This window comes from Physcomitrium patens, chromosome 9 (assembly GCF_059467195.1).
Source record: "Physcomitrium patens ecotype Gransden chromosome 9, ASM5946719v1, whole genome shotgun sequence".
In the NCBI taxonomy this organism is placed as follows: domain Eukaryota; kingdom Viridiplantae; phylum Streptophyta; class Bryopsida; order Funariales; family Funariaceae; genus Physcomitrium; species Physcomitrium patens.
In genome coordinates this window covers 10,378,119-10,522,160 of record NC_143418.1, presented here as the reverse complement: position 1 = coordinate 10,522,160, position 144,042 = coordinate 10,378,119, and the positions used below count along the sequence as shown (strand labels likewise).

The window sequence follows — 144,042 nt, the reverse complement described above, 5'->3', positions numbered from 1 at the left end:
CAAGTTTTTCTCTATATGCAATGGTTGATTCTCTCATTGATTTCTATTTAGCCTATTTATTGCATCCATATTAAATATGACTAGGTATCATGTGCATTACGATACTATTGTTTTATTTCTCACCACTTTGCAATGAAATATATTAATTTGAATTCACCAATAGTAAGTCACCATTCAATTTGAAAGCCATGATTATCAAAATCAAGGTAACAATTGATATCAAAATCTAATATGGATAATAGACTTGAAGATGTCACCTTCTCTAACAATCAATATTTTTTTAGTTCTAGTAATAAATTGAAGGAAGCAATATCTAATAAAATAATTAGCAAGTATTATGAAACGGCTATTATCAAAACCGACCAAACAAGAGACATTATGAAGTGTTGCAATGACAATTACAAATGAAAGCAACATGCATTATGATCTCAATTGACATGTATAAAGAATTTTATTATTCAAAAATTTATCTCTAAATACACATGCATTAGTGTTGAACTTTTGGACAACTACCATGTTAGCATAAGTTGGATAGTGAACAACATGAAGAATAAGTTAGAAGACACACTACAATATAAAGTTGTTGATATTAAAAAAGATATTTGACATAATCAAAGCATCACAGTATCATACTTGATAGTATGGCATTGAAAAGAAAAAGGCTATTTTTAAGCTAATTGGCTCATATAAAGACAATTATATTAATTTGAAAGCATAGCCACCAAATTAAGACAATGAATCTTAGGAATTATTAAGATTAGAAGTTAATAAAGAAAATTTCTTTCTTCAAATGTTTGTTGCCTATAATGCAAGTTTATATGGCTTGCAATATTATCAACTCATTATTAGCATAAATAGCATTTATCTAAAAGAAAAATATTATAGAGTATTCCCTGCTGCCACAACAATTGATGTACAAGAGCAACTATTTCTTATTGCATTTAGTATTTTCAATGCTAATAAATGATGACAATTGGTTGTAGTTCTTGCAAAAGTTAAAGACAACAATTCTTGCATTAAACAATTATTTTGTATGTATTCATCCTTCATTTGATTTTAATATTATTTCATAGTAAAATAAAACTATACTTGATCTGCTACCATATTTAATTTCATCTAATACATATTTATTTTTTAAAACTATTATACATAAATATATATATATATATATATATATACACACACAGATCACATATGATTTTATATTATATTTTTTTATATTTGCAATTAAAAATTAATTCAGTTGAAAATTTGGTAGCATGCAAGACACAAGAAATTCAAAATAAAGATGATACGTGGTTAAACAAATCCTTTTATGCCTTGCATAGTGTATATGTGACTTCTTATTTTACATTACATAAAAGAGTAATTTCAAGAATATACTATAAAAATGTGATCAAGTATTTTTTTTTTTCATGTATATACAAAACTACAATGCTCAATGTTACTTCACAAAACATTACAACAATATTAAGTGAGAGAAGGTAATATGTATGTGAGGGCATGACAACCTATGTGACCGAGTCTCAAACAAATAACAAGGAAAAAACATAATACAAGAGGCATGAAGGCTGGGCAACTATCCTACACTAGGGAGCAACAAGTGGCGAGCAGTAGTAGGTGCAACATTTGCGAGAAATTTGGGCCAAAGCAAGAAAAGAGGCATAGTGCTATGCCAAAGTGTGCGTAATACATGCTTTTGATCCAGTTCAAACCAAAAATGGATTTTGTTTTATAGCTTATCAGGGTCAGGGTTGGATTAAATATTATCACTTTTATGAGGGGCAGTTTTGTAATTATCAAGAATACAAGGATATTCTTGATGTTTCTGCAAACTACAAGGACATTTATAAAATTTTCTATAAATAAATGAATATATCTATATATAGATAAATTATTTAAATTTAAATATAAAAAACTAAGAATTTAAAATATTTTTTGAATGATATAAGATTAAAAAATAAAACAGAATAAAATAGAAATTAATCAATCATGTATGATTAATGTATTAATTTTATATTTATTTTATATATATATATATATATATATATATTTCATTAAAAAAAACTATAAATATTACCTTGATACTAAAGATAGATAAAAAAATATTTGTAAATAAAATAAAAAATTTGCAGAGAATATTAATAATAATAAAACATACATGAATAAATGAATTTTATTAATTTTTAATGCTTCAATGTTAAATTTCAAATTATTTTGTTATGCTTATGAAGCAATATTACTTAAACTAAATATTTTATTAAGATTCTACCAATCCAATTGTAAAATTGATGGTTCTAAAAGATAAAATGATTTGTAACATAGTTAGTAAATTAATGAACTTCTGAATCAAATTTATTATTAAATTTCTATTTTATACCAACCATAAATTGTAATATTACACAATGTAATAAAATATCTAGAGATAGATTAAATGACACATTATTTTAAAATATCTAAAAACTTTTTTATTTTTTTTGTATTTATTTAAAAATAAGGATATTTTTATTTGATAAAGTTTTTATTTAGAGCTTTTTTTAATGATTTATGGTTAATTTCCAAATTGATCAAATATTATATATATTTAAAATAATAATAATAATAATAAGATATATTTTAGGAATAAATTTAAATAAAATAATATATTATATTAATTACACTAAAATCGAAATGATAGCACTAATCCATAGAATTGATAAAAATTCACAAATCAAATTGATTGATAAAAAAATCTATCATATTAGCTTTCTTATCAACTTTAAACAAAATATCATTATATTATTTTAATTTAAGAATTTATTTTTATAATTTAAAAAATTATATATTACATCTTCTTTAAAAATATAAAAATATATATTAGAATTATTTACATGCATAATTGATTATTTTCTAATATATTTTTCAAATACCATTAAGATTAAAGCATACAAGTAATATAAGAACCATCCCTCTAAGATCTTTAAAAATTGGGACATATTGATGAGAAACTTCGTAGAAAAATTTAGACCAAATATAGGACAAAGTAATGCCCTTATATTCCTTTATTCTTTAAAACAAGAAAAAATTGTTATATATATTAGGCAGTTTGAACTAGTAATTACTAAATTTGTAAGAAGCATTTTTACAAATGACACTCTTACCTATTTCTTTATAAAAAGGATGTGATAATAAAAATACTATTATGAAAATCTTAGAAAAGCGACCTAAAAACTGAAAAAATAACAAAAAATAAATAAACAACAACAACAATTGAAAAAATTGATAAAGAATCAAAAAAAAAAATGTAGATGAAGGAAGAGCATTGGATTCCTAGCATTATTGTAATCCTTACCTAAAATATAGAGAGTCCACAAAGACACATATATAAAATTGTTGGCAGCCCTTTTGAAGCAATGGACTACTATTTTTCACCTTTAGAAGTCGAATTTCCACCTAGCCTTTGAGAAATTATTTATTGAGAAGAAAAGAATATGTAGAAGGAGAAAATTAAAAATGAAGTCTTTTAAAGTCAAAAACGGTTTTAGGATCAACTTATACATCAAATCAAGATGATGCCAAAAAAAACAATCTTATTGATAAAAAATCAAAATCCTTATTAAATTTCATCACTTATGGAATCAAATAAATATACTTTAAGATTATAATATATTCATTGTGGCCAATTACATTATACTAGCAAATTTTAGACGACATCACATATAAATTAGCAAAACCTTAAGAGATATTACGGACATCTAATAAAATGATTTTAAAAATATTTTAAAGATATTCTATTAGGTTTCAAAAGGTATCAAATAATTTTTAGAATATTCTAATAGGAACTTCTAAAATATTCTTAGAATATTCAAGAAGGTTCTAAAAAGTATTTAAAATATTCAAACAAATTCTAAAAAGTTCTAAGAGAATTAAAGAAGTTGTCTAAGAAGCTCTATAAGGTTGCTTCATTTTCAAGCAACATGTGAACTTCTTGAGAAGCATCCTAAGATTGCTTCATCTTCAAGCAATATGAAAACTTCTCAAAAAGCTTCCTAATATCTTATATATTAGAGTCAAAATTGAAGGGATCCTCAATCTTAAAAATACGTCTTTTAGAGCTTTAATTCACCTCTTTTGATATTGATCTTGTACTCATCTGATTTAATCAAGTTCTTATTAGCTTTCTTATTAAAACTCTTTTATTCAACTTCTTGTTTGGTCTCTTGTGTAGTATATCCATGGTAGGAGGTAACAATTGTATATTCTTTACATAAAAATTAAACCAATTTAAGATCCAATTCTTACTAATAAGGCTATAAATATCCTAATTATGATTTTAAAAACCAATTAAGATAAAGATAAGAAGTAAACCACCTTTATGACAAGAGACATTCATCTAGTAGTTGTTGGATTGAAAATCAAGTGATTTATAGAAATCATGGAGGTAATCATTCCATGGAGGTTTATACAAAACTTAATAAGATAATTTTTTTAAACTATCTATAAAAAAATTATTAATAATAAGTCCAAAATAATATTATAGAAAGAAAAAAAATTAAAGCTTTAATAATAAGTTGAAACTACCTAACTTCTTTTACGACTACAATAATAATTATTAGAACCAACACTATTTATTGGATTTGAATACTAAAGAAGGAATAGGAGATAAGAAAGGAGTACATCTCTTTAAATATAAGACAAAATCAACATTGGATACAAAATAATAGCTAGGATTCATAAGATATAAGGTATTTGGGTATGTTTAGGGAGAAATTAAGCCAACAACTTATATTAAATTAACCTTTATATTCCTACTCTAATTACATCTTCTATCAGGAGTCTTCTTATAAGAAAAAAGAACATCTTAACATATTAGTCTTAATAGTTATGACTAATCCTAAGTACACTAATCTTCTTTGTCTTACTTTAATTGGAAGTAAAAGCACTTCCAAAGAATCTCTTTATTTTTTAAATCTCAACAAAGCCACCAAAGATGCATTGCAAATATTAAGAATTCCAATGAATTACCTCAAAATCCAAAATCCATGACAAAAATAAGTTATTTGAAGATATGAAGAAAAATATCTATACAAAGAAAGTTCTTTCTAAAGAAAAGTGAGAAAGACCTAAAATTCTAGATCTTAAGTTAAAATCTCCATTACATTCTAAGTGTAAAGATAAACTAATGCCTTAAGATCTATATAATAATTTGAATAAAATTAAGATAGATATCAAAATTACTTAATTATTGGAGGTTTCTTCAATATTAAAAAGAACACTTAAGATATGAATTTTCATCAAGAAATAGCAAAGATCTAAGGTTAGACTAGTAATCTATGTAAAAACTATTTAAAGGCCATAAGAAGTTAAAGAAATTGAAATTAAAGTTTCTAAAATACAAAAAGTCATATCTTATATAATAGTAGATAAGAATAGTTGTTTAAATATCATGCCAATTTGAACTATAGAAAAATTAGAACTAAGCATTATTAGACTTTTTTTCAACATGATGAACATAATTAACCAAAGTCAAGATGCACCTTTTAAAAAAATCAACAGTTGTAAAACAACAATAAGTAACAAGAAGTATTTTTTCACCTTCTATGTTATTTATATGCATCCTAGCATGAATTCTAATTCCTTGGTATTATGACAACTTTGGTGGAAGGTAATTAATACTAAAATTGATTGGGGTAGTAAAAAACCTCACATCATCTATGAGCCACTAAAAAATCTCACTAAAGTCTATATTCAACTTTAATAAGTGATTTTAGGTCAAATCATATTAAGAGTCACTAAATTAACTCACTTATGAGTTTAGGACAAAAAAATGCTCTTATAGTGTCAAAAAAGGTAATTTATAATTAATTAATATAAAAAACCTTAGATAAATAGAAAGAAGAGTATTAGTAGTAAAGATATGACTTGTTGTAGGAATACTTATGAAACTTTTAAGAATAAATATAGTTTTTAGTTTCAATTAGTGCAAAGGTTTCTTGAGATGTAAATCTTTTTGTTCATCATTTGATTTTTCTACTTACTTTATCCTAGTTTTGTACTAGTTTTGAAAAAATTTAAGAGGCAAGGAATAAAATCCTACATCTAAATTAAATTATCTTGTTCATGGAAATTATGTAAATAAAGTGGTAAAAAAAATTTAAAAAAGTAAAAATCAAGCTTATGCTTGAAATTACTATGTCTATATCAACAAAAGACAAAGGTATAGTGTTTTGTGAGAAAATTATTGAGAATGTTTAGAAAGACTTAAGAATAGTAGTAAGTAATACACACATACACACAAGAGAGTTTCTAAGGAGAGAAGGAGCTTCACACAAAAAGTATATTGATCTAGTTGTGTCTCATATACAAGAGGAGAAGGAGAGAAGATAAACAGTTTCTCTCCACTACGTTTCAAGTATTGTAGCTATAGTATTTTCTATAGACCACAGTAAATATTATGGAGAGCGTCGGCTACATTTAATACTCTCAACAATCTTCTTCGCTCATTATAATATTTACATAATATAAAATTTGTATAGAATTATAATCTATACTTTTTTGTAATCTTGCAAGATCAACAATTGTTGCCTCATTAAAATCTTATTTAGGAAAATCTTATTATATTTAAGGACAAAACCATAGATGAAAGAAAAAGAGTACAACATCATTTTCTTTAATTATTTAAAGAGTTCATTAACTTTCTTATTTAAGAAAACCAAGTTGCCACAAACCAATGCCATAAGTAAATCAACAATGGTTGCACAATGGGAGAGGTTTGGTGAAGAGATCACTAAGGTTATTTGTAGATTCAATTTTCTTGATTATAAGTGCTTAATCAGTAATCAAGTCATGGATATAACCAAAATACTTTGGATCAATATGCTTTGTCTTTTTACCTTTAATGAAACCAATTTGTATTTGTGTAATACAAGCACTATTTTTTTCATACAAGATAGTTAAAAAATCAACATATAAAAATCCATAGATTGTTTGAATGAATTTATCAATTGATTTCAACCAAATACATTCTTGAGATGCTTCATATAAGCCAATAATTTCTACATGGTTGGATGAAGTTGAATTTATTATTTTTTTCACTGATTTCCATGATATTACAGCTTCATGTCTTAAATATATATATCTTCTTTTAAATTTAGCTGTTGCAATATCAAATTTATATCTCACATCATAATATCCAATTAATTTTGGATGTGCAGATTGTATGTAGTATAATCCTAAGTCTTTAGTACCTTTTAAATAATGTAATAAATATTTGATGCCATTCCAATATCATAGTGTTGAACGTGCACTATGTCTTATAAGAATACTAACTACAAATGCAATATTTGGTCTTATAAATGTAGTCAAATATAAAAGTGTTCTAATTGCTACAAAGTATGGATATTGATCTCTCAATATTTCTTCTTCTTCCTCGCATGGACAGTATGAATCATGACCATCATGACCACGTCCAACCATTAGTGTAGACAATGGATAAGCATCAATCATAATTAATCTAATATACATTAGTTGATATAGAAAAATGCTACCATTTGTGAGATGCATGATCTGAAGATCAATGCAAAAAGTTATCTTTTCTAGCATTTTCATCTCAAATTCACGTATAAGTAGGTTAATAGCTACAATACATACAAAGTTAGTGCCCACTAGGTTAAGATCATCAATATATGCAGTGATGATCACAAAACGAATTTTATCTCATTTAATAAACAAATAAGGAATTAGTGGATCACTTAGAAACTTATGTGCAATTAAATAATCTCGAAGTTATTGATACCACATGTATTTGGACTGTTTTAAATCATACAAGGCCTTACATAATTTAATACCATGATATTATCTTAGAGTAGGTCCATTTGGAGTTCTTGTTTCTAAGTCAGGTGAAACTTTCATATAAATATTTGCATCAAGAAAACCATATAGATATGCAGTTACTACATCTATCAGATGCATCTCAAGGGTGGCATGAAGTGCCATTCTAATAATATATCAAAATGTAATTAAATCCATGATTGGAGAATATGTGGATTCATAATCAATGCCAAATCGTTGAATAAATCTTTGAGCAACAAGAAGAGCTTTATAGCTAATTATTTAATCCTAAATATCTCGCTTGCATATTAATACCATCTTATATCCTACATGGCGAGATGTAAGAGTGTCTACAATTGGACCAAAGACTTTCCTCTTATGCAAAGAAGCATGTTCTTCCTCAGTAGAAGTTTTTTATTTTGACCAATCAGAGCAACACATCGCTTCCTCAATGGTTTGAGGTTTAAGATCATCTTGCTTACAATAAAGGGCTTCTATAATCATACATGCAAATGATTCATCTATCGTAATAGATGGTCTGTCCCAAATATCATCTATAGCACAATACAGAATAGGTAATTCTTTATTCAACTTGTTCTTATTCCTTCTAATTCCAAGATTGTTTTTCACAAGAATTGAAGATACATTATGCATGGATATATCATCATGAATTGGTGGTTCCATAAGATAAGTAGAAATTTCTTGAAAAATCATACTAGGATTAGTCAATATTATAGCTTTCTTCTTACGTGGTTGCTTATTTGGTATAGGAGTTCTTTTAGTTGTTGTTGTTATAACTTGACGTATTGTAGTTAGTGGCACTGAAATCTGAGTAGGTGCATTTTGAGCCTCATTTATAGAAATTCTTGTAATTCTAAGTGCATCATTGAAGCCATCAGGTATTTCATGTGCGATCTGTTTTAGATGCAAAATCTTAGCAACTTGAGTTTCAGCTAAAGATGTTCTAGGATCAAGATTTATAGTAAATATTTTTAGTGCTTCAAATACAAGTACTTTATTTCTTTGTTGATTGGATACTCTTCCTTGAAGAAATAGAAATATATTCTCTTCAAAACGGCAATTTTGCAAACATGTACGTAATAATGTGCCAGTTGATGGATCAACAATATGAATAATGCTTGGTGAATCAAAACCAACATATATGCTTTCTTGTCAATGAGCTCTAATGGTACGCCGTTGAGATTTTGGTATCGGAATCTAAGTATGGCAATCAAATACTCGTAAGTGAGATACATTTGGAACACAACCTGAAATGAGCTCATGTGGTGAAACAATTTTAAGAGAAGAAGGGTGAAGGCATATTAATGCTACAGCATGTAATATTGTATGACCCCACATAGATGCAGGTAAATTTGTGTGAAGGAGGAGTGACCGGGTAATCAGTTGTATACACTTTATATATGACTCTGCAAGTCCATTTTGAGCTTGTTCATATAAAACACAATATGTCAACTCAATTCTTGTTGTAGTACAATAGTCTTCAAAAGACTTTAATGCAAATTCTTTTGCATTATCCATACATAATTTTTTTATGGGATAATTAAGAAAATTTATCCAAAAATAAATAAGCTTAAATATAAGATTGGCAAAAACCATGTTTTAGATTGATAATAATAAAATATGTGATTGTTTACTTGATGCATCAACAAGGACCAAAAAATAACAAAATGGTCCCAATGTTGGATTAATAGGACCACAAATATCACCGTGCAATCTTTCAAGCATTAGTGGTAATTCTTATAGAAGTTTCCAAATTGAAGGCCAAGTAATCATCTTGCCTTGCACACATGCAGGACATAATTCTATAGAGTCTACATCTACATGCTTTAAATTATGCTCAGTTATACATGGAATGATCTTTCTAAATAATATAGATCCTAGATGTCCCAATCATCCATGCTAGAGAGAAGCACGACTCTTTGTGATAGATGATGCAAAATTAAATATAATGGGAGGCCAAATCATAATTTGATATAAACTATTTTCTATAGCAAAAGCATTTTCAACAACTTTATAATCTTTGTAAGAACCAAAACCTCTTTTCTATTTAAAATGGTGGTTGAAAGGTGATAACCATTGATACGCATATCTCAGTAGCTAATTAGACTCTGAGATGTTGAGGGTACAAACATTGCATGTTTATATTTGATGATGGAATCCGCATGTAATTTTACCATTGTTGTGCCCTCTTGGAAACAAAATGCATTTGCTCCAGCTATGGTCATCATATTTTTAGTTTGCCAAGTTGAAGATTTTTCAATAAAAAAATTGTTTATCCCGCAAGATAGTATGTGTTGTTGCAGAATCAATGAGCATATCATTTGATTCATCATTAGAGATTTTGTCATTTATATAAGCTTCTAAATCATCAACACCAATTGAATCCATGGATGCATCTATGGTATGAACTTCACAAGTCTTAGTTCATAGTTTCTTATTTTCTTAAAATATTTTAATAAAATATTCTGGAGTCGGCATGCATGTGCTAAATATCCAATCATTCTACATTTATGGCAAGAACACATCTTTGATTTTTATTTTCTATTATAATTAATAATAGAATATTTATTCTTTCCATATGGATAGAAATGGTCATGATTATGATTGCCTTGATGCTTATGAGCATGTTTTCCATGTTTATATAACTTTTTCTTAGACTTTGAAATATTAAGTGCATGAGATTCTGGAACTGTGGTTTCAATAGGATGAGCTTCCGCATTGCATAAGAGTAGTTCATTTTTCTTCTCCGCAAGAAGTAGATAGGACATGAGATCAAAATGACTCTGAAATTTCATGTTCCTATATTGTTGTGCAAGCATAGTAAATACAAGATGAAATGTACAGAGAATTTTTTCAATCATTTCTTCTTAAAAGATGCTTTGTCTACATGATCATAATTGTGAGATAATACTATACATTTCACTATTGAAAGCATTTAAATTTGGAAAATCAAAGATACATAAATGTGTCCAATTATAACATGGACGTGGAAGGAAAATGGTCTTTTGATGATCAAACCTGGATTTAAGATTCTTCCAAAGTTTTGCAGGATCTTCTATCTCCAAATATTGATGTTGTAATGTAGGTACAAGATGACAATGAAGGAAAAGAAGTGCTTTCCAACGGATAATAGGACGAATAGAAATACTTATTGTAGGAGATTCTTCAAATATAATGGCATCCGAGAGTTGTTCTGCAAATAAATTTACTTTTGCCATTTTTGCCTATAATAGATAATTGTTTCCATCCATAGTTAATGATGGAAATAAAAGAGCTTGAAAATGTTGGGATGCATTGGTAACAGTTGGAACCATAGTAGAAGCAGTTGAAGATGTTGAAGCACTCATTATAAATAAATCTATAAAAGAAATACAATATCAATTAGAAAAATTGAATAAAATCATTTTAAAATATAAAGTCAAATAAAATGATAAAATTGAACTTGAAAAAAATTTAATTAACTGATTTTTATTTATTTATTTATTTTAAAACAAGGTTGTCGATTGTGGCAGCAGAGCAGCAGCAAGACGACGGCAGCAGTCAGGAGCGGCGGCATGGCGACAGCATTAGGGTAGCAATAGTAGGGCGGCAGCGGCAAGGAGACGGCGGCTGGGCGGCAGCGGTAGCGACAGTCAGCGGCGAGGTCGGCGACTGTTCGACGACAATTGGCGGTCAACGGCAGTGGGATTGGCGGTTGTTCGGCGGTAGTTGGCGTTCAGCGACGGCGACAAGGCGGTATCAGTCTGACTTTTAAGTATCCAAATTCGATGGATCCTTATGTGGAATCAAATAGGAATGTTTCATTGACTTGTATGGTTCTGCAATGTATTTTAAAAAAAACTCATGATAAGCTTGGAATCTAGTTTAGTTTGAAAATGATGAATGATGACAGCTTCTCATCCTGTTCACCGGCGATGAAGATGAAAGTGATGGCGTTGGTCTTTCACTCTGTTGGCAGTCAGGCTTCAGTAAAACGATTTTAGTGCCCCAAGTTGAGATAAAATTATGTTGTAATTAGCAAGTCAAATCCTATGCAGTTGGTTCACATCTTCTCTTGAAGGGTAAGAGCAAGATGGTGCACAAGTGTGAGAGAGTGAAGTCATACCGAATTCTTTTCTATTTTTCTCTAAGATTTAGAGACGATATTTTAAAGCCCGACAGACAATTGCTAACCATAAACAACTTCTAACCAGAACGACAATCTATACGAACATGAATACATTTGCAGTCCGATTGCAGAGATTCTCACACACCTTTAACAGATGGCAATTGGCGGTTGTCAGAAATCCTACAAGGATTTGAGAGAGACAACTTGCACTACCTGGAGAAAGTCAGTAAACTAGAAGTTGCTTTCTCGAGACAGTCAGGTGTAACTTCGAAGTAATAGTAAAACTGGGTCATTCATACATTTATGCGGAAGAGCCAGTGAACATCATTCCAATATCAATATCAGAGTTTTTAAAACCTGCAAAATCATTGCAGTAAAACCATCAAGCAGTCAATGTACGTGGACAACGGGGAGAGGAAGTTAAATCTGTATTACCAGTAAGGTTACATGACGCCATGTGCACAGGTTTATTCTGGAATCATCAATAACCGCCGACACATCTAAAGAGTCCCGTGAATCAATTCTGCTATGTTATGTGAAATGAAATGAAATGAAATGGGTGTCAAAGAGCGAGTCAACTCCAATAGAGTCTCACCTTGATTATCAGTTAATGGACAACAAGGACCTGTTCTTGACGGTCTTCCTTCTTGCTCCGTAGAACGCGGGTAAGGGTGGGATGGAAGGGGGACGCATTAAAGGCACATTCGATTTCCCAATTGATGGATCAGTATCAAGAGAGTGAGGAGGAATTCTAACTGCGGTCTTCTTGGCTGCAATGAATCTTCCTGTGGATGACCTTGCGAACTGAGGTGGGGCTGGCTTATCCGAGGTTGCGGTCGTTTCTCCATTGACAATTTTTGAGTTGTCCACCTTCATCTCTAAAGAGTTAAGATTCGATACGTACACTTTCGTCTCTTGGGAAAAACTTTCAACATTGAGGATGTCACTCTTCATGGTTAACAGAGCCTGGCTGGCAACTTCATCAAGGCCTGTAAGGTCATCGCTATCACTCTTGTAAAGCTCTAGCCTGGGTGTTGAGGGACTTTGCACATCATGTGTCATGTGATGCTTTTTTGGTACTTCTGAGGCCACCCTCATCGTTTGTCGACTTCGTTGCGATTTCCCCGCTGTGCCCTCACCATGATGCTTTCTGGCTTTAGCATATCGAGCCCTCTTCCTTTCATTCAGAAAGCTGTGGTGTTCGCAAAGAGTGTGACCCTCCATGGCCATCATGGGACACTGCCATTTCGAGGAATCATTGCTCCCATCCTTTCTCGCACACCTGATTCCATCCTGTATTCCAGTTTCTGCTATGATTCTGGCTTGCATTGCCTTCAAAGACCCCGGAATGGCGCCTCCAAATCGGATATTCCTGTGAGTTTGCGAGTCCTCATCACCTGCTCTGGATTTTCTATTCTTGGAGGATCGGTTTGGGGCAGTTTTGGGCTTCGTATGTTTCGGCTCTGCCATATCCAAATCTGATTCGTTGGACTCCATCGGCATAGACAAGCTCGGAGCACCACTACGTTCACCATTGTCGTTATGTTTTTGCTGCTTTTGAAACTCTATTGCTGACTCACAAAGAACAGCCTCGATTGTCTTCTGGTAGGCTTTCCTTCGAGTCTGTACGCCTGCACGATCAGGTGCATCAACAACTTAGGGTTGTGTGCATCGTTCAATAGACGAGTTGGGAAGGTACTTATCTACAATTGTAAAACTCCACGCCTCGATGAATATGAAATTCCTTCCCGTGAACAACAATTTGCGGAAATTCTCTAATCACAACGATTTGTGTTTCTCACCTGGACTTTCTGAGCTTTCCTTTCTCTTGGAAGCTCTCTTTGAAGGCTGAACAAGAAATTCGCATAAAAGATAGCGCCCATTCACTTCTTCAAAATAAGGGCCATTCTTCAAGTGAGCTTTTACTTGCTCTCTCCAGTTGTGTGCAAGCCTTGGCAACGATGTCTGAGATTTAAAACTGGAAAAAAGCCCCCGCAACGAAATGCCCTCCCTACCAGCTGCTAGCAACTGCAAGTAGAGTGAGTGCAACAACGATCCTTCCGGCTCCTTTGAGGGATGATGGTCGTCCTCATTGCCGTGGAAGGGTATGCCTGATCTTCGTAAGTGTCTGTTGCGAGCTGTATCGGGAGTGCAGAGTTTTGAATTTTGCTCAGAATCGGGGAACTGGTCGCATTCGTACAGGTTGGTCTGCATGAAAACACAGATTTTTTGAATGAAAATTCCCTTGAAAGTAAGTTACAAGTCGGTTTGAACGCTAATTTCCACAATAACCCCTGTAAAGGGTAATTGACCACTGTTAGCATCAGTGCCACCAGAAATGTCCGGGGAGGCGTAACTTGTGGCGTTTGGTTCTGAAAGCACCAAAGCTTTATTGTGATGCCGCTTAAAAGACAAGTTATTCTGCAACTTTGAGAGTCTCAACTTCTGCGGGTTGAAGGCGAAATTGGCTCATTTGTTAGTTCTAGAGCTAGGGTTCACCGGAATGTGACCTCAAATTACCTATAAGAAACCATGGATTCGTAGATCATCCTAATTTTTCTAGCACATGTCATAATCGAATGCAAGTAGATTTCACAAACAACGGCTGGTTCGAATTATTCTGTCTGAAAATTGTCATTGGAATCATAAAGCTCAAAAACACATAAAACATCTGCTCTCAGATTGATTTCCAGGTTTTGGTGTCAGATGCAATTGTACCAGTGAAAGCAAGAATAAATAACTTAATTAAAAATCTCCATGTGAGTACTTGCAGGATACCCGAAAACATCCATACCATAAATAATGTTTCTGAAGACGACAACACCGACTAGGTACATATTTAGGTTATCGTACTAAACAACTCTGAGTGTTCGGGCGAATTTACCTTTGTAATTGATGCAATTGTGTCCTCGTCCGGGATGTTTTCCTCAGATTGAATTGAGATACCGCTGTCTCCGCCGTGCCGAAAGCCGTTCCTCCGCACGTAGTGTCTTGTAGGGTTGTCATCTTCTTCATCTTCTTCTTCGTCTTCGTCTTCGTCTTGTTGTGTGCAGCTTTCAGGATGTAATGCTGGGCCAGATAAGTTCGTCTGATCGACATTTGTAGTCTCCGTGTTTATGGATAGACTTGACGATTGACCACGGACCAAACCCCCATGTGATTTGTCAACAAAATTAAGACCTCCACATCGGGGTTGCAAACTGCCACTCTGTCTACTTCCTGGCAGATCGCTCCTATCTTGGTCCTGAACCTTGTCTACCAGAGCATTCAAATCAAGTGTCCTCTCAGGAATAAACTGGACATGCCCAAGCTGCAACTGGCCAGATTGCGCCAACTCCGGCATCCTTGACATATTAGTCGCATCGGGATCAGAGTTGACATGTTGGATGATCTGCGGTGCAAAAGTCCCGGCAACTAATTGCTCTCCGGAGCCCACTGTTCCTGCTTTCTCCGAGAAAAATATCCCTCCATTACCCACCTCTGAATATTCACGATTGCTCCAGCCTTCCACTTGCAAATCGCATGGTAGAAAAGAATCTCGACATGCAGGCAACTGCCGAGGCTGCTTTCTGATCCTCATTCTCCTCTTTAAAAGTGCTCTAGAGAAGCTCGAAAACCCTCTAGTGCACACCCAACAGGTCAAACACGTAGAACAACAAGTGCCTAAGTGCAGCGGATTTCTAACAGAAAGATCATCGTCACCGTAGATTAGAATAAGTACAATGTCTCCACACAGCGCACTATGCAAAATCTTGCAGCTCCAAGATTGCACGTCAGGACGAAAACACTATCGTCACGCCATATAAAAGTACAGCTTGATCAGACCCGACCCTCGAAATCATAACCTCTCACTTAGCCCATACGAATCTTCCCGTGTCTTAAGGTTTGATAATCTCAGAAACGGTTTTAGAATGTGACGACAATGCGCGAGACCAGTCGATGAGTGGAAGTTCAAAAAAACTGGACCAAATGTTGCTATGACGTAGCAACCGCTCATTTCTTCCCCAATGCTTCGACGGTCACGTAATAACTTCGAGAAACGGAGAGAAAAGAAGTTAATCAGCCCCTGATTACAAGAAAAATCGCAGCAAGATACAAATGCAACTAGGCAGATGGTGCTGGGGACATCCCCAACACCTGACTTGTGAATGATCCAAGGTCGTGAATAAATTTGCGATTAATGAAGCGCCAGGATACTGATCTAGGGTTAATCAGCTGTGATGGGGAAGGTTGCAATGCCGAACGGATCTTCCCCACCACAGCGAGGCATTCGTAACACTCACTCCTAAACTTTGTCACTCGCAAGAATATTAGCTGCGCAATGTGGTGTACCTCACTGCATGCACGTGACCTGCTACAGTATCGAACCTACGGATGTGCAGCAGAACCTGAGCGAAGGATAGGCAAGCGTAGCAGCGAAGGCATGGACGAAAGAAGCGGACGTTCTGGAAGGATAACGAGCACATAAAAATATGAAATAGAAAATAAAAGATTCACGACGTCACAAGCGCAAGCAACTACGTCTCACAAAATGATCCCCTCCTCCCCTCCACCTAGCCTTCAATGTGGGAAACACCAGACCTGGCGCCTCTTGCGCCTCTCCCAAGTGATACTGGAAAAACGTGGGGGGGGGCGAGGTAGGCGACCAACAGACAGACCCACTGCAAAGAAGGCCCAAATTTAGCACCAAAAGAGTTTCATGTCAGACGACGGATGTGAGCTCTTACAAAAAGAAGAGTAAAATTGAAGTTTCGGCTGGTGCCTCTCCCTACATCAACACGGGATGCTGCGGTGGGTGTCCTACTGGTCATAACCAGATCAATTGCCAGTCTAAGCAAACAACTGCGTCATCACCGTCGTCATTGCCGATACTACTGAGAACACCCCTGTGGCCAGTCATGCTCCTGGACGTCAAGATTCTTGGCTTTCTTAAGTAATAATTTTGGATGGATGACAATGAAAATGGCAATGCCTTGAAACAAGGTGAACAAGGACTTTCCGCTAAAAGCAGCCGTCGGTCATCGAAGGTTGTTCATGAGAGGCTCCCATTGCCATCAAAATCCGTGCACTGTGGATTAATCCTTCCCAGAGTCTAGGTCTCTAATGAGCAGTGCCATTGCAATTCGATCAACAAAGTTACTTTATCTTTATTGTAATTTATGTTCTGAACCATTTGTGCTCTGTTATTGCTGCAACAAAGTGGCGATTTACCGGGCAATCAGTACGTTGGTCCTGTTCTAGACTGCGGTAAGGTCCCACCGGGTAGCGGCAGCCTAAATCAACAGCGATGGATCTCCTTCGAAGAGGATGATGCCATGCAGCAGCTCCACCGCCAGCAATTATTTTTGCGTTCTAAAAGCGCTACATATGTTAATAATGTCGGATTCGTGCGTGGGTTTATTCTTCGACTCTGCCCTTCTCTTTGCTGTGCACAGCCAGCGAGACTAGTTCGGACCAAATTCTCTGAACTCGCTGCAGAATGAGGAATGAACCACATTGTTGACATACCAAGGCAGTATGGGGGGTGTAGCTTCAAATTCCACAAGCGCCAAACGAATGCTCGACTTTTTCCTCGCACAGGATGAAACGTCGAATTTTCATATGTCGGCAGGGAGAAATCATGCCCTCTGATCTCGACTGCTACTGCGTTCCCCAGCCCTTTTTGCCCCGTCTGTCACCCACGAAGGTACTCTCTCTCTCTGAAGTGCAGCAAGACGGCGGGTGGATTTCAATCCAAGCGATGGTGTAGGGTGGGGTGGGGGGATCTGACACTCACGTCTGCAATCAAACTTTGCAGCAGGAATAATCTCCCTGCAGAAAGACGACTGAGTGGGGATTCACCGCTTGTCTAAGCCGGCGGAGGAGGAGCTGGCACACATCACCATCTGGGTAATCAAAATAAATGGGGATCGCGACCGTGAATGAATCGTGAATGACGGGGCAGAGGGGCAGGAGGCAGGGCAGGGGGGAGTAATTGATGGAGTGGAGTAGTGCAGATAAGGAGGGGGGAGGGGGGAGGGGGCAAGGCAAGGGAGTAGTAGAAGTAGTAGAAGTAGTACTGGGTGGTGGTGGTGGTTCCTAAGCAACATGGTAACAGGGGCAGAGTCTCCATCCGTAGTACATCCCATGTTGACCATGTGATTCCCCCTCCTCCTCCTGCTCTCTCCCTTTCTCTCTCTCTCTCTCTTACCCTCACTCCCCCCTCTCCCACATCATGCAATTATACAAAAGGACAAAGCCCCTGCTTGACCCTGGGATCCCACTTTGCCTTCCTCGCAAAGCAAATCCCCCTTTGCTGCTGCAGGATCAGGATAATCCGGCTCTCTCTCACTCTCTCACTGCAGCCTCATCGGATCCCGAGAGAGGGAGGGGAATAGGCAGGGAAAAGGGTGGCATGGCTGTGGTGCTGCTCATTGCTTGGCTCAGTCAGTCAGTCAGTCACTGAGGGAGGGAGGGAAGGAGTGAGTGAGTAAGGCGAGACGGCGACGTCGATGGGGGTGTGAGTGAGTCCGGTGAGGGTGGTTAATCCCCCCATCCCACCTCCTTTGAGGGGATTGTATTGTATTGTATGGTGCATCCCCAAGTAAGTCAGTCAGTGAGGAAGGAAGGAAGTCTCCTGTTTCACTTTCTCTCCTTTCCCTCCCTCCCTCCCTTCCTTGCCTGATTCATTCATTCATTCATCCATACATTCATCCATTCCTTGCTTGCTTGCTTGCTTGCTTTGTGCATTTAGGGTACACCTGGACTCGTCGATCTCTCTCTCACCTGCAGATTCACATGGTTGGATGATAGACATGCATCGGATGATCACACAAATTTGGATGATAATATACCGTTGGGTCATAAGTGGTACTCTCTCCACATCTTTCGATGAAAACATCTTGGATGGATGATGACTTGTTGGATGATGAGTGGTAACCTGCAAGTTCACATGGTTGGATGTTTTGCAGGATGTGATTCTATGACATGGACTGTTTCTTAATTTATTTTAATTATGTATATATATATATATATATATATAGAGAGAGAGAGAGAGAGAGTGTGTGTGAGAGAGATACGTTTGTGGTTAATACGTGTGAGAGAGAATGAGCGTACATGTATGCATTAGTTTGTATAATGTTGTCTTAAGAATAATATTTCATTGAATGAATAAGATGAAGTTGTTGAGGGGCTTTGATATAAAGATTTCATTTCTTTGACACTGCTTATAAAATATGTGAATAAATCTTTAATTATTTTAAGAAAATTGAAATAAAACTGAGTTTGTAGCTCTATTCCATGTGAATTCTAAATTCATCCCCGAAACTGTCTAGGACCATGTGTTATGAAGGCATACTATTGATTTGCCCAGCAATTGAAGACTGCAATATTTGTTAGAGTATAACACGAATATTGCATGCAATGATAAAAACATAACTTAAAGGCTTCGACGAAATTCAATGGAAGGATGTTAGGAGTTCAAGTAGTGAATATAAAAGCAAGACATCACAAAAAGTTTAAATTAGGAATAACAAGAAACCATGAAGAATTACAAACTTAAAAAGTACAAAAAAATCTTTTTTCTTTCACTATTTTCAATACTTTTAATTTATTTGTAAACTAAGTTGAATAGCTGTAATTTTTAAAAAATATATTTGAATTTTTTAATCTTGATAAAGTATTTATTTTATTTTACTGAACACATTCAAAAATTTATTAACAAAGTAAGAGGTGTTGTTTCAACATTTTTATTTTTACCTTTTCATTGATTTATCCTTATTGAAGATATTAATAACTATACTGAAAAATTTGATCATTGGTTGAACAAAAAAATCCAAAATGCTCCTTCTCATGGAGGTGTAAAAAACTGATTGAAATAGAGTCTATGTACTTAGTACATGATTTTACACAAAACATTTCAATTGGTAATAAAAAATTATCAGCATATTCAAAACATGATTGCAGTTAAATTACAAATTGACACAATCAATTCTAAAAGCTTTAAATGCATGCTTGTATGACTGAAACTCAATAAAATTATAAATGTCATTTCAAAAACGTTTTTAAAATCTTTATTTTGATATTGATTTCTTCACAATTAATTTTTTTAAGGTTTTCAAAATCCTAATTTCAATATTAATATGCAAGTACTAAAATTCGTATATGCCTATATATACTTATACATATATATATATAGTATAAAAGAGAAAATTACTAAAGCTATCTACAAGTTCTAATATTTGGGAGCAAATAACAGATTAGAATGCTGATTTGGTTGGCAGTTGGAATGTGCAATGAAAAGAAAATTCATTTGTGCTAAGAATATGGTAGAAAATGCAGTTAACGATAGTTAAAGCTATGAATTTTTTTAAATATGAAGCTAATATATTTTAAAAATTACTTTAAATAATGATAATAATAATAATGATAATATATTAATGAAAAGAAAACTTGATTGAATTTCATTTTCAAAACACTTTTGCATCAAACCACGCATAAGACCGTTCTACTACTTTTAACATATTATTTTGCTTCAAATACTATAGGTACTATATATATATATATATATATATTGGCAATGAAGGCCACATGCATTGTCCTTACGACTACAAATTTTAAATAAGATTGCTATTTGTTTTAATCCACAATTTGCTTTGAATTTCAACAAGTATATTCCATAAAAAGAGTCATTGGTAAAGTGGTTACTTATACTATTGAATATACCATATAGTTCCCAACCCTTCCTAAATATCTTATATTCATTCATTTTTATATCTTACAAGTTTTTTATATTAATGAATTTCAAATCCTTTTTAATGCCAAAATATCCACCAATTATTTCAATATTAAACCATTTAAATATCTTATGTTAATTTCAGCTTTAATTTCTTTTATTAATAGATCTACTTACTGTCTTTTTTTCTCTACTAACATCACTAAATACACGTCACAAGCATTTAGCTACAAGTAGAACAACAGTGTTGTATTGTAACGTGACTATTAGATGAAAGAATATATATTGACCAAAAATCTAAAAGGAATTTATTGAAAATATAATATATATATTTTAAATATTATAGGTTTAATACTTAAGAAATTTAAAAAATAGTGTATATTTTTTGATTTTTATTGAAAAAATTATTTTACTTTGTAGATCCATAAATAAGAAAAAAAAAGTTATATATATATATATATATATATATATATATAAATTAGACATCTTTAAATAAAAATGAAGGGTGGTTTTAGAAGAAATTATTTTTAATAATAATAGATTGATACCCATAGAAGATTAGTTGTGAATTATGGCCAAAATTAGAACCTAATACATAAAACCATGCACCTAAAATAGATAGGATGTTTTCTTTTGATTAAGAGAACGACTAAAAAAAACTTAAAAAAGATTTTTATGAATATAGGTTTGGAATTTTTTTGATTTGATATGACTTTAAGAACATAAGTTTGGAACAAATGAGGCAATTTTAGAAGAAAGATAAAAATAAAAATAAAAATAAAAAATAAATTTGAATATTCAAGAAGAAACTAAAATAGATCTTTCCAAGAGAGAAAAAAATTAGAGATGCTTGAAACTAGATTAGAAGCAAGAAAGGTATTGATAAGAATGAAGAAGGCCTTACAATTGTCTCCATATACTCTATGTAACTAAGAGCTCCATGGCAATGTTCTATAGGATCTCAAATACATGTCCATCTCATAGGACACATATCTACTTACAAAACAAGTTTTATATATATGTGCCACATGTCCAACTTATACTACAAATCATCAACATATGGAACACGTGGCTAACTTATTAGCAAAGTTTTCAACCTACCAATTATCTATAGTTATGTATAAAGACAAACTTGCATCTATAAAGCTTCTAAGAAGCTTTCCTATAAGATATTATCAAATTTATGTCTTTTTATTTTATAATTCTTCTTACCTATATTATTTAATTAATTATAAGAATAAATATGGATATCTATAATAATTATAATATCAAAAATTAGTAAACTAAGTGCTAGTAAGGATTTTTAAGATTTGCAATAATTTGCTTACAGGATTAATTTGACAAATCAAAAACTTATAATTAACATAAATACCAATATGTATAAAATATTTGAAAGCAAATTGATAATTTTAAAAGAGAAATCTTAGAACTAGAAGCTTGACATTAAGATTAGAAAAAAATACTAGTTGACACCAAAGCAAAATATTTAGTTTTTTTCTTAATTGATATGTATAATTCTTTTTTAAAAAAAACTAAAATTTAAAATTATTATTTTAAAAAATATAAAAAAAATTAAATAAGATTTTTTGGAAATTAATTTATTAATTTTAGGATTTCATAGAAGTTTTTTAGAATTGCTAAGATTTTATTTTAAAGTTTTTTGATGTTTTATTATAATTTTTATTATAATGGTTTAAAACCAATAAGTAAAGACCACATTTGATCTTAAAATTTATCAAGTAGATGTTATAATATATGATCTAAGAGAAATTTTAAATAAAGTTTAAATAGAATGATATTGAAATTATTAAGTAAAAATTATTTCAATGATTTTAGAGGTATTAATAAAATTCATATCTATGATTTTTAAATATACTTAATTGGCATAAAAATAAATTAAGGACATACAATTGATATTAAAAATTATCTAAATAATACCATCTTAGAAAAAAGTTGGCAGATGCTAGTAATAATATAAAATTGATTGAAATAAAAATTAATTAATTTGAGAATTTTAAGAAGTCTACAATTGATAAGAAAAATATTTTTAGACAACTCATACATTTTTTTTTGATTATAAGAAGGATTTTAAGATAAATTGAAACCCTTCTATTATTTGATGCTTAATATATTTCCACACTAATTTTTACATAATACAAAATTGGATCCCACAAGCATTACTATGTCTATTATAAATATAAGCAAAAATTCTCCTTAGGATTGCTAAATAAAAAATGTTGAAATCCAAGAAAATATATTTCATTGTAAATGATATATAGAAGAAAGGCAATTTAATAATTTTTTATGGTTGTTAGTAATCTTTTTACTTATAGAGCCTTTTCTAAACTTATCTTTTATTTTATTTTTGTATCTAATTTAACTACAATCTTAAAAAATTTCTTCATTTTTCTAATTTTTTTGTCCTTTTATATCCTAAAATTAGATTAATATTAGTAAGTTAAAGTGATTTCTTATTGAATTTGAAATCCATACAAACTTCATTTGTTAGTTGTTACTTGAAATTTATTCAAGATTTTGCAGTCTATGAAGATAAATTGTATAATTTCTATATCATGGTTTTTTGTTAACAAATTGAAATATTGGTGAAATTATAGCAAAAATATTTAAGAAAATTTTATTTATTTATTTATATTTAATTATTCCAAAAGTATTAAAAATAAACAATGAAGATGTTAATGTTTGTAGAAATTGCTCAATTCTAACATTTGTTTTTTGGCAATTATTTCACATAAGATATAGTAGCAAAAAAGATTCTAAATTGCTGTAAAACTTTAATTGCATATCTTTTTAATTAGAGCAACTACATATCTTGTAATTTTGAGTTTTCATAATAAAAAGAAAAAAAAATCTATTAAGTTTAGATTATATAAAAATAATTTGAAATTGCTTCACATATCAATAATTTGTTTTGAGATTACAAGCAAATAATTTTATATTTATATTTTAAAAACCATCTCCTTTTAAAATTGATATAGCAAAATTTAAGAAATTAGTTTACTTCTTTGCTAAATTTGTACAATATTTGATAAAAATATCTCTAATAGAAAAGAAATTCCTATATGTATTGAAATTATTTTTTTTGTTAAAAGTAATGTAGAGTTTAATGCAAAAATAGCTTCTTCCACAATAAGAATTCATCATATGATTTAAATAATAGAGAAGATTTTTTCATGCACAAAAAAATTACTTCTAATGTGGATAATTTTATATTTTATAAAAATAACTTACAACTTGTGGATGGCTATTTGTATATTTTATTTAGATATTTTTTCCAATTTATTATTTTATTTTTATATTCAAATAAATTGTCCACAAAAATAAGGCAATTGATTTTTTTTTTTTTTTGTGTATAATTATTCTAAAATATCACTAAAACCAAGAAATAAGAATATAAGGTTTTATTTTTTTTAAGCTTTCATAAAATTTTGATAGTATTTTTTAGGTCTTACAACAAATTTTTTATTGTTAAATTCTTTACAATATTTTTTTTAATATGTCACTTGCAAAAAAATGCATTTGTGACTTAGTCATAAGTGTCTCTATTGCTATAATGCTAAGCTTATAATCTATAATAAAGATACTTTGAACTTGGTCCTCATGAAGCAATTTTCAAATATAATTGATAGGAATATTATATGATATTTCATCCTCAATCTCTATAAAAACATAGATAACAACAAAGTTATTATATAAATTATATTTATGTTGAAAACATAAATAAATGGATATTTTAACTTATTGTTTTTATATGTGGCATTTTAAATAAATAATTTGTGATAAATACCCATATGTTGAATCAATTTATAATAAAATAAAATAAAATATATGAATTGTATTAACATGCTGATTTTATTATTTATTTAATAGCTATCAATATTTATCTTAGATTTTGATGCTTAGATCAATAATGGCTATGGATCTTAATATGTGTTCCTAAAGATTCAATGATGGAGATATTGCTATCATCTTATCAAGGACAAGAACTTAACAAAGGCAAATAAATAAGTGAGATTTTTTTCAAAGAAAGATAAAAAAAAATAGAAATAAAAAATATTTATATTAAAAAAAATTACCAAAAGACAAAAAAATTAAAAATCCTTGAAATTAGACTAAAAGCAAGAAAAGAATAGACAAGAATAAAAAAAGCTTTAGTCTTATCTCCATACATACTATCTAATTAAGTGTTACAATGCAACATTCTATAAGATCTCTAATACATATCCAATTTACAAAGCATATGTCTTAACTTATAAGATAAGTTTCTTATACATATGCCACATAGTAAATTTATACCACAAGCTATCAATACAAGTGACACGTGGTTAACTTGTTGGCTAAGTATTCAACCTATCAATTACCTATAGATACATATAAAGATAAAACTTTGTTTAAGAAGCTTCCCTATAAGCTATTATCAAATTTATCTATTTTTATCTTCTTCTACCTATTCATATTATTTAGGTAAGTATAGACATAAACATGTATATCCATGATATTATTCTTCTTTTTAAAAATGAGTTCCATAAGAATCAGAGATTACATATTGATAAAATTCAAGATGCAACAAATTATATTTACCACATGCTATGAACTTTGTTTCTTTTAAAAATAGTTAATAGGTCCTTTTAGCCATTGATAATGTCTTATTTCAAGGCATGATGACCACCTTTATATTTGATCACTATTAAGGTCTTGATAACTTCCTTCAAAAAAAATATTTATATTATCATGAAGAGTTGTTTTTATCTTCAATAAAATTACCAAATATTGGAAGTCTCTTCTAAGGTTGTGATACCAAATGCATTGTATCTTGTCATCTATTTGAAGAAAAAAAAATCGCTTTTAAAAGTCTTTATTTCTATTATATTATCTTGAAGGCTCTAATAATTACAATGTCTAATTTGATAAGTTAGTAAATAATAGCTTTTAAGTTGAATTTATTGGCTATTGGTTTTTTATCTCTTAATTACTAAAAATTACAAAAAAAAATAGAAAGTAGAATGTAATCTTTTTCAAACTATATATATATATATATTTTATGGCAAAGATTTGTTTGACTAATCATCTTAATTTTTATAGATGTTATTGATGAAAAGCTTTGATCGTTTGTGTTTCATTTACAAGATTCTTTGTTGGCTCCCATATACATTCATTGGTATTGTATCTATACTAATAAATATAATATTCCAACCTAAGTTAGAATTGCCTTGAGTCTAAGACTTCTTTTATTTCAAACTCTTGATTATTATCTACCTTTGTATAAGGTGGTGGCATTTTTCTTTTTCATAGGATATTTACTATTTTATATGATTTAAAAAAATACATATATAATATAAAAAGAATCTTTATAGAATCCAATAGATGTAATTGATAAGTAACTCAATTGACTTATTTATATCATAGACAATCATAGATTGACTTATTTATAGACTATCATTTGAGTCAATTTATAATATGAATGTATCATGTTATTACAAGCATAATATGAAGATTATTTACTCTTGTCTTAATAAAATAATCTAATATTACAAATATAGAATCATAAAAATCTAAGACTAAAAGATCTATGTTAAAATTCATAGAAATAAAGACTATAATTGTTTTAGATTAAGTAATGGCTTAAAAGTCTATAAGATAAATGGCTAAGATTTTTTGATCTTGAAAAAACATCACATGATTGTACAAAGTTTTTTACTGCCATTTATTTTTAAAACCAACAAAAATCTCTAAATATTAGCTTCAAAATCTTGTTGTATCCAAAATATTCTATTATTGAGAAGTCATGATAAGCTTGAAGAACATATAATTATTCTTCACTTTTTGGAAGATATAAGTATCTTTTAAAATAGAATAGATTGTTTTTAAATTCAAACCTAGAAGTATCATGAGATTTTGAAGAATTTTCTTAATAATACAAAAGAAGATCAAAGGATATACTTAATTGAATTTTCTTAAAAAAAATTGAATCAATAGTTAATATTGAATTTCTTGCTTATAGATAAAAATTACTTTAGCTTCAAGAGAATAGTTTGTTGTTGATCAAAGGCTACATTTTTTACTTTTGGTGCAAGATAAAATCATCTAAAAAGGACATTCAACAAATTTTGTTATTTTTTCTTGTCATGGATCTTGTAATTAATCTTGGTTGCTAAAAAATTTCTTGAATGAAAAGCTATTAAGATAAGTTTGTCATTTATTCCTATTTGTGAGAATACAACACCTAAAGTAAAGTTCAATGTATTTTTTTCTATAAAGAATGCTATGGAGAAGTTGACATGATGTAAGATTGATGCAAAAATAAAATCTATTTTTAAAGTTTTAAATAATATTTCTAGTTCTTATTCCACTTAAATTTATCTTTATAAGTCAAATATATAAGTAGAATTATAATTTGAATTTTTTTTATTAAAGATCCAATAATAATTAAATATTAAACATCTCTTATTATTTTTGAAACCTTCTAATCCATGATAATTTGGACCTTTTTAAAATCCATTATAAAGCCATTATTCAAAATGATGCATCTTAAAAAATCAACTTAAGTAGTATAAAATATATTATTTTTTACCTTAGCATATATCTATATATCTCTAAATTTTTATAACATGCACCAAACATGAAGTTGTTTTTTTATGCTCTTAGAATAGATTAAAATGTCATTTAGATAACAAACAATAAAATCATCTAAAATTTTCAAAATATATTATTCATTAAATATTAAAAATTCATTGGCATATATGTAAGTTCAAAATACATGATATTATATTCAAAATACACATACCTTGTTCAAAACATAGACTTCTATTCGTCTCCTTCTTTGATACTTACCAGATTGTATGTTCTTTGTAGATATATTTTGATATAGATCTTAGCTTAATTTAATTGATCAAAAAATCTAGATATCATAGATAGAAGATATCTATTTTTTATGATAATCTTGTTGTGCCCTTGATAGTCTACATACATCCATAATAATCCATCATTTTTTTTCACAAATAAGATTGGAATTCTTGCTAGAAATTTTGAATAGAATATAAAATTCTTAGCCAAATTTTCTTCAATATATTCTTTGAGTTTAGCCAACTTATTTTGCAATAAATTATAAATTGGTCCAAATAGCTATTGAGCTTTCTTTTTAAGATCAATTAAATAATCATGAGGATGATATTTCAAAAGAATATGTGCATTCTTTTTCTCAAAGACATCTTGATAATTTTGATATTGGCTTAGAACGTTGATTGAATTCTTTTATATTATTAGAAATATGTGTAGTATAAATAATATAGGGTGATTTTTTTTGGCATACAAAAAAAATTCTTGAATCTATAAATAAAGATTTGGTTGTATTAGACTTTTGACTTTTTATTTGATTGATAAAATTCTTAATTTTATTTTAAAAAAATTAAGACCATAATTTATACAATCTATTTAAAAATTATATTTTTCTAGCCATGATAAATTTAAAATGATTGGATTAAAGAAAGATCTAATTATATTAAATATTACAAAGTTATTATAACTATTAGTTGTTATTTTTTAAAAAATGATTTTATGAATAAAATCTCTGAAAGATTATAGACAATCATCTATGATTTTTATATGAATTATTTTAGTTTTTTTTTATTAAAAATATGTTACATCTTTTAACAAACTCTTCATTTAAAAAATAAGCTAAAGCTCTTGAATCTAGCAAGGCAAAGGCTTTATGATGTTAAGATCCTAAACTAATATCTATTGTAAAACAAGAAAAAAGCTTTGAGGAGAGAATAAGATATTCACTAGATATTGCACAAGATTTCAACTGTACTATCCCTATTGTAGTTGGACAAACTCATTTTTCAAAATATTCTTCTCTTTGATAACCATACTTTTCATTTTATGGTTACATCATTTTTTAAAGCAAAATTGAGTAGTGTACTTAGATTCTCTATAATACAAGTATAATCATTCTTAATGATATTGAATCTTTTTTTGCTTAATAAGAAATTTTAAATATACCACATCAATTTGCATGTCTTTTATTTCCAAATATATGTATTAAAAAGACAATGGTATTACCATTTTCTTGTAAAGATGTTGAGGTCTACTTTTACAACTTTCACATCAAAATTCAAAAAGTCAATTAACATATTTTACAACAAAGTCAATTATTTGTCTCAATATTTAAAGATTAAGTAAGTTGAATATCAATTTCTTTGTCTCATATTATAATCTGTAGAAAAATTTATAAATAAGTGTAGTATCAACGTATTTGATATCAATTACAAGTTGATAAAATTGCAAAGTATATAGCATTACAAATCAATTTTTTTGTAGTAAAATACAAATCTTATTGGTTGCAACATAAATTGTATCATGCTCTCCATTCATTAATTAAAACTTTACCAAAAAAAGCCTCTAAATTATCTAAATTAGATCTTATCATTCAAAAAAGATAAAAATCATAATAATATAAAATTTAAAAGTAATGTTCTAATAAATTTGACTTGTGATCCTAAAATTTGGTTGAAACATGATCGATCTATCTCAAAAGTCTAAGATCCTTCTAATCTAAAGCAATATAAAACCTCATCACAAAATAAGACTAAATGGACTAGAATAAAATTGAACAAAGCTAAATTAGCCTCAATTAACATAGTCTAATAACTTCCATAACTTCTCAAATATGATTCTCACTATCTATTCCTATGTGTCAACAATACAAATATGTCATCTATACCCTGTTACAATTAATTTCCATCCATTAATGCAAAACATCTTCATTTGACTCTGGATGGTATTTCCAAATTGTTTCATAGGAATAGATGAGATTTTGTGCAAATTTTCACATTGCATTGTGGATGGAATAATCTTTCCAAAGAACTTTGTATTGAAGTTGTAGATATCTAATTCCATAGTGAAGTTAGCAATCTTTCAAAATATTGTCCACTTTATATTCTTCTTGGTCATGGACTACAATTAGTAGTAATGGTGGTTGATGTCAATCTAGAAAGCCCTTTACCTTGATATAAAATTCTTTCAGTTACAAAATATTAAAGACTAGATATATTCAAATATGTGGCAGAAGCTTGAGGTAATATGCAATATTAGAAATCACTATAAAAATACGGAAAGGTCAAAGCCATCAAGGAGTTAGTTTACGGATTTGAATTGATGTATAAATAGTAAGTTGGCTTTCGAGAGTAACACTTCATCACCTTTTCAAAAGGTCTTGTGTTGCCAATGGTTCTCCGCATACTACTTTTATCAATTCTGTGCAATAACAAGGCAATATCATATTTCTTATAAGGCCGTTGTAAGCTATTATATAAACTCCTCTATTATCGAGTTATTAGTATCAATAGAATAATAGAGAATTGTTAGCATAATTGAATACTGACTAATCTTAAGAAAAAATGGTGAATGATTGATACTTGCTTGAATACTATTATTATAAGCAAACTCCAAAGGCATCAAATATTCATCTTATTCATTATGATAGACTACTACAAATGCTTGCAACATATCTTTTAAGGTCTAATTTTCTTGGTCTCTTTGTCCATTTGTTTGGAGATGGAAGGCTATAGACATAGCAAGTTACGTGCCTAGTAGCTTGAACAAGGCTTGCCATTTTTTTTTTGTGAAGTATAGAACTTGATCTAAAATGATGACACCAAGTAATCTATGGTGACAAAAGACAATATCAAAGAAGATTCGTGCAAGTACTGAGCATCAATATCTGATTCCACTACAACCAAATAAATTTGCTTCAAGAGTTGATTCACAAAGACAATAATCATGGTGTGATTATGAGGCATTTGCAATAAATACATAATGAGATATATAGTCACTTGCTTTCAACATATCATAGATAATAGAATTGGCTATAATAGTCCAAAAGACATTGAGTTGCATGCTTTATTATATTAACATGACTTATAAAAGTACATAAAAGCTTGAATATCATGATCAAAATCTATTCAAAATCATATCCTTGAGATCCATTTTAGACTAATCTCTTGCTCTGGATGTCTAAATATTGGGATGTCATGTCTTTTTTGAAATATGCATGCTCAAAGTATAGCATTGTCAGGTATATAAATTTTCTTTTTGAAATAGAGTAAGCCATTACTAAGATTGTAATCTTGATATTATATATTGCCCATCTTTAGGCAATCACTAATCATCTTAAAATAGACATCTCAATGCATAGCTTCCTTTCATTTTGCATCTTTAGTTAGATTTAAAATGATACTACTAATGGTAGCAATTTCTACATTATCTCTCGATTCACCTTCAAGTTTGGTCTTTGCAATAAGCTATCTAGCTTAGTATGTTGTCGCCCTTCCTTGTATTCTAATTGTATATCAAAAAATTATAACTATTCTTTTCAAATATGATATTGTTACTTTATATTTTTAAGATACATATCATGTAGCAAGGATTGATGGTTAATCCAAATAACCATTGGCTTCTCCAATAAATAGTATCACCACATCTTTAAGGCATATATAATTGCTCATTGCTATCAATTACATGCAAAGTAATTATGCTCTATTCTTTTGAGTATGTTTGATTCATACACCACAAGTTCACGGTCCTTACTTAAGTCTTGTTGAAAGACTGTCAAGGACAAGAACTCGATGAAAAAATAATTCAGACAAGTGAGCCTTCACTTAAAAAAAGGTAAAAAAATATAAATAAACAAGTATATATATTGAAAGAGAAACTAGAATGGCTATTGCTAAAAGACAAGAAAACTAGAGACCCTTGAAACTAGAGTGGAAGCAAGAAAGGAGTTGACAAGAGTGAAGAAGGCTTCACTCTTATTTCTATATATACTATCTAACTAGGGGCTACGTGGCGACATTCTATAAGACCTCCAATATGTGTTGATTTTGTAGGACACATGCCTTGACTTACAAGGCAATTTTTTCTACGTGTGGGCCACATAGTTAGCTTGATCTTCAAGCTAACAACATGTGTGGCACATGGCCAACTTGTTGACCACGTTTCTAATCCAAAAAGTCAATTTAAGACACCTATGAAGTCAAAGCAGCATCTATGAAGCTTCTAGAAAGCTTCCATATTAAATACTATAGAATTAACTTACTTTTACCTATTTTTATTTACTTCCACCTATTTATATTTGTAATTACTAGCTTACATGAATATGTCCATGACATTACCCCCCCTTTTAGGGACGAGTTCCACGAGGAGCGGTCATCATATGTTGAGGAAGTCTATGATGCGACGAATTATATTTGCCACATACTCTGATCTTTGTTCTCTTCGAAGATGATTGATAGGGCCTCTCAACCATCGGTAGTATCTCATACAAAGGTGGGAAGACCACCTAGTTATTTGATCATTATTGAGGCCTTTGTAACTTCCTTTCAATAGAACATTTGGAACACCATCAGCAGTTATTCCTACCTCTAGCAAAATTACCAAACATTGGGAGTTCCTTCCCAAATTGTGATATCAAACGCATTATATTTCGCCATCTGTTCGAAGAAGAACATGTCGTTCTTGAAGACCTTCATCTCGATTGCGTCGTCTTGAAGGTTGTGACAATGATAATGTCTCGTCAGGCAGGTCAGCAAATGAAGGCTCTTGAGTCAAATCCGCTGGTTGTTGGTTCTCCATCTCTTGAGCATCACAACTACAAAGAAGCTACGAACAAGAATTGAAAGTAGAATGTTATCTTGCCTAGATGTTGTTTCTTTTATAAAGAAGATTTTCATCTTGATTTTGATGGATGTTGTCAATGAAAAGCCTCCATCGCCTTTGCTGCATTTGCAAGATTCTTTATTGGCTCCCATGTGCATTTACTAATACCATATCCATGCCAATGGATAAGATATTCTAATTTATTTTGGCGCTGCCTTGATTCTAAGACTTCTTCTACTTCAAACTCTTCATTATTATCCACTTCTATAGGAGGAGGTGGAGCTTGTCGTCTTTTTGGTATGTCCATTGTCTTGTATGGTTCAAGAAGAGATACGTGGAATACTGAATGGATTTTCATTGACTCCGGTAGATGTAAACGATATGCAATTGGATTGATTTGTGCAGAAATAGAAAATGGTCCCAACCTTCGATAGTCCAATTTGTCACAAGGACAAGTGGTCTTGATATTATGACAAAGTAGCCATACCTTATCACCCAAGAGGAATGGTGGTTGTTTCTTTCGATAGACATCCGCATTGATCTTTTGTTGTTCTTGAGTCTCTTTTAACTGCGCCTTCATCGTTGCATGTAGCTCTGATAAATGAATCGCCAAATCTTTCGCAGCAAGATTATCAACTTTTGAAAAGTCAAAAGTATCAAGTCATGGATGATAACCATAATTAGTAAAGAAAGGTGTTTGTTTTGTAGAAGAATGTACCGTGTTATTGTAAGCAAACTCTGCCAATGGCAAAAGAGTTGTCCAATCATCTTGTTGGTAATTAATGGTACATCATAAATATTGCTCCAAAACTTGATTAAACCGCTCTGTTTATCCATCAGTTTGAGGATGGAATGTCGAAGATAGTTTTATATCCACTTTTAGAATCTTGAAAAGAGTCCGCCAAAATCTTGATACAAATTGAGTTCCCCTATCTGATATAATATCCTTGGATAATCCATGAGAGCGATAGATATTGTCAAGAAAGAGCTTAGCTATTTCTTTACTTGTGATAGATTTTGTACATGGTACAAAATGTGCCATCTTGGTAAAACGATCTACTATCACGAATATAGAATCATAAGAATCTGAGATTGGAAGATCCATGATGAAGTCCATAGAAACAGAAGACCATTGTTGTTCTGGAATGGATAATGGCTGAAGAAGTTCAAAAGGTCGATGACGAGGAGTTTTTGATCTTAAACAAACATCACATGATTGTACAAAATCTTTGACTGCCTTCCACATTTGAGGCCACCAAAAATCTTTAGATATCAGCTCCAAAGTCTTATTATATCTAATATATCCTGCTGTTGGGAAGTCGTGATAAGCTTGAAGAACTTGTAAACATGCTACTCCTTCTGGAACATATAGGTGTCCTTTGAAATAGAGTAGGTTGTTTTTGAATTTAGAGGGATCATGAGATTTAGAAGAATTATTCTTGATATCATGAACAAGAGGGTCTAAAGACATACTTAACTAGACTTGCTTAAGAAAAGTTAAATCAATAGAAAATGTTGATTTTATCGCTTGAAGATGAAATTGCTCTGGCTTCAAGAGAACCATTCTTTGTTGCTCAAAAGTTGCATCTCCTTCTTTTGGTGCAAGATAAGAACGTCTAGACAAGGCATCGGATAAACCTTATTATTTTCCTAGCCGATAAGTGATGATGAACTCGAATCTTGATAAAGACATGCTCCAACGAGCTTGACGATGATTTAATATGCGTGCTAATATAAAATATTCGAGGTTCTTGTGATCCATATACACGGTGACTGGACTGGAAGCGCCTTCTAGATCATGATGCCATTCTTAAAAAGAATCCACAATTGCAAGAAGTTCTTTGTCGTGGATCTCATAATTGATTTCTGCTGCTGAGAATTTTTTTGAATGAAAGGCTACTGGATGAAGTTTGTCATTTGTTCCCATTTATGTTATAACCGCAGCTAGAGCAAAGTCTGATGCATCTGTTTCCATAAAGAATGCTTTCGAAAAATCAACACGATACAAGATTGGTGCAAAAACAAACGCTATCTTCAAAGATTCAAAAGCAACTTCCACTTCTTAATTCCATTGGAGTTTGTCTTTACAAGTCAAATGTGTAAGTAGAGCTGCAACTCAAGAGAAGTCTTTAATGAAGATCCGATAGTAGTTGGCAAATCTCAAAAAGCATTGGACATCTCTTACCATTTTGGGGATCTTTCAATTTATAATAGTTTGAACTTTCTTAGGATCCATCATAAGTCCATCATTTGAAATGATATAACCTAAGAAATCAACTTGAATAGTATGGAATATACACTTTTCTATCTTGGCATAGAGTCCTGCATCTCTTAATTTTTGTAACACATGACAAACATGAAGTTCATGTCCTTCTGGATTCTTAGAATAGATCAAGATGTCGTCTAGATAACAGACCACAAAATCATCCAAAAACTCTCGAAAAACATCATTCATTAAATGTTGAAAAGCTGCTAATGCATTTGTAAGTCCAAAAGGCATGACATTGTATTCAAAATGTCCGTACCTAGTTCGAAACGCAGTCTTTCATTCATCTCCTTCTTTGATATGTACTAGATTATATGCTCTCCAAAGATCTATTTTTGTATAGATCTTAGCTTTATTCAACTGATCAAGAAGTCTTGATATTAAAGATAGTGGATATCTATTCTTGATGGTAATCTTGTTGAGTCCTCGATAATCAACACACATCTGCCATGATCCATCTTTTTTCTTCACAAATAGAATTGCAGCTCCTGCTGGAGATTTAGAATGGCTTATGAAATTCTTGGCTAGATTTTCTTCAATATACTCCTTGAGTTCACTCAACTCATTTTGTCATAAACTGTAGATTGGTCCGAATGGCGGTTGTGTTCTTTCTTGAAGGTCAATTGAGCAATCATAGAGACGATGTTCTGGGAGTCTATCCGCATTCTTTTTTTTGAATACATCTTGAAATTCTTGATATTGGCTTGGAATATCACTTAAAGTCTTTTCACTAGTAGAAACAGGTGTGGCATAAATAATATATGGTGATTCTTTCATAGCAGCATGCAAGAAGGCTTTTGCACCTATAAATACGAGTTTAATTGAACTCGACTTATGACTCTCTACTTGATTAACTACATTGTTAGTTATACTTTTAGAAAAAGTAAGAATTCGGGAAATCTAATCTATTTGACGGATGTATTTTTCTAACCACGATAAACCTAAAATGACTGGATTAGAGTGAGATCTAATGATATTAAATACTACAAAAATATACTGACCATTGATTATTACTTCTATAGGAAGGATTTCGTGAGTAATATCTCCAAAAGATAATGGACGACCATCTATGACTTCTACATGAACAGGTTTAGTTTTCTTTACTAAAGATATGCTATGTCTTTTAGTAAATTCTTCATCTAAAAAACACGTTGAGGCTCCTGAATCTAACAAGGCAGAAACTTTATAATATTTAGGTCCTTAAATAACATTTAATATAAAACAAGGAGAGGGCTCTGAGGAGAGAATAGGACCTTTACGAGATGTTGTGCAAGGTTCTAGCTGCACGGTCATTATTGTAGCTAGACAAACTCATTTTTCGACATATTGTCTTCTTTCACAACCGTACTCTTCATTTTATAATTGCATCATTTCTTTGGACAATATTGAGTAGTGTGCTTTGGTTCTCCACAATATAAACATAATCCTTCTTGACAATGACGAGTCTTTTCTTGCTCAATAAGAGGTTTAAAACGTACTGCATCAATTTGCATATCCTCTACTTCCGAATGTATGTATTGAAGAGGTGTTGGTGTTGCCATTGAATTATTATAATGTTGAGGTCCACTTGTACGGTTCTCAGATCAGAATTCAAAAAGGCGATCGTCGCACTTCACAGCAAAGTCAATTGCTTGAGTCAATGTTTGAGGATCAGTTAAGTTGAGCATTAATTTTTTTACCTCATATTGTAATCCATAGAGAAATTGGCTAATAAGTGCAGCATCATCCCACTTGATAATAATTGTAAGTTGTCAAAATTGTGAAGCATACAACGTTACTGATCGATTGTCTTGTCATAAAATACGGATCTTATTGGTTGCAATACGAATTGCATCATGTTCTCTATACATGGATCGAAACTCTATGAAAAAAATCTCTAGATTATCCAATATTGGATCTCGTCGTTCAAGAAAAGATGAAAACCACGATTGTGCTGAACCTGAAAGAAGCATATCAATGAATCTAACTTGCGATCCTGGAGTTGGATAGCTTTGGGGTTGAAGTTCAATCACAAGTTGCACTTGATTGATAAATCCTCGAAACTTGGATCTTGTTCCATCAAACTTCTACGATAGGACAATTCTTGGTTCTCTAACACTGGAAAGACATTCTACCATAGGAGAAAGGACATGGTTTGGTGCAGATGTTGAAGCAGCTCCAACTATTTCTTTATCTTCACTTTCTACCAATCTTGTTGCTCCTTGTGGTGGTAAATTGAGTTGATGCATCTCAAGTATTAACTCCCTCAATTGCTCTTGTATTTGTGCCATTGCATTCTTTATTTCAATAAGTTCTGCCATGATAACACTTAGAAAAGAGAAGATGTCTAATATTGCTCAAGACAAATAGAAGAGAGGACTTGAGAACAAAGAAAATACTAAGGACAATATCAGTTTAGAAGAGGGTAATCCGCAACTTCTAATATGCTTATATCTTATCAAAAAAAAGGGATAATCCACTCTTAATCAAGATTAGACAAAGCTCTGATAACGTAGGTGTACTCTTGTCAATCTGTCAAGGACAAGAACTTGATGAAAAAACAATTCAGACAAGTGAGCCTTCAATCAAAGAAAGATAACAAAATATAAATAAACAAGTATGTATATTGAAAGAGAAACTGGAATGGCTATTGCCAAAAGACAAGAAAACCAGAGACCCTTGAAACTAGACTGGAAGCAAGAAAGGAGTTGACAAGAATGAAGAAGGCTTCACTCTTGTCTCTATATATACTATAAAATTAAGGGCTATGTGGCAATGTTCTATAGGACCTCCAATATGTGTTGACTTTCTAAGACACATGCCTTGACTTACAAGGCAAGTTTTTCTACATGTGGGCCACATAGTTCCACCTATTTTTATTTGTTATTATTAGCTTACTTGAATATGTCCGTGACAAAGACCGCTCCAATAGCAAAGTCAAATGCATTAATGTCAAATATATAAAGAAGATTGAGATCATACTATTGTAATATTGGAGCATAATGAGTACCTCCTTCAACCTATCAAAGGTGCTTTCCTACTTGAATTTTTATTCAAATGGAGCACTGTTTTCTAAAAGATTTATCAATGAGGCAACAATGTGTGTAAATTACCAAATAAAATAGCAACAATATCCAAGAAGGCCTAAAAATAAGTAGACTTTAAAAGCATCCTTAGAAATTAGCCAATCTTCTACAACTTTCATCTTATCTTACTCCATGCACATGCCTTCAAAGGACACCACATGTCTTAAAAAGATGACGTCCAACTTCCAAAGTTCATATTTTGATTGTTTGTAATAGAAGCAACTATCTAACAATCAACGAGCACTTCTTGTAGATGTTTCTCATACTCTTTAGAGATTTTATTATATATGAAAATATCATCAATAAAGACAACTACATACCAATCCAAAAGATCTTGAAACAATCTATTCATGTGACCCATGAAAGAGGTTGGACCATTGGCAAGGCCAAAAAATAAAATAAGCCATTTGAAATGTCCATAGCATATATGAAATGCCATCTTTTTTATATCCTCTCTTCCAATAGGGATCTACTAATAGCCACTCTAAAGATCTAATTTCCTAAAATGGTCATACTTCAAAGTTAATGAAGAAGATCATTCATTTGTATAAGTGGATATGAATTCTTAACGGTTTGTTTAATGAAGCCTTGATAGTCAATGCAAAGCCGAAGTCTTCTATCCTTCTTGGGTGCAAAGAGTACAAGTGCTTTTCATAATGATGAGCTTTCTCAAATGAAGACTTTTCTAAGAATTCATCTAATGTCTTTTATAGCTCTTTAAGTTTATTTCATGCTAGGTGATAAATTGGTCGATTTGCTAGTTTGGCTCTAGGTAATAGTTTTATTTGAAAGCGAGCCATGATTAGAAGGTACGCCATTAGATAAGTTGATTGAAAAGTCATTTCAATATTTTCATATGAGTTACTCTACTCATTTTTTTCCTTTGGTTGTCTTTTCAACCATTGATGCAAGACTTGAAACCATCATATATATATTTGTTGCTTATATTATATTTGTTTCTTTACAAAGGTCATTCCTACGAATAAGTCTTGAGTTGTAAATTATTTTTTTTTCTACACTTAATGTATAGGTACAAAAAGTTATCTTGCATCTATTTTCTTTGAAGAAGATTGTCCTTACTACCCAATCAACTTGGTTATTTTCTATGTCTAGCCATGGCATACCAAGGATAATATCATATATTAGCTTTGTTATCCTAAACTTCTCTCTTAAGACATAGATGTCAATCAATCTCAAGGTTTTTTCTTCACATGTCTCATTTAATACATTCTCTTGGTCATCTATAAGGTATATATTTCCTTCTTTAATTATCTTAGTTTTAATCCCAAGTCCGTTGGTAATTTTAATCAAGATGTAATTTTCTATAGAGCCATAATCTACAAGCACTTGACATGGTTGTCCTCTTAGTAGTCTTATTAAATGCACTAGTCGACACTTTTTATAGTTGTTTAAGGCCATGCCACTTGTTTCTAAGAGATAATAGCTATCTCTAGTACTTGCTCTCAGTACCTTTATTAGAAAGCTTTGTTTCTTTGATTTATCTGATTATCAACTTAATGAAATTTGAGGCTGTAAATCCGCCTTGTTTTGTTGGTACTTGAATTTTGATATTTTTGATAGCCTCTAATCTCATGGCCTAGCTACGAACAATAGAAATATAATTTCTTTTATACCAATATTTGTTGTCTTTATAGTATCAATAATCCTTGTAGGGCATTGATCTCCATTGGCATTGATTGTTGTGCCATAGCATTAGATAGTGGCATAGAACTTCATAGTATAGGTTGTGTTTTATAATTTTTGAAATATATAACATCAATCCTTTCTACAATCCTAATCATAATTGCCTCTTTAAATGTTTGTAAATCCTTTTGTTTTACGTCTTATTAGATCCCAAGTTTTATATCCCATAGAAATTGATCTATCATCTCTACCTCTGAAATATTGGCAATATGGAGATATAAGGACTTGAATTGGAAGACATAATCTTATACTAACAAGGATTATGTAAGATTTACTAAGTGAACATGCACTATCTTCTCTGCACTGATGGGCCAAAATTGATTCCTAAAATTGATCTCAAATTCCTTCCAATTACAAAATCTACCTTGAGCTCTATAGCTTTGAACTTGATGTCATTTCTACATGGTTTTTATATCTCTCAAATAATTCTTTGTATACATAATTCTTTCAGTGGTATTTGCTCCAAAAAGATGAAGATATTATCGCATATTAAAGAGCCATTGATATACATCCTCTTGTCTTGAAGTCTCATAGTGTGTACTAGACTTATTCAATTTTAGCCTAGCAGATGTTGATTTTTTTTATCATAGAAGATTCTATTTGCCTTTGTAAAGTAGTTATCTAGCCTAAGAGCTATTATATTTGAGCCTCCATTTGGGATTGCCCTATTATATCTTCCATGCTATAATTTTCCACTAGACTCTACTATTATAATATCTTCTCACCTTTCGGTTGAATTTTTAAGAATAGCTTGTAGTAGCTTCAATACAATACTCAATGTGATTATAACAATTGACCTCAAACTAGATGATGACTATCAACACACTATAAAAGAAGAGTCTAATATTTGCTCTGATACTAATGAAATAAGACCGATCTATTTAGAAAGTCTAATATCCTTCTTATCTATAGTAATATAAAACCTCATCACAAAGTAAGACTAAATAGATAAAAAAAATAAAAAAAATAAATGAACAAAATAAGACACAAAGATAAAACTGAATAAATAGAAATAGAATAGAATAAAATTGAACAAGAAGATACAAAATCAAATTTTTCTAAGAGAAAAGATTCAAAGCCATACTTAACCAGATGCTCCAAAGGATTCTAGCCAGTCCTATTTATACTTTGTTCCTTCCACCTTGGACTGTTTAGAATATCCATAGCTAATAGATCATACTTAGATAACTGCCTTAAGCTCTTTTTAGAGGGTTCTATAGTAGGCCCCACCTAGATAACCACCATAAATCTTTTTTAAAAGGTTCTATGATGGATTCTACTTAGATAAATATCTTAAGCCTTTTTTAGAATGTTCCATGATAGATCCCATATAATTCACTAACCTAGCCTCAATTCAAATAACTTCCATAACTTCTCAATCATGGTTCTAATTATCTATCCATATGTGTCAACAATACAAATATCTCATCTATACCTTGTTATATTAGTAGCTTAGGAGTTGAAGTTCAATCACTAGTTATTTTTTATTAATAAATCTTTGAAGCTTTAATCTTGTGCCATCAAACTTCTCGAACAGGAAAACTATGAGTCTTCTAATACTAGAATGATATTCCACCATAAAAAAAGTAATATGGTTTGGTGCAAATATTGAAGCATCTTCAATCATCTCTATATCTTTAATTTGTGCTAATTTAATTGCTCCATGTAGTGGTAAATTGAATTGATGCATTGTAAGCATTAACTCCTTCTAATTGCTCTTACATTTATGCCATTATAGTCTTCATTTGACAAGCTTCGCCATGATAGTATTAAAAAATAGAAGATATCTAATATTACTCAAAATAAGTAGAAGAAAAGACTTGAAAACTAAGAAATTATAAAAAATGATATTAGTTTAAAAGAGATTAATCTATAACTTCTAATATGCTTATTTTTTATTAAGAAAAAAAATGTAATCCATTTTCAATCAAAAATAAGACAAAGCTTTGATATTGTAAGTATATTTTTGTCAATCTGATAAAAACAAGAATTTGATGAAGGCAAATGTCAATAAAACTACCAACCCTTGAAATTAGACTAAAAGTAAGAAAAGAATTAATAAGGATAAAGAAGGCTTTACTCTTGTTTCCATACATACTATCTAATTAAGTGCTACAAATACAATATTCTATAAGACTTCCAATACAAATTCAATTTGCAAGGCATATGTCTTAACTTATAAGATAAGTTTTTTATATATACGCCACATAGTAAACTTGTACCACAAGCTAACAATACATTTGACATGTGCTTAACTTGCTGGCCAAATATTCAACCTATCAATTACCTATAAATATGTATAAAAGTGAAACCATATCTGTGAAGCTTATAGGAAGATTTTCTACAAGATATTATCAAAATTATCTATTTTTACTTATCTCTAGTAATTTATATTATCTAGATAAGTATTGGCATAAATATATATATATATATATATATAGATATATGACAAAGCTTAATATACTTCTTCCATTGTTTGGTAGCTCTATTTTGGAAGGATTTTTGTCACTGTTCATAAAATAAAATAAAAAATAATCTCAATTTTTTTTAGAAAGTTAATGAAGTTTAGCTTTTAAATAACTATTTATAAATTATATTGAAGTCGGAATGTAATAAGAGTGTTGTTTCTTATGGCAAAGAGATGATTGATTTTAAAATTTAAGCAGCCAAGAGAAGGCACATATTCAAAAAATAAGTTCATAAGAATAAAGGTTATCCAAAGGCTAAAATTTTAGAAGATGGAATTTGAAGTTAAGATTTTAATAAGATAAAATCTATTTAAAATTTTATGATTAAATCATAATATTTAATCTTATAGATAGAAGTTTTCTATTTAGCTTAATTAAAGCATCAACTTTAAAGGATATTATTGGTAATATATAACTATATTTGAAGGCAACTTTAAGTCTTCTTTTCAATATGACTAGTGGTTTAAATTTTGAATTTGGGATCAATCATCGTATATTAATTTTTAGAGGCTGGTACACTAATAAGTTTAGATGTACCAAAGCTCTTTAATTCTATATTGAATGATGTCATAAGTTTATTGAGTAGTTACTATAAAAAAATCTTTGATGGAAGGATATAAAAGATGTAGAAATTAACTTAAATAGATACTTAAATAAATAGATAATTTTTTTAAATAGATGTAATATTTAGAAATAATTATCAATTTAGATGAGATATATTTTTTGTATGTAAATTTAAAATGACATCTACTGTATGAATTAGATGAATCTAAATTAAATAAATATTTATAAAATAGGTGAATGAACCTCAATTAATTAAAAAATTAGAAAATTAGACTATAATATCAAATTAGACTAAAATACCAAATTAAACCTTAGTTTATTTAAATTAGACTACTACACTTGATAATTAATTTAGATTAATTAAATAATATTGATTTATTTGGTTTCAAAAATTCAATTATATGTACTTAATTCTTTTTATACTAAATCTTTAAGAATTTAAAATAATATGTTATTTAAAAGATTTTTATTATTTAAATATCTTTATTCCAAACTTATAGTATTGATTTGTAGCAAACTTATAGAAAGTTCTCTCCATCTCTTTCCTTAAGGCATGTGTTATGCTTATAAAGACTATTGAAGGTGGTAAAAGTAGCATAATTGAAGAAATTATATTATAAATTATTTTTTGGGTGTCATTGGAATTAAGGGCAATATAGGTAACAAAAAAAAGAATGAAGTAATGAATTAGAATAAAAATTATAATGTTTTTGGTATTATAATATTAAAAAAATTATTTATTTATTTATATATTTATTTAATATAAAAAAATATATAGTCAATATTATATTGTAACATAATTCTTTGTTAAAAAAATGAAATACTTTAAAGAAGAACTTAATTAAAAAATATAGAAAAAAGATAAAAAGGTCATTTTTAAAATTATTATATATACAATCTATATATATATATAATAAAATAAAAACTCTTATTTTCTTTGAAGGACCATAAATAAGAAAAAAAAGTAGATTAGAAAAAATAATATTATGAACAACTTTAGATAATAGTAAATAGTAGCTTTTAGCAAAAATTACCTTAAAAAATTGGAAATTGATATCTAAAGAGGATTAGTTATAAACATAGGTTGAGATCAAACTCCAAAGCACAAAATAATGCACCTAAGGTAATTGCAAGAATACTTTTGTTCATTAAAGAAAAAAATTTATGAAGTAAACTAGAAAAAGGTTGTTTAAGCATTGATTTAAAGTGATTTGGATTGATATTGGCTTTATAAGAGTTTTACAAAGTTAAAATTGTTCTAAGTGATTTGGAGTTTTTAGAATTAAAACAAAGTGTATAACTTTAAGAATTTTGTAAGTATTATAATAGATTAACTAATAAAAATTTGTAGGATTTTGAATCTAATTATTATAAATTTATTATATGAATTTGAATTTGATTTAATTAGTAGATTAAATTCCATTAAAATTCGAATAGATTAGAATTTCAAAATTTGGATTTTAATAGTCATAGAAGGCTTCTTTGATCTCAAACAATTTCTTGATTAGATTGAAACGATTTTTGGTGAGAAAATATATAGCTCTATTTGAAAAATTCTTGTTAATTTGAGGACAAGTGAATAATGTATTGAGAAGCTATTTTTTTGATAAATTGAATATAAGATTGAAAAATAAAAATAACTGATAATTGAGGAAATAAGAAGCTTTTATTGCAATCAATAAGTTCAATTCTCCTAAGATTTTGTATACTTATTGTTAAATTATAGAATTAAATATATGTTAATATTTAAGTAAGACCAATAATTTATTTAGTAGATGTTGAGGTTTTTAGACTATTGTAGAGATTAGTTAGGATTACTTAGAATTGGAATTTGCCTAGGATTTTATTTTTAAAAATTGAAGATTTTGCTAGGATTTATTGTGATTTTTTAGAATTTACTTAGAATTTGGTTGCAATTTATTTAGGATTTGAATAGAAAATCTTTAAAAATATCATATTTAAGTTAAACATCCTTGATGCTTATCAAAATATATTTTAATTTAATTTTCTAAAAGTTAAATTTATACATATTAGAAATTAAAATTCATTATTTTTAATCTAATATTTTTAATATGAGAAAATTAATATGACTATAAAAAATATTAGTTACTAAAAATTCAATCTTGAAAATTTTAAATCTTGTAAAATTTAAAATTTTGAATTTTTTATTATATATTTTTAAAGAATCATCACAAAGAAAAATTTGATGCAAAAGATATCAATTAATGTAATGTAAATTAACTATATCGTAGCACAATCCAGTTAACTATTAATTGCAATCAAATTGCAAAAAGATTGGGAAGAAAAAAACAAATAAATATAAAATTAAATTAAATAAAAAATAAATAAACTTGATAAAAAAACTGATTAGACTAAGGATAATCTTAGCTATGTATGTATGTATGTATGTATGTATGTATGTATTTTTGTTTATTTATATATATAATACCAAAAGATTTTTTTTAAATATCAAAATTTAGTATTTAAGTCACTACAAAGCCTCTACATGCAGCTCTTTTTAAGAGTTCTGTACAGAGTTTTTTTGATGACACTTCTTAGAGAAAAAATATGATAAGGGGTTTTTTTAAAAAAATTTATTTAGACTATAGAGTATATTTCTTAAAACTGTAAAATTACAACAAAAGATTAAAAAAATTCAAAAAAATTAAAAATATAAAAAATTATACTTAAAATAATATTTATAATAAATAAAAAAATATTTAAATAAAAATATTTTTTAAATAAAACTTAAATGATAGAATAGACTATTTTAGTATAGTAGTTTTATTTTTCTATTTTTTATAGTAAACTAAGCATCTTTAGTTACTTGAAATATTGGTGTCATAATCTTTTTTTATTTCTAAAATTATAGTTCTAATATAAAATAATTAAATTTCAAAAAATAAAAATAAATACATAAATAATAATAAAAATAAATTTTATGGTAACTTAATTCTTTTCATTATTTATAACTATAAAAGTAGCTTATTCAAAATAAAAGAGATGTTGTTGCTTTTAAAGAAAGTGAAACAATTTAAATATACATTTATTTTTTTATTTTTTTATAAATTTAGCAAATTTTCATCTTTTTTTGTCTATTTTCGTTTAATATGTTATAAAAATTACATCTATAATCCATTTATAGAAAATAATTGAACCTTATGATAAGTTGTTTTTAAATTTATATTAAATATTTTTATATATAATTTAGGACATTGATACTTTGCTACCCCTTCTTACATATTTGTATATTATTCCTCAAATCCTTAAGCTACAATAGTTAAATTACCATTAAGAGTTATTTTCAAGTTTTTAAGCTTTTATTGTGAATTCTTGTTGTCTTATTTGAAATGAGTCATTCAAGTATTTGAAGAAGATATTGAAATATGCATATCCATAATGTATCAAAATATAAGTGCATATATTATTTCAACTAATTTATCATGAAATTATTCTACAAATTTTTCTTAAATTATTTTATGGTATATATCTCACATATTTTATAAGATTATTTAAAATGGTTTTTAGTTTATGTTATACTTTATAAATCAAAAAATAGTTTTTTTGGGAAAATTAGCTTATCTTAGAATATAATTTTGAAGGTTTTTATTAATAAAAAAATTTATAAGAAAAAAATAGACTAATTCTAATTTTTTATATATATAATTTTTTATTTTTTAATATTTTTCATCATTGAGCTTTATCTAGTTTTACCGCCTATTTTCAGTTAGTCAAATTTACAATTTTAAATATAAATTTTAAACTAAAATGAACTTATATAAATCATAAATTTTATCTTTTGTTAATTGTATTATAAATTCCAACCATTCAAATCTACATCACCAAAAAACAAAGTGCAAAATACATTACATTCTTTTAGATGTAATTTTTAAATAAAAATGCTATTATTCTAATTAATCTCTCAAAATTAATCACCAACTTAATATTCATTCAATTATATTAGATTTTTAAAGTTTATTTATTTTTAATATTATTGATATTAAGACTACTATTAAAAATAAGATAAATTGTGTAAATCCTACTAATCTGTCTTAATTAGTAAAATTGTTAAAAATATGATTTAAAATCATTTAGATATAAAAATATTGATATTAAAAAGTCCATATGATAATTAAAGTATTTTTTAGAATTTAGAAGGATTTATAAGTTACAAGTAGCTTATAAGGAAAAAAGTACTAGAAATAAAATCTTAATAAATCTTAAAAGTAATTATCTTAGTTATTTTATTATTTTTATTTAATTGTAAGAACTAATAATTAATTATTAAGATCAATATGTATATTGCCCTTTTGTCCACATGTATTATTCATTCAAAATTTATAAATATTAATTATTAGATTGAAAAAGCATGAAAAAGAACATTTCTTTCATATATATATATATATATATATATATATATATATATAAGATTATTAATTGATTTAAATTGATTATATCAATATAAATAATCACTAAAATATCAAAATATAACTTTAAATCTACTTTATCATTATATAAAGATTATAGACTTTTAGAATTTATATAGAATTTTTACAAAATTTATATAGAATTTTCTTATAAATTTTTAAGACTTTGTAGAAGATGTTCTCAAGACTTTGGTAAAAATATTTTTTTACCACCTCAAGAGGCTATTATGAAAAATTTGGAAAAATCAAGAAACCTTCTAGGATTTCTATACTAACACATTAGTTAAGTACACCATGGTGTAATAAAAAAATGCTAAAAAAGTGATTTTACTTATAAATTATAGAAAAAATAGCTGCTACTATAGTAATTGTAGGAAAAGAGGTGCACATTTTGCATATGGGTTGTAGCACCTTTATGTAGGTAGGAGTATAGGACTATGAATTCATGGTCTTTTTAGAATACCTGCATACCTTAGTGGTGATACTTGGTGTCACTCAAATTCCTTGACATCTTAAGTAAGTTATCATTAAAGTAAAACATATTTATAAACTTTCCTATTTTTCACCTTTTATCTTTAAATTAGCATAACTTATTCATAATAATTTGAATTTATTAATATTTTATATTTTTAAAAATATATAAGAAATATATACATCAAAACACATATTTTAAATATTTACTAAGTCAAATTTTAATAAAATAACTATGAATTATTTTTGGAACACATTATTATTTAATTATATTTTTTTCCTTGTTTTGTACTTATTCATCTTTCTTTCTTATAATTTGTATCTTTCATTTTACACTACTAATTGAAAGAAGCTCTTCATTGATGCCATCTTTTTAATTACTTTGAAAGATGAATTTTACCTACATACATTATTATAGAAAATAATTTATTACTTATCATTTATATTTCATATATTTATATTTTTTAATGCATATATACTTATGTGTGTGTGTGTATATATATATATATATATATATATATATATATGTGAAGATTTTCTAAGGTTATAGGAAATAAAAATGTGTAGTATTTCATGTTTTAAAAAAATTACTATTCTTGTTAATATTAAATTACCAACAATTTTTAGAATTCTACAACAAAGATGTGTTTTATATTAAATACAAAAGCTATATATGATTCAAAGAGTAATATATAATAACATAAGAAAATATAAGTTTATTGGATTATTTTAGACTATTTTTTAAAGTATTTTTTAAAATCTTAAAATATCTAAGAAAGCCAAAGTTGTTAGACCAGTTACATATGATATTCTAGTAGTTTCACCTTTGTAGATTGGTATTGATGAAAATAATATATTTTAGTTTTTATAAATTAAAGCATCTTATTCATTCAGTTGGAAAATCATGCTGTTTGGATGTCTTTCAAAGAATGTCAAAGGTAAAGATTTTATTCTTCTTTTAGCAAATAAATAGCTGGTATTGCCTTCATTATACAATGTGTATTCTATTTAAAATTAAATGAGAATATTTTGTAATAAATATTTCGTAATTATATTTTTATTCATTTTTATTTAATATAATAAAATAAATTTGCGAAATTTGTATTTTTTTTCAAATAAGAATTAACTAAATAAATCATTTACTGAAATATCTTAAATCATAAAATTATTTACTGAGTAAATGATATATAATATAAATTATCTATTAAAAATAAATTAAAAATAAATTACTTCCATAAATAATAGTATCAAGTTAGGTGAATAAATTTATAAAATACAAATGTTTTAAATCATAAATATTTTTTAATTTTCTTAAAAATAAAATAATCTATCACTTCATGCAATAAAAAAATTGGTAAAATTAATTGAATAGAATAATCTTATTTTAAATTTTAGTTTATTGTGTTCCAAAATATCCACCTATTATGATATGTTATTGTATTAGAACAATTCTAGTACTATTCTATTCGGCCTTATATTTTATTTTATTTATTTCTTTTATGTTTTTTTTTTTTTTTTGCAATCATTTTCTTCAAATTAAAATTTTTGACCTAAAAATTACGTTCACAATTATCAAAACTATTTTTCTTTGAATAAAACTAAAAAAAATTGTAAAACATTGTAGAGTTTCTAGAAGTGCAAAAGATATTTTTTTCATAATATGCATTGCTTGTTGTATACAGTGGCTCAAAATTAGATGGTTTTTTAAAAACCTTTATTTATAGGTTTTTCGCTATACAAATAGAAATTGAGATTGTGTTGCTGTTAAATTTTTTAACTGATGTTACTTTTACATATCTTTCTTCTTTTGTATTAGAATATTATTTTCCAGTTTTAGTGTCCTTTAACATTATGTAATTTGGATTTGATGACATCTAATTGGACTTGATATTCTAGTGACCCAGTATTTTTTTGGATTTGTTATTGTAAACATTTAGATTTTCTTTTAGCATTAATTTTACTCAATTAACTGATCTAATAACCCAAGTAACTTACAAGAACTTTACCTGCAATCAGTACCTCTTGGCAATTACATATGTAAATGCAAAGGATAGGATTGGTGATTGCCATACTTGTAAGGAAAATTGGAGGAAAGAGAACAAAAAACAAAACAACAACAACAACAACAACAACAATTGTAGTGGAGATTAAAAAATAAAAATAAAAATAAAAATGGTACATAACATTCAACTTTGGTACCCATTCATGAGATGATTTATTTTTATTGAAGAATTTTGAGAAACAAGATAGCAGAACTTGATGAGATTGATGCTACATTTGCAATTGATTTTTCTTTAAAAAGAATAAGGGTTTGCTGGAAGTATTAATAAGTTGGTGAAACTTATTCAAAAGGGCTAAAATATATTCTTAGAAAGTTAAATCATGTTTTTCTGCTACTGTTCCATAATATTTTATAATATTCTATTTAAAAGATGTCTCAAAATTTAGACATATAGATATTTCCAAATTATGTATACATACACACGTACACTTAGCTGCAATCGTAATAAAAGTAGAATTTCGATTATAGTCTATCAACCACAAAAGAAATCCATCGACAATGATAGTGACTACAGTTGAGTGTTTTCTGCAAGAGGTGTAAGCATTGAAGTTCCAAAAACAGTATTCAAAGGTTAAAAAAACACTTTCCACAAGAAGAAGAAGGAAAAACAACAAAACAAAAACCAAAACAAGAAATAGAAGAAGAAGAATTTGCTAATAACAACCAAAATTTGGTCCAATTGTTTTACACCCATTTAAAAAAGCAATTTGACTTTCTTCAACTCCAAACTTTCTACAGACTTCATCTTTTGCACTTTCAAAATCACCCACCAAACAAATACAACATTCAATTCCTTGGGGGCTGCTTGACCGAGTAGCAAATTCACCCTCTCCCTTCATTCAAAACCCTAATTCTGTCGCTTACAAATTCAGCATGGCATGTGCCCCTCAGTCAGTATTCAAACTAGCAGTATTTTTGGAGTAGATTTCCCCCATTCGCCAAAACCAAGGCAGAATCGAAGATTCTATTTTATACGTATTCACAAGGATTTGTTCAAAGGTCTTCTTCTTTTAGCTCTTTGGTGCAATGAATTTGTGGGGTGCATGAAGAAAAATCATTCACCTTTCATTGAGCCCATCAATTGTTTGATTCCACTTGCTAACTAGGTCAAGAATGTACACAATTTTAAAAATAGTAGGAGTGCACTAGTCTAGTGCCTCTACTTATACAATGACAAGTAATTGATTTCATTTTACATTAGGTTTAAACCCTCTTCTCAAATCCAGTAGAAATGAAGTTTTTTTTTATTATTTTATTATTATTAACAATAGTAGTAATATGAGACTAAAAAGTTGGGTGGTTATTGTTCTCAGAACATGAAGTTGTTATCAGTGAGGGTTTTGAGATGGAAGTGGTTCATTTTCAATCTATTCTTATGTTTGAAATTGATCAAGCTAGTGTGTTTTTTCACTTACTTTATTGTTCTTGTGAAGTGACATAAAAAGTGATAACGTTTGGAGTTTTTCAAAATAATTTGTGCTTGTTTCTTGGTAGAAAGTTTACTTGGTATTCAATTGTTGTATTGGAAGACCATTTAGTTTATCAATCTTAAATGTTTAAGAAAAATTTTTTTTTAACAAAACTTGGAAGAAAAAGAAATTAGCTCATTTTCAAAATTAAAGCAATTACAATACAGTAACTTTTACTTTATTAAGTCTCTAATAAAGGTTTTATGAAAAACTATATAAGCATCATTTATATTTCATACTATGTATGTATATATATATATATATATATACATATGTGTGTGTGTGTGTGTATTATTTCCTTTAAGAAAAGATACTTTAGAAGATACTAAATATATATATTTTTTATTATTATGTCATGTACATACATTTGACAATTTTTCAAAATTATTTTTTCATCACGTATGTTAATAAGCTAAATAAAAATAATTTTCAGTTAAGTATGGAAAATAAATATCATGTATATTTTTGTAATTGAATTCTTTTGGGACATATTTGTTTTTGGCTTTTAATGAAATATTTAGGACATCTACACATAGAAAAATGTCGTATAATTTTGATATTTCGGAGAATATGACATAACATTGGTAATTGAAACAAGAATTGTTGTAGAAAAGAAAGAAAGAAAGAACTATCGGCAATACCTTCATGAAATATTTTATTTAAGTTTTTGTAAAAAGTCTCTTTTAAAAAAATAAGTTGGTATTATTTAATATTTTAGTATTTTTTATAAATACAAAAATTATTAAAAAAAACTAAAACATATGATTTTTTTTCTTAAGATACAAATAAGTCATTCATTTTTTACTTGTTTGAAATTAGTCTTGTGTCAAGCAAGAAAATATATTTACAATGAATAACTTTGACAGGGTTATAAATAGAATGGTACATTCTGACTTCCTTAAAATAAATTATACACCTAATTTCTTTAAATATATCAATTTTTAATTGATTAACTGATTTTTTAAATATAACAAATTTTTGTATTAATAAGATGATTGATTGGGTAGGAGAAGATAAATTATTAAAGTTAGGGCCAAGTTATATATATGTATATATATATATATATATATATGTATATATATATATATATATATATATATTAGACTATGTATTAAAAAATGGTATTGGTTTATTTTTAAGGAAATTTAGACAAAGAATAAAGATGTTTTTAAAAAATAACCATCAAAAGAAGGATTGAATTTATGCTGAACAATAAGCCATAAAAGATTAAGAATTTGGAAATATACAAGTCCAAATATGACATGTAATTATTTCAATTACTATTCTTTAATAATTGAAATTCTTAAAAAAAATTCTGCAAATCACAAAATTATCTATATTGTTCCATTGTTTATTTTTTATTTTTTCTAAAGTTAAATTAATTTCTTATATTATGATTTTCTTTTTTAATATTCAAATTTTAATGCCAATAATTTAAAAATAATTTTTTATGCTGAATATTATATATATATATTTATTTATTTATTATAATAAAAAAATAACTTCAATTTACTTTGTAGAACCATAAACAAGTCAAAAAAAATAAGTTGGTAAAAATAAAATTATAGACATCTTTAGATAAAAGTAAATAAATGCTCTCAACAAAAATTACTTAGAAAAACCTTAGAATGGTTCTTAGAGAGGGTTGGTTATGAACCAAGATCAAAACTAGATCTTAAGGCACAAAACCACTCATCTATTGCAAATATAGGCTTCTTTTGTTGATTGAAGAGCAAAGTTTGAGGGATTTGAGGGCAAGTTGATTTTGTGAGAGCTTTGGAAAGTCATAGTTATTTTAAGTGACTTTGTTTTGTGTTGAATAGAAAATAGATTGCATTTTGGTAAATTATGTGAATTATATAAAAGATCTACAAGTGAAAGTTTGTAGATTTGTGAATGTAGTTGTACTAAATATGTGTTGTTTATTTGAGTTTGATTGGATGGTCAAATTAAAAGTGATTGAAGTTCTAGTAAAATAAGAAATTAAAAACTAGGTTTAAGGGTTAATAAGGTTTTTCTTTATTTTGAGCAATTTGTCTATTTGATTGGAATTTTTTTTTGTACTAATGATTGACTAAGTTATATATATTCATGAAAAATTTGAGAGAAGTTAAGAATTTACAATGAAGATATTATAGCTAGAAGGCTTGCATTGAGTTTGAAAAAGGATGACACTCAATATCCAAGCATATTATGATCAGATCTTTCCAAAATTTGTAAGTTTGATCATCTTTAAATTTTATGTGTTTGTTTCCAACTAATAAATTGAGATGTATGAAAAGCTTGAATGACAATCAATAGTTAGTATAATATTGATTGAGGTTTGAAATTTGTTGTGGTATTTATTTAAGGTTTGATTAAAACTTGTTAGGATTTATTTGAGGTATGGTTAGAATTTAATTAGGATATTTAAGATTTTTGAAAGATTTTTTTTGTAGTTTTTTTTAAAATAAAATAAAATTCATTATAATCTCTTTTTGAGTTATGATTATTATGATTATTATTATATATTTAGGATTTAATTAAGATTTTTTTAGAATTATTTAAATTTTATTTAAAGTTGAATAAAGTATAATAAAAATTTTAGATTGTTCAAGATTGCCAAGGTATTTCTATAAAACTTATGATTTTTTATTTTTTTATTTTTTTTATTAGATTGTAAACCCAACTTCAAAGTAAAACTATATTCTTCTACACCAAAGATATCCACTTCATTCTTAGGCTAATTTTTACATAACTCAACACATTAACAATATTCTAAAATTTTACTAAAATAAGATATGATTATGTAGCAGTAAAAACAAAATAATTTATAAAACCCATATATGAAAAATTATTGCTTGAAAAATATTATTTAATTGAGTGAAATTAGCTTTGATGAGTTTTACATCATATAAGGCTAAAACCACATAAAACACACACACACACACACACACACACATACATACATATATATATATATATATATATATATATTTAAAGGCACAAGTTCAAAATTAAGAAAAACTCAATATTTTTACAAAACACTCAATCAAATACAATGTTTAAAATGAGATAATAAATTGTAAGTGTTGATAATTCAAGTTGTATACAACAAGCTCTTGTGTCACATCAAGTGAAATATGTTAAAATTGAAATTTAAGACTTATTTCACAATTAACAGGAAAAAACATGCCACAAACAAAGATATTATTCATTGGGTTTTAATTTCTCTTTGCATAGATGCATTAGCATGTAAACTAAAATCATCAACAACATAACACATATTCAGTCAAGTTCTGGGACAATTACTACTCTTTACCCTGAAAGTACCCAACCAATTTTATTACATAGTTGTATTCCTTATACCTTTTGATCCCTCAAACCAAAATTCCTAAAGATCCACATAATTTTCAAGACTCCTTAGAATTTTAATATTCTGAAAAAAAAAAACAAACACACCAACAAATAAAGAAGAATTTAAAGGAAGTCAGTCCACGTTGCATAACAGCATTACCAAGTTGTCCAAAACACCTCCACACAACAACCATGAAATCAGCCCTTACAAATGTTAATAAACAAAATAAAAATAAATAAAAATAAATAAAGAAAAAAAAATAGAGAAAAGAAATACTCAACCAGATTTCACGAAGCACTGAAACACTCCTGAAGTTTATGTAGTTACAACCAGAACATGGATGGCAGGATGACCCCAACTTGAAAGAGAAGAGCCCCTCCTTCAGTTTTTGGTGAACAAGAGCTATTTCAGCAACGCAACATAATGAGCAGATTGTGTCCTATAAACCACAAAAAGTAGGAGAAGAAGAAGCAGAAAGAAGCAAAAATGAGAGAGAGAGCAAAGAAAGCCACTGGAAAGAGGACATGAAGCTTATGGAATTGGATGAGCGAGATTCGGCAAGACTGCGTATTGCCGACTTGGGGGGTGGGAAGGGGATTTGGTTAAAGTGCAAATGCTGGAGACATGGAGTGTGTTAAGACACACAGTGTGTGCAATAAAATCAAAGCAAACAATGCTTCTTCCACCCCCGAAACTTTCTCCACCACCCACCTTATCCATCTCCACCGTGCCCTCCTAAATTTGGTCCGGACTGGCTCAAAGCAGTTAATTTGGCATTGGAATCTGCCCTCGGTCCAACTCTTTCTTTGGTTTTTCCCACATGGGCCTCATTAACGGCGTTGGGTAGATCGCAGCCCTTGTAGGGTAAGTAGTTGCGACGGTGTTTTTGGCTGCATTCATTGCCAATCAACATGAGTAAATGAGCTGTAGTCGGAGCTGTTTTTAGTCTCTTTTTGTGTTTACTGGTTCAAAGTCCTGCAACTCAGTTCATGACCAGTGTTGTGTGGGAAAAAAAAACAAAGGGAGTATTTCTTCGTCGGAGTAGCTGGTTTGTTCTTCCCGCTGCGTAACTTCGGCAGCCATTCACCGTTACTGCGACTGTTGCAGAAGATCCTTCAGTGATGGAGAGAGAGAGAGAGAAGGAGATAGAGAAACCTTTTTCGTGTGGGTTGTGTGGAATTTCCATACGTTAGGGTCAAAGTGGATTCCCTGAAAACATCTGCCGCCTCTCGCATAGTTCGTCCTCTCGTCAACAGAGATGTCCCTCGGTTGTGTACTTTTGCGGCTTCTGCAAGTCAAGGCCAACAGTCCGACGGTGTAGTCCAAGTGGCAGGGGAACGAAAGCCCTTTGTCGCATCGCAGTGGGTTGAATTAATATCAGCATTTCCTCCCTTTGTCGTCGAGGAAAGCATTTCGCTTGGATGTGGACTTCATGTAATTCATGGAAGCAAAGGAAAACTCGAGCGCGAGGGGGGTAGAGTTCGTAGGGTGCTAACTAGACTGTCTGACACGCGATTGTGGCAACCATGAAGAGCTACGGAGACTGGCATGGCTGCCCATGAAAATAGCTCCTTTTGGTACAACACTGGTACTCAACCTTGAATGAGAGAATGACAATTCTGGAAGCTTAGGATAGGGATTACCTCCACGAAAACACAGGCGCAGGTGCACTCACTGCTTCTTACAAGGAGACGAAAATACCGTAGGTGTTGTCTCTCAAGGCGGCGCTGGCTTTCTTCTACTGAGAGGATTCTGACAATTCACAATCTTTTCCTTTATCAAACTCTTATCGATTGGGGGTGGACTTGCCGGGAGAGACGAAGTGGTTTTGAAAGTTGTCGAAGCCATGCGAGCTGAATCTGTTGTGGAGTTGGGAGGCGGACAGTTGAGTGCCGAAATGTTGCAGCTGGTGCCTAGACTGACATGGTGGTAAGCAAGCCTTCTCGTCTTGTTTGACCTCCTGCTGCAACTCAAATCTTCGCGATTGCTGACCATCCTGAGGGGTCTCGGTTTCTTTAGATTGTGAAGCTGGTGTGATTTTGTTTTGTTTTGTTTTGTTTGTTTGTTTGTTTGTTTGTTTGTTTTTTTTTTTTTTTTTCTCACTGATTCCGTCTTCGAACTGGGTTGTTGTGGACAATTCCACAACGTTTCAAGTTCTCAGCCGGGAGTTGGTGCAATCGATGCAGAAACTCTTCTATTGACAATGTCAAGTTTTTGAAGCAAACGTGATATTTGGTTTCCTCCATTTTGTAATCCTAGCCCCATCGTAGACTTTGTAGTGAAGGTGAGTAGAGCGCAAACTGAGGAGGTTTCCTGCAATTCGTGAACTAGAATTGGAATAAGGATGACTGCTATTCGAAGAATTTCGAGGACAAGAAGCTTGGAAACATGAGAAAATCAACTCTTTGAGTTGCAACAATTTGTGCAGCGTTCGCTGTTTTGCTCTGTTCAATTTCTTGGAAGACTTTTCAGAAAAGCCCTCAAACGGATTAACTCAAATTTGTTATTTCTGAACTTCGTTTTTGCAAAGCAGTTCATATCAGCATTTGTAGCATAGATTTCGTGAAGGCGAGATCTTCATCAAACTTGTGAGCGACATTCAGCGGGGGGGGGTTTGGCAGTCCATACACATGCATTACTTCCGATTTGAGGTTCAAGGCAACCGATTGGATGATACACAATGCCTGATGTGTCAATGGTGCAGCAGGGACTCAATTATCCGGCAACTCCTGAATGGCCACTGTACGAGAAAACCTCTTTCCTCCCTCTACTTGACAATGTAGCCATGACTTCTCAATCTCTTGCTGGCACATCAACCCCGCCTTTCGGCATCACCCGTCTGAGTAGATCGCAATCGCAAGTACTTCAGTTCTTGGACAGTGGCACAGTGTTTGACCCTCCATCCACCCCTTCTCATGAGAGAGCTCCTCTACTGGACCTTCATCCAACGAAGCTCAACAGTCCCTCCCCGATAAATACACCGGTGATGCACCCGAATTTGGTGTGCACTCTCAAATCCATTTTGTCTCCCAAGCTAGAATTTAACGGCCAAACGACTTCAGGAGACTGTGGGTTCACGCAATATTCTGGCTATTCTCAAGTGATAGAGATGGCTGAGTTGCAAGGGTCTGAGCACGGAAACTCACTCGGAGCCGATTACCCCGGGAAATCCTCACCCGAAATCACCTTCCGGCCCAGTAACAACAACAACCTCAAGCAGGTGCACTAAAATTTCTTCCGCATTTGTCTGCTTTGACATCAGTGGGGGGGGGGGGGGGTTATACAAACTGTTTGGAAGCTAACTCGCTAGTTGGTGCATGATCCAGATGCCGGACAATGCCAACTTTCTGCAGCAGAAAGCAATTTTGGTTCCAGTGGACTTGATACAGAACCGGCGTCCCTACCAATGCGCATTCGCAGGCTGTCAGAAGACATTCAAAAATCCTCAGACGATGAGAATGCACCACAAGACGCACTTCAGCGACGCCGCGGCAGCGCAGCTAGGAGCTGAGGCAGTTCTCACCGCCACCGCGCCTCTCAAAGCAGGGCACAACAAGAAGATCCCCTCCCGGTGCCCCACCTGCTATAAAACCTTTGTGGGGCTTTACGAGCTCCGGCGCCACTTCGGACGAAAGCACTCGGAGGGAGAGAAGAGCCATGCTTGTCGAAAGTGTGGGAAACGGTTCCACATCGAGGTGGATGTGCGGGACCATGAGAAGCTATGTGGAGAGCCCATCGTGTGCTCCTGCGGCATGAAATTTGCTTTCAAGTGCAACTTGGTTGCTCACAGGAGAAGCCACCCCAAGTGTCAAGACCGACCAGTCGCGGCGGAGACTGAGAAAAGGCTGGCTCGAAAACCTCTCAACTCTGAAGAGGTAATTAAGAACCAATTCTGAACCCTTTCCAGCTAGAGTCATACAAGATTATGGTTCGTCTATCAAAGAGTACCCAATATTTGAACAGTCAATACAATCCTTCGCTACTTGCAGTTGCTACCAAATGCCGAGTTACTATGCTGCTTTTGTCCTAACTTGCTTTCTGGGAATTACATTCGAAACAGTCGATGGTTGCTGTTAACCTCTTGCTACCTTTCTATGCTTTTCTTTTTTTCTTTTTTCTTTTTTTTGTGTATATGTGTGTAAGATGATCACTCTCTTTGGATTTTCCTGCAGAGTACAAGGGGGTTGTCAGATATGCCTGTGCAGAATTTTTCAGTCGTGACGAGAATCGCTGCTGAGATGGCGTCTGCGAGGCCTCAATTACCACAGTCAGTTCCGCCGATTCCTCTGTTGGATTCTGCTTCTGCTTCGTCCCTCTTTTCCTCGACCACCTCTTCCCCTAGCACAAGTGCCTTAGTTGCAGAAACCTTGCCCGATTTTGACACCAGTAGCTCAAACTTAGAGTTCCAATATTCCCCCCTTTCCTCCGCATTCCTACAAGCTGATTCGTACATAAAATTCCCGTCTGATCACTACTTGCTGGCTGCCTCGCCCAAATCCAGTGTTTACCAGGTGCTTCAAAGGCCCAGTAACTGATAACCCTTCAAACAGGGCATAGACTCCGTGCAATCCTGCTTTTCCATTGAATCCCCGTCTGCAATGCCTGAATTCCTTTCTTCCTTTCGATGATGAAGATGAACCCACGACATGTTTGTGAGATCGTTCAAAGAGATCACGATTGGCTCCCCAATCTAGCACACACTGGCAGAATCAGAGTCTCATGCGTTTGATGTGTGTACACAGGATTGGATCAGAAAATGGATATTCCCCATTCCGACTGATCAAGGTGCCGTACGTTGGTACTTCTGTACAGAGTTCTTCGTATTTCCGACCATGCATAGATGTGTTGATGGCGTGATATATCTACAAGCAGTTCTGAACCACCACAGGAAACGCTTTTGATATTGCGCTGCAAATATCGGCGTTGCCGAAGGATTTGTGCCTCATCTCCAACAGCTCAGACCCAGTTTTCAGGGATTGGATCGTCGACACTGCTGGATCGTCTCTAAGCAAGCTGCACTGCAGACATCACACACACAAAATCCACACAGAAATACATATGCTTCTGTTCCATATCTTAAAGTGATGCATTTAACCACTTAATCCATTTGTGGAATGCTGTGACATGGAACGTTTCCTGTAGAATTATTCTATACACATTGGCAATACCAATTAAAAGTTGCAAACTGCATGCTCCAGTACATGGAGATTGCACCAACATTTGTGAATGAAAGTTGGGTTTCTTATGTAAATCTTCCGGATCTGTTTCTGTACTTATAAAAGTGATTACAGGAAACTGAAGTGTAAGGCTTTAGATTTGCTGATTGAATTGAGTTGGTTGTAATTTACCCTTAGATAAAGCAATTATCATCATGTTGGTTCAATTTTCGGAAACGGAATGGAAACAAATCGATATGGAGGAAGGAGAGTTGGAAGCAGTAGACTTATAAAGTTACCACAGACAATTGTTGGTGTGTAGTCTCTTAAACCATCATAGAATAAAATAACCAAATATAGATTGGTTCGTTGCTGTTAAGCTTTTATTACCCAAAGCCATTCTGATCCAGTAAGCTGGTTTATGACACTTTCCAACTTGGCATTGCCCTCAAAGGTCATTCGCCATGCGATGACAATGAAACCCAACCACACATATTTGTGCATTGAAGTTAAGTTAAATTGTCATGATTTCTGTTCAAATAAATCTAAAAGAAGCGATTTCATTCAGAAAGTCATTAGATGAACTTTTACAGAACAGAAGGATCCATCGTATTGTCTGGAAGTGTGGTGAATTTGATGCTTTTAAATGATACATATACCCTAACATCGTAATCAAAATAAATGAGTAGTAATTTTTGAAAAGAAAGAAAGTAAAAAGAAAAACATAACTTGGCCAGTCTCAAAAGAAATTATTTTCATCAATATATGTATGAATGTAAATAGTTGATCCTTTAATTTAATTTCTTACCTACTTCTGAACATTAATACTTATAGGATTTTGTTCAAAAATCTTACACAAAGAAACCATTTTGACAAAGCAGCATATCTTTGCATGATTTTAGTTAATACCACTATTGTCCCAGAAACAAATAACATACAGTTTCATAACATTAAAATAATAATAAACAAACAAACAAACAAACAAACAAATGAACTGGAGATGGATGTGAAGTAGAGCCACAATTTCATCTCAGGTTACAACACTGTGTTCCCCTGAGTCAGATTGAAGATTTGTCTCACACAGGAAAATCTCTGCATATATATATATATATATATATGTATATATACACACACACACTCACATATATGTATATGTATATATATATATATATATATAAGTGCATCTAAAACACCACTCACTCAGCCTGTCTCCCTGTGGGCCTGCCTGCAGAAGGGGTCCATATCCAAGTACTTACTTGTATGCAGTAGTACTGGGCTGGAGCTTGAAGAAGTCAAACAAACAAAGCCTGTGGAAGGAAGGGAAGGGAAGGGAGAGGAGGAGGAGCCATGTGAGGTTTGGCATGATCCTGGGGGGGGTGTCCTTCTAAGCTTGCAATGGAGAAAGGAAGAGCCAACTGGTACCCCACCCCCACCCCACTCTACCCCCACTCTACTCTGCTCTGCTCCTTCTTTCTTTCAGTGTAGTCAGTCAGTAAGCAAGCAAACAAGCAAGTAAGTAAGTAAGTAGTCTTTGTTGTTGTCTCCTTCTCCTTCTCCTTATGCTTGCTTGCTTGATCCCCTTTGTGGAGGGAGGGTAACAAAGGCTATATTTATTGCCACTGAATTTGGTGCAAGTGACTGTATTTGTACCACTCTTGCACATGGGGTGCTCATACATAGTGATCCCCTCTTGTTGTTGAGGTTGTTGACTTCCCCATGTGAAAAAGGGGGCTATGCTTCTTGTGGACACTTTTTCTCTCTTGCTTGGGTTCCATGGGTTTGACGTTTGGGTTCACAAATAATATAAAATGAGATGAGATGAGTGAGTGAGTGAGTGAGTGAGTTTCCTCCTTAGGGATTACATGTGTCATGACAATCATGTGATGTAGAACATGCCTGTTCCTTGTGTTCATAGCCTCTTTCAGTAGGTTAAGATTATTTTATTTCTTCTTTTATTTATATATTCATTTATTGTTTCTGAATGCTGCCTTTTTAAAGTGTGTTGGTCATGTTTTGTAGAAAATAAAAGTATAGCATTTTTATATTTATGAATAGAAATATGTAACTGGTTTCATTAATTTTACACTTTGGAGCAAACATGTTTCACTACTTGAAAAGGAATCACAATGTAGAAAAATTAATGAATTCATCAAGAGAAATTCCAGCAATGCTTATCTTCTATTCACTCTATAGCTTTGTACATAGTTTTTCATATCAAACTTTCAATTTTCTTTGAACCAATATAGCATTATTTCTGAAATTTTTATTAGAAATTAATACATATTCAATTTTATTGTCAAGAAAAATTTGCATTTGTGATTTGTTCTTGTGACAATTTTTATTATGTCAATATCCACACCTTGGTATATCTTAGATCTAGCAATAATCACTTTACACTAATTTACACATGTAGTGAATATACTCAATACATTTGTCTGGATCAATCCTTCTCTATTCTAAGTAATGGGTACGTAAAACTTCAGTTAGCTTACTCAAGACTAAGGATAGCATTAGAAATTGTTCAAAGCAGTGCAATAGCACTAAATTATTTATAGCAATATTGTAGCCTCAGCCAACACAAATGACACTCTTGTGTTGGTCTCAGTATATTTCAAATCTTTCTTTTCAGTTCACAACACATGTTTTGTAACCAAATTAATTCTTTTTGGCATCCCAAATTGCCCTACATGGGATTTTGAAAATCTTGGGACATCTCCAATGTTACCTCAATTTCTTTTGAAGAATATAATATGTGTTTTTTATTTTTATTTTCCCATCTACAATAATACCCATTTTACATAATCGTTCCATAAAACTTAAAATCGAACTTGCTCTAGCCTTATGTAGATGGGAAAATAAAAATAAAAAACACGAAAATTCCTTCTAATAATTTTTGTTCCTTGACAAATGTGTGAGTCAAGAAATACATATTCTTGTTAAATCTACCTCAAAATTTGGTAATGATACCATGCCCAATAACACTTTTATAAAAATTATTTTTATTCTTTTATTATTAACTTTTAGATTGTGTAGGAAATTTGTAAAACACATACAATTTTTTTTAGAGAGAATCTAAAAGACCTTTTGAAATTGTAAAAGTATGGTTTAAGTAAAGTTTATATCAAATGCAGAATGTACACATTGTTTCTTTATTAAAGACTATTGATATTTGGTATATATATATATATATATATATATATATAATGAAAAAATTTATGAACTGCATTACAAAAATTGTATTGAAGATTTTTGAAACTATTAATACAATAACATAAGTTTCATATGATAAGCAAAAAATATATATACATACATACATCCATATGGTTTTCAAATAAATTTATAGTATTAATTTCATTGAAAAAATCAGAAATAATAATAAAAATCTATGAAGATTAGAAGATTCATGTCATAAGAGAAAATTAAAAGAATTTATTCATAATTGATTTACTGTTTACAAAACATTTCTTAGATTCTAATCTTAGCATCCACAATTAGCATAGTATTGTCATTTTTAAACATTATAAACATGTATCTAATTTTCAATATACGTGAAAAAAAAGTATCTAATGATAATAGATTATGATATTTTAGAAATATAAAGATAGAATTAAAACCAAGGAATAATTAATCCATACAGAAAACAATTATTTTTTTTGTTTTGTTTGTTTGTTTTTGTTTTTGTTTTTTTTGTTGTTATCATTGTCTTAAATAACTTATGAAAGACAATTGAATATCTAAAAAGGATTAAAAATTTGCCAAAGGTTTTAGTATCTCTGAAAAAACCATAGAAGATTTTGAAAAAGAACAACTAATGAATAATAAAAAAATAGATGTGTATACATATCTTTTTAATATTTTTTATATAATTTAATTATACATAATTTTTATGGTTGATTTGAAAGAAATATATTAATCTAAAAATTTAATTTAATTCAAATAATTAATTATTTATTTTACATGTTTATTTTTATGTGTATAATTATTAGTAAATAAAAGAATAAAAAATGAATCTCTTATATAAAACAGCTCAAGGAGGAACAAATATAAGAGATAAACAAGAGGAAACAAAACCATTTTTGATTTGCAACATGCCTAATTATTTTATCAAAAGTGAATCAAAACTTGAGTTTACAAAGCCTTCCTTAAAAGTGCCTTGAAATGTTTTAGAACAATGAAGGCATACTCTGCACAACATCATGACTCAAGTTGTTCACAGTGAATTCCAACTCAGTGTTTGCTCAATACATGTTGGAGATTGTTCATAAAACCTAAAAAGGTGCCCAATTGCAGCTGATATGTGTGCATTGTTCACATTGTTGAAACATAATCCACAAGGATGCTACCTCGACTTTGTGCCAAGGGATGCACAAAGGAATTGTAATTGCATTAGCTCAATGTTTGCTCCTTTGCATAGTCATTTTTACATAGTTTTACTAAAAGATTGTACCTCTTAGGATTAGCTATTTTGGCATTAGAGAATGTAAAATACTACAATGGAAAAGCTTAGCCTAAATTATTTTGTTTCAAGGTTTCAATGGGTTTGACCTTTGTTTGTCATTCAACTTTGTGCATGCTTTTATATAATTTTAATTTTACTAACCACCATATCTTTTTAAGCATTGTTGAGATTTATTATCCTAGGTTGTGATCATTACATGTGATGACCATGTTTAATATTGCATTTTAAGAAATAAGAACATTCAAGGAGATTCTTTGTTCACATGTGCTCTAGAATTTGTACTATGCCTCCCGGATTGCATGTTCAGTAATTAAGTGTTTTGTTGTCTTTATTTCAAGATTTCAATCAAATTCTATCTACAAATATATTGTATATGTTCTTTTAATATGCTTAAGAAAAATTTGTGAGTTATGTCTTACTAATGCATAGCTCAAAGAGAACTTTTCAGTAGTCTAAAATATAATGTCAATAGCAGTTGGTCTTTTAGAGGTGGGTGGGTTATGTTTCTTGATCACTGGAGCTAATTGTTGTTTTTTGTCTTTGTTGAAGCTCTAAATATGTACTTTGTGCAATTCAAAATGCATTAAAAAAATGCAATTTTGTGAAGTTTGAAATGTCACTATAGTTGGCGTTGTGTGTAATGAGACAAAACATTGTGCCTTCAAAATCTGCTGTGGAAGATTTTATTGGACCTAATTTATATTAGGTGAGAACTATGTGGAGTTTGTTGGATTGTTTTTGTAGTGGTAATCTACCGTATCATTATCCTTCACCTAATTCTGAGTAGTTGGCCATCTTAGACAATGTTGTATGTTACCATCAAAGGTTAGAAAAGTTCAACAAAGAGTACCAATGCCATATTTAAATGGCCAATCTTCCTGAAAGCATCCATAAAGAGGTTGTAAATAGGGATGTTTGGAGTTAAACCTCTGTCAAGTATAGCATCAAAGAATGAGCAAGCTTCATGCAGCTTCTTTGCCACCGAGAGCATTCACCAAAAAGCCATAAGTATATTTATCAAGCTTTGATCTCTTAATCTTCATTTCTCTGAACATCTCCATAGCCAAATCCAGTTGACTAGAGTGGCCAAAGTAGTGTATCAAAACATTGTACCCAAAACGGTTCAATTGGCATCCTTTCTATATCAGCTACTTATACACAAGCTTTGCTCTCTCAAACTCTTTGTTGTTGATAAGAATGTTTATCAGCTTGGTCTTGGTGAAGGCATGAATTGTAGGAGTGCAAGCAAAAGATTATACTTGATTGAAAAGTTCAAATGCATCACCGGATTTATTGCCACTGCATAGGTTGTTATGAGCTTCACCTGTGTCTTGAACAATGCTTATAGAACTATAAATTGAAGCATATCTAGCTTTTGAGTTTATAGAGCATAAAAAAGCAATCCACTAAAACCTCATTCATTGAGAGATTTTTTTCCTATATAAGAGCTTTTACAGACATGTGTATTTATTGCCCTAAATAGTATTTGTTTAGGGAATAGTTTTGTGAAAACGTCATGGGTTCAGCTAGTATATATATATATATATATATATATATTTAGATTCTAAATTACAAACTACTTTCATTAACTTCTTCATGTTAATTGTATTTGGAATATATATATATATATATATATATATATAATTGTAAGCTTTTAGAAATTAAGATATTCTTTTGTTATTTTTTTAAATTGTACATTTGATACTTGAAATTTGAATTATTAACTCACCTCGAAAAAGAAAAAAGAAAAAAGAAAAAAACACCAACAACAACAATAAACCGCACTTGATCTCATGGTGTGAGATTCATATGAGAAAACACAACATCAGAGCTTGGCGAGGGAGAGACTGGCTGTGGCGCAGCGCCACAGGAACGACCAGCCACCGCGCAACTGAGCCGTGGTCGCAAAGGAGGAGGAAGGGGAGGGGAGGGGAGGGGGAGTTGGGGTTTTAGAAGGGGAAGCCCATCGTCGTGCTGCAGCTGCTGCATGGGCTCTCGCCCCACGAGTATCGATTGCTTGCTTGTCCTCCCATGGTCCCCGCCTAATTGATGCTGCTGTGACAGCATTACAGGGAGGCAGGGTTTTCCGTTGTAGAGCTTGGCCTCAAGAGTGGAAGCCCGGCTTGCAGTTTTGTTTTGGTTTTTTGTTTTCATTGGCGGAATTGTCGAGGTTGCGGAATTAGGGTTGCAGGTGGTAGGAAGGTGAGTGAGTGAGTGAGTGAAGGAAAGGGGAGAGGGATTTAGTAGGTGGTGGCGGAGGAGGAGGAGGAAGAAGAAGAAGAAGAGTGAGACGACGGATGTGGAGGGGGAGTTTGTAAGCGATGGTGAAGGTGAAGGGAGTGGAATGGAACCATGTGATAGTGCTTAAGGAGCCGGAGAAGCACGGCATGGCGACGCTAGTGCGGTGTATCCACTGCGACAAGGAGTTTCAAGGGAACGCTATGCGGATCCGGGCGCACCTACTTGGGAATAAGCGTCAGGCGGGCGTGACCGGGTGCCCCACGGTGCCGGACGACGCGCGCGAGGAGCTTAGATTGATTGAGATTGCCAGAGAGCAGACGCAGAAGAAGCGAAAGCCCGTGAAGATGCGCGGAGTGAGGGGGACGTCGTCGGCCTCGGACCACTCGTCCGGTAGTGCCGATCATTTTGACGGGAAAGGGGGTTTGGGGCGGAAGGCGGAGCGGATTAGCTTGCAACATGAGCTTCTCGCGCGGATGGTATGTGTTTGTGATGTCGGGTTTGGAATTCAGTGATTGCGTCCCTTTCATGTCAATTTAGGGGTGTATTTGGTTGATTTTAAAAAAATTATTGTAATTTAGAAAAACCTGAGCTGCATTACATTGGCTTGGGTGGCTTGGCATTGTTGGTGAATTGGGGGTTTGGAGGGAAGTTAAGGACTTCGAAGTATCCCAAATCAGGGAATATACCACAGGGCATTGGAGTTTCCTGTTTGACATTGTGCAATCCGCACTGACCGCAGTGTGAGCTGTTTCGTTTGTGGTGCAATCGGTTTAGCGTAAAAACAAGGTTGGTTATGTTCTTAGTATATTGGGAATGCTTGAGCGTGCGATACCACGAACTGGTTAGCTTTCGTTGTGAGTGTCTGATTCAACAATCGCTACCTTGTATGGTTCCGAACCTTGATCACATCTAAAATGCTTTGGTATCGGGTTTTGGAAGAGAATATGTACCTCGTTGGATGCCCTAGAGTGAAGGAAGTCAATTAGATAGCTGCCCATTAAGTATGTGAATTAGGTTGACTCATATTTTGTGCCAATATATTGTCTGCATTTAATTTTTTTTCTTGCCTTTAGTTCTTCTTAGAGGTATGAGTTTAAAAACTGGTAAGAATATAGAGGTAGTTGTTGGATTTGATATTGTTTATGAAGAGATCGTCAGAAAAACGATGTTTGTCGGAGGGGGAGCATTTGTTGAGTGGTAGAGTGAGTTACTTGAACAAGGCGATGATCGCTAAGTAGGATAGTGTAGGTTGATCTTTTGTTGTTTCTCAAAATACCATTGATATACTGAGCAACCATCTTAAAAGTGTTCCCTTTGCATGCGTATTTTGCGTCCAAAATGTTTTAGAGAAGAAGGGGAAATTTAGATGCTCGTTTAGTTTAGTCGATTAAGACAACTGTTTGTAGTGAAGCACTGCTTTTGTTCATCGAACACAGGCAATGGTAGTTAGTTTGTGTTTGCAAATGCGGATAGGAAGAGAGATTTTAAGTCTTCACGGGTGGACAGTGCTAACTACCTTCTGTATGTTGTAAAGAGTCATGCATTTTGGCATCTTCGAAACGATTTTGGAGATGTCATCACGGTTTCGATGAGTTTTCTGAAATGTTACTCAGAATAGGTCACGATTGCATAAACCTCTTCATAAAACTTGTTATTGTCGCTTGGAAGGTTACGAGCCAACTTCAATCGAAAAACATCTTAATTTCTGCTTGCTGCTACTTCACACTCCTTTAGTATCTGACCGGTCTTGTGTTATTTGGCTTGTTTTTGGTATCTTACTTAGTGTTCTAACCAGGTGATAAACATTTCCGAGAAGACATTATTCTACAACTACCCATGAAGTTCCGTTGTTTGTTTTTGTTGTCAGGGCTCCATCATGGCTTCTGTAGATCTTGACACTTTCTTTGACGGCTTTGGACTGCGACCTGAAACGGTTGTCAAAATCAAGGAGATGGGTTTCACAGCAAAAACTCTTATGTCTAATCTTGATGAACTTCCGTCTTTATTAGAGTCGATTAACCAACATCACCCACTTACTCTTGGCGAGGAGTGGGGGATCAAGGGTGCTGCGAAGAAGTGGCAAAGAGGTGTGGATTTTATCTTCTAGCTCTTGCGGTTTGCATCTTCTTCTCTTTTCTTTCTTTCAAAAGAGGAATCTCTCCCTTAGGGAGCTGGAGCATTTTTTTTCTCTCATTTATGTTTACCAAAGTTGTTCTAAACAGGGCAATCTGCAACTTGATGCTATGCACCTGCGTACGTTCCGTATATTCAATGAACTTCGATACTCCCGTGTACCTCATTCTTGTTTCTGTAATGTCTTGCAGAACAAACATTTCTTGCACATCCGGAAGATGAGAAGTGGCCAGATTCTGAGGATACTTGTAAAGAAGTGGCGTGCATTGGTTAGTTTGTTCTGAATTCCCTTTCCCGGTAGCTCTAGCAAGTTGGCCACAACTGTTGCTTGTATCTCTTGCCTCACTAGTGTCTGAAGTTTAGTTTGTTTGATGTAGCTCAAAGTTAATAACCAATTGATGCTCACATTGACATCGTCCGCAGATACCGAAGAAGTTACACAACTTGAGCCTTACCCAAAGTGGATTCCGCAGCAACAACAGGGGCAACAGCTTCAATCACCGCACAATCATCTAGCCCCTCCCAACCTTAGTGTTTCGAACTTATCACCACCAAATCAAGGTGTTACAGACGTAAGTGATTTGTACACTTTCGCATTCCGCAGCTACGACTTAACTTGGTAAACTTAATCTGAGATTTGGTTGTCTGGAATATCCCAGCACTGCCCTTGTCCTATTTTTCTTCTTAAACCGTCTTTATTAACCCAAAAGTCAGTTTTTCTCAGGCTGGTCCAGGTGGGTCTCCGGGAAGGGTGGGGTACTATACGAATCTTCTGGCATACCAAGCTCAGGGGAACGCTCGCTTTGAGATCATGAGAGAAGTTGATGTTACCTCACAAAGACAACCTCAGGTCAAACATTCTTTTGATCATGGTGCTGCGACTACATTTTGAATGGTGATAAATTCACTTGCATCATTTTTGCAGCATGATATGAAGGTTTCTCGACTCGCAAGAATGAGTCTAGGACGGTCTTCTTCATGAAGGCATGGGTTCATCAAGTGCTTGCTATCAGCTGTTTTAGTTCAAAGAAGCACATGTGTCCGACAAAAACATGCAAGATTTGGTTATGAGGCGTTAGCACTGTAACTAGCCATTCTTCACTTGCTCAAGGTTTCCTCTTGACCTTTTGATCCTCGTTGAAGCAGAACGAGGAACAGCTGTATCAAATTTACACAGATTCAATGGTGATTTTCTGCAGGAAACACAGGAGATTTTCTACACTATACATGCCATTTTTCATTAACCTGTTTTATGGTCATGTTACCATTGGATATATGATTGCTTGACTTGTCATACAACCAGTTGTTATTCGTTACCGGCTGTACTTGTACAGTCTTTTTTTTTTTTTTTTTTTTTTTTTTTTTTTTCGTGGAAATAAATTTCTTCTAGAAATGTTCTACAGCTCCGTTTTTCGTACGTTCTGAAATGGAAGTAACGTCATGGATTTGTTTTATAACATCATTGATGTTTGATTCACTTTATGTATTAATCTTCAAAGCTGATACAACAACGCAACAACAAAAAGATTCTGTTATAGTTCTCAAGTTTTCAGAAGTTTAGCCTGACCACTAATAAGATTTCAGATGGTACAGGAAAGCTTGCGTGGATTCTAAAATTACTAGACAATCATAGAAAATTGATACGTTGCCCAATTATAATTCAATTGTCTATAAAGATATATCTTTACAATAACTGTCGCTGAAATATACATACTGGGTATAGTTTTCTGTCGAGATCTCTTCAAACCCAATTGAACTCTGCCAGATATGGATTACAATCTTCATCACTAAAAAGTTACTAGTCTACGCGATCGGTCTACTTCACAAACGTTGGCAAATAGAAGGTAGTCCATACTTGTGAGATCTTGTGGTAAACTTGTTTACACCCAAGGTTGCCATCCAGCAAAGATACGTCCCAGCAAATTGGGGTCAGTAGCTTGGTCCAATAGACAGTCGATTTGCTCTTGAACTGATACACAGACGTTACCCGCCACACGAGCACGAATATTGCGGCTGGGATCACCACGCACAATCTCTTCAAGTGCTCTAGTGTAAGGCTTGTTCGCGTGGACGGAGAACCCGAGCTCGGAGATAGTGATCTCTGCTGGGTTCCAAAGATCGAGTTTGCACTGAGCAGTCTCTACCTTAAGTTGCACATGTTCTTCTTCGGAGAACGCCGCCATCTGTAACACAACACTCAGGGAGAACCACATGATGGTATCAGGACATGCTCGACAATTTTTGGCATCTTCACTAGTGCCCAGATTTATGAATTTGAAATAACCTTCATAATTTGAGAGGGGATGGATGGAGTGTTCATACATGATGATTTGCACCCGCATCAGCTTCGAGTGCTGTAGACTTGGAGACGTCACGGGCACGTGCTCGCTGCAGTTTCACAGCCTCCTGTCTCCAATCAACGAGGGGCTCTTTCACAAAAACCTCCATGACAGCAGAGATTAAACCTCTGCTTCCGCGCAAAGCAGTCATGATGCGAACCATGTCGCTGCGTAAAAGTCCCACAGCGGTTAACGGGAGAAGAAAGTTCTTAAGCTGAGCCGTTAAGCGGAACGGCACAAGCTCTGGAACTGGGAGGAGAAGGACGTTTGTTCCAAAACTGTACCCAAAATCAATAGGAACAAGGGCCCCTGTCCTCATGTCCACCAGGGTGTTGCCAAGATGCCGATCCCCAACCCCTGCTACATATCCACATATACTAGTAACAGATAGACTACGGGCAAATTGAGAACGTAGAGCAAGATAAGATTCCGCACTTGTGACCAACCTGGAAATCATAACACGAGAACGCTCATAAGAAACATAACTGATAGACTTCACATTCAAACTGGTTAGAACAAGAAAATGAACATTAACAATAAGTTTTCAGATGTTCCCAGCTCAAAAAGGCAGCAGATTGATCTGGGAGTTACAGTGCATCATCACTTCCAGCTCAAAAGGATCAAGTGTAGATGAATTGAAAATTGATAAAGAGAGCGATAAGCAGCAAAAAGAAGATTCGATTCTTACCTACTAAATCCCATGCGCAACGTATCCCATGGCAGCTGACCCTGGAGTGCACTCAGCTTCAGAGACACTTCTTCAAACCCAACCTTTCTATATAGGTTACAGTAGCATTCGGTCTGGCTCTTACCTCCACCCTTCTTTCGTACCCACTCTATATATTCGTGTTGGATCTCTTTCAGTAGTGTCTCAGACGTAGCCTGGAGAGGTTTATAACCTTCATGCGTGCGGCTTGCTAATTTTGACGATAAACCATCTCTGATAACCTCTTGCAGAACACAAGTATTCTCAACAAACTGCAGCAAGCCGCACTTTTTGGACACAGGAATAACCGAATATGTTCTTATAGCAAGCTTCCGCTGTGAGCATGCCGCATCCCGATTCAAGACATTATTCATCGCCTCAAAAAGCTGCTCAATTCTTTGATCGAGGCGGAGGTCTTCCCCTCCCTTCACAACGAACTTGTAATCATTTTCATCAGAACCCCGCATAGTGAGAATTTTAGGACGTTGTTTGGATTTCAAGCAAATCAGAACTTGATCAAAGCCCAGAAGCTGTACATGTGTTGACAAGTTGGGTATAGAGGAGCCGTTATACTGTCCAGGAATCTCAATCTGCATTTCGTTTTTGTCAAAATCTCTACTTACTCTTTCAATTCCCTTGGTTTGGTCAAAGTCAGCTAACCACTTGGATAGCGATCCAAGGCTGATCTTTTCAGCTGAAATGTCATTCTTTGAGAGCTTCTCAAATAAGCCACTAATGACGGATGAAAATTGCTTTGCATCCATTGATCGTAGCTTGCTTCCATTCAGTCCCAATTCCTTCACCTGTATGACGTGTCATGGCAACACTCAACGACTGCTGGTTAAGACGCGTGCATGCCGATTTTAATGGAAAATAAAACAGCCTCTAGTAGGTAGCTTCTTAGAACTTGTCTATAGAGGGCAAGGGAACTCAATTACATGATGGGTCATTATAATACATTATAATTATTTGAATTCCAGACAACAATTGACTTATAAAACGAGCGAAATGGCTAAGGGTCAAGAATGTACAATAAGGGATGCCCAGTCACGAGCGAACTTCAGATTGTACTCTCCAGTTTGACGAACAGGGTCTTTCAGCGATTGGGTGTCCAGGCAATCTTGATAAATCTCATTGAAGACCAATTGAGCTCGCTCACTGTCGTTGGTAAACAAGAAATTCAATATTTGCAACAGGCCATCCTTCAACCGCTGCTGGGGAAATGTTAAATCTTCAAGCGCTCGAACTAGGCCTTCAAGCAGAGGGTTCCTTAAAAGAATCTTCAAGTGTTGGGTACGCTGCCGGCCAATTGCCCCAAAATCAGTCTCACTGACACGAAACGGGAAATACAGTGCTTGGGGGTACGATTTTGCAATAGATTCTAATACTTTGATCAGCACACGGCCTGAATCTTCCTCTATGTTAGCCAGCATCTGTGGTATCCATGCCACAAAAACCCAGCTTGACACATTGTCAAGAAACCTTTCAAATTCATTTTGTGTTGCAGAAGAAAAACCCACTAAAGAAAGGAGCCTCGCCACTGCATGTTGAGCTTGAAGGGTACTGTCAAGCGCCAATGCTTTCAGCATGTGTCGCACAACGAGTAAGGATAGATCTGATGCTTGTGGAAGCCCAAACAAATGATGCTGCGTCATCTGACTTCTCTCCTCAGGCTGTTGTGATAACTTAAGAAGTTCGTCGCAAAAGAGACCAAACTTAAGTAATGCCTTAGCTGTATCATGTGGTGACAAGCTGCCTGTACGTCACAAATATGAATGCATTATCTGTTAAGTTGTTTTGTTGCAACAGTAAAACTACCCAGATTTATTCGATGCAGACTCTTGAAAGGATTAACGAGGTCTTTCCAACTCTCACCTGTTGTGATTTCTGACAGTGGATCATCGTTATCAAGTGCGGTCGAGTATGTCTTAAAAGCTGATCCCAGGAGGGCAAAACAAGCTGTGATATCTTGTGACGTCGCACCTTCTCCGGACTGAGATGACAAAGTTGCCCATGCAACTCGAGCATTGACATCAGCTTGCTCCATTTGAAACTCTGGCAAAAACTCTGGGTGCTTCGAAAGCTTTCTCCTCTCAGTCTCTATATAAACCAATAACTAGAAAAGACAACGAGAACATAACTTTAAAATTCCTAAACGGAACAACTTTTTCCCCACCCAAATAAATTAACATAAATCCCAGTAAGTGTTCAGTTGTAAGGGTTGCTGATTCACAACAACAAGACAAAAGCCGCAAATCATAGAGTGTACATCTTCGAGAACCAGGAAGCAGTGACATGAGGTTGGTGACTAATGCCAGTACAAACGAGACAAATCCATCAGCTAGAAAATTTTCAGTTCACATTTCAAGATATGCATACCTTCCATGATTTCTGCGGTAAAGTATCTGATCGGTGTGCAAACAGGAGTACAGACAGAATTTCTCACAGAAAACAAACCTGCTGAAGCTTCTTTATCCTATTGTTTGCTGACTCGTCCCGCTCAGCTCGCAAACACTGAAGCCTCACCAACGCTTTGAAATTTCTGAAATCTAACCGATGCTTCGCAGAGAATTCAAATTTTGAAGACATATAACGGTTGATGTAGCTCTGTCATAGTGGCAAAGAGAGGTAAGAGGAAAGAACTCCAGAGCATCTGGTGTATGGGCTAAAAAATAAACATTAGGATACAGGAAAATAGAGCTGAATATTGAATTCTAACTGAAGCATACAGGTGATAGATGTGAAAGCAGATGCAAACATGGCAACATCCTGAGTCTACCGAGACAGCCGACGCTGGTGTTAGGAATGAGGGCCATCGTACCTGTGCAACAGGTAGAGCTCCACACTCCATAAGCCCGTTGGCAACTGCAACATGTAAGTGGGCTCTTTCTGCATCAATTAGAGAAGAAATCGAGTTACAGAATTTGTCATCAAACGAGTTTCTCTGTACCGGATTGTTGAAATGTTCTTGTATATATTTGAGAAATAGAAGTCGATTTTGCGCAATATCATCCCAGGCCTCCACGTCATCGAAATTAGGGGACGGCCAACGTTTGTGCCATCCGCTAAGCAACCTGAAAAACCATACGGGCAACAAAAGTCAATGACATAATGTTGGTAGCAACTAGGGGCTCATTTGTATAATGAGTTCAATTCGAATTAGACGTGGAAAAATTCGATTCACAACTCAAGGAGCTTACAACTGAACACCTGTTTCAGAAGTTTAACTAAAGTATCTCCACCCATTTGGGTTGGAAATGACGTATGAGATGATCACAAACTTTTACGACAGCGAACCAAGTTCAGAATGGAAAACTATATCACGAATAACAACCTTGAAAGCTCTCCCGCTTCTGGTTTAGAGATAAAAGTGATGAATTCCTCCAGCTCCACGATCTTCTGCAATTGTCTTACGCGTTGATGACGACTACCAAGTGCAAAGGGATGCAACGCAGACCATTGTCTTCTGAAGATCAAATGACATTGTCCCAAGTAAAATCTTGCCCTATCCCACTCTTTATTTATAGCAGCCAAGGTGGCCAACTGCGTGCTAAATTCGTTCAGTAAAAACTGTCTCTTGGGCAGAATTTCTGAAGATGATTGAACAAACTCGGTAAGAAGTCCATGATATTTCGCCTCCTTCACAGCTCCCCTGATAAAATAACCAAGATAAATTTCCTGCTTTGTTGGCTCCCATAAACGCTTAAAATCGGGTTCACTATTATCACCCTCCATGCTTTCATATTCAATTTCTCCCATCAACACTTCCCATTCATTAAGATCCGCAAGACAAGCGAGGCGCTGGTTGTACCATATGTCGATTTCTGATTTTGTAATGTCACCACTAAGAGAACCTGCAGTCTCGCGATGCCAGCATTAGTGCGTGCCCGCAACTAGCATGTGACTTGTATTTTAGCAAGATTCAAACCAGTAGGACTTTCAAAGCAATACTTGACATACTTGCTATGCTCTTGTCGATTTGAGCTACAATTCGGTTGTGTATTTCCAAGAAGAGATTAGGATCTTACCGTCCTCATATATGGCTATGACTTGGTCATAAAGGTCAAGAGCTTGTCTTAAATCCCCACCAAGCTGGATTTCCAGAGCTCTGCGGGTCTTCTCGTGCTTGGCGACATGCGTCCCAAAGAGCCCAAGAACTATGTCATTCTCTCCAAGAGCTTTATACAGCTCAGCCAATTCCAACCAAGCATCCTCCAGTGGACGTGGAAGCCTGTTGGCTTGTCCTCCCTTTCCCTTTTGCCGCTTGCTACTCACATTCGGCTCTGGTTCTGGAAATGTCTCGTTCATGATTTGCTTCTCAAGTAGCATAATTCCTGAATGATAATTCGTTGATTTTCGGCTCGCCGAACCCATGATTTTGGGTGATATCCAAATTTCAGGATCTTCGAGGCAGAGGGCCTCAGCACAACCTACGAAAGAAATTCCATTATGCGTCTGCCGCAAAGCAGCCTCCAGCCCCAGTCTTACTTCTGCTTTGATGTCTTGCCCTCCCGATGGTAGGGAGTACACAGCACTGCAAAGGATACGAAGGAGAAGTCTCGCAAAGGTAGGATCTCTCTCTGCCAGTGCTGCCAGAGGACCGACAATATCTGCGTGCTTGATCTCAATGTCCGGCAGCTCACCTGCACGGTAATAACGATTTAAGGGCACAACTCTCAAGGCTACACGATTAAGACCAGACCAGAAATGTAATGGGTGCTGGCAGAGAAAAGAATTGTTGTAAGGATTTCGAGAGTTACCAGTGCGGTATTGCCTCATCATGTGCACCTTGTTTGCACGCTCCAAAGACTGAAGTTTTAAACGAGCTTCTCGCCTTCGACTTGCTCGAAAAACTCCCGTCAAAACCTGCTCGCAAGATGTACACATTCTGAACGAAGAATTGAAACCTCAAAAAACAAAATAGTAGTAGCTCAGTTTCATGTACATCAGAAATCACCTGAGACTGAGTCGCACGTGGATTCAAAATTCGCCGCCGCAAATGCAGCGCAGGATCCATCCATGAGGCCTCTTCTAGACCAGTTTTTTTGATGTAACCAGCCCCACCTGGCCTTTGCGAGAGACCATAGAGCACACTCCCATTAACACCTTGTGTGGAGCTCAAAGTGCCACCTTGAGTTTGAGTAACAGCTTGTGAAAGAGAAGGGGTCATGGTTGCTCGGATCATCATCGGCCGATGATGAGTTGCTCCATCAAACTCTCCATCTCTGTCCTCCCCGTGCATGCCTTGGATGTCCATGCTCATTTGCGAGCTGGAGAACAAAGGGGTCATGGGAAGACTGGCACCGACCCATGAAGTGTTAATGGTATAGTCCTGAAACACACACTCTGATAGGGGAGCTGAGAAGATTGGCCGCTTGTAGTCCACCGAGTCCTCGCAAAGCTGAGAAATACAAGGCAGTGCGCACGTGATGAACAGATGGAGTAATCTCAAATATCCGACACAACAATTACAATATGATACAGCACATTCTACAAGTAAGCTCAACAAGAAAAACCATTACTCTCAGTTTCAAGATTTTTTTGATGCCCGCTGCCACGTCATCATGTAAACGAGCAGAAGGAAAGAATATCTTCAAGCATACCTTCAGAATTAGAACATTAGAAATCTGTGCCCAGTTTTCTTCCAAACAAGGATCATAAATTCGATTCACAAGCTCCAAAAAGCGGTGCCGAACATCCTGCAGCGTCCATACCACATTGACGACTAGTTGGCTACATGAACTGAAAAAAATGACAAGACATCCAGGGGCGTTACTAATAATCCATCTGCTACATTTCACCTTAGAAAGTACCCACGAATAGCGCCCACTCTGAGGACTTTCTGCAACATGAAAGGAACGCTCTCATTGACGGTGGAAGGATACTCCATCCGCAATAACTACGTTGCCATCGGTTGTCATCTAGTATTCAGTTTGCGGGTTCTGCAGGAGTTGGTGGGAGTGCACTAATGAATTGAGAGGTAACTACATCCCGGTCTGGCACTACTAGCTACCTCGTGACACGCAGCGCAAGTACTGAGAAGCATAATAGCAACACGAGGGTATTATTCTTCTAAATGGTTTACGACAATATTCCTGTTCATAGGTTTAAGAAAGAAATCTTAAATGAGCGAAATCAAAATAATCAAGAGAATTAAAACCAGAAAACATAAAATCAAGAGACATAATTGCAGTGGAGACGTTTACCTGGGAGAGTTGCAGGTGCCAAAAGTTTTGTAAGCTTGCTCTCACTATATCAGAGCTGTCACATAATCCCATGAGCAACGACTGTATCACAAGTCGTTCTTTGTCCATGCCTTTATTTTTGAAGAGATAGATAAGGATCTCATAGAACTCCCGTCTGCAGTCGACATTTTCGTGTCCATTAAAATTGTCGCAAAGCACTGGCAGTACTCTCGTTCTAATTGTATCTTGGTTAACATTCTTCAGCAGCTGCGAAAGAAGCTGCAGGATCTTCAACTGCGCAATCTCATCTCTGTGTGCCAGCAGCTTGGGTAATGACCGCGATATCTGATTAAAGAGGTTTGCATCTGCTTTAGGAAATCTCAAAAGGGTATCTAAAGCATTCACTTTGTAGGCTCCAAATAGGCGAGAGAGCTGATCCACTACCATTTCAGCATACCCTTCAAGAAAACCGGGATGACGAATAGTTATTTTATTGAGAATGTTCAAAAACCTTTCGTACTCTGCTTCCCTATACAGCTGCTTGAGAATTTTGTGCAACTTTGCCTCAAGTATCTCCTCATTGACTTGTCTCGACTCTTTCCTGTATATCATAGTTATTCCCACGAGTTCGGCAGCAGCTTCATATACTTCCTTTGTCTTCACATTCAAGTTGTTAAGCAAAGCTTCACATATATGCTCTTCAGAAGTTGAAAAGTCACACGAAGGGTCATAGATAGGAATACCGGATCCGACAATCGCTCCCAACAACTGTAGCCCTACCAACCGCTTCATTTTGATATTTCTATCATTCATGTCCGGATTCCTACCTCCAGAGATGAGGTACTGTAGCAACTGGCCTCTTTCGAGACTGATGCTTCCTTTCCAATTTTCTAGAAAGAGGCGAATAATGTCAATGTTTGCACGTAATACTTGATTTGATCCATGGTCAGCTACGCTGATTAAATGGTGAACAAAATTGGTTGCAAGCCTACCATCAGGAGCGGACGCTACGTTCCACTGCAGAATGGTTACACATATATCTCGAAGCATGTAGTGGAACTTCAAGCCTCCTGACTTTCTTGGATCAATCAAAATGGTTTGGACATAAGGCCGAATCCAATCAGCTGCATGTGGAGCAAAGATTTTGCGTGTCTTTGTGATTACTTTTGCAAGGAAGAGACGCACATTGATGTGTGTAGCTGCATGACAAACAAAAATTTAGTTACGAAACATCCATTACATGGTAAAACAGGATAATACTCATCTTTTTCTTCTTCTAGAAATATGATTATAAATGTTAGTGAGTCATCTCACAAAAACCTACAAATAGTACAATTTAAAAAATCCGAACTCACTGAAGTTCATATAAGCCTGGTAGGATAACAGGTTACAAAGCACAAATGTTCTTAGATAAAATGAATGTGTCACAACAAGAAAATGCTTTATGAGATCGCTGGCAACAAGCTCCATGTACTATCAAATTACTATCAAAATGAAGATACTATTAAAATGATCCTGAAAGGATTTGTCATAACGATTAGTCTAAACATGCAACTTCAGAGGGCGTGCTGAAAACTTAACCTGCATTGTCAAGGGTAGCATGAAGAGACTTCATCCAATCCGGCATCACTCCTGGTTGGTAATTTGCTCCGAACTTTACATGCACATGTTCCGCCAACCGGAGTATAACAGGCATGCACTCGTGCTGGTCAAAATCGTCACGGTCAAGTGCTGTAGTTTCGATAATTTCTTCTGCAGGCTCTCCGTACACATAATTCAGAGGTCAATTTAAGTAACATGAAAGCTCAATGAACACCATCAATTATTAAGCATGAGAATGTGGCATGCCAAGTATCACTACAGATACTATTACCCGTGTTACAAAAAAGAAAAGATAAATATTCATTAGTCGAATATCTATCCAGTACATTTCAAATACTCAAACTGTAACAGAATCTGAATAATATTACAACTGACCTTGCTCCGCAGTTTCTATATTTGTTTCAGTAGATGGTGATTCCTCGTCAAGTAGTAGTCCTGCACCTACGCCTGCTGCAGAGGTTTCCTCCTTTCTAATTCCACCCACAAACGTTCTGATCACAGCAGGCTCTTGGCTAAGGCTTGCACTATGCATGTACTGAGAGGAGATGGTTGAAGCCGTCTGGGACAGGGACCCTTTACCTCTGGTACGACGAGCCTTCAGGTCAGCTCTCATACCTTTTACCGTCTGACTAATTATACTTGACTGGGATGTCTCCACAGACATATCATCATAGACCTTAGTCAAGTCCACTAAATGTTGCCATAAAGGTCTCGATTTTTCACTGAATAAGAAGGCATTAAACCATTTCTCATCTATTTGTGTGCATAAAATAACAGCAGCCAGGCAATTGTAGGCAGCAGCATGAAGCTCACGCCACGTAGATAAATTCTCAGGGTAAAGTTTGTACTCTGGATCTAATTTGCCATGACATGTATCCCCAGCTTGCCGCATGAGATCCGAACTAGTGAAAACTGGAGCTATAGTTTTCGTGATTGAAACATTATCAGCTTTGGAATATAGAAGCTCTAATAACTCGTAATGACAAATTTTTTTGAAGAGATCTTCAAACTCCCTTTCAGCACTTAGCATGCTCGAACTTTGTTTCAGCACGTAAAACAAGTCACTAATGTGCTGAGAGTACCACACTGTAACGAACTCCATGGATGAAGAGTTCACAAAAGCTTCGAAGATAACTTCAACAACAGCACGTCTCAGCTCATAAGATTTACCCCTGTCCATGATCATTGTCAAACATAGGTTGAAAGCTGCTTCCCTGTTGTCTTCTAGGGACTCTGCAAATACCTCCACAGCTTCCGAAACAGCCCTCGAAGAAATCTTGTTAGGAGTCTGAACGAGAGGAAAGATAACTTCAAGAAGTTCTAAGCTATGGCTAACCGATACTGCAGCGAGGAGTTGGTTAAGCAACTGAGTGTAGTTGGATCGCTGAATGGAGCCCTGAGGAATATCAGCTTCTCTCACTAGTAAATAATCAGTCACAATTCCACTCAAAATGCGAATGAGTTTACTGTGGACTCCGGAGTCTACATTTGCACTGAAGAAAAATGGCAAGAGACGCATGGATGTAGTTCTAAGAGTAAATGCAGCACTGCTCCCGAGCCTGCTATTTGTTGCATCTTCTGAAGAGCAACTCAGAAACGACAGAAACGTCTCGGTAATGAAGTCGAAAGAAGAGTATTTAATGTTGAGAACAACGTCCTTTCCTGTATCCAACATCAAAAGTTTGTGGAGGATATCCAGAAAAAACAGCCGTAGTGTGAGTGAAGACCCGGCTCTGCATAGAGGAGCCAGCACTTCAATATGTTGTAGAAATTCTTGCATAAAGCTGCTCTTAGTGATACTTGCGCCCATCTCACTGGGTTTTAAGTAGCTATCCAGCAATGCAATGAGAAGCATCCGCGCGGCTTGTTTCTCAGCAGCCGCCTCCAGAATAAGCCGAAGACAGTCTTTGTAAAAGAACTTAACCTGATGCACAATTGTGTCACGAAAGTTCATGTAGAATACCTCTCCGGATGTGAGCTTCCTATTGGTTGAAATTCCTACAGATTTCTCATCCATGATAAGGTTCACTAAGAAAGTTGCATTTACCCCTAAACTCATAGCAAGATTAACCATTTCTGCAGTAATGGGCTGAAGTGAAGGAGGGCACTCTTGTTCAATGCCAAACACTGTGAGAATTAGCCTTTCCCCGAGCTTCCCTGCACGAACTTTGTTGAGTACCAGTGGTAGGATTTTAACTTGACTTAGTTGTTGGTATCCCTTGACAAGACTCAAGGCATCCTCCAAGCTAAGGGCTTTAGGCTTTCCAGAGATCTTCGATGAAAAGCTAAGATTATTCAGATCATACGCAGGGTCGTCACCCTCAATAACTCGCCTAAGTAATTCGACCATTTCAGACTTCAAGTTAGAAGAAAGCTGTGTGAATCTCGTTAGTACTTTCGACGCCAGTTTAGCCAGATCTTGGGCCCTTTGTAATTCAGAAATAACTAACCCAAGCTGTCGAGGTTTCAACAAAACAAGACACAACAGTTGCTGAAAATATCTGCTCTGATCAGGCATGAAAATGGTTCGTAATGCCAGGTCTTCAATTTCTGCATATCCAGACTGGGCATTCAACACCTGACTACAAAATTTCATAAGGTGGGTGGTTGCTTCATATCTCAGCTTCTGTAATTCATCTTGCTCTCCAGGGGTTAAATCAAGAAATTGATGAATTGAGTCTTGGGATTTGAGTAGGCTCTGTAGGAAAGCGGATATAGAGGAAGCAATATGGATGACACAATCCCTTTCAAAATCAAGTAGTTCCTTGATGCTAATAATGTTTTCCTTAAGAGCCCATTCAAACCAGTGAATTGACCTTACAAACTTCGTCAACCACAGTTGTTCTTGCTGTAGAGATGGGTGATGCGGGTAGTCCATGCCCACATCAAACTGTTTCACTGTACTAGAAACCTGGTCTCCCGAGCATATGTTTGCACGAAACCAGTGTGCAGAGGAACAGCCTGCAACATCACGATTCTTGTATACTCAAAATTTGAGAGAAAAGTCCGAAACCACGCAAATGAACTTTTTCTCACAAAACCTTGCTGCAAGAATCCAAATAACTAAAAGCATGCCGAAACAACCAATGCATGTGATAACTTACCAGGGATAGACAGACAAATGGAGCAAAAGAGCATCATGCACTTAGTGCGACTTCTCCCATGTAACAATCTCGTTTGCTCAAAAACCCATTGAAGAAAATCATCCAAAGCTAAAAACAATGGTCGATCTTTTCGTTTCTTTTCCAGCAGCGTAATGTTACGTGTTACCAATCTTTGCAGTAACTCAACAGTTTTGTTCATCTGCTTCATGGTGCCTGTAATGACAAAGATGTGAGCAGTAATATTAAATTGATACGTGGAATCACACCTGATTTTAGACGGATGACTGAACAGTCGCGACGGAGCTATATTGGTCAGAAACGCTCTGAGTTCCAGAATACATTTAGTAACTGTTGACGAGAACCACCGCAAACTATTACAAGCAATGAATTTTCTCATATACAAGTTGAGGGCAAGCAGAAATACCGATCTGCTCATCATCTAACTCTCCAAGCTTCAAACTCTTGATGCAGAAGAAAAGAATCTCAAAAATATAGCGATCCACGATTGCTCCATTTTCTCTCAAGACTGGATACATACGATGAGCTGCCATAGCTGCACCCAACCGATGGTACGGGTTCGGGTGGGCCATCCGGTTGTACACACGACGCAGCATTGACCTCACATTCACAAAGTTGTCATCCTGCGATATCAATAACATACAAGAGTGAATGACTTACGTTGACAAAAACAGTGCAACCATAACAGAAGGCACCATATCTTGGTGACACAAGCTACTGGGCATCTACGAACACATCATGTTGGTATATGTGCAATGAAATATCTGAACGAAGATGACTGGCTTCATTGAACAGTGAAGAAAGCAGGAATCAAAGAACAAGTCATTAAATAGCGTGAAACAATCTGGTTCCTTATATCCTGTAATTTGCCACAGTGCATCACTGTTCGCAGTACATAATTCAACTTAGAATGAACTTATCTTAGATGCCTTAAAATGATTAATTTATGCAGGAACAGATTTATTAACATAAAGCTCATTAATACAATCTGCAACCGCTCTATCAATCTAATCCTTTGAGGTATGATTTGCAGTTCTTAAAACAACAGTGATCAGTCAACCTCGGGTGGTGCATGTCGCACAGACCATTGCAAGAACTCAGAAAACATGTCTGCACAGAATTCCCTACACAGCAGAAGAAGTAAACATGTTAAGATCTACAAAAATTTAGTTCACTAAATCTTCAATAATTTCAAAATTACACTCTGTAACAAGTGAAGTGCACTAACTACTGCAACATAATATAGCTTGCCAAAGTGAGAATATGCGAACCATTTGTTGATTTCTATCAGCATGACATACGTGCTTTCAGATGAGAGCACAGTATTGGAAGGATAAAAAGAGTTATCACACAAGGGGTTTGCGAAAATAAGTAGTAAATAGTTGAAGGACCTGAGAGAGCCATTATCAGGATCTACAAGACCATCAAGTATTGCATCCAAGAGAGCCATCGTATCTGGGTTTTCCTTTTGCTGATTACTTGTGAACCAGTGGATGAGCTGCTTTACAAAGTCCAGAAAGAGCTGTCGGGTAACCTGATAATTTGATGATCGAGTAGATGTTAGCAGGGACAAGGTCAAGGCACGTGCGGAATTAATGAAACTATCAAGCAACTGCATACTTCAGTACACCCAGCAATCAGGATCTTCCTCTCGAAACCAGAAATTCACTGACAATATGGAGCACGCAAAATTGTGAAAAGACAATAACATTATTAGATTACAATTCTGACATCTCAGAATTGACCACAGTAAGAACCGTGAAGTGAGGAGTTCACCAATTCAACATCTGTAGCGAGCCGCAATATAGCTGGAAAAAGCCGTTTGTAGATTTTATCAAAGTGAACCTATTATCAACAAAAGCCAGCAAAGGTTTCAGCGCTTCAGGCAACATTGAGAAGCCAACACATAAGGCACCATATATGACACATGTCGCCCAGAATTCCAAGAATGATCATCTAAACACATTATTTGCTTAAAATTAGAGCTTTAGTCTGCTCTGAGTAGAAAGTTAGACATGAAAAAAGACAACAATGAAGTAGAAGTGATTATGGCTTGTGATGGTCAAATATTCATTTACCGTACAAATGATTGTAGAAATACTGAGAGAACTTACAGATTGAGAGTCTTCGCCCCTACGACGCATTGGACCTTTGGCAGCATTTCCAAGCATGAGAAGACAAACTGCTTGCAAAAGCTCAGATGCTGTCACTTTCATGCGCCTGTCACTTGACGAAAGAGCAATCTCCACCATTCTCGATAGAAGTGAATCTAACAGAAAACATAAAAATCAATTTCATATCATACTCAAGCGGTAATCCTCAAAACAATCATGCGTTCGAAATCACAAATAATGTTCAATACAACTTAGTAACCACAAGAAAAGACGTACCTAGCCAGATATCAGGCTTGTCCTGGCGGAATGGCAAAGTGAACTTGACACGATCGATTGGATCCCATGCTAAACCTCCAGTACCAGTCAGCTGAAGCAAGTCCACTTCAGGGACTAGGAAATGTCCAAGTCCTCCAATGCACCCAAGAAACCTCTGTACTCGTACTTGAATAAGCTCGAATGGGCTAGGCTGTGTAAACAGAAAGTTAACTGGATTCAATTCAATGGGGCAAAGACGAGTTTTAACAACTCTAGATTTTACCTCGATCGAAATGTTCAAGTTTCTTCATCAACGACACTAGTCATATACCATACCAATTCAAGACTTCTACTCACGTTAGCATCAGAGATGTTGGAGCACCTGTGGATATATATATATATATATATATATATATATGTATATATATTTTGTGTTTTTACTCTATTTCAAATCCAGTATAACTGCTAGTCCTCGAAGTTATTTTCTTTTACCACCGTATACAACTCGTTACACACAATCCCATTGCATCAAGGAACTTAAATTTGACTACAGTCCAGCTAAACAGACGCCAAAACCAACAAAAAGAGTTCTAAAACCCTCAAAGATGTGCCCATCAACTTCAGAAAATTTAAAACTATTAATTAAGGTAACTGTAGATACACCTACTTAAGAAATCGTAGAACACCATCCTATGCATGCTATGTCAAGGTAAAGTTGCAGTAAATGTGCAATCTTGAATAAATTCAGGTTTGGCATTACCTGTGAATCCTTCGCTCTCGCTCGCTTGATTTGGGCCAGCTGCCCCCGTGACATGCTTGAAATAGTAGGAGCAGATGTCCCAACAGCCTCTGTTACAAGTGAAGTCCCTGGTTCTGAAACGTCTGCTTTCTCAACATCCACAAGATAGTCATTCAAGCATGGAATAATCTGAGGAAGCCAGTGCTGAAGCTGCTCAGGAAAAGCTGCTTGCCATCTTTCCAAAGAATCCATTGCCACTTCTGCTAAGGGAGGATATGTGAAGGAATAGTTTATCAAGGAAAAAACACATAACACTCGACATCAGGGTTAGCAAATAACAAAACGAAGGACTGTTGTCATCAGCACTTTTAGACACTTCAATCCACTTTCTTCAAAAATTTAAGAGAATGCAATCAAAAAACATATCTATGCATCATAAAGTCATGTATGGTCACATAGAGGATATCGAAGGCCAATCTTTAAAGCGTTTCTCAGGGATGGAATTATAGAAGCAATTCCAACCAACAGCGGAGGTGCAGATAAGCAAAGGCGGAGACATGCCGCCAGCAGCTCCAGCTTATATCTTCGGCTCGCCACCAAAACCTCCTGTAGATATTTCCTAAATAATTCTTTACAAAGTCGTCGGTCTTCCTCCAAAACACCTGTTGTTCCTGCCTGGGCAAGCAAAAATAGACCCAAAGAAAGGTAAATACTAGCATCATACAAAGAAAACTGCGAAATAATATAAAACACAACAGCCAAGTAATACAGATGTGCTAAACACTGTAGAAAATGCTTGATCGCTACATGCCTAAGGCTCATGCATTTGGAAATCAAAAAATCTCGTGAAGAACTATGTGAGTCTGTACCATGACTACGCATAGTCATCAGATTCATTTAGTTCATTTAAAATTCATAGAATACTGGCGAGCTTGAAGTAAAAATAATCACATATTAAGTTTTATAGTGAAAGATTACTAAACGGGTTCAAACTGGTCAAAGTTAGTATGCCAAGGCTTACACCACTTTTCAGTATATAGCTGGTGTTGCCTTTAAAACCATTCCAGCATTCTAAACAGGCAATGATGTTGATAAGGGCTTAACATGAGCTTTTCAAAACAGTGCAGCGACTCACAAAAGTAGTCGAATCTCTCTTCTTATCAAGGTTCATATATCCACCATCAGCATCCAAAGAATCCTCTCCTGCGACCGAAAGGAAGCCCTCACGATTCGCGATGGTGATATTGACTGTTAGCAGCTTGTAGAAGCCGCTGATAAGCGGATATCTATTTGAAAGCTCGATGATGCAGCGACCAAATGGATACGTCCACTTAAGAATTAGTGATGAACAGGGGCTGCAAGATGAGTATGATCAGAGATTCAATAAGTTGAATAATAACTCTTAAAAAAATGAACGTGCACCATAAACAACTGAATTACTGACTTCAGCTTTGTGCATTTTAAATCCTCGTCATTTGCTACAGGCATCACATTAGCAAAGCATATACCAACACAAAGCCCTGGCCTCATGCAAGAAAACATCTATAGTAGAATATACAGAATGCCAAATCAATTGAGATCATCTGATCGAATGGAAATTGATTGTTTATGCACTCACCCTGAAAGTAGTTCTTGCACAAAATCGACCTATTGCAAGAGAACATGCAATCACCCAACCATTCATCATATATATCAAAATACAAAATGAAAATGATAGCCAGCAGAGAATTACTGCATGTTGAGCACGCTTGATTCAGTAGCATACGATATTGTAAGAATACTGTCATGAATCAATATTATTTCGCCAGAATTCCACAGCAGCAAACGACTAAATTGAGCAGTTAATGATTTTAACGTTGATGTTAAACTTTTGTACAGCAGAAATAGAAGAGTACTGAAAAAGAGACACTTACGTACCAGATTAAGATATTTGCGCATGTGAATCATATCGAGTGGTTCAATAAGATCCATCTCAGCTTCAGGTTCAATTGGGCCAGCATCCAATTCCTCTAAGCCACCAAACAACTCATCGTCTTTAGGCCTTAATGATCAAGTTGATGTATCTATTGTTTTCAGATACTAAAGCTTCACGTTTTAAGCCCAGTATCTTTCCGACAGACTTTCCAGGTGAGAGATAAATGAACAGAATAAACTAGGTCGATCTACTGAAGTCGGTTTTCTACTAATAATTACTGCTTAAAATACAGAACAATGTGTTAGATATTATCCTCAACCACATGCAAACCAAACGTAGCCTACTATGCAAGGTAGAAAAACATAACCCAACAAGAGCTACAACTACCAATCTAAGATTTATGAAAAAATAATAAATTTACGAAACGTTATTCAAGGTGCATACATATAGAAACTGCATCTTGAACTCTTGCGAAAAACACACTGACAAGAAATCAGTTCTGAAAGAGGATATCAATGTCTGAAGTCAAAGAGAAGTAAAAAGAGAACTAAAGATCAATAAAATCAACCTGAATATTTGCCTGTCCTTGCGGGTTTTACTCGGTATTTCAAGTTGAGTTCATTCATAACTTTTATAACACAATGCATTATTGCGTCATATATGGACTCTCTTAAAGAGGATTCGATGATGCCTACATTCCCCACATCAGAAGTTACAAGCTCTTCAAAGCTCTCTGCTTCGTCCAATCCAGCCTCCAATTGTAATCCTTGATCAGAAGAGAAATCTATGAGATGTGACCAAAGCTCAACATAGTGCCTCCATAGCTGTACGCTCCCCTCTTCTAGAGCCTCATCCACCGGCTCCATAGCTCTTTGCAATGACGACCACACTACAGAAGAGCAAACATCTGATCAAATTTTATAAACAATCGCTTCATGTCTCCTTAAATTCGAACAAGCAAGATTGCAGATTTATGTACATATATCTACACTAAGGCATCGAACATTGCAAATGAAATTACGATATCGATCAAGCAAACAAACTCACCAATGTTTCTAAGAAATAAGAAATAAACAGGCCCTTTTGGGTACAGTGCTTTCAGCAGGTTGCGTAGGGCGGTATAGACAGCTTGCTTCTGTTTTGCGAAAAGCTGGGGGTACAGAAAAAAAATGCTTCCAGTGACCTGCCAGAGGCAATGGAAATATTTAACAGTAATTTAGTAAGAAAGTTTCTAGTATCTGTGCATTAGAACATTTGATCTGAACTTGAAAATCTTTCAGATGCAAACACTACTGTTCCAATATAGCACTATTCCTCACCTGCTAAAATAGTGCACACAGCTCAATTACCAGGTTATGATTGCATTTGTAAATTCAAAAATATAATGAGGAACTTGAAGTATATGCTAACCAAATTAGTAGAAAAATCTGTACATATATCACTTTTTGTCTCAAAGTCATACGAGGGTAGGCTCATACCTGTGCAATAAAAGTAACCATAAGGTCTTCAACGTCATCTAGGTGGATAACCATGTCTGCAAACGCACCTACAAGCGTAACTGCATATCCCAATGACCCTTCACGTCCATCACCAAGCCTGTCAACACGTCTTAAAGGTCAATAATTATTGCACTCTGTTGAAGTTTATTTGAAGAGCCTTGTATGAATACTCTGTTGTTCGTTCCAATTTTTACGCTTCAGCTCTACGTCTGTTGCAGCAACAGAAACTTCTTTTCATTTTATTTACATTATCTGCCGACGCTTAAATACTAGAACTCAGTTGTCTTCTCAATCTGTTTATTGTAACTTGTGCAGAAGAAGTGTACAGAAGAAGACTTTTGAACAAACATAAACTAGCAAGTACTATAAAACACTAAAAAAAGAACCGATGAGTTGTGTGAGATGCCTGTAAATAAAGTAGTCTAAAATATATGATTAGAATATCGCAGACTTGGTTATGCTATACCAGAAAATTAAGATGCCCTTCTGAATTAGAAATGAGTTCACATTGTCTGAAGGGAAAAACGTAATGTGATACTGAGAAGAGTATAAACCTAGATAAAGAACCAAAAGGTTCAAGGCGATGAAAGGCGTCCTTTAAACTCTCTTTCCCCGAGAATTTCACAATACATGCAGCAAGCTTCCCTAATGCACGTATAGCTAGCGAGATTCGCTTAGGATCAGCATCCTGAGCATTGAGAACATCCAGAGCGTCCTTGACAAAAGCCTGAAATGGAATTTTTTTATAGAACATCACTCACAGGCAGCTGATTATGGAAGCACACTTATTCAAAGTTTATGAGAACTTCACGTCCTGACAGCAGTACGAATGGCCAGATTATGGGAACATGGACCCATGTCATGGAATAGACACAACGCTAATATATGCCAAATTCAATGAGCAAGATTTACACAATCCTTAGCGAACTAAAAAATTTACCGTGTACAAAGCTTGGGCATTCCTAATCCGGCTGTCTGATACAAGCGCACTGGAAACCTGCATCCCTCAATAAAAAAAAGCTTATTAATCCATGCAATGATACCTACATGTGCTTGAAGGCAAAAGAATTGATATGTCGCTGCAAGAGAACGTCCTAACCAAAACTCGCTACTTGAGCATGTTGGTGACAAGCACCCATATTGACCATCGCAGAAGCAACGATGCCTAATAATAGAATGGCCTGAAGTGATACCTGAACAATCAAATGAATAATATTAAGTAAAATAAGAAATCGAGGAACTCCCATATTTAGTTGTTATGAACTCTAACATATGCATCCTCAGCTTACACCCTCATAAGCAACTCACATGTGTGATGAACTGATCGTAAGCTGGAAGTGCTGCATCTCGTATTTTAGCATTTGAATGAGTGCTGCAAAAAGAAATCCACCTAATCAGAACCTTCCAGTCTTCAATGTTTTCCAAGAACATAAGAAGTCAAGTCTAGGACTTGCAATATATTTACAACTTTCCGCACACGCTAGGGAACATGTAAATCGTACAAACAGTTGATGCAACCCATCTTTAAAATCAGTGCACGATTGTGGAACACAGCTCAGTAGATATTGGCACGGTCAATGAACACAATGTTCAAGAAAATGTATCCGTCCAATATAAGAACAGGTCTCCAAGAAAATCACTAAAAGCTTACTTTAGTACTAGATGAAAGTCTGTACCAGTGCTCTTGTAGCCAATGCATATTTCTGATTCCAGATTCAATCAGCCGCATTCTGAAAAGACCCGCATGCCTCGACAGAAGCCGCAGAGAAGCTAGTCAGACAGAAGATAGATCAGAACAATGTCATTCAACATGCAAGTTACTACGTTATCCTTGAGAAACAAGTACAACGTCATGCACAAAGGAATGAATTAAAATTTAAGAAAATCGACACACTATAGTTTGGCCTTCAACTGTCAATGATCGCAATTTCATCTGCGCTAGGTTGAGAAAACGCAAGACTTTAAATGGGAAAAGGAGAATAGTTGTCAACTTCAAGATCACAAAGAATGAATGTAGAACCCAAAATATGCCCTCAAAGAATTTCTGGAAAGGAATTACTTTGAGAGATGTCAATATATTGAGTCAATTCATGACATAGTTATTAACACAATCTTCTCCCCTAAACACATGGACTATACAGACTGTAGAGACTGCTTCAAAAGAAACCCAGAAGATAATAAGCCAGAGGAACATTAAAAGTGGGTAATCGTCACTAGCAGGGCAGCAACAGAATTGAACGTAGCAAGCAGGGAGAGATGCAGGTAAGAACCAGACTAGTGTGTTCAAACCCTACATTAAATGACGATTATATGAGGTCTGAGTTGCATCGTAAGCAAATTCAAGCGTACATCAAAAATTAGAAAATGACAAATTCAAATCAGAGCTCGTTATGATGAAAAGAATACCCTTAAATTATAGTGAAGATTGATCAATAAATCTGCAGATTGAAAGTGGGTTGGATACCTTTCAAAGGTTCGTATCGCTTCAATTCCTCTCGCGGCCATAACACCTGTTCAATGCAAGTAAACACTCGACGCGAATTTTCAACGGAACCTGCATTAGATCAAAACCAGCGTTGGCTTAGAAGAACTAAGATTCTAATCATGCACCCAATGATTTAGGCACCAATTTCAAGGCTTGTGCATATAAAGACTTCATAACATTACCTCCAGCAGGAAGAGAGTCATTAAACCACATGAGTAAAGAATCGAGGCACTTAATAGCTCCTGCCATGAGGACGAGTTGGGGTGATTTTTGTAGCTGCTCTTCCAATGTATCCAGACAAAGCTTCAAGATGGCTAACACATTCTCCTCTTCAAAGCTTTCTCTAAAATACTCTATTAGGTCTCCAAGTAGCTGAATGATATTGGCTTTCACTAAAGCAGGAAACCAATGACCAACGAAACATTAGCTACTTGTGAAACAAAGGCCACCTCTAAGGATACACGAAGAAGGATTATTTTCCACCCAACGTCATACGCCACAACACGCTCCGAACTAGAAAATCATAGTTGTAAATGTGATGCGATACAAACACTACATACACACGATTTCAAACAAAAGTAAAGCAAAGCTCACGACATACATGTGCTATTCGTTTTGGCCTTGCGGAATTCGAGCATTAACAAAGTAGAGAGTTCCTGATCAACTGCGAACATGGCTGGCTTCAAACGTGCCATGTTTAGTTCTAATAAAACAATAAGAGGTGTCAATGCTGCTGCTTGCACAGATTTTGAGTCCTCCCTTCGAAAAAATGTCAGAGACTTTTCCTGCAATTTGAATCGGTGATTAGTCGTTGATACTCCAAGCTAAATAAACTCACAAAGACTGTAAAACCCCAAACTTCCAAAGAGGAAACTAATCTCAAATTCATGAAAATATCTGAACATGAGAAAAGACACACGCACGCACACACACACCTTCAAGAGAGCCGCATAGTGCAAAGCTCGGGGTCCAATCTTTTTAATAAATAGGGCCAAAAAACTCCAACATGATTCTCTTGCTCTGACGACAGACTTGTCACGCACACGCAATAGCGATTCTAAAATACTAAAAATCCCAGTATCCTCATCGAACACAATTGCGATGGCATAAGAGATGTCTTCGTCCGAATATAGATCTTTGCACAATTCGGAAAAATCAACCACGTAGGGAGCAAGGTCCACAAATCCTCCGCTGCTGCGCACGCTGTCAGCCGCGTCCCGCAGCGAGGCCAGACAGCTTCCGAGCTGCTTGTCCATCCTTCCCTCCTTAGAAATCCAACAACAACACATTCACCGTCATTTACGAAAAATCATATCAATCATCATAACTGGATCCCCATCACAATCTCACACCACATTGACGGATACTAACTCCCTCAAGCCACACCCTCAAATACCTTAAGCACAATACTTTTCAAGAAACAAATAGTATTGAACTCACCGATCCTCCTCATAAGAAATCAACACAAGCAGCCGCAAAGCTCAATCGTACCTCACTTGTGGCACATTCTGAGCATCCGAATCAACGCTTAGGCTCCCGAATATTAAGACAAGAGGAAACGAAAAGCTATTGAAGACCTTAATTGGAACAACCGGCCTTGCGTTCAAAGTGTCGACCTCTCTGTCTACGGTGATAGGCAACAATACTGAGACGAGCTACTATATAGTTGCATTGATGAACACATATACTTGGAGAATTGTAAGACAAGCTCAATGCAACCGAGGCACACACGAAAACAAACAAATAAACAAACAAACGGAGCATTTCCTTCATCGTCCCGGACCTCGACGCACACGCACGCAGACGGAAGACTTGAAAGTCCGACGTGGAATATGGCCGAGCTGGACACAATTCTAAGTGGAGGTCTGCTCTCGGAAACGACAGAGCTCACTGACGTAGAAAGGATTGACTTTCATTCATTCTATGAATATAATGGTTGTGCATGGTTGTGTATTCATATGTAACAAAATCTTTAATGGAGTGATTTTCTAAACAATTCGAATAAAACAACCATGTAAAATACAATTGACTATATATATGTATGTATGTGTGTGTTTGTATATATATAATTCATGACTATTATGTATTAACCATAATGCCCTTTTGTTTTATGCTTATTATTCTTTAAAGAGTTTTTGAAGATGCAAGATCAATATGATATGTTGCATAAAAGTGAAGGCACAATTCAATTGCTCACTTGGTTGATTAATTCCTTGGTTATTTAAAATTCTCATATTTATAGATATGTTATTTTAAAACTATTTGGATCATATATTAAAAATACATAAGATTCTTTTGAATATTTTATTTATGCAATTAAAATGGTAATAAATTTTTTTACTAAAAATAAAATAGATTTACAAGCCATAAAAACAAATAAAAACTAATTATATTTTTAATTTTTTTCTTCGATTATAATAAAAATCTTTGTATATATCTAATACATTCAACAAAAATTCACATAACCTCACAAAAGTGTTGTTAAAAAAACAAAAACCTCTATAAGTTCAATATTTTAAAAAATAGTTAATTGATCCAAAAATAAGAACAATATATTTTTTTGCATTTTTTTTACATATAACTTTACAGTTGTTCTTGATCAATAATAGATACAATTATTCTTTGTTGGACATTCCATAATCATCACAAAAATGAATCTTATAAAAATAAAAAAATTAAATACCAAGAGATTCAAATGAAAATAAAATTGATAAATTTTTCATAAATATTTTTTTTAAATGAACGAATTATGAATTATATTAGGTACCCAAAGTAACAATGAAATCATTGTGTGTTAATAATACCATATTATTAATTTATTAATTAAAAATTGAATACTATTAGAAATACTTTAAATTAATCTTTAAAAAATAAACTTGAAATATTTTTTTAATATTCATTGCATAAAAATATTACATAAAAGTAATAAGATAAATACAAAGATTACATTGAAACTATCACTTATCATTCTAAATCAAAAAATGTTGTGCTTATGTTTTATTCAAACATTATATTATAGATATACTTAAAATATGGTATCTATAATAAGAATCACAATATCTATAATCAAGATAGTAATCAATAATGTATATTTTTTTTAAATATTAGTTTTTTAATTTAAAAAATCTTAATTTTTTAAAAATGTACTAATATTATTTTGAATAATGTTATGATAGTAATGATTGAAGTAAATATAAGTTTATTCAACCAAGCTACTTAAAATCTTTATATAAATAATATACATGTATTCTATATTATATATAATGTAAAATTTATTTTTTATATTTTTTATTTAGCATCAATATCTATTGTAAATTATAATTTATATCCTTATTTCTTATACTTTTATAGAAATAAAACTATATTTAATATATACAAGTTATGAGTATGTAGTCTGTCAGCCTCACGCTACAAGCACATCCTAAATTGCTATGAATATCCAAAAATAATAAACAATGCATCCAAAAAAAAATTTGAAATAAGTCAAAAAGTATATTCATGCTTTTTAGTTGACTTTCTTTGCACCACATTGCATAGTCTATTGCTATTTTGTGATGTGGTATAGTGTTGTTATTTTCTAGTATAGTGTAGTAACTTTCATTGCATCATGCATTCCCTCTTTAGATCTGCATCACAAGTCTCATTGTACACAAACATTATAAGCCTTGTTGTGCACAAAAATCAAACCAAATGAAGTTGATATGGCATTTTTTCTTTAGAATCATTATTTTATCAAGGTAATGACCAATTTGTTGATGGATCGACCTTATGATGCTTTTCATCCTTGAGAGTCTTTTCTTGTTGCTTCTTTTAGAATTGCCTCCACGGAAGGCTTAAATAGTATTATTTGCTTTGCATCTTGCTTGATTTTTATATTTAGAATTGACAGTTTTTTTTATATCTTTGGCCAAATAGCTTTGTCTTTGCATGTGCTTGCGCTTCTATAAAATCATTGGCTTATTAAAAAGAGTGATATTACATACTGTTAGGGACATAGTCCTTAGAACCTTCTAGAGACAAGTTTCTAGAACCTTCTAGAGACAAGCTTCTAGAACCTTCTAGAAGCTTCCTAGTTGGTAGAAGTTGCTTGAGAAGCTTCCTAAATAGGAATATATATTGGAATCGAGGCTAAAGAGATCTTCAGTCTCGACAACACATCTCTTGGAGCTCTAGCTCACCTCTCTGGTATTGTTTTTGTATTCATCTGATTAATCTAGTTCTTGCCAGTTCTTCTTGAACTTCTTGATAGATATCAAGTCTGTATTCTGTGTCCGTGACAGTTTGTCGAGACTTCACTCACCTCAGATATCAGAGCTAGTTTCTTCTTTTTTAGAGTGTGGATTATCCCTCTGCTTGGAAGTCTACTAGCACTTTAGAGGTTGTGGATTACCTTCCTCTAAGCTGATACTTTTTTTGTTACAATATTGGAGTCTTATTCTTCTTGGAGAGAGTGGATTATCCCTTTTCTTGAAGCTCTTAAGGCATTTTAGAGGTTGCGGAGTACCCTCCTCTAAACCAATATTGTCTTCTTGTAGAATCATTCTTGTCCTTCTCTTAGAATGGTTGGGGGCCAAGACATTAGTATGACGGAAAGTTCAGAGTCCAAGTTAGATGCTATTATGAATGCCCTCGCTACGTTATCACAAAGAATTGCAGAGATTGAAGGAGTCGTGGCAAGGCTTCATAATGATGGAGCATCTGGGATGGCACAATCTAGGTTGCACCAGCCTCAAACTTTTACACTTGGAGAAGCAACTTTGCCTCAGGTTCGACAAGCACCGCTGGTTCTACAACATAAGGAACCCCGAGTTAGTCTTCCGGACAAGTTCGATGGTATGCGTTCCAAGTTTCGAGGATTCATCAACCAAATGAAGTTGATAACAGTTTTATAGCCCGAACGCTATCCAACGGAGGAGTCACGTGTTGGGCTTGTTGGAACCTTACTTATAGGACAAGCTCTATCATGGTTTGCTCCTTTGTTTGAGAAACGATCGTCCATACTAAACAACTTTGAAACCTTTTTGGAGGCATTTGCAGAAGCATTTGGTGAACACGACAAGGTTCGATGGGCTACAACAAAGATCTGGTCACTACGACAAGGGATGCGTTCTACATCAATCTATGCATCGAACTTCAAGCAATTAGCATGCAACATCAATTGGGATGAAGAAGCGTTGATGAGTCAATTCTATTGGGGTTTAAGGGACGATGTGAAGGATTTGCTGTTAACTCTTCCTGATCCATAAACGCTCAACGAAGCTATTAGCCAAGCTGTGAAGTACGATAATTACCTATTTCAACGCCGCCAAGATCAATGTTCAAGACAACATACGGTTCGCCACACCCCAATTATGTCGGCAAGCAGCATGAATTCACATTCAGAGGTAGAAGACATGCAAATTGATGCGGTACGTGTCAAATCTCTTACTCTAAAAGAAAAAAAGCAGCGTATGGAGGAAGGTCTATGCTTGTATTGCGGTGAAGAAGGCCACAAAGTTGGAAATTGCCCCAAGAAGCAAAATCAACGTATTGTTAAGACTAGGGGTGCGTTTATTCAGAAAAACGAAGATGCCCAACTATAATAGGAACCATGCGGCTAGACAGTAAAATATCACAACAACAACCAGGTTCCTTTCTTTCCGCTCAACTTGCCCTTTGTTTTACAATCCCTTTGCTTATTGGCCCTCAGAAACTGAGAACCTTAGCATTATTAGATTTAGGAGTATCTGCTTGTTTCTTAGATGAAGAATTTGCAAGGCGTCATAAGATCCCTTTAGTACAAAAATCCAAACCTGTTCACGTTGAGGTCATAGATGGACGACCTTTCTTGTCTGGTAGTTTCACCCATGAATCAGAACCTATAGAAGTGGCGTTTAAGGACCATAGTAGTCATATTATTTTCAATATTATTAGAACCCCATCAAATCCTGTTATTCTTGGTCTTTCCTGGTTGAAAAAGCATAATCCATCCATAGATTGGAAGTTGCGGAAGATGACCTTTCCCACAAAACCACCCAAGAGCAAGCCTAGTAGAAAACCCCGAATAGAGAAATCTTTATTTATTGGAGCAAGAACATTTATAAGATTGTCCAAGGAAGGCACACCGTTTGTCATTTATGCGGCTCCAACTATTGGGGAGAAGATCTCGACAGCAAGTATACCGGAGCAATATAAGGATTTTAAAGACGTGTTTCAAAAGAAAAATGCCGACATGCTACCGAAACATAGACCATATGATTGCGCCATAGACTTACAAGAAGGAGCACAACCGCCTTTTGGCCCAATCTACAATCTATCGCAGATGGAGCTGGCGGAGTTGCAGAAATACATCGATAAGAATCTAGCCAAGAACTTCATTCGTCATTCAAAATCATCAGCTGGAGCACCCATCTTATTTTTGAAGAAGAAAGATGGCTTGTTGCGGATGTGCGTGGACTATTGAGGCCTCATCAAGGTAACAAAGAAGAATCGTTATCCGTTACCTTTGATTTCTGGTCTCTTAGAACAACTTGGACGTGCAAGGATCTTTACAATAATTGATCTATGGGGAGCTTACAACCTCGTACGAATCAAGGAAGGAGATGAGTGGAAGACAACGTTCCGTATAAGGTATGGCCATTTTGAAAATAATGTCATGCCCTTTGGTCTTACCAATGCTCCAGCGATCTTTCAACATATGATGAATGACATTTTCCGAGAGTACCTTGACGATTTTGTTGTCATCTATTTGGATGATATTTTGATATTCTCCAAAAATGAGGAAGAGCATGAAAAACACGTTCGTTTGGTATTGGAGAAACTACGTGAGCAAGGACTATATGCCAAGTTGGAGAAGTGTTTATTTCACCAAATAGAGATGGAGTTTTTGGAGTTCGTTGCGACTACGAAAGACTTGAAGATGGACCCCAAGAAGGTGGAAGTAATTGTGTCTTGGGAGGTTCCGAAGACGTTTAGAGATGTACAATGCTTTCTTGGTTTTTCCAACTTCTATCGGATCTTTATCAAGAATTACTCTCAATTTGCTGCTCCTCTCACTCGGTTGACATGCAAGGATAAGCTGGAATGGGGACCTCTAGCAGAGAAGGCGTTTCAAAACCTGAAGACCGCATTTACTACGGCTCCAATCTTGGTACATCCAGACTTTACAAAGGCCTTCTATTTAGAAACTGATGCTTCGGATTTTGCTTTGGGAGCTGTACTTTCACAAATGGGAGAAGACAAGAAGCTCCATCCGGTTGCATTCTATTCTCGAAAGTTCTCTGTTGCTGAAATCAATTATGAGATCCGCGATAAGGAACTTCTTGCTATAGTGGATTCTTTCCAAGAATGGCATCACTTTCTTAAAGGAGCTGCACATCCAGTGACCGTATACACAGATCACAAGAATTTGGAGTATTTCATGTCGGTTTGAGTTCTAAATCAACGTCAAGCTCGATGGAGTATGTTGCTATCTAGGTTTGATTTTATTATCACTTATCGACCTGGAAAGCAGCAAGGCCTATTTGATGCCTTATCGAGGAGATCGTATCTTGTACCAAAGGCTGGAGAAGCAACGTTTGATCAACAATGTACAACATTGTTGAAACCAGAGCAATTTCAGCTTTGCGCTACTATTATGCCAATTGATGCTGACTTCCTGAATCAAGTACGTACCGTAACCATTGAAGATTCAATAGCCATTGATATTAAGCAGCGTGCCAATGACAACAAGTTCAAGGTGGAGGGAGATCTTTTATACTTTGAAGAGCGGTTATATATCCCAAAAGGACCAGCACGACTCCGAGTTCTTCAATCTCGCCACGATTTTTCAACTGCGGGACATTTTGGATTCAACAAGACCTTGGAGCTTATTTCTCGAGATTTTTGGTGGCCCCAAATGTGTAAGGATGTGAAAGATTTTGTCGTCTCCTGCAACATCTGTTCAAGATCCAAGAATCCTCGGCATTGCCCTTATAGACTCCTACAGCCATTGTCGATTCCGCGTCGACCATGGTCTTCAATTTCCATGGACTTCATCATGGACCTGCCATCATCAAACTCATTTGACAACATCTTTGTCGTGGTAGATCGGCTTACAAAAATAGCACACTTTGTCCCTTGCAAGAAGACATCGTCCCATGAAGTCACAGCAAGGCTCTTTCTCAATAATGTGTATCGGTATCATGGACTACCAGATGATATCGTATCAGATGGAGGAACCCAGTTCGTATCGAAGTTTTGGAGATCTCTCTTTGAGATACTGAAGGTGGATATCAAGTTTTCTTCGGCTTTTCATCCTCAAACTGACGGTCAAACGGAACGGGTGAATCAAGTCTTGGAACAATACTTACGATGCAGCATCAACTATCAACAAGACGATTGGACCACATATCTGCTGCTAGCCGAGTTTGCATATAACAACACCCTCTATGCGTCGACTCAATACACACCATTCTTTTCCAACTATGGATATCATCCAAAGCTTGATTTATTGAGTCCATCAACAAATAACAATCCAACAGCTGAAGAATTTGTAAAACAACTATCAGAGCTTCAAAATACATTGAAGCTTTAATTACAATCTGCTCAAGAATCCTACAAGACGTCTGCAGATAGATTTCGGAATCAAGCACCTACTTTCAAAATTAGAGATAAAGCATGGCTTCTTCGACGGAATATCAAGACCAAGCGACCATGTGATAAGTTGGACTATCGAAGATTGGGACCATTTATCATCCAAAAGCAAATCAATCCAGTGGCGTACTGTTTGGAATTACCGGCTTCTATGAAGGTACATCCAGTCTTTCATGTTTCTTTATTGGAGCCTTATCGAGAGTCATCTTTTCTTGGAAGAGTGCAATGTCCGCCACCTAGTATTGAGATCGAGAACCACGAGGAATACGAGGTTGAAAAGGTGCTGGATTCTCGACGAAGGTGGGACAAGTTGGAGTATCTTGTTCATTGGTGCGGCTACGACATTAATGAGCGAATGTGGGAGCCAACTGAAAATCTCACCAATGCGCCACAAAAGGTACAAAAGTTTCATCAACAACATTCTCATAAACCTAAGCCGGTTCGACAATAGCTTCTTTCTGAAGCTTGCTCACCCAAGAATATAAGAAAGGGAGAGAGCACCACCAAAATTCGTAGTTGATGTAGTTATTTTCTCCAAGATAAAATAGAATTTTTTGAGTAGCCATAGTTTGGTCTTCTGATATGGATAGCCAAGAGATAGATACTATGCCAGTCAGATTATCTCAACCAACTAGTTCACGAAGGCGGCCCCGAGATGAAGAACCACCTGCACCACGACGACGACGGAGGATACCAAGTAACCGATCACTGGTGATTGTATTTGAGTCCGAGCCTGCTTACGATGGTCAACCAGAAGGCATATTTGCAGGACAATTTCACAATGGAGACACGAAAGTTCATGCTTGGTCAGAAGTTGAAGGAGTGGGCCACTACCGTTGGCTTCAAGGGCCGATGAACCACTTACCTCATGAACAAAAGTTGGAGTTCATAGCAGACGTTATGCGACAAATCTTCATTTTCTTGCGTTGGTACTGATTGACAACAACACTGCTTCTCAGAGACCTCGAAGCTAAAGGAGAGGGTGATGTTAGGGACATAGTCCTTAGAACCTTCTAGAGACAAGTTTCTAGAACCTTCTAGAGACAAGTTTCTAGAACCTTCTAGAGACAAGCATCTAGAACCTTCTAGAAACAAGTCTCTGGAACTTTCTAGAAGCTTTTTAGTTGGTAGAAGATGTTAGGGACATAGTCCTTAGAACCTTCTAGAGATAAGTTTCTAAAACCTTCTAGAAGCAAGTCTCTGGAATCTTCTAGAAGCTTCCTAGTTGGTAGAAGTTGCTTGAGAAGCTTCCTAAATAGGAATATATATTGGAATCGAGGCTAAAGAGTTCTTCAGTCTTGACAACACATCTCTTAGAGCTCTAGCTCACCTCTCTGGTGTTGTTCTTGTATTCATCTGATTAATCTAGTTCTTGCCAGTTTTTCTTGAACTTCTTGGTAGATATCAAGTCTGTATTCTGTGTCCGTGACACATACTAATATCTATCAACTCTTCAATTGTTTCTCTCTTGGCCAAAGTTTATTTGATAATCTCTTTATACTTGATCCCTTGAAGGTTGTATGGACAAATATTTTTTTTATTTGACTACAACCTACATATCAATCATCTGACAACTACAACAAAAAGATTATGTTTCAATGAGAGGTGCCAATGAATAATCATCACTATAATTGAAATTGCTTTGTAAGTATAGTAACCTTTGATTTTATTAATCAATTGAATTTTTTCAAATATCAATGTTACATATAAATTGATTCATTATTGTTAATATAATCAATTTACATTCAATTTAAATGTTGTGTATGTTGAAGATTCATCCTTTAGATTGTAGTTGTATGAAATAAGTGTGAGCCTAAAATCCACTACTCTATGGATTTAGTACTACACAACGAGCTCAAGTGGTAGAATGGAAGAACTCCCAATTGTGAAATTATAAGGTTAATTAAAATGTGGGTGTTTGTAATTCAATTAAAATTAACGCCTTCCAAGAAATGATTACCGATATTAAATTAAAATATCAGATGAAATTCACCACACAAAAAAAGGATAAAAGTAATAAATTAATTTTTTCTTATTAATTCAAAATAAGAATAAAAACTTCAGTTTAAATTAAAAGTTAAAAGTTAAATTTAAATATTAAATTCAAAAGTTAAAGTTAAATATTAAATTCAAAAGTTTAAGTTCAAAATTTAAAAATTTAAGTGAGAATATTAAAGGTTAAAAGTTAAAATTTAAAATTTATTAGTCAGAAGTTGAAATGTGGAGATTACAAGTTATTGTGAAGATAAAAGTAAAAATAAAATAAGAGGGGTAAAAGCGAAGGTACCTTGAAAACACCAAGGATTGAAGGCAGCAACCCCCTTCTACTCCAAAATTCGCCAATAATTTTAATTAGCTCCAAATTAAATGATTCATAAGTTGTTGCAAGGTTAACTTAAAGACGCTCCTGCTCCAACAAATCTCATTGCAATCTAGTGATTCAGTCGTGAGAATTGCTCCTTTGAAGTTGAGTGATCCAAACTACCGGGGCGACCAACCCCTTTCACTTAGAAATTCGCTAAAAATTCAAATTGTCTTCAAATCTAGCAAAACTTGTGCTCTTCAAAGTTCAGCTTACAAATCTTGATGCTCCCAAAATTTCAAACGAATCCAGTTATCAGACACTGAGAAATGCCTTCCCAAACTCGATTAATCCAAACTGTGAAGGCAGTCGACCCCCTCACACTCAAAATTTCACCAAAAATTCAGTTCAACTCCAAATGGAGCGAGCCTTACCTTGTTAGAAAGCTAACAACAAAAGCTACAACGAAAAAAAAAATTATATTGGAACTAAAACTATTGAATGACTGATGGAGGGAAATCTTAGGCTCTTGAAACCCTTGGAGTAATTGGGAGGCCAAGGGAGCTATTCACTACAATGAAACGTGTTTTAAGACCCAATGACTATCATTCACAACTTGAAATCCATGCACACCTACCCACAAAATTCACAATGAGATTTATAATCTAAATGAAATTAAAATTAGGGTTTTTGGCCAAATTTTAGCATGGCTTCGTCCTTCACCAAAAGAAGAGAGAGAGAGGGCTTGGAAAACCAAGCCTCTCTTATACAATTGAGTGGAGGGTCGTAGAAGGGTGGCTACATCTCCACCCTTGATTTTTCAGATCCCTAATCTAGATCTACGGCCTTCATTCATCCAAGAGCCAATCTTGTTATCAAGACTGATGGCCCTTGTAAGTGGTCAAGAAGGCATTTTTTTGTAAATCTAACTTCACTATTGTGTTATAAACACCTTTTTAAGCTAAGATCAAGTCCTCACATGCCCCAATCCATGCTCAATTATAATTTCCATAGAAGTTTTTACTTACAAGGATCTTAGCAATTTTTTTTGTGAAATTCTTCAAAATGAGAATTTCATTGCTTCTCTTGTATTTTGAAGAAGAGGTTGCTGATCTTGTTTTCTTCACTCCACGAGTTAAATCCGGTGCCACCATTGCTTTAAAGAGACTCCCATTAAATAGAAGAACCACCATGCCGCTTAAATTTGCCAAATTTGGAGAAAAAATCCAAAATTACCATTGCTAACATCTCTAAATCTTTTAGAGAATTATAATTCCAACTCTTAAATCATGTGAATGATTATAGCCGTACTCATTGGCTTTTAGTCAATCCTTATAGTAATGACTAACAACCTCTAAATTATTAAACTAACTAAGTTGCTATTCTAATTTTCTAACTCTTGTCATTTTAGTCCTAATTAACCTAATTCAAGGAATTAGGCTATGATTTATACTATGAGGGATTGTAATCCTAAAAATTCTATAAAACTGAATTCTACTTATATAAATCCTAATCTAACATGTTTAATTATCGTAAAATAGGAAAATAACAAAAATTTAAATTTTAGAGTATAATTGAGAGCTGACAGTAAGCACGTCATATATTTTAAGATTGTTGGTATTTACTTTAGATATGGAGAAATAGTGATATTGATCTTTTATGTCCAATGCATCATACATACTTAGTTCAATAATTCTTTTTAACTTAAATGGTGTTAGCAATCATTAACCTTAACTCTAATTTGCTCATAAGAGTAATTTTTATTACAAATTTTGGAATATAATTTTTATAATTTTTATTTAATTCTATTTGGAATTTGAAAATAAACTAAATTTTTTCTTATCAATGTATATTATCTATATTTAGTTTTTTAATAACTATAAATACTAATTTATTATTTTTAAAATATATCAAATTATATTTGTGACCAACTCATTTTTAAGTGTGGCTCAATACTATTTCAATTAGATATTATTTTTTACATTGAAATATCATAATAACTAAGATTTAATTCAATAAATTTCTTGATTTCTCCTTATTTATAATAGTACAGGCTAATCTTTTTAATGATACATGTGCAGGGTCAAAATCTCAAGTTTAAAGTATATAAAAATAATATAATTATATTATTTGATATTGTAATGTATCATGATTATAGTCACAAATTGTCAAGTAAGCTAAGGCAAAAGGTCTTATCATATATTTTATTAGTTTTGAGTTGCAACTAATAGAGCTTTACAAGGTAATATAATTTTTTATAGTGAGTTTTTTTTAATTCTAACTTATTCTATTTCAATAAACCAAAAGTATTTAATTATAATTATGATGGATTGTGAATTATAATCATTATAAATATCTTTTGATTTGTGACTATTCTATTTTAGAGTAGAACAATTACATCTTAAATTTACAAAAGAGTATTGATATTTGAATCAAAGCAATTATCTTTTTATTGAGAATGTTAACAATGTAAAAACATTCCAATATTTAAAGGTGAGTCCTAATTCTTGTTGTATTTGGTGAATATCTATTAAAAACTTACTCCATTTGTTTTTTGTTCTAACTTATTGAAAAAACTCATTGAAATTTTGAAGATTAATAATAAAGAATTGAAAAGTGGTGGTGATTTGATGCAATTATTAAAATATGGTCTATTCTAGAGGTATTGAAAGTTTAGAGCATGAACTTTTTAGAATCATTTATATGAAAAAATTAAATAATATATTAATATTTCAATGACAAAAAAATGATGAAACAATAATAATATTAGTTGAAACTTGAATATATAGGAATTTGTTAGTGTTAACATGGGATCCAAATTAAAGTTCACATGTAATAAAGGATGATATTTTTTTGTAATTATTTTATACAATAAATAAGCCAAATAGCAACATATATCATTTATCTAGAAAATATAAATACTATACTAGTTATATGTCAAGTGGATTATATTCTAATTATGAAAATATGTCACGGCCATAATCATGTAAGCTAATAATTACATATAGAAATAGGTAGAAGTAAGTAAAAGTAGATAAAAGTAAGTTAATTCTATAATATTTAATATAGAAGCTTCTTAGAAACTTCCTAGATGCTTCTTTGACTTCATAGGTGTCTTTAATTGACTTTTTGGATTAGAAACGTAGTCAACAAGTTGGCCATGTGCCACACATGTTGTTAGCTTGAAGATCAAGCTAATAATGTGGCCCACATGTAGAAAGACTTGCCTTGTAAGTCAAGGCATGTGTCCTACAAAGTCAACACATATTAGAGGTCTTATAGAACGTCGCCACGTAGCCCCTAGTTAGATAGTATATATAGAGACAAGAGTGAAGGCTTCTTCACTCTTGTTAACTCCTTTCTTGCTTCTAGTCCAGGTTCAAGAGTCTTTAGTTTCTTGTCTTGTGGCAATAGCCATTCCAGTTTCCTTTTAATATACCTACTTGTTTATATTTTGACTTATTATATCGAGATAGCTTTTTTGTGTATATTTTCCCTCATCGAGTCTTTGTCCTCGACAGATTGACAAGAGTACACTTACAATATCAGAGCTTTGTTTTTCTTGAGTGAGAGTGGATTATCCCTTTCTCTTGACAAGACATAAGCATATTAGAAGTTTGCGGATTACCCACTTCTAAACTGATATTGTTCTTAGTATCTTCTTTGTTATTAAGTCTTTCTTTTCTTTTGTCTTGAGCAGTATCAAACAAATTTTTCTTCTTAGTGTCATTATGGCAGAGCTTGTTGAAATGAAGAGTGCAATGGCACAAATGCAAGAGCAAATGAGGGAGTTAATGCTTGCGATGCATCAATTCAATTCACCAACACAGTAAAGAACAAGAATAGCAGAAAGTAGGGATATAGAGATGATCGGAGCTGCTTCAACATCTACAACAAATCACGTTCCTTCTCCAATTGTACAACACCCTGTAAGCACTAGAGAACCAAGAATTGCCTTACTCGAGAAATTTGATGGTATGAGATCTAAGTTTCGAGGGTTCATCAATCAAGTACAATTGGCAATTGAACTTCAACCGCAAAGCTATCCAACTCCAGGATCACAAGTCAGGTTTATTGGCACTCTACTTTCTGGTTCTGCATTATCGTGGTTTTTGTCTTTTCTTGAACAATGAAATCCAATATTGGACAATTTGGAAGTTTTTTTGGCAGAGTTTCGATCTATGTATGGTGAACACGATGCAATTCGTGTTGCAACAAATAAGATCCGAATTATGCGACAAGGAAATCGCTCAGTAACAGTGTATGCTTCACAATTTTGATAACTTACAATTGACATCAAGTGGGATGATGCTGCACTCATCAGTCAATTTCTTTATGGATTGCAATACGAAGTAAAGAAATTGATGCTCAACTTACCTGATCCTCAAACTTTGAGTCAAGCAATCGATTTTGCGGTAAAATGTGATAATCGACTTTTTGAATTTCGATCTAAGAATCATTCACGGGAACCTCAACGTTATTACTCAATGGCAACATCAACATCTTTGCCAAACGTACATTCGGAAGTAGAAGACATGTAAATTGACGCAGTACGTTTTAAACCCCTAACTGAGCAAGAAAAGATTCGTCGTCGTCAAGAAGGATTATGTTTATATTGCGGAGAACCTAAGCACACTGCTCAACATTGTCCAAAGAAACGACGCAACTTTAAAATGAAGGGTACGACGGTCAAAAGAAACAACATGTCGGAAAACGGATTCATCCAGCTACAATAGGGACCATGCAGTTGGAACCTTATACAATTCCTAATGAAGGTCCTATCCTCTCCTCAGAACCCTCTCCTTATTTTATAATAGACTTATATTTAGGACCTAAGAATTACAAAGCCTCTGTTTTATTAGATTCGGGAGCCTCAGCATGTTTTTTAGATGAACAATTTGTTAAAAGTCGTAAAATACCTTTTGTACAAAAACCTAAACCAATACATGTAGAAGTCATAGATGGTCGTCCCTTGTCTTCTGGAGATGTCACTCATGAAACTCATCCTATAAAAGTAACAATAGACGGTCATGATAGCTACATAACTTTTAACATAATTAAATCCCCGTCCAATCCAGTTATTTTAGGTTTATCTTGGCTAGAAAAATATAACCTTCGAATAGATTGGAATTCACGTAAACTTGACTTTTCCCAGAGCGTTATTAATAGTTCTACCAACCAAGTAAAAAATTATAAATCTAGTATAGTAAAACCCGTATTGATAGATGCAAAAGCATTTATACACGCAGCAAAAGAAGGATCAACTTTTGCTATTTATGTTGCACCTATTTCTGAAAACGTAAAGACTTCAAGTGGCATTCTAAGTCAATATCAAGAGTACCAGGACGTTTTTGAGAAAAAGAATGCAGATATTCTTCTTGAGCATCGCTCATATGATTGTTCAATCGACCTCAAAGAAGGAACTCAGCCACCATTTGGACCAATTTACAGTTTATCGCAAGATGAGATGGCTGAATTCAAGACATATATTGACGAGAATTTAGCGAAGAATTTCATACGCCATTCAAAATCTCCAGCAGGAGCTCCAATTCTATTCGTAAAGAAAAAAGATGGATCTTTACGAATGTGTGTTGATTATCGAAGACTCAACAAGATCACAATCAAGAACAGGTATCCATTACCTTTGATATCAGGACTCCTTGACCAGTTGAATCAAGCTAAGATCTATACAAAAATAGATCTAAGAGGAGCATATAATCTAGTACGGATCAAAGAAGGAGATGAATGGAAGACTGCGTTTCGAACCAGGTATGGACATTTCGAATATAATGTCATGCCCTTTGGACTCATGAATGCACCAGCTGCTTTTCAACATCTCATGAATGATGTATTTCATGAATTCTTAGACAATTTTGTCGTCTGCTATCTAGACAATATCCTGATCTATTCTAAGAACGTCAAAGAATATGAAATACATGTTCGTCAAGTATTACAAAAACTTAGAGATGTAGGATTGTACGCCAAGATGGAAAAGTGTGTATTTCACACTACTCAAGTTGACTTTTTAAGATACATCATTTCAAATGATGGTCTCATGATGGATTCTAAGAAAGTCTAAACAATCATGGATTGGAAGATTCCAAGGACAGTAAGAGATGTCCAATGTTTCTTGGGATTTGCCAATTACTATCGGATCTTCATCAAAGATTTCTCACGAGTTACAGCTCCACTTACACGCTTGACTAGTAAAGATAAATTCCAATGGAATCAAGAAGCGGAAGCAGCATTTGAAGCCTTAAAGACATCGTTTGTCTCTGCATCAGTCTTATATCGTATTGACTTTTCCAAGGTATTTTTTATGGAAACAGATGCATCAGATTTTGCCTTGGGTGTAGTTTTATCACAAATGGGATCAGATGACAAACTTCATCTGATAGCTTTTCATTCAAGGAAATTCTCAGCAGCCGAGATCAATTATGAGATCCATGATAAAGAACTTCTTGCGATTGTGGATTCCTTTCAAGAATGGTGTCATTATCTAAAAGGCGCTTCTAGTCCAGTCACTGTGTATACAGATCACAAGAACCTCGAGTATTTCATGTCAGCACGCGTATTGAATCATCGTCAAGCTCGTTGGAGTATGTCTTTGTCAAGATTCGAGTTCATTATCACTTATCGGCCAAGAAAACAACAAGGTTTGTCCGATGCCCTATCTAGACGTTCTTATTTTGCACCAAAAGAAGGAGATGCAGCTTTTGAGCAACAAAGAACGGTCCTCTTGAAACAAGAGCAATTTCATCTCTGAGCAATGAAATCAACATTGACTATTGATTCAACTTTTCTCAAGCAAATCTAGTCTAGTATGTCTTCAGACCCTCTTGTTCATGATATCGAGAATAATTCTTTCAAGTCTCATGATCCTTCTAAGTTCGAGTTCAAGAATAATCTATTATATTTTGAAGGACGCCTATATGTTCTAGAAGGAGAAGCACGTTTACGTGTTCTTCAAGCACGTCATGACTTTAGAGCAGCAGGGCACTTTGGATATAATAAGACTTTGGAACTCATATCAAGAGATTTTTGGTGGCCACAAATGTGGAAGTCAATCAAAGACTTTGTACAATCTTGTGATATTTGTTCAAGATCAAAAATTCCTCGTCATCGACCTTACGGACTTCTTCAGCCATTATCTATACCAGAACAACCATGGTCTTCTGTTTCTATGGATTTTATCACAGATCTTCCAAGCTCAAGATCTTATGATTCTATATTTGTGATAGTAGATCGTTTCACCAAGATGGCACATTTTGTGCCATGTACAAAATCTATCATAGGTGAAGAAACAGCTAAGCTTTTCATCGATAATATCTATCGCTATCATGGATTACCTAAAGATATCATATCGGATAGGGGAACTCAATTTGTGTCAAGATTCTGGAGGACCCTTTTCAAGATTTTAAAAGTGGACATAAAGCTATCTTCGGCTTTCCATCCTCAAACTGATGGACAAATAGAGCACGTAAACCAAGTCTTGGAGCAATATTTAAGGTGTACTATCAACTACCAACAAGATGATTGGACAACCCTTCTGCCATTGGCAGAGTTTGCTTATAATAATACGGTACATTCTTCTACGCAACAAACACCTTTCTTTGCCAATTATGGCTATCATCCACGACTTGATACTTTTGATTTTTCAAAAGTTGATAATCCTGCAGCAAAAGATATGGCAAATCGGTTGTCAGAGTTACATGCAATAATGAAGACGCAATTGAAGGAAGTTCAAGAACGACAAAAGATGAACGCAGATCTATATCGTAAGGAGCAACCACAACTCAACGTGGGTGATAAAGTATGGCTACTTCGTCGCAATATCAAGACTACTCGACCTTGTGACAAGTTGGACTATCGTAGGCTTGGCCCCTTTTTTGTTTCTGAACAGATCAACCTAGTTGCATATCGGTTACATCTATCGGAGTCAATGAAGATCCATCATGTATTCCACGTATCTCTTCTTGAACCATATAAGACAGTGGATATACAAGGAAGAAGACAAATGCCACCGCCTCCTATAGAAGTAGATACTAATGAAGAATTTGAGGTGGAAGAGATATTAGACTCAAGGCGGCGCCGAAATAAGTTGGAATATCTTGTTCATTGGCGCGGATATGATATTAGTGAATGCACATGGAAGCCATCTAGGAATCTAGCAAATGCATCAGCTAAAGTCAAAGATTTTCATCAATGACATCCATCAAAACCAAGATGAAAATCTCTCTTATAAAAGAGACAAGATTGAGGCAAGATAACATTCAATTTCCTATCCTTGTTTGTAACTTCTTTGCATTTGTGACGCTAATTAGATGGAGAGCCAACAACCAGCGGATTCAACTCAAGAACCTTCGTTTGCTGACTTGCCGGATGAGACATTACGATTGTCACAACCTTCAAGACGACGCAATCGAGATGAAGATCTTCAAGAACGACATGTTCTTCCTCGAATAGATGGTGAGATACAACGCGTTTGGTATCACGATTTGGGAAGGGACTCCCGATATTTGGTGATTTTGCTAGAGGTAGGAACAACTCCTGATGGTGTTCCAAATATTCTATTCGAAGGAAGTTACGAAGGCCTCAACAATGATCAAATAACTGGGTGGTCTTCCCGCCCTGGTATGGGACACTACCGATGGTTGAGAGGCCCTATCAATCATCTTCGAAGAGAACAGAGATTAGAGTATGTGGCGAATACAATTCGTCGCATCATAGATTTGTTCAACATATGATGACCGCTCCTCGTGGAACTCGTCCTTAGAAGGGGGGGTAATGTCACGGCGATAATCATGTAAGCTAATAATTACATATAGAAATAAGTAGAAGTAAGTAAAAGTAGATAAAAGTAAGTTAATTTTATAATATTTAATATAAAAGCTTCTTAGAAACTTCCTAGACGCTGCTTTGACTTCATAGGTGTCTTTAATTGACTTTTTGGATTAAAAACGTGGTCAACAAGTTGGCCATGTGCCACACATGTTGTTAGCTTGAAGATCAAGCTAACTATGTGGCCTTCATGTAGAAAAACTTGCCTTGTAAGTCAAGGCATGTGTCCTACAAAGTCAACACATATTGGAGGTCCTATAGAACGTCGCCACGTAGCCCCTAGTTAGATAGTATATATAGAGACAAGAGTGAAGGCTTCTTCACTCTTGTCAACTCCTTTCTTGCTTCTAGTCCAGGTTCAAGAGTCTTTAGTTTCTTATCTTGTGGCAATAGCCATTCCAGTTTCCTTTTAATATACCTACTTGTCTATATTTTGACTTATTATATCGAGATAGCCTTTTTGTGTATATTTTCCCTCATCGAGTCTTTGTCCTTGACAAAATAATTCTCTCACTCACATACCTATATACACACAATCTTTTCTTCAAATTATTATTTTAGATAATCTCATTTCAAATGAGTTGTCTCTAAGTTTTGATTGTTGTCTATTTATTTGATAGTCCAGAGTTGCTACTTAAGTGACATGTACAACCTCAAAATAAGAAATTAATAGTGCATACATTGTATTTGAATTTGAATTTTATCTCAACTTCATTCTATCTTCTCTCTTTTGTTTTTTTTTTTTTTTTTTCTAATTTTTTAATCTTATTTTCTTTAATTTTTTCATAATAAGTTTTCTTTCACCAAATTCAAAAAAAATTTATACCTCATAGATTTTTTTTTTAAAGATATTCAAATCTATATCGAAAATTGTAAGATATATTATTATAAATAAGTATTCAAAGAAAGATTGTCATGTGTAGCATTATTGTGACCATAGTGGTAGCTATAGAAGCACTAATTCTAAACTTTTTTATAAGTAACAGAGGTCAATTCAAAAAACTAAGTTCTTATTTTAGATTGTTACTTGGCAAAGTAAAGAAGACAGTTGTTAGGACTTCAAGATCACCAGTCTTAAATACGATTATGAATAATCATAATCTAGACATGGTACACATAGGAAGCTAACGATGATTGAAAGTGCATGTGTGGACAATGTATTGTTTGTAAATGTTTGCTCGTATGAGGATTTGACAATAATGCACTAATAAGACGAAAGATTTGTTGTTGTGAAAAAGACAATCTATTATGCACATCAAAAATTTATTAAGACATTATTCAAAGGACATATATGGCTTAAAGCCCTGCTTGATGATTTCACTTGCTAAGACTACCAAGTAGCATATAAAATAACAAATAGTAGAATAGTCACTTATGTTTTCTTTGCTCACCTAATTTCAATCAATCTTATTTGCATGAATCAAAAAGTGTTACTGATTGATGTTACCTACAAATATAATAGATATCAAATAGCATTCTTATATGTTATTAAGTACATGGCTTTCAATAGCTCTTTTACAATTGTACTTGCTTTCATGGTATCATAGACATATACATTTACTTCAATAATTACTTATATGATTAGGTAGAAGTAGGTAAATATAGATTAATTTCATAAATTCTGTTAGTAAAGCTTCCTAGAAGCTTCATAAATGCAGTTTTGACTTTAAATGTGTTTGTAGGTTGGAAACTTGGCTAATACATTAACCATGTGTTGGTAGCTTGTGGAATAAGTTAATTCCATATATTAGCTTGTGAAACAAGCTAACCATATAGCACATATATAGATAACTTACCTTGCAAGTTAAGACATATGGCTAGCAAAGTCAATATGTTTTGGAGATCCTATAGGACATTGCCACATAGCTCCTAATTAAGAGTATGCATGGAAGCAAGAGTAAAGCCTTCTTTACTCTTGTCAATGCCATTCTAGTCCTTAGTCTTATTTTAAGACTTTTTAGTCTTCTTGTTTTTAGCAATAGCCATTCTAGTTAATATTATATTACCTTTAGAGTGACTTTTTAGTTCTCTTTAGTGACACAAGGGTATATTAAGGATTCTCTTTTTTTGAGATTTATGTCTTTGACTATCCGACAAGAATACTAACATATTGTTTCAGTCTTGTTTTAGAATTGAGTGGATTACTCCACTTCTTTTGTTGTATTTTAAAGATTGTGGACTATCTACCTTTTAAATTTAAAAGAATATATATATATATATATATATATATATATATATATATATCTTCTTTTCTAACACTAATCTTTTTCTTAAAGACAATGAATTATTTTAAATCCTCTTTGCAAAATTTTTTATTAGAGGTTGTGGATTACCCTCCTCTAATTTAATTTTTTTAGATTTGTTTGAATTGCCTATGGAAGGAAAGATTATGGATGCTATTCCTAGCAGAAGTGAGAATAGATTTGCAACTATTACAAATCTTCATGAGCTTATCAATACTCTTAGAGTGGAAATTTCATATATTTCGAATGTGAATCATAGAAGTGCTATATATGCGCCTATGGAAGAAGTTCAAAGTCTGTGGCAAGAAGTTGTGCAATTGAAGGAAGGAAGTAGATTGACCTTACAATTAAATCCAGAGAAAATTGCTTTTATAAGTATGATGGGAATAAGAATTAATATGCCTAAGAAGTTTGATGGAATAAGATCAAAATTTTGAGGATTTTTGCAACAAGTCAAGTTCTATCTAAGGTTGCACCCTTTCCAATATCCTAATGGATTTACTCAAGTTGGATTCATAAGCGCACTTTTATCATAAAGTGCTCTCTCTTGGTTTGCATCTTTAATAGAAAAAGATTTGCAACTCCTTTTCGATTTGAATTCATTCTTAGAAGTGTTTATGGCCACGTTGTCGTAATGTGTGAAGTCTTGCTTGAGAATGCTCCGGGCACCTGGCTATAGAAGGAAGAATAGAAATTGCGATAACAAAATCCTAATTCTAATAGAATACTAACAATGCTATAATTGGACTATAATAATAGTAAACAAATGTAATTAAATTCAAAACAATTCAAAGAAATTTCAAACAAACAATAAAATTCTTAAAAAAATATTAGAATAAATACAAATATTACTCAAATATATGTCAATTCAACCTTAATTTAATTCTAGCTAAAACCCTATTGAATTTCACTCAATCTTTAGACCAAACCTAACTAAATCTTAAACCCTAATAAATCCTAAACAAACCTTAAATTAAACCCTAAATCAAATCCTATTGCAAATCCTAAATCCTAAACCAAATCCTAAATCAAACCCTAATTCAAGCCCTAACCAAACCCTAATCCAAATCCTAAACTCTAAATCAAACCCTAAATCGAATCCTAGCCAAACCCTAATCCAAATCCTAATAATTCCTATGACAGATTTAAATCTCAATATCTAATGAATAAACCGTTGATCTCAATTCAAAATTTGTATACTTCTTAAAAATCAAGTTTAAAACAAGCAAAAAAAAAAATTGAAAAGGATCGGAGTTACCAAATTGACGAAAACTTCAAAATTGTGTTCGGGTGTTAGTTGGCCTCCTTCTCCAATCTTGATGCCAACCTTCTAGAGCCAATTTCACTTCTTTGTGCCATTCGATTGGTGTCAAATTTCTCATAGACATAGAAAAACAAGTCTAATACCCTCTCACACAAGTTTTACTCTAATCCAACTAGTAGATTGCATGAAATCTTAAAAACCCTCACTGGACCTAAAATTCTACTTTCTGAGACCTTGACCTGCTTAAACCTCAATATCTTTCATTCTAACCGTTAGATCGAGCTCAAATTCACAACATGTATTTAACACAACTATAATTATGAACCCAAAAAATTTCACCCGTAGATCTGCAACAAAACTCTCGAAATCCCTCAAAACATAAACCCTATTTTATTTCATAAAACCCAAATCATCCGAAACAAACCTCTACTTTGCAAAGCTCTTACAAAGTCATAGCAACTCCAAATCACCCAAAATCAATGCCTATAGAAACCCTATCCAATCTTTTATCAAATCCCACTCTTCGATCTGCCAAAGAGTCCAGGATTTGTCATCGAGACTCGGTTTTGTGCCTCAGGGTCTGATTTTGACCCTGGTTCATAACCGGCCCTCTCCGGGTATCAACTTTCATCTTCTTGAGGTAATTTGTACTAATTTGCACTCCTAACTCCTCTCTACATATGTCTATATCCTTTATTTTTCTAATCTACCTTGTTTTGCCTTATTTATGACCTTACAAAGTAAATAGAAGCATAATTTGTAAAAAGGCAGTATTAACACCTTTAATTTTTCTACCTTTTTACTAATATCTATTTTTCCAAGATAATTTGCTACACTATTTTTGAAGTGAGATCCTCAAAACATGATGTATTTCTTCACCCTTTCATCTACTAGTCATATTACATCACGACAATGTTTAGAGAAAGTGATTGAGAATGAGTAGCAAAGACCAAACTCCTATTTTTACAATAAGGATCATGATCAGCCACCATATATGCTGCTGAATTCCAAAACCTAGCTTGTGATGTGGACTAAGATGACAAAGTACTTATTAATAAATTTTAATATGGATTGAAAGATAGTTTAAAAGATTTTTTTATTAATAATGCCAAAAGTATGATCTTTGAAATAATTTATTCTTCAAGCTATTAGGTGCAATAATCAATTATTTGAAAGGCATCAAGAACAAAGACTTGGCTCGAGATGAACAAATCAAGTAATGGCGACAACTTCTAAGATTTCAAGAACGTATTCATCGAGGCTGAAACCAATACAAATTGATATCATACCTTTTAAACCTCTCACAAAGTAGGAAAAGACTCGACGTCGTTGAGAGGGTTTATAGTATATTGTGAAGAAGCTAAGCACACTACTCAACATTGTCCAAAAAAGTAATACTATTACAAAATGAGTAGCACAATTACCAAAGAAGATAATGTGTCAAAAAATAAGTTTTTCCAATACAATAAGAACTATGTGGCTAGAATCATGTGCAACACCTAATAAAGGTCGTATTCTCTCATTAGACCCCTCACTTTGTTTTATAATAGTTGTGTGTTTAGGACCTAAAAATCACAAAGTTTTTATCTTAATAGATTCAAGAGCCTCAGCCTATTTTATAGACAAAGATTTTGTCAAAAATCAAAAAATACTTTTAGTCAAAAAAACTAAATCCATACATGTAGAAGTCATAGATGGTCATTTGTTGTCTTTTGGAAATGTTATCTATGAGACTGTTCCTTTCGATGTAACAATTAAAGATTATAAAAATATAGTAGTATTTAATATAATAATATTTTTTTCCAATCCGGTTATTTTAAGATTATTATCGCTAAAAAAATATTATTGTTAAAAAGATTGGATTTTTCATAATCTTAACTTTTTTGGGAGTATAATCCAAGATCGAATTAGTGACGTAGAAGTATAAAAGTCTAGTACATCCAAACCTTTACTGATAGATGCAAGAGCTTTTATGCATGCTCCAAAAAAAAGGTCATCTTTTACTATATTTTCTATGCCCATTTCTAATGGTGAAAAAAAGTCAAGTGGTATTCCTAGCCAATATCAACAAATTCTAAGACGTTTTTCAAAAGAAGAATATAAATTTTCTTCCAAAGCATTGACCTTACGATTGTTCAATTGATTTACAAGAAGAAGATCAACCACCATTCGGACCAATCTATAACTTATTGCAGAATGAGTTGGTTGCATTAAAGGAATACATTGATGAGAACTTGGCAAAAAACTTCATATGCCATTCTAAATCTCTAATCAAAGCTCCTATCTTATTTGTAAAGAAGAAAGATGGATCTTTGTTGACGTGTATGGATTACCAAGGACTCAATAAGATCACCATTAAGAATAGGTATTCTTTGCCTTTGATTTCAAGACTTCTTGACCAACTCAATCAAGTAAAGATCTATACCAAAATAAATCTACAAGGAGCATACAACTTAGTTCGTTTCAAAGAAAGAGATGAATAGAAGACTATTTTTCAAACTAAGTATGGACATTTTGAATATAATGTCATGTCTTTTGGACTCACGAATGCACCGGATGCTTTTCAACAATTTATAAATGATTTTTTTCATGAATTTCTAGATGATTTTTTTTTTTTTTTATTTAGATGACATTCTAATCTACTCTAAAAACACAGAAGAATATGAATTTCATTTTTGTCATGTATTATAAAAACTTAGAGATATATGATTATATGCCAAGTTGAAAAAGTATGTATTCTACGCTACTGAAGTTGACTTCTTAGAATACATCATTTCCAACGAAGGCCTTATGATGGATCCCAAGAAAGTCCAAACTATCATAAATTGGAAGATTTCAAGAACAGTATGAGATGTGTAATATTTTTTAGGCTTTGTTAATTACTATCAAATCTTCATCAAGAACATTTCTCAAGTTGCAGCTCCACATATACGTTTGACTTGTAAAGACAAACTTGAGTGGAATAAAGAAGCCGAAGCAACATTTGATGTTTAAAAGAAGAAGTTTACTTTTGCACCAATCTTGCATTACGTCAATTTTTCAAACATATTTTTTGTGGAAACAAATGTGTCAGACTTTGTTATGGGTGTTGTGTTGTCACAAATGGGAACAGATGACAAATTCCATCGAGTAGCTTTCCATTCCATGAAATTTTCAGCAATCAAGATTAATTATGAGATCCATGACAAAGAGCTCTTTGAAATTGTGGATTCATTTCAAGAATGGCATCATTATTTAGAAGGCACTTCAAGTCCAATTACTGTATATATGGATCATAAGAACCTCAAATATTTCATGTCAGTACGTGTTTTGAATCATTGTCAAGCCCGTTAGAGTATGACTTTATTAAGATTCAATTTCAAGATCACTTATTGACATAGAAAACAAGAAAGTCTATCAGATGTTCTTTTTAGACATTCTTATCTTGCACCAAAAGATGGAGATGCATCTTTTGATCAATAAAGAACAATCTTCTTGAAGCTTGAGTATTTTTATCTTTGAGCAATAAAATCAACATTGACTATTGATTCAACTTTTATCAAGCAAATTCAATCAAGTATGTTCTTTGATCCTCTTGTTCATGATATCAAGAATACTTCCTTTAAATCCTATGATACTTCAAAGTTTGAATTCAAGAACAATCTACTATATTTCAATGATTGCCTATATATTCCAAAAAATAAGGTATAATTACATGTCCTTCAAGGTCGTCGTGATTTTTCAACAGTCGGATATTTTGGATACAATAAGACTTTGGAGCTAATATCAAGAGATATTTTGTGGCCTCAAATATGGAAGGCAGTTAAAGACTTTATACAATCATACGATACTTGTTTAAGTTTCAAAACTCCTCGCCATCGACCTTACGAACTGCTTCAACCGTTACTTATTCTAGAACAACCATGGTCTTCTATTTCTATAGATTTTATCACGGATCTTCCATTCTCAAGTTCATATGATTCCATATTTTTAATTGTAGATTGCTTCATCAAAATAGCACATTTTGTACTATATACAAAATCTATTTCAAGTGAAAAAAATAGCTAAGTTTTTTATTGACAATATCTATTGCTATCATAGATTACCAAAGGATATTATATTAGATAGTGAGACTCAATTTGTGTTAAGATTTTAGAAAAACTTATTTAAGATTCTAAAGGTGGATATAAAGCTTTCTTTGGCTTTTCATCTTCAAACTGATAGGCAAACGGAATGGATGAATCAAATTTTAGAATAATATTTGAGGTGTACCACCAACTATCATCAAGATGATTGGACAACTCTTTTGCAATTGGCAAAGTTTGCATACAATAATTTAGTACATTCTTCTATTCAACCAAAAATTTCTTTGCTAATTATGGTTATCATCCATGACTTGATACTTTTGACTCTTCATAGGCTAGGACATTTTTTTTATTTATGAAAAAATCAATCTTGTTGCTTATTAATTACATCTACCAAAGTCTATGAAGATCCATCCTATATTTCACGTGTCCCTTCTTGAGCCATATAAGATAGTGAATATTTTGGAAAGAAGACAAATGCCACCTCTTCCTATAGAAGTAGATAATAATCAAGAGCTTCAAGTGGAAGAAGTCTTAAACTCAAGGCGACGCTGAAATAGGTTGAAATATCTTGTTCATTAGCATGGATATGATATTGATAAATGTACATGGGAGCCATCAAAGAATCTTGCAAATACAATAAAGAAAGTTGAAGCTTTTCATCAACAAAATCCATCAAAACGAAGATAAAGAATAGCAAATCTTTGCTATAAAAGAAACAAGATCAAAGGAAGATAACATTCCATCTTAAATCTTTCTTTGTAGCTTATGTATTTCTGATGCTAAGGAGATAGAAAACCAACAACTAGTAGATTCAACTCAAAAGCTTTTATTCGTAGATTTATTAGATGAGACATTACAATTGTTACAACCTTCAAGACGACACAATTAAAATGAAGATCTTTAAAAATAATATGTCATTCCTTGATTAGATAGCGAGATACAACGTGTTTGGTATCACGACCTTAGTAGAGACTACTATTGTTTGGTGATTTTACTAGGGATAAGAACAACTCCTGATAGTATTCTAAATGTTTTATTTGAAAGAAGTTATGAAGGCCTCAACAATGACTTGTTAATAGGGTGGTTTTCTTGCCTTGGTATAGGACACTATCAATGGTTGAGAAGACCTATCAACCATCTTCAAAGAGAGCAAAGCTCAGAATTTGTAGTAAATACAATTTGTTGCATTTTGGACTTTCTCAACAAATTATGACCGCTCCTCATGAAATTCATTCCTAGAAGGAGGGATAATGTCATGGACATATACATTTATCTCAATAATTACTTATATAATTAGGTAGAAGTAGATAAATATAGATTAATTTCATAAAGTCTTTTAGTGAAGCTTCTTAGAAGCTTAATAGACGTGGTTTTGACTTTAGATGTGTTTGTAGGTTGGAAACTTGGCCAATAAGTTAACCACGTATTGATAGCTTGTAGAACAAGCTAACCATGTGGCACATACATAAATAACTTGCCTTATAAGTTTAGACATGTGGCTAGCAAAGTCAACATATTTTCAAGGTCCTGTAGGACATGGCCACGTAGCTCCTAATTAAAAGTATATATAGAGGTAAGAATGAAGCCTTCTTCATTCTTATCAATGCCATTTTAGTCTTTAAACTTATTTCAAGACTTTTTAGTCTTTTTGTTTTTGGCAATAGCCATTTTAGTTAATATTACATTACCTTTGGAGTGACTTTCTAGTTCTCTTCAGTGACACAAGAGTATATCAAGGATTCTCTTTCTTTGAGATTCATGTCCTTGACACATAGTCTTGGAAGAATTTAGATCTTAACAAATTGTACTTTTGCATAATGTAAATTTTTTCTTGAGAACGTACTAATTTCATGTGATTATACGACTATATGGTGAAATATAAAAATATAGATGTTATTATAGAAGAATCTAGTAGAAAGATATATTAAAAAAATAAGGATAAATAATAGAAAGGTAGCAAAAAATTTAGTCTTAATACTATCTATTGTAGAAGGAACTTTTATTTATTTTATATAAGCATTAATGACTCAAATCAAGTAAATGAAATAAGTAATATATATGAGCATATTTTTGAAAGAATTAAAAATAGACATAAGAAAAAATTACCTTAAATTACTAAAAATTGATACTCAAAGAAGACTAATTGTGAATTAAGATCAAAATCAGATTCTAAAGCGCAAAAACATATACATACAGCAATTTGGAATACTTTTGGTCATTGAAAAATAGAATTTGGAAGAAAACTTGTGAAGAAATTTTTAAGAATTAGATTCATGACATTTAAATTAATAGTGAGATTTTGAAGATTTTTCAAATTTAGTGATGTATTCAATGAATTTAGATTTTAAAAAATAATGATATTTTTACAAATTTAAGGATATTGTACTTGTTATAAATTTGTGTAAAAAATTTGAGGTCAATTGAGTAATTATATTGAAAAGTATGAGAGTTTTTGTGGATTATGGTCTTAGATAGTTGAGATTTAGGATCATTGAGGGATTTCACAATTTGGCAATATTTGCTAATTCAATTGAAGAAAAAATTGATGAAAGAAATTTAGACTTATATATCTATATACAACCTAATTTTTGAAGCAATTGAACAATTCAGCAAGGAGAAGTCTTTCTTGAAAGATCAATATTCAAGTCAGAGAAGGAAGATGGCTAACGATTGAGAGGTTTTATGAGCTTTTCTTGAAATTGATAAGTCCAAATTTTTTCAAATTTTTTCTACATAATAATTGCTTATTAATTGAATTTAAGATGAAATTTTAGTCAATATCAATGATTCAATTAATATTAATTGAGGTTTCAAACAACTATAATAATTCATTAAAATTTACTTAGGATTTTTTGAAGATTTGATTAGGATTTATTTAAAATTTAAGATTTGATTAGAATTTGATCTAGATTTTTAATTAGGATTTCAATTAGATTTTAATAAGGATTTGACCCAGGATTTGATTAAAATCTATTAGAATTTTAATTAGAATTTGATAAAGATTTTATTAAAATTTTGGTTAAGATATATTAAGATTTTAATTAGGATTTAATTATAATTTAATTAAGGTTCTTTGGGATTTATTTAGTATTTTATATTTTTGATATTAAAAATAATATTTTTAATATTTTTAATTTTTTTTTATTTCTAATATTTTTATAAGATTTTATTTTGATATATTTTTAGGATTTTATTATTATATTTCACTGAGCTTAATTTATAACTTCTTTATGTTTCTTTTATAATTTTTAAAGAATTTACTTTGGATTAATTAAGTTTTGATTAAGATTATTAAGGATTATTTAAAATTTATTTAAAATTCTATTAGACTTGATAGGATTGTTGTTGCATTTCTATTTACCATCTATAATAAGGTGCATGGAGGATTCTCAAGCAAGAATACATGTAATACAACACCAAGCACCTAGTTAACGAAGAAAAATAGAAAATGCAACAATAAGATCTTACTAAGTCTAATAGAATCTTAAATAAACTTTAAGTAATCTTTAATAATCTTAATCAAACTTTAATCAATCCAAAATAAATTTAAAAGAAATTACAAAAAAAAATTAAAAATTAATCTCAAAAAAATATAATAGTGATATCCAAAAGAAATATCAAAATAAAATCTTAGAGAAATGACAAAAATCTTTAAAAAATATTAAAACTAAAAAAATTTAAATAAATAATCAATGATTCTAAATGAATATTAAAATTAGAAATATCAATTAAATTCTAAATACATTCTAAATAAATCCTAATCAAATTTATATGTAACTCTAAATAAATCCTATTTAAATCCTAACCAAATCTTAACCAAATCTTGACCAAATTATAACAAAATCCTAATCTAAACTTAATATAGTGCTAAATAAATTTTATTTAAATCCTAATAAAATACTAATAAAATTTTAACCAAAGTCTAAAATAAATCTTATTAAAATCCTAACCAAATTCTTATCAAATCTTAATCAAAACTTAAATCCTAAATCAAATTCAAAAAAAATCCTAATTATATATTAACCATTTTTTAATGATATTTTAAAATTTCAATAAATATTAATTAAATCATTGATTTTGTCTAAAATTTCACTCACATTTCAATCAACAAGAAATTAATAAGTACTAAAAATTTGAGGAAAATCAAACTTATTACTTGAAAAAAAAAAGTTCATATAACCTCTCGAATGTTGGACATCCTTCTTCTCCAACTTCAAAGTTGATCTTCTAATAGCAATTTTTCTTTGTTGAATTGTTAAATTAATTCACAAATTGGCTAAAAAGTAGATTTTTAAATCTAAATTATTCTTACCAATTTATGCTTTAATTAAATTAGAAGATATTATAAAGTTACAAAAACCTTCATTAATCCTTAATATCAATATTCAAGCCTATAATCCAAAAAAATTCTCATAATCATCAATCTAATCATTTAATTAACATCAAATTTTTCAACCATATTTAAAAATATATACACATATAGACTAAAATAATTTTACTTATAAATATGTTATTAAATTCATATAATCCTTATATTTATGAATTTCTTTTTATTTTTCACAATCCAAATTCATTGAATACATCTCTTACTTTGAAAAGCCCTTAAAACTTCAATATGCCTTCAAATCCCATAAAATCAACTCTCAAAAATCCACTCATAAGTTTTTTTACAAACTTTGCTTTCCAATCAATCAAAGAATCTTGAAGTTGCTTTGTAATGTGGTAATAAAACTATATGGTGAAAATAAAAAATAATATGAATATTATTATAGAAGAGCCAAATTAAAAGATGTAGTAGAAAAATAAAGATAAATAACAAGAAGGTAGTAAAAAAATTTCTAATATAGCTTTTTATAGAAAAAACTTCTATTTACATTGTATAGGCATTAATGCTTCAAATTAAATAAAATGAGATAAGTAAATAATATAGACATTATTAGGAGATAGTGAACAATAGGTTCAATTAAAAATTACCTCAAACTACCGAAAATTGATACTTGTAGAGGATTGATTGTGAACTTAGGTTGAAATCAAATCTTGAGGCACAAAACCATGCATCTATGATAACTCTAAGATTCTTTTGCAAATCAAAGAGTGGATTTTGAAAGAAGACTTGAAAAGAGATTTTTTTAAAATTAATTTTATGTCATTTGGATTAATATTGATATTTTTAAATATTTTAAAAATTAAATGATGTACTTGATGGATTTAGATTTTAAAAAATATATTAGGTTTATAAGTTTGGAAATTTTGTGGTATATTTATGGATAAAATTTGAAAATTTTATTGTGCTTATTATAAATGTATATTAAGATATATTATACAAAAGACTTAATAAGAAGTTGAATAGAAGAGCTTCAATAAGAAAATTAATATGAATTTGATTAAATCAAATGAGTACAAGATTGACACCAAGAAAGGTGAACTAAAGCTCCAAAAGATGTATTTTCAAGACTAAGGATTCTCTCACTCTTGACTCTAAAAAATAGTAGATATTAGAAAGCTTTTCAAAAAAAATCTATGCTATTTGAAGATGAAACCACCTTAAAAAGCTCCTCGAGAAGTTTACATATTGCTTGAAGATGAAGTAATTCTAAAATGCTTCTTAGATAAATTTATTAATCTTCCTAAAACTTATTAGAACTTCCTAGAATATTCAAAGAACTTTTTAGAATATTTTGAGAATCTTTTTGAAATCTTTTGAAATCTTCTAAACTCTAATAGAATCCATGTCAATGCCTTTTCAATCTTTAGTCTTGTTTCAAGACTTTCTAATCTTCTTGTTTTTGGTAATAGCCATTTTAGTTCAATATTATATTATCTTTGAGTGACTTTTTAGTTCTTTTTAATAATACAAGAGTGTATTGAGGATTTTCTTTCTTTAAGATTCATATCTATGACAGTTTGACAAGAATACTAACTTACTATTTTTATCTTATTTTAGAAGTGAATGGATTATTTCACTTCTATTATTATCTTTTGAAGGTTGTAGACTATTTACCTTTAAATATTTTTTTTTTCTAATACTAATTTTTTCTTAAAAGAGAATAAATTATCCCTATGTATAGAGATTTTCATTTTATATTAGAGATTATAGATTATCCTCCTCTAATTTAACTTTTTGAATTTATTTGACTTGACTATGGAAGAAAAGATTATGGATGCTACTTTCAATGGAAGTAACAATAGATTTGCAACTATTGCATATCTTCATAAGCTTGTCAACACTCTAAGAGTAGAAATTTCAAGTATTTTCAAAATAAATCATCAAGGTACTATTCTTAAGCCTATAGAAAAATTTTAGAGTCTATAGCAAGAAATTATGTAGTTGAAGGAAGTAAGTAGATCAACCTCACAACCAAATCTAATGAATTTTGTTTTTACAAGTATGACAAGGACAAGAATTAATATGCTTGAAAATTTTGATAGAACAAGATCAAAATTTTAAGGTTTTTTACAACAAATCAAGTTCTATCTAAAGTTACATTCCTTCCAATACCTCAATGGATTTATTCAAGTTGAATGCATAAGCGTATTTCTATCAGGAAGTACTCTCTCTTCATTTATATCTTTAGTAGAAAAAAAATTGAAATTCTTTTATGATTTGAATTTATTCTTAGAAGTGTTTATGGCTACATTTAGAAAAAGTGATCAAGAAAGAGTGGCAAAGACCAAACTCTTATCTTTATGATAAAGATCATGGTCATCTATCATATATGCTATTGAATTTCAAAACCTTGCTTGTAATGTGGATTGGAATGGCAAAGCCCTTATCAATCAATTTTGATATAGATTGAAGGATAATGTGAAAGATTTATTACTTACAATATCAAAGCCAAAATCTTTGGAATAATTTATTACTCAATCTATTGCATGCAACAATGAATTATTTGAAAGATGTTAAGAATAAAGACTTGGCTGGAGAGGAACAAGTCAAATAATGATGGCACCTCTAAAGTTTATAGAAACTCATTCATCAACGCTAGAACCGATGCAAATTGATATAGTACATTTTAAATCCCTCATGAAGTAAGAAAAGACTCGATAATATCAAGAAGAAATATATTTATATTATAAAGAAGCTAAACACACTACTCAACATTATTCAAAGAAACAATACAACTACAAAATAAGAAGCATGGTTGCCAAAGAAGACAATATGTTGAAAAATAAGTTTTTTCAACTACAATAAGAACCATGTAGTTAAAATCTTATATAATTCTTATTAAAGGTCCTATTCTCTTATTAAATCCCTCACCTTATTTTACAATAGAAATTTATTTAGGACCAAAAAATCACAAAGTCTTACCTTTGTTAGATTTAAGAGCATCGACCTATTTTATAAATAAAGATTTTGTCAAAAAATAAGAAATATTGTTAGTCAAAAAAACTAAACATATACATGTAGAAATTATAAAAGTTATTTGTTATCTTTTGGAGATATTACGCATGAGACTGTTTCTTTAGATGTAACAATTAAAGATCATAATAGCATAATAATATTTAATTTAATAAGATCTTTGTGTAATTTGATTATTTTAGGATTATCTTGGATAGAAAAGTATAATCCTCAAATGGATTATATTTCTCATAACCTTAATTTTTTTAATAGTTTAACCTCAAATTTTGTTAGTCAAATAAAAATACATAAGTCTAGTACATTCAAATCCTTATTGATAGGTGTGAGAGCTTTTATACATGTCGCAAAAGAAGGGTTATTTTTTTCTTTATATGCCATGTACATTTTTAATGGTGAAAAGATGTCAAGTAATATTCATAGCTAGTATCAAGATTTTTAAGACATTTTTATAAAGAAAAATATAGATATATTTTTAGGGCATCATCTTTATGATTATTCCATTGATCTTCACAAAATAGCTCAACTACCATTTGAACCAACCTATAGCCTATCACAAAACGAGTTGGTTGTATTCAAAGATTATATTAATAAAAAATTTGCTAAGAATTTTACACATCATTTTAAATCTCTAAGAGGGACTCTTATCTTATTTGTAAAGAAAAAAGAGAAAATTCTATAGATGTGTGTCGACTATCAAGGATTCAATAAGATCACTATTAAAAATAGGTATCTTCTACCTTTGATTTCAAGATTGTTTGATCAAGTCAATCAAACAAAGATCTATATAAAAATAGATCTACAATGAGCATGCAATCTAATATGCATTAAAAAAAGAGATGAATGGAAAATTATATTTTGAACCAGATATGGATCATTTGAATATAATGTCATGCCTATTGGACTCACAAATGCACCAGCTACTTTTCAATATCTAATAAATGATGTCTTTTATGAATTTTTTGATGATTTTATTATTTGATATTTAGACAACATCTTAATCTACTCTAAGAATATAGAAGAGCATGAAGTTCATGTTTGACTTGTTAAGACAAACTTGAATGGAGTAAAGAAATCAAAGCATTATTTGATACTTTAAAAAAATAATTTATTTCTATACCAATCTTATATAGTATTAACTTTTTTAATATATTATTTTTATAGAAATAGATGCATGAAACTTTACCTTAAGTGTAGTATTATCACAAATAGTAATAGATGACAATTTCTATTTAATAGCTTTTCATTCTAAAAAATTTTCAACAGCTGTAATTAATTATGAAATCCACAACAAAAAGTTTCTTATAATTGTGGATTCATTTCAAGAATAGCATTATTATTTAGAACATGTCTTAAGTCGAGTCACCATATATATATTTCATAAGAACCTCAAGTACTTCATGTTTCCACATGTTTTGATTTGTTACTAAATTTGTTGGAGCATGTTTTTACCAAGATTTGATTTTTAGATTACTAATTAATCGAAAAAACAACAAGATTTTTTAGACGCCCTATCTAGATGTCCTCATCTTAAACTAAAAAAAGAGATGCAACTTTTAATCAAGAAAAAACAATTCTCTTGAAGCCAAAATATTTTCACCTTTGAAGAATAAAATCAACATTGACTATTGATTCAACCTTTGTCAAGCAAATTTTATCAAGTATGTCTTCTAATTCTTTTTTCTATGATATCAAGAATAATTCTTCTAAGTTTTATAATACTTTTAAATTTGAGTTTAAGAACAAAATATTCTATTTTGAGGGACAATTATATATTCCAAAAGATAGGACACAATTATGTATTCTTCAAACTTGTTATGACTTTTCATCAACCAGATATTTTAGATACAATTAGACTTTAGAGCTAATATTGAGAGATTTTTAATAGCCTCAAATATAGAAGGCAATCAAATATTTTATACAATCATGTAATATTTGTTCAAGATACAAATCCATTGACCTTATGGACTTCTTCAACTATTACTTATTCCAGAACAACTATCATCTTTTGTTTCTATTGATTTTATTATTGATCTTTTAGTCTCAAATTTATATGATTCTACATTTATAGTAGTAGATTATTTTATAAAAATGGCATATTTTTTACCATATATAAAATCTATCATAAGTGAAGAAATAACTAAATTTTTTCTTATCAACATTTATTACTATCACGGTCTTGTGTTGTGATTTGGTTACTATATGAAAATAATGTAATTATGTACTTAATACATAATTTATTAAGTAACATGGTCAGAGCCCTGTTAGTAGATTTTAGTTGATTGTAGAATATAATTTGATTATTAGTTTGAGAAAAGGTTTTTTAAAAAGATTACTATAGAATTTGTATTACTTTAATTTTCTTTTTGATAGTAGGTTTTAAGATTGGTTTTGATTGATAGTAACTTCTAAATATTTAGAGTCACCTTTGTTAGACATTGATGATATTTGAAAACTTATTTTGATTCTTTTATTTGATTTTTTGAGTATAAATTATATAAATTTTATAAAAAAAAAGATTGAAGAAGGATTTTAGTAGCAAAAGAAGTAATTAAGGCACCAATATAGATGAATGGAGATGGATGATAAAAATCTCCATCCTTATTGATCAAAAATCATGACCAATGGGCTTTGAGGAGACTGCCCAAGGCCATATTAAGGATTAGGGTTAGTTTTTTGGAGCATTCAAGTTTTGAAGGCTAGGGTCACCAAGTTTAGGATTTTGGCTATGGTTTTGGTATAAATTTTGTATGGTTTGGAGTTGATATAAAAGAGATATAGGTGTTCAAAGTATAGGTATTGATTTGGAAGCTACTGTCACTCTTTTTGACATAACGCACACGTACGGATGGCAATTGAGGATCGACGACCGTGACTGGAGAAAGCACTTTTGCGGCTACATTTTTTGTATAGTGCTTGCTGGATTCTAAATTAAAGTGAAGGAGTTATTGGATTTTTAAGTCAGTGCATGCAATCTAAGGGTAGTAAGTAATCCGATTTACTAGTGGTTGTGTCTTGACCTATATCTTGAGCAATTTGACAAGGTTTTGGCTCAAAATTTCAAGGAATGTGTAAATTCATATTAGTAAACTTTGTACATAAGTTTGATTACATTTGAGTATTGGATTCTTGAGATATTAAGAAAATAGTGTTCAAGTATTTGTAAATTAGGATTTAGAGCATTTGCTAGGATTTCTTAGATGCCAAAAGATCGGGAGTGAATTTGTAGTTGATTTTTTTGTGGTAAAATTTAAGGGTGAATTCTACCTATCCTATAAATTTGAAACAAATTGAATGGTTAGATCAAAAGTTATGAATTTCTAAAGTTCAGAACAAGAAAATCCTTCATGGAAAAAATATGTTTTGAAGGAATTTTGTTATATTTTGAGTTTTATGCAAATCAAAGGAGTTTTGGAAGCTAAGATTAGATTCATATAAAGATTTAAGCTAAACTCTCTATAGCTAGATACCCAGTGTATTCTCGGATAGTAAATCATGCCATACGACAATGGATTGCCTAAAGATATTATATTGGACAAAGAGACTCAATTTATATCAAGATTTTAAAGGTGCATATAAAGCTCTCTTTAATTTTTCATCCTCAAATTGATAGACAAACAGAACGAATGAATCAAGTTTTAGAGCAGTACTTAAAGTATCTCATTCACCATCATTAAAATAATTACACAATTTTTTTTACCTTTGACAAAGTTTATGTATAATAATTTGATACATTCTTCTATTCAATAAACACCTTTCTTTGCCAATTATGGTTATCATCTATAATTTGATACTTTTGACTTTTCAAAAGTTGATAATTATAAAGCAAATGATTTAGCAAATTTTTTGTTAGAGCTACATGCAACAATAAAGAAGTAGTTAAATGAAGCTCAAGAATGAAAAAAGATCAATGTGGATGCATATTGCAATGAACAACTATAATTCATTGTAGGTGACAATATATGGCTACTATGTCACAATATCAAAGCAACTTGTCATTGTGACAAGTTGGACTATTATAAGCTTGAAGCTTTTTCTATTTGTGAGAAGTCAATATTATTGTTTATCAATTACATCTACTAGAGTCTATGAAGGTCATGGATATACATATTTATTCTAATATTTATCTATTTGATTAAGTAGAAATATATAAAAATAGATTTTTTTATGATATTTTTTAGTAAAGCTTTTTAGAAGCTTTATAGAGGCTACTTTGACTTTATATGTATTTGTGGTTCATTAATAGGTTAGAAAATTAGTCAATAAGTTAATTACATATTAATAGCTTGTGAAACAAGCTATTTATGTAGTACACTTATGAAAAACTTACCTTGCAAGTTAAGATACATGTCTTACAAAGTTAATACTTTTTGGAGGTCTTATAAGATATTTCCATGTTGCTCTTAATAAAGAGTATATAGGAAAGTAAGAGTGAAGTCTTCTTCACACTTGTCAATACTTTTTTAATCCTTAGTCTTATCTAAAGACTTTCTAATCTTTTTTGTATTTGGAAATAGCCATTCTAATTTAGTATTATAACATCTTTGAATGATATTTTAGTCTTTTCGAATATCATAAGAGTGTATTGATATTTTAGTTTTTTGATGTTCATGTCCTTGAAAAGAAGAAGAGATTTATTGTTATTAAAAAGGATTATGTTTATACTATAGAAAATCAATGCATACTACTTGTCAAGGACAAAGACTCGATGAGGGAAAATATACACAAAAAGGCTATCTCGATATAATAAGTCAAAATATAAACAAGTAGGTATATTAAAAGGAAATTGGAATGGCTATTGCCACAAGATAAGAAACTAAAGACTCTTGAACCTGGACTAGAAGCAAGAAAGGAGTTAACAAGAGTGAAGAAGCCTTCACTCTTGTCTCTATATATACTATCTAACTAGGGGCTACGTGGCGACGTTCTATAGGACCTCCAATATGTGTTGACTTTGTAGGACACATGCCTTGACTTACAAGGCAAGTTTTTCTACATGTGGGCCACATAATTAGCTTGATCTTCAAGCTAACAACATGTGTGGCACATGGCCAACTTGTTGACTACGTTTCTAATCCAAAAAGTCAATTAAAGACACCTATGAAGTCAAAGAAGCGTCTAGGAAGTTTCTAAGAAGCTTCTATATTAAATATTATAGAATTAACTTACTTTTATCTACTTTTACTTACTTCTACCTATTTCTATATGTAATTATTAGCTTACATGATTATAGCCGTGACATTACCCCCCCTTCTAAGGACGAGTTCCATGAAGAGTGGTCATCATATGTTGAACAAATCTATGATGCGACGAATTGTATTCGCCACATACTCTAATCTCTGTTCTCTTCGAAGATGATTGATAGGGCCTCTCAACCATCGGTAGTGTCCTATACTAGGGCGGGAAGACCACTCAGTTATTTGATCATTGTTGAGGCCTTCGTAACTTCCTTCGAATAGAATATTTGGAACACCATCAGGAGTTGTTCCTACCTCTAGCAAAATCACCAAACATCGGGAGTCCCTTCCCAAATCGTGATACCAAACGCGTTGTATCTCACCATCTATTCGAGGAAGAACATGTCGTTCTTAAAGATCTTCATCTCGATTGCATCGTCTTGAAGGTTGTGACAATCGTAATGTCTCATCCGGCAGGTCAGCAAACGAAGGTTCTTGAATTGAATCCGCTGGTTGTTGGCTCTCCATCTAATTAGCGTTGTCGTGTTGTAACACGATTATACAGTGAAAATAAAAAGAAAGGGGAATTTTATTAATATTCAGTTACCTCGAATATTGGGAGCATCGACCAACTCCAGTACAAATACTGAGTGGTCAGGTTCAGTCACTCCGTTACAGTCAGCCGGGGCATACTGAAATGCTCCATTCGATCCCAATAACGGGAGTCAGCAGGAAGAGAAGGACCAATTCACAAGACGGGTTCGAGGAGCCAATTGGATCCAATTTCGATAATCCAATCCGGGTCCTCTTATCCAATATGAGACCTGAATTGGCCGGTCAACCCAGTGCAGTCTAATTATGGGAAATCCAGGTCTTACTACGGGTCTTAGCCAATCTGACGCGAAGACCAATTTGACCCAATTACGGGAACATCCAGGTTACTACGGGCATCTTTCCCAATATAGGACCTGAATTGGTCGGGCGACTCAATGTGGTCCCGATTACGGGGTTCGATTCTGTTTCAGGCTGTCCTGTTCTCTGTGCCGTCTCAGGGAACGTTGTTTTCGGTAAATGGATTTCTTAAAGGCAAAAACGGAGGAGAAAGCTTGACGGCGAGAGCCAATTTCGGATCCAAGCTTGAGGTGGGAGCCAATTCCGGATCTAAGACGGAAGATTGAAGAAATTCAGAGGATAAGGTTAGGTGGGATATAGTCTTGGGGGTGGTTTTTTTTTGGCGGGAAATGGGAGGAGGGGGGGGGGAAGGATTTTTCAAGCTTCTACAAGGTTACCAGTTCGGTTTTTTTTATTGGAGGTTTTTGAAGATCAAGGGAATTAGAGAAAGGAGCTTCATGCTTCGGGTCGGGGAAGGAAAGACATAGAATTTGGATTTTTCTTCTTCGTAGAGTTTTGGGGAAGACTGAGGCAATCGCTGCTGAAGTCAGTGTTGTAATGGTGAATCGGGATTTTTAAATGAAGTGGGTTTGAATACTCTTGACTGTTTTGTGAAATCGAGTTACGTCTGTGATTGAAGGATTAAAAGGGTGTCTATAGGATTGAGTATGCGGAGTGAATGAAATTTATTGGGTTAATCTAACAAGACAGTCAGTGGATACAAGATCGTAAGTAGAAAGCAGTATTGAAGGTTAACAGTTTGGATTGTACGGGGTTCTCTGTAACGTCTAGAGACCTACCGGCTGGGGCAAAAAGGACTTCGACAAGCAGTCGAAGAGCACCCGTATAGATTTACGTTACATTGTTGCAGTCGTTTATATTCCAGCAGTCAAAAACTGATAGACTGCTTGACTATCGGCAAATCTCCATACTACCTTCTACAGCCAGACGCCCGGCGCGTTCTCGAGCAGGAAAGCACGTAATACGACATAAGTGGTGAATCCGACGTAAAAGCTTGAGGTAGAAGGTATTGGATTTCGGTTGATTTTATCTTTATTTTTATGGAAAACGAAAATAAAAAATTTGAAGGATTTTTGGGAGAAATTTCTGGTGGGGAGTCTTCTAAAGGACAAGGTATGCACATGGATCCGTCTATTGCTAGTTTGTTTCAAGCCTTCTCATTGTCAATGCAGGAACAACAAAGCAATGATCGAAAGGAAGCTTTGGCAACCAAAGCATTGCAAGCAGTGGTCAATAAAATTGATCAATTTGATGGGAGGAATATTTCAAGGTATTTAAGATGTTATGTTCGTGAAATGGAATTAAATCGGGTTTCTGAGAGAAAAATGGTTGCACTATTTGGACTTGCCACGATACCGGAGATAAGGGACCACATTACATCGATTACGGATCGTTGTGGGAATTCATGGGAGGATTTTTTATATGCATTGAAAGACGAATATTTCTTGAAAGATGCTGATCGCGTTACTAAGAAGCTGTTTCTGGGATGGATTGAACGGCCCAATAAGAATTTGCAAGCAACAGAGCTACTAAGGGAATTTGAGAGGCAGTACTCTCAATTATCGAAGGTAGAAAAATTGACATTGGAGCCGAACAAAGTTGATCTATTTCTTCAAGCTGCTGATGGAGAATTGCAAGAGAAATTAGAACCCCTTCTTGAAGACAAAGAAGAAGATGAAGGATTGACAACGAAGTGGAAGAACGTTGAAGATGCGGTGGGGTTGCTTACAAAAAAAGAAATGAGGAAGGATAGGAGTAATATTCCGAAAACAGTACAAGCACCCAAAGCTCCACTACGTACAACACCACCGACAATGCCTATAGTTCAACCTTCGACATCCTTGTCAAAGAAAGCAGATATGGGTATAGAAGAAATTATACGAGGAATGCGAGATCTTCAAATCAAATTGGCAAGACTTGAAGAAAATACTTCTATAAACAATTCGAAGAATGTTTCAAAACAAGGATATATACAAAGATGCATTTGGTGTGATGATGCTTCACACACTAGAAAAGATTGCAATGAATTTAATAATATGATACGACAGGGAATTATTTGCTGGAAAGATGGGAAGATAGCATTGAAAGATAGGGAGGATCTTCTTCAAACCAATTTTGGCAAGGGAGGAATGAGAGCATTGGTTCAAGATTACTTAAAAGAGCATGAAACAGTAATACGAGAAAGTGCAAGTTATGGTGCTAGAGTAGATGATGCAATTGGTGGAAGTACGGAAACTAGTGAGTTTTGGGCTTCTGCCGTTTCTACAATAGAAGAAGGGAAATTACCTCGAGAAGCGTTATTGAGAACTGCAGCTACAATACGAGGAAGAACAGGTTGGGAGGATCCTATTGAGTCTCTTTCAGTTCATGCATATATTGCTAAGAGCCAACATGAAGCTTTGATGGAAGAAAAAAGACGAGGAAATTTTGATGATACTAGAGAAGGAAATTCTTTTAAGAGGCAAACTCGAGGAGACAAGGCTCGGGAGGCAGCTTCACAAGAATTGCCTGTAAAGGATACCTCAACATCATTGGGAGAAAAAACAATGGAGACAAAAGATAAGGGCAAATCAATTGCTTATAAGCTACTTTCTGACATTGAAGCGGCAACAAATTTGAAAGGGGTGTTGGAAGAACGTATATTAAACGCTAAGGTGGAATTCACATTGAAAGAAGTCGTGGGAATTGCAAAGAAGGAGTTTCATGATGTTATCATTGACAGCATTAAGCGAAAGAGGCAATTAATGAGCGAAACTGGAATGAGTCATGCTATTGATGCAAGAATATGTAGAGATGAAGAAGAGGTTGATATTGGTTACAAGCAACCAACAAATGAAAAGAATGGGTATAATCAGCGAGTATGTTTCGAAGATTCTAGTGACAAGAGAATGGAAACTTTGAGCCATTATACTCGAAAGTATTGGACAAAGGCAACTACTAAGGTATTGGTGAAGATAGGAGATATAGAAGAACCAATAGTTGCTTTGGTGGACCATGGTTCTGAAATAAATCTCATGTCTAAAGATCTTTATAAGAAGCAAAAATGGCCAATTGATATGGAACATGGATGGGCAATACAAGCAGCTAATAACACACGAGGCGAATTATATGGAGCTTGTCCAGATGTCAAAATTCGGAGTGGGGATGTTGCGACGAAGCAACATTTCTTCGTTCAAGATACAACGTCTTATCCGTTGATTTTAGGACAACCTTATATCACGGCAACACGGATAGAAACAAAGGTACTTGACGATGGTTCTGCTTATGCAAGGGTACGGAGCGAAGATGGGAGGAAAGCTGTACAATTTCTAACAGTACCTCCTAACCATGAACGGAATCGAGATAGGTTGAGGGAGAAACCATTGCCAAAGATTGTTGAAGGATTTAAGGATTTTGGGGAGGTACCACTGTAAAGGGAGATTATGGAGGTACAAAAGAGGAGGTACTCTCGTGAGATGAAGGTGCCTTTGATGCGAGTTTTATTGATATATTGGAGAATGGAAATATTATGTATAAGAAAGTTGATGATTTTAAAAGAAAAGAAAGAAAAAGATTATATAATATTGAAGGACAGTTACGCAAGATAGGTACATTGCAAGATGATGAGAGGATTTTGGGTGTTTATGAAGAAAATGGACTGGAAGAATCATTGGAATTGATTACATCTATTGGGTTAGGGGATAATGATAAGATTGTCGAGATTCATTCGAGAGAGGTTTATACCATGCTTGAATCTTTTCAAGCACCAGAAGTCACAGTAGAGACGAGATATAAAACGGCAGATAAGAAGGTAAAGCCTGTTGCCGGACCATTACCAAAGGATTCTAAAAAACAAATGGGAGAAGCATCGAAAGAAGCGAGTTTAAGAGATCCAATGAGTATTGGACATCAGTTTACTGAAGAGACTTTTGAAGAATTGAAGATTGGTTCTGATGGTTCTTTATTGCCGGAGGAAATTACTTGCTTCAAAAAGATGTTGGCTAAACAAGGTAGATCGTTTGCCTTCGAATCTCATGAAATTGGGTGTGTGGATCCAAATATTATAACACCTATGGTTATGTTCACTGTACCGCATGTACCTTGGAATCTAAGACCGATTCCAGTACCGAGGGCACATTTACCTAAATTGGTCGAACTATTGAAAGAAAAGATAAAGATGAAAATATTAGAACCTTCATTTGCGCCGTATTTTAGTCGATGGTTTACGGTACCTAAGAAGAATGGGTCACTACAGTTTATTCAAGATATGCAGCCGGTGAATGCTTTAACTGTCAGGAATGTAGGAATTGGACCTATTGTGGATGAATTTGCTGAGGCGTTTGCTGGAAGGGCGATCTATTCAATGGGTGATTTGTATTCAGGTTATGATCAATTTCAACTTGCCAAAAGAAGTAGAGATATGACAATGATGAGGACACCGCTTGGATTGGTTAGAATGTGCACTCTTCCTCAAGGCACGACCAACTCAGTTGCGCATATGATGAATGGGATGAATAAGGTATTGAGAGATTTTATCCCGGAAAAGACTATGCCTTTTCTGGATGATGTTCCTATAAAAGGGTGCAGAGAAGGAGACAAGGATGAAACTTTAGATACGAGGGGGTGTCGCAGATATGTTGTTGATCATATACAAGATTGTGAAAAGATTTTAACTCGGCTTGGAGAAGTTCATCTTACATTATCGGGTATGAAGTCCGTATTTGGAGTGCGAGAGGTTGTAATTGTTGGACATTTATGCGGATCTTACGGAAGAAAATCAGATCCGACTAAAGTTGATGCAATTGGAAGGATGAAAGAGGATTGTGGTTCTTTAACAGAGGTTCGCAAGTTTTTGGGTGCATGTGTATTTTATCGAATCTGGATCCCTCATTTTGCTCACATAGCGGATCCATTATATGAACTGTTACGCAAGGGTTACCGATTTGAATGGAAAGAAAGGCATATTCAGGCAATGCAAAGATTGAAGAAATTATTGATGTCACCTCCAATATTGAGGAAGGTTGATTATAAGTGCAATAGACCAGTGATTCTTACTGTAGACGCTAGTCCAATTGCCGTTGGATGGACGGTGGGTCAAGATGATTCGAATGGGAGTAGATTTGCAGTTCGATTTGGGGCTAAAGTTTTAAGTATTCGTCAGCGTGCATATTCGCAAGTCAAAAGAGAACTTTGGGGAGTCGTTTCGGCTATGAAAGCTGAAAAGGACTATTTGATTGGGGCAGTAGTAGTAATTGAAACAGATTGCTTGCCATTGCTTGGAATGATTATTAACTGTTCAACGCCAGATATTGCAATGTTGAGATGGATTGCTTATATTAAGTCACTAAATCCAGAATTTAAGCATATCACTGGAAAGGACAATTTAGTAGCAGACATGCTATCTCGAGCAAGATACGAGAGGGAGGACGAAATGGTTGAAGACATTGATGATGTCGGATTGAAATTCTATTCAATATCAAATCTCAACAGAGAAGACAAGCTATTTCTTGAAGAATCTTATGAAGGAGAATTATTGGATATTGGTCATTATTTGAATACCTTGTCTAAGCAGGGGAATTGGTCTACAGAAAAATTCAAACAAATAAGAAAAAAAGCATATGGATTTTTACTTCGAGATGGATTCTTATGGAAGAGACCGAAGAAAGGAATTGGGATGCCACAACGAGTGATAGGCAAAAGGGAAGAAAAACTAAAATTATTAAAGGAGTTTCGTGATAGTTTATGGGCAGGGCATAGAGAAATCTGGGCTACTTTTGCTAAACTCAAGGAACGATATTGGTGGAAAAATATGTATCGAGATGTGCTCTCATTTGTAGAGTCATGTGAAATCTGTCAATCGTATTCTAATATCCGACATCGAGATGGTCTTCATCCTACGTATCCTCTAGCTATTCATTTTAAATGGGCTGTTGATTTGGTTATTATGCCGGTTGGGTTATGGCAGATGAGATATTTGGTTTTAGCTCGTGAAGATTTATCAAATCAAGTAGAAAGAAGAGCATTGAGGACAAAATCTACAGAAGGGATTTGTAGGTTTTTGCTTGAAGATGTCATTTGCCGTTACGAGTGCGTAGGAAAAATCATTGCAGATCGTGGAGAATTAAATGCACAAGAAGCTCGTAAGTTCTTTGAAAGATGTGGAGTTAAACTATCACTGACTATTGCTTATAATTCGGAAGGGAATGCAAAAAGCGAACGCGGTCACCCGCCGATTGTGAAAGCATTGGTTAAAGCTTGTAATGGGAAGGTTAAAGAGTGGCCATGGCTTTTGTTATTTGCATTATGGGCTGATCGAACAACACATAGTTCGGTGACAGGATATATGCCAGTAGAACTTATGACAGGTCAAAAACCAATTATGCCGATTGAAGAAAAGGTACTTACTTGGAGTATGCTACCATGGGAAGATGGATTGACAAGAGAAGAACTTCTGGCTATTAGGATTCGACAATTGGAGCAAAGAACGGAAGATGTCCAGATAGCATTGGAAAGGTTAAAAAGAGCAAGGTTACAAAACAAGGCGCGATTCGATAAGCAACATCGATTGAGACCAAAAGCAATCGAGGAAGGTGACTGGGTACTTGTTTATGACAATAGTCTGGATAATCAACATAGTACTTTACGGAAATTTTCAAAACGTTGGTTTGGACCATATGTTGTAACAACTGTTCATGATAATGCGACTTACTCATTACGGGAGTTAGATGGTACAAAATTGAAAATACCAATTGCAGGGAAGCGAGTAAAAATATTTAAACGAAGACACGTGGAGATGAATATGGAAGACCTTAATGAAGGTACAGAGATTCCGCAGCAAGAAGATGAAAGTGATATGGATAATGAAGGTGACGACAACGAACTGGACAAAGACGTAGGGGATATATTCTGAATCAAACAGCAATTGGGTAAATTCGTACATACCGGAGGATGCACAGGTTCAGATGGGGTGGATGTCATGTTGTAACACGATTATACAGTGAAAATAAAAAGAAAGGGGAATTTTATTAATATTCAGTTACCTCGAATATTGGGAGCATCGACCAACTCCAGTACAAATACTGAGTGGTCAGGTTCAGTCACTCCGTTACAGTGAGCCGGGGCATATTGAAATACTCCATTCGATCCCAATAACGGGAGTCAGCAGGAAGAGAAGGACCAATTCACAAGACGGGTTCGAGGAGCCAATTGGATCCAATTTCGATAATCCAATCCGGGTCCTCTTATCCAATATGAGACCTGAATTGGCCTGTCAACTCAGTGCAGTCTAATTATGGGAAATCCAGGTCTTACTACGGGTCTTAGCCAATCTGACGCGAGGACCAATTTGACCCAATTACGGGAACATCCAGGTTACTACGGGCATCTTTCCCAATATAGGACCTGAATTGGTCGGGCGACTCAATGTGGTCCCGATTACGGGGTTCGATTCTGTTTCAGGCTGTCCTGTTCTCTGTGCCGTCTCAGGGAAAGTTGTTTTCGGTAAATGGATTTCTTAAAGGCAAAAACGGAGGAGAAAGCTTGACGGCGAGAGCCAATTTCGGATCCAAGCTTGAGATGGGAGCCAATTCCGGATCTAAGACGGAAGATTGAAGAAATTCAGAGGATAAGGTTAGGTGGGATATAGTTTTGGGGGTGGTTTTTTTTTGGGGGGAAATTGGGGGGGGAGGGGGGGGAGGATTTTTTAAGCTTCTGCAAGGTTACCAGTTCGGTTTTTTTTATTGGAGGTTTTTGAAGATCAAGGGAATTAGAGAGAGGAGCTTCATGCTTCGGGTCGGGGAAGGAAAGACATAGAATTTGGATTTTTCTTCTTCGTAGAGTTTTGGGGAAGACTGAGGCAATCGCTGCTGAAGTCAGTGTTGTAATGGTGAATCGGGATTTTTAAATGAAGTGGGTTTGAATACTCTTGACTGTTTTGTGAAATCGAGTTACGTCTGTGATTGAAGGATTAAAAGGGTGTCTATAGGATTGAGTATGCGGAGTGAATGAAATTTATTGGGTTAATCTAACAAGACAGTCAGTGGATACAAGATCGTAAGTAGAAAGCAGTATTGAAGGTTAACAGTTTGGATTGTACGGGGTTCTCTGTAACGTCTAGAGACCTACCGGCTGGGGCAAAAAGGACTTCGACAAGCAGTCGAAGAGCACCCGTATAGATTTATGATACATTGTTGCAGTCGTAAATATTCCAGCAGTCAAAAACTGATAGACTGCTTGACTATCGGCGAATCTCCATACTACCTTCTACAGCCAGACGCCCGGCGCGTTCTCGAGCAGGAAAGCACGTAATACGACAGCGTCACAAATGCAAAGAAGTTACAAACAAGGATAGGAAATTGAATGTTATCTTGCCTCAATCTTGTCTCTTTTATAAGAGAGATTTTCATCTTGGTTTTGATGGATGTCGTTGATGAAAATCTTTGACTTTAGCTGATGCATTTGCTAGATTCCTAGATGGCTTCCATGTGCATTCACTAATATCATATCCGCGCCAATGAACAAGATATTCCAGCTTATTTCGGCGCCGCCTTGAGTCTAATATCTCTTCCACCTCAAATTCTTCATTAGTATCTACTTCTATAGGAGGCGGTGGCATTTGTCTTCTTCCTTGTATATCCATTGTCTTATATGGTTCAAGAAGAGATACGTGGAATACATGATGGATCTTCATTGACTCCGATAGATGTAACCGATATGCAACTAGGTTGATCTGTTCAGAAACAGAAAAGGGGCCAAGCCTACGATAGTCCAACTTGTCACAAGGTCGAGTAGTCTTGATATTGCGACGAAGTAGCCATACCTTATCACCCACGTTGAGTTGTGGTTGCTCCTTACGATATAGATCTGCGTTCATCTTTTGTCGTTCTTGAACTTCCTTCAATTGCGTCTTCATTATTGCATGTAACTCTGACAACCGATTTGCCATATCTTCTGCTGCAGGATTATCAACTTTTGAAAAATCAAAAGTATCAAGTCGTGGATGATAGCCATAATTGGCAAAGAAAGGTGTTTGTTGCGTAGAAGAATGTACCGTATTATTATAAGCAAACTCTGCCAATGGCAGAAGGGTTGTCCAATCATCTTGTTGGTAGTTGATAGTACACCTTAAATATTGCTCCAAGACTTGGTTTACGTGCTCTATTTGTCCATCAGTTTGAGGATGGAAAGCCGAAGATAGCTTTATGTCCACTTTTAAAATCTTGAAAAGGGTCCTCCAGAATCTTGACACAAATTGAGTTCCCCTATCCGATATGATATCTTTAGGTAATCCATGATAGCGATAGATATTATCGATGAAAAGCTTAGCTGTTTCTTCACCTATGATAGATTTTGTACATGGCACAAAATGTGCCATCTTGGTGAAACGATCTACTATCACAAATATAGAATCATAAGATCTTGAGCTTGGAAGATCTGTGATAAAATCCATAGAAACAGAAGACCATGGTTGTTCTGGTATAGATAATGGCTGAAGAAGTCCGTAAGGTCGATGACGAGGAATTTTTGATCTTGAACAAATATCACAAGATTGTACAAAGTCTTTGATTGACTTCCACATTTGTGGCCACCAAAAATCTCTTGATATGAGTTTTAAAGTCTTATTATATCCAAAGTGCCCTGCTGCTCTAAAGTCATGACGTGCTTGAAGAACACGTAAACGTGCTTCTCCTTCTAGAACATATAGGCGTCCTTCAAAATATAATAGATTATTCTTGAACTCGAACTTAGAAGGATCATGAGACTTGAAAGAATTATTCTCGATATCATGAACAAGAGGGTCTGAAGACATACTAGACTAGATTTGCTTGAGAAAAGTTGAATCAATAGTCAATGTTGATTTCATTGCTCAGAGATGAAATTGCTCTTGTTTCAAGAGGACCGTTCTTTGTTGCTCAAAAGCTGCATCTCCTTCTTTTGGTGCAAAATAAGAACGTCTAGATAGGGCATCGAACAAACCTTGTTGTTTTCTTGGCCGATAAGTGATAATGAACTCGAATCTTGACAAAGACATACTCCAACGAGCTTGACGATGATTCAATACGCGTGCTGACATGAAATACTCGAGGTTCTTGTGATCTGTATACACAGTGACTGGACTAGAAGCGCCTTTTAGATAATGACACCATTCTTGAAAGGAATCCACAATCGCAAGAAGTTCTTTATCATGGATCTCATAATTGATCTCGGCTGCTGAGAATTTCCTTGAATGAAAAGCTATCAGATGAAGTTTGTCATCTGATCCCATTTGTGATAAAACTGCACCCAAGGCAAAATCTGATGCATCTGTTTCCATAAAAAATACCTTGGAAAAGTCAACACGATATAAGACTGATGCAGAGACAAACGATGTCTTTAAGGCTTCAAATGCTGCTTCCGCTTCTTGATTCCATTGGAATTTATCTTTACTAGTCAAGCGTGTAAGTGGAGCTGTAACTCGTGAGAAATCTTTGATGAAGATCCGATAGTAATTGGCAAATCCCAAGAAACATTGGACATCTCTTACTGTCCTTGGAATCTTCCAATCCATGATTGTTTAGACTTTCTTAGAATCCATCATGAGACCATCATTTGAAATGATGTATCTTAAAAAGTCAACTTGAGTAGTGTGAAATACACACTTTTCCATCTTGGCGTACAATCCTACATCTCTAAGTTTTTGTAATACTTGACGAACATGTATTTCATATTCTTTGACGTTCTTAGAATAGATCAGGATATTGTCTAGATAGCAGACGACAAAATTGTCTAAGAATTCATGAAATACATCATTCATGAGATGTTGAAAAGCAGCTGGTGCATTCATGAGTCCAAAGGGCATGACATTATATTCGAAATGTCCATACCTGGTTCGAAACGCAGTCTTCCATTCATCTCCTTCTTTGATCCGTACTAGATTATATGCTCCTCTTAGATCTATTTTTGTATAGATCTTAGCTTGATTCAACTGGTCAAGGAGTCCTGATATCAAAGGTAATGGATACCTGTTCTTGATTGTGATCTTGTTGAGTCTTCGATAATCAACACACATTCGTAAAGATCCATCTTTTTTCTTTACGAATAGAATTGGAGCTCCTGCTGGAGATTTTGAATGGCGTATGAAATTCTTCGCTAAATTCTCGTCAATATATGTCTTGAATTCAGCCATCTCATCTTGCGATAAACTATAAATTGGTCCAAATGGTGGCTGAGTTCCTTCTTTGAGGTCGATTGAACAATCATATGAGCGATGCTCAAGAAGAATATCTGCATTCTTTTTCTCAAAAACGTCCTGGTACTCTTGATATTGACTTAGAATGCCACTTGAAGTCTTTACGTTTTCAGAAATAGGTGCAACATAAATAGCAAAAGTTGATCCTTCTTTTGCTGCGTGTATAAATGCTTTTGCATCTATCAATACGGGTTTTACTATACTAGATTTATAATTTTTTACTTGGTTGGTAGAACTATTAATAACGCTCTGGGAAAAGTCAAGTTTACGTGAATTCCAATCTATTCGAAGGTTATATTTTTCTAGCCAAGATAAACCTAAAATAACTGGATTGGACGGGGATTTAATTATGTTAAAAGTTATGTAGCTATCATGACCGTCTATTGTTACTTTTATAGGATGAGTTTCATGAGTGACATCTCCAGAAGACAAGGGACGACCATCTATGACTTCTACATGTATTGGTTTAGGTTTTTGTACAAAAGGTATTTTACGACTTTTAACAAATTGTTCATCTAAAAAACATGCTGAGGCTCCCGAATCTAATAAAACAGAGGCTTTGTAATTCTTAGGTCCTAAATATAAGTCTATTATAAAATAAGGAGAGGGTTCTGAGGAGAGGATAGGACCTTCATTAGGAATTGTATAAGGTTCCAACTGCATGGTCCCTATTGTAGCTGGATGAATCTGTTTTCCGACATGTTGTTTCTTTTGACCGTCGTACCCTTCATTTTAAAGTTGCGTCGTTTCTTTGGACAATGTTGAGCAGTGTGCTTAGGTTCTCCGCAATATAAACATAATCCTTCTTGACGACGACGAATCTTTTCTTGCTCAGTTAGGGGTTTAAAACGTACTGCGTCAATTTACATGTCTTCTACTTCCGAATGTACGTTTGGCAAAGATGTTGATGTTGCCATTGAGTAATAACGTTGAGGTTCCCGTGAATGATTCTT

General features: G+C 33.6%; 4 protein-coding genes across 13 annotated transcripts; 2 read left to right on the top strand and 2 right to left on the bottom strand.

Annotated features, from left to right (window-relative positions):
* Positions 1-11,155: 11,155 nt before the first annotated feature.
* LOC112286388 (uncharacterized) lies at positions 11,156-16,800 on the bottom strand. Of its 2 annotated transcripts, XR_016504756.1 has the most exons (5): positions 14,823-16,800; positions 13,741-14,146; positions 12,534-13,569; positions 12,084-12,295; positions 11,156-11,793 (listed from the first exon to the last, which is right to left on the bottom strand). XR_016504756.1 is itself a non-coding variant. In XM_024528242.3 (4 exons), the coding sequence occupies exons 1-3, from the start codon at positions 15,516-15,518 to the stop codon at positions 12,542-12,544; spliced, it is 2,130 nt and encodes a 709-aa protein (XP_024384010.1). In that variant the 5' UTR covers positions 15,519-16,800; the 3' UTR covers positions 11,930-12,295; positions 12,534-12,541. The 2 variants fall into 2 exon arrangements, 1 of the variants encoding a protein (XP_024384010.1); XM_024528242.3 differs by lacking the exon at positions 11,156-11,793 and having other exon boundaries at positions 11,930-12,295.
* A 38,187-nt stretch (positions 16,801-54,987) lies between these two features.
* Positions 54,988-59,974, top strand: LOC112286486 (uncharacterized). Of its 3 annotated transcripts, XM_024528413.3 has the most exons (5): positions 54,988-56,086; positions 56,691-57,377; positions 57,484-58,032; positions 58,330-58,424; positions 58,900-59,974. In XM_024528413.3, the coding sequence occupies exons 2-5, from the start codon at positions 56,838-56,840 to the stop codon at positions 59,012-59,014; spliced, it is 1,299 nt and encodes a 432-aa protein (XP_024384181.1). In that variant the 5' UTR covers positions 54,988-56,086; positions 56,691-56,837; the 3' UTR covers positions 59,015-59,974. The 3 variants fall into 3 exon arrangements, with proteins under 3 accessions (XP_024384181.1, XP_073392244.2, XP_073392245.2); XM_073536143.2 differs by lacking the exon at positions 58,900-59,974 and having other exon boundaries at positions 54,990-56,086; positions 58,330-58,743; XM_073536144.2 differs by lacking the exon at positions 58,900-59,974 and having other exon boundaries at positions 54,990-56,441; positions 58,330-58,743.
* A 5,727-nt stretch (positions 59,975-65,701) lies between these two features.
* LOC112286713 (uncharacterized) lies at positions 65,702-69,370 on the top strand. 2 transcript variants are annotated; one of them, XM_024528873.3, is made up of 5 exons: positions 65,702-66,489; positions 67,881-68,100; positions 68,338-68,415; positions 68,570-68,718; positions 68,861-69,370. In XM_024528873.3, the coding sequence occupies exons 1-5, from the start codon at positions 66,094-66,096 to the stop codon at positions 68,951-68,953; spliced, it is 936 nt and encodes a 311-aa protein (XP_024384641.1). In that variant the 5' UTR covers positions 65,702-66,093; the 3' UTR covers positions 68,954-69,370. The 2 variants fall into 2 exon arrangements, with proteins under 2 accessions (XP_024384641.1, XP_024384640.1); XM_024528872.3 differs by having other exon boundaries at positions 65,704-66,489; positions 68,871-69,370.
* A 417-nt stretch (positions 69,371-69,787) lies between these two features.
* LOC112286712 (uncharacterized) lies at positions 69,788-92,872 on the bottom strand. 6 transcript variants are annotated; one of them, XM_024528867.3, is made up of 39 exons: positions 92,548-92,872; positions 92,043-92,372; positions 91,709-91,892; positions 91,290-91,499; positions 91,087-91,176; positions 90,299-90,392; positions 89,931-89,994; positions 89,563-89,619; positions 89,177-89,349; positions 88,602-88,719; positions 88,171-88,306; positions 87,692-88,012; positions 87,126-87,217; positions 86,827-86,855; positions 86,344-86,563; positions 85,675-85,883; positions 85,230-85,485; positions 84,491-84,680; positions 84,215-84,369; positions 83,877-83,945; positions 83,492-83,634; positions 83,161-83,224; positions 82,507-82,723; positions 82,083-82,295; positions 79,354-81,939; positions 78,958-79,128; positions 77,398-78,575; positions 76,795-76,890; positions 76,149-76,592; positions 75,952-76,057; positions 75,220-75,834; positions 74,526-75,045; positions 74,013-74,265; positions 73,649-73,798; positions 73,067-73,307; positions 72,223-72,947; positions 71,174-71,994; positions 70,469-70,931; positions 69,788-70,329 (listed from the first exon to the last, which is right to left on the bottom strand). In XM_024528867.3, exons 2-39 carry the CDS (start codon positions 92,361-92,363, stop codon positions 70,027-70,029), a joined length of 12,297 nt encoding a protein of 4,098 aa, XP_024384635.1. In that variant the 5' UTR covers positions 92,364-92,372; positions 92,548-92,872; the 3' UTR covers positions 69,788-70,026. The 6 variants fall into 6 exon arrangements, with proteins under 6 accessions (XP_024384635.1, XP_024384633.1, XP_024384636.1 ...); XM_024528865.3 differs by having other exon boundaries at positions 92,599-92,872; XM_024528868.3 differs by lacking the exons at positions 92,043-92,372; positions 92,548-92,872 and having other exon boundaries at positions 91,290-91,349; positions 91,709-91,847.
* Between the last annotated feature and the right edge of the window lie 51,170 nt (positions 92,873-144,042).

Bases quoted from the DNA above. Each gene is read 5' to 3' on its own strand.
- LOC112286388 (XM_024528242.3), bottom strand. From the start codon at position 15,518: ATGAGGATCAGAAAGCAGCCTCGGCAGTTGCCTGCATGTCGAGATTCT. The intron at 14,147-14,822 runs GTAAATTCGCCC...GTTTTCATGCAG, and splicing joins CAATTGCATCAATTACAAAG to ACCAACCTGTACGAATGCGA. The intron at 13,570-13,740 runs GTGAGAAACACA...CTGATCGTGCAG, and splicing joins GGAAAGCTCAGAAAGTCCAG to GCGTACAGACTCGAAGGAAA.
- LOC112286486 (XM_073536143.2), top strand. From the start codon at position 56,838: ATGCCTGATGTGTCAATGGTGCAGCAGGGACTCAATTATCCGGCAACT. The intron at 57,378-57,483 runs GTGCACTAAAAT...TGCATGATCCAG, and splicing joins ACAACAACAACCTCAAGCAG to ATGCCGGACAATGCCAACTT. The intron at 58,033-58,329 runs GTAATTAAGAAC...ATTTTCCTGCAG, and splicing joins AACCTCTCAACTCTGAAGAG to AGTACAAGGGGGTTGTCAGA.
- LOC112286713 (XM_024528872.3), top strand. From the start codon at position 66,094: ATGGTGAAGGTGAAGGGAGTGGAATGGAACCATGTGATAGTGCTTAAG. The intron at 68,101-68,337 runs GTGTGGATTTTA...AATGTCTTGCAG, and splicing joins TGCGAAGAAGTGGCAAAGAG to AACAAACATTTCTTGCACAT. The intron at 68,416-68,569 runs GTTAGTTTGTTC...CATCGTCCGCAG, and splicing joins TAAAGAAGTGGCGTGCATTG to ATACCGAAGAAGTTACACAA.
- LOC112286712 (XM_024528867.3), bottom strand. From the start codon at position 92,363: ATGGACAAGCAGCTCGGAAGCTGTCTGGCCTCGCTGCGGGACGCGGCT. The intron at 76,891-77,397 runs GTAAACGTCTCC...TGGACGCTGCAG, and splicing joins GGCACCTGCAACTCTCCCAG to GATGTTCGGCACCGCTTTTT. The intron at 73,308-73,648 runs GTTTGTTTTCTG...TGTCTTTTCTAG, and splicing joins GGATAAAGAAGCTTCAGCAG to TTATTGGTTTATATAGAGAC.